The 144,179-nt window shown below is 35.4% G+C and overlaps 7 protein-coding genes across 7 annotated transcripts; 2 read left to right on the top strand and 5 right to left on the bottom strand.

Moving 5' to 3' along the window:
• Positions 1 to 47,622: 47,622 nt before the first annotated feature.
• Positions 47,623 to 50,777, bottom strand: LOC120154172 (protein ENHANCED DISEASE RESISTANCE 4-like). The gene is made up of 3 exons (XM_039165985.1): positions 50,696 to 50,777; positions 49,942 to 50,169; positions 47,623 to 49,777 (listed from the first exon to the last, which is right to left on the bottom strand). The coding sequence occupies exons 2-3, from the start codon at positions 50,066 to 50,068 to the stop codon at positions 47,943 to 47,945; spliced, it is 1,962 nt and encodes a 653-aa protein (XP_039021916.1). The 5' UTR covers positions 50,069 to 50,169; positions 50,696 to 50,777; the 3' UTR covers positions 47,623 to 47,942.
• A 3,702-nt stretch (positions 50,778 to 54,479) lies between these two features.
• Positions 54,480 to 59,352, bottom strand: LOC120153752 (protein NETWORKED 4A-like). Its single transcript, XM_039165645.1, has 5 exons — positions 59,280 to 59,352; positions 59,021 to 59,139; positions 57,481 to 57,624; positions 56,455 to 56,560; positions 54,480 to 56,221 (listed from the first exon to the last, which is right to left on the bottom strand). The coding sequence occupies exons 1-5, from the start codon at positions 59,350 to 59,352 to the stop codon at positions 54,522 to 54,524; spliced, it is 2,142 nt and encodes a 713-aa protein (XP_039021576.1). The 3' UTR covers positions 54,480 to 54,521.
• A 140-nt stretch (positions 59,353 to 59,492) lies between these two features.
• LOC120153672 (cytochrome b-c1 complex subunit 8-like) lies at positions 59,493 to 60,805 on the bottom strand. Its single transcript, XM_039165584.1, has 2 exons — positions 60,602 to 60,805; positions 59,493 to 59,570 (listed from the first exon to the last, which is right to left on the bottom strand). Exons 1-2 carry the CDS (start codon positions 60,769 to 60,771, stop codon positions 59,522 to 59,524), a joined length of 219 nt encoding a protein of 72 aa, XP_039021515.1. The 5' UTR covers positions 60,772 to 60,805; the 3' UTR covers positions 59,493 to 59,521.
• A 984-nt stretch (positions 60,806 to 61,789) lies between these two features.
• Positions 61,790 to 64,546, top strand: LOC120153907 (2-hydroxy-6-oxononadienedioate/2-hydroxy-6-oxononatrienedioate hydrolase 2-like). The gene is made up of 6 exons (XM_039165771.1): positions 61,790 to 62,208; positions 62,377 to 62,851; positions 63,039 to 63,357; positions 63,629 to 63,727; positions 63,845 to 63,965; positions 64,161 to 64,546. The coding sequence occupies exons 1-6, from the start codon at positions 61,797 to 61,799 to the stop codon at positions 64,373 to 64,375; spliced, it is 1,641 nt and encodes a 546-aa protein (XP_039021702.1). The 5' UTR covers positions 61,790 to 61,796; the 3' UTR covers positions 64,376 to 64,546.
• Positions 64,547 to 75,201: 10,655 nt separating this feature from the next.
• On the bottom strand, positions 75,202 to 84,393 carry LOC120153928 (protein transport protein SEC23-like). Its single transcript, XM_039165789.1, has 13 exons — positions 84,294 to 84,393; positions 82,441 to 83,194; positions 82,203 to 82,376; positions 81,952 to 82,113; positions 81,664 to 81,806; positions 81,323 to 81,398; positions 81,070 to 81,245; positions 80,894 to 80,975; positions 79,586 to 79,663; positions 77,939 to 78,100; positions 77,551 to 77,814; positions 76,136 to 76,240; positions 75,202 to 75,427 (listed from the first exon to the last, which is right to left on the bottom strand). The coding sequence occupies exons 2-13, from the start codon at positions 83,152 to 83,154 to the stop codon at positions 75,287 to 75,289; spliced, it is 2,277 nt and encodes a 758-aa protein (XP_039021720.1). The 5' UTR covers positions 83,155 to 83,194; positions 84,294 to 84,393; the 3' UTR covers positions 75,202 to 75,286.
• A 12,219-nt stretch (positions 84,394 to 96,612) lies between these two features.
• LOC120153821 (protein SMAX1-LIKE 3-like) lies at positions 96,613 to 99,500 on the bottom strand. Its single transcript, XM_039165691.1, has 3 exons — positions 98,230 to 99,500; positions 97,907 to 98,114; positions 96,613 to 97,811 (listed from the first exon to the last, which is right to left on the bottom strand). Exons 1-3 carry the CDS (start codon positions 99,408 to 99,410, stop codon positions 96,861 to 96,863), a joined length of 2,340 nt encoding a protein of 779 aa, XP_039021622.1. The 5' UTR covers positions 99,411 to 99,500; the 3' UTR covers positions 96,613 to 96,860.
• Positions 99,501 to 105,653: 6,153 nt separating this feature from the next.
• LOC120153823 (pentatricopeptide repeat-containing protein At5g04810, chloroplastic) lies at positions 105,654 to 141,254 on the top strand. Its single transcript, XM_039165692.1, is given in 14 exon segments — positions 105,654 to 105,827; positions 105,829 to 106,135; positions 111,016 to 111,405; positions 111,683 to 111,798; positions 112,237 to 112,377; positions 113,050 to 113,136; positions 113,924 to 114,077; positions 125,324 to 125,383; positions 133,148 to 133,576; positions 134,067 to 134,335; positions 134,337 to 134,360; positions 134,473 to 134,602; positions 135,068 to 135,392; positions 140,954 to 141,254. Coding segments are annotated over 14 exon segments (2,793 nt in total). The 5' UTR covers positions 105,654 to 105,669; the 3' UTR covers positions 141,157 to 141,254.
• The last annotated feature ends 2,925 nt before the right edge of the window (positions 141,255 to 144,179 follow it).

Genomic DNA, 144,179 nt, shown 5'->3' with positions numbered 1-144,179 from the left:
GTGGGTTTAAAAAAATTACCTTGAAAATTGAAGATTGAGTAGATTTTGATGCTGTTTGCACTTAATTAATGATGCTAGAAAGTTTAGGAGATGATAATTAAAGTAATTCCGACTAGAAAACGTTGTTTTGAAGCAATGTAGAGATTTGAGGAGAGAAAGGGAGTGAACGATGAGAGAGAAGTGGATGAAGGCTTTTGAGAGAAAATGGTCCATTTGGGCGTAATAAACCAGACCCTATGGGGGGGTATCAATTCCCTAAAAGGGGGAATCAGTTCTCATTCAAAGGGGGAATTGGTTCCCCTTCAAGGGGGTATCGATTCCTCCTGCACTAAAATTTAAAAAATCTGTGTATAAATTGAAAATTAATCATGTTCAATCAATCAAATCTATTTTTAAGCATTATTTGAACATATAATTAATTTTTACTAAGAATCATAAACTACCCCTAACTAATAGCAAAGAATGCAATCAAAATAGTTATAATCATTTTTCATTTATTATTAAAAGTGCTAAAATTATTTTAAACACTAAGTGAATATAGGTCAGTTAAACCTAATTCTCTCCTAAATGTCCAAAATATTTCTTTGTCTAAAGGTTTTGTAAAAATATCCGCTAATTGATGCAAAGTATCAACAAATTCTAGAACTACATCTTCCTTAGCGACATGGTCTCTAATAAAGTGATGTCTAATTTCAATGTGTTTAGTTCTAGAGTGGTGGATGGGATTTTTAGTGAGACAAATAGCAATAGTATTGTCACACTTGATAGGTATGGTACCTACTTTAATTCCATAATCAAAAAGTTGTTGTTTCATCCATAAAACTTGTGCACAACAACTACCCGCTGAAATATATTCTGCTTTAGTGGTAGATAATGCAACACAATTTTGTTTCTTTGAAAACCAAGAAATCAACATATTTCCTAGGAATTGGCAAGTACCGGAGATGATTTTCCTATCTATTTTGCATCCTCCATAATCCGCATCAGAGAAAACATGCAAGCTAAAAGTAGAGTCTATAGGATACCAAAGTCCTTAACTATGAGTGTCCTTAAGGTATCTAAAGATCCTCTTAACGGCTAGTAAATGTGATTTCTTAGGGCATGATTGAAATCTAGCACATAAGCAAACACTAAACATAATGTATGGTCTACTTGCTATTAGATAAAGCAAAGAACCAATCATTGACCTATATAATTTAATATCCACACATTTACCTCCTTCATCTATGTCAAGCTTTGTAGAAGTGCTCATTGGAGTGGCATGTGGTTTCCCATTTTCTAATTCAAACTTCTTAAGCATATCCTTGATGTATTTAGCTTGAATGATGAAGATGACATCATTTCTTTGCTTGATTTGGAGTCCCAAGAAATATGAGAGTTCCCCCATCATGCTCATCTCGAATTCACTCTGCATTAACTTAGAAAATTCTTGGCAAAGAACATCATTAATAGAACCAAATATTATATCATCAACATAAATTTGAACTACTAATAAATCTTTACCTTTTCTCTTTAAAAATAATGTAGTGTCAACCTTCCCTTTTGAAAAATCTTTTTCAATTAAAAAATTTGAAAATCTTTCATACCAAGCTCTAGGAGCTTGTTTTAGACCATAAAGTGCTTTTGTCAATTTAAAAACATGATTTGGAAATTCTGAATCTTCAAAACCAGGAGGTTGTTCCACATACACTTCTTCTTTTATAAAACCATTTAAAAATGCACTTTTAACATCAATTTGATACAGTTTAAATTCATTGAAACATGCAAATGCTAATAATATTCTAATTACTTCCATCCTAGCTACGGGAGCGTATGTTTCATCATAGTCTATGCCTTTTTCTTGAGTATACCCTTGAGCAACAAGTCTAGCCTTGTTTCTCACTATATTACCACTTTCATCAAGCTTATTCCTAAATACCCATCTAATTCCTACAGTAGATTTATTACTAGGCCTTTCAACTAATGTTCATACTCTACTTCTCTCAAATTGATTTAACTCTTCTTGCATAGCCATAATCAAATGTTCATCATTTAATGATTCTTTAATATTTTTAGGCTCTATGCATGAAATAAATGCAACATAATTACATATATTTCTAAGAGAAGATCGAGTTGTTACCCCTTTTGATGGATCACCTATTATTTCACCATCCTTGACATAGTTGTATTTCCTTTGGTAAGAGATTTCCTTTTCTTTAATAGTCGGATTCTCGAGAGGATCTTGAGTTTCCTCATCTTTCGTTTCTTCCTTTGATGACGTTTCTCCAACGTCATGTGTAACATCATTTGTGTTTATAATACCGACATCATCATTCACACAAGAATCCTTCCTCGGAAGGGGATTATCATCGAAAACAACATGTATAGACTCTTCTACAACTAAAGTTCTTTTATTAAATACTCGATAAGCTTTAGAATTTAAGGAATAACCCAGAAAAAATTCCTTCATCACTTTTAGCATCAAATTTGCCAAGATTGTCTTTACCGTTGTTTAAAACAAAACATTTACATCCAAAAGGATGAAAATAACTAATGTTAGGCTTTTTATTTTTAAAAAGTTCATATGGAGTTTTCTTCAAAATATGTCTAATCATTACTAGGTTAATAACATAACAAGCGGTATTTGTGGCTTCCGCCCAAAAATATTTTGGCAAGTTATTTTCACAAAGCATGATTCTAGCCATTTCTTCTAAAGTTTGATTTTTCCTCTCAACAACTCCATTTTGTTGAGGGGTTCTAGGTGCTGAAAAGTTATGGCTAATACCATTAGAATTACAAAATTCAGTAAATCCAAGGTTTTCAAATTCAGTTCCATGATCACTCCTAACACTAGTTATAGAGTAATCTTTTTCGTTTTGGATTACTTTTGAAAACACAATGAATTTTTCTAATGCTTCATCTTTAGTACTTAAGAATAGAACTCAAGTATATCTAGAATAGTCATCTACCAATACAAATGCATATTGTTTTTCACCCAAGCTAGTAGTCTTAGATGACCCAAAAAGATCTAATTGGATCAATTGTAATACTCTACTAGTGGATACATCATTAATGGATTTAAAAGAAATTCGCTTTTGTTTTCATTTAGAACAAGCATCACAGATTTTATCATTATCAAATTTTAGTTTAGGCAACCCTCAAACTAAATCTCCTTGAATTAACCATTGCAAAACACTCATACTAGCATGTCCTAGTCTCATATGTCATAACCAACTATCATGTTCATCCTTAACAACTAGGCATAAATTAGTCATATCTATAGAATCTAAATGCACCATGTATATGTTTCCTATTCTATGACCAACAAGCATAATCTGATTTGATGCAATGTCAATAACTTTACAACCATTAATTTCAAATATGACATTGAATCCCTTATCGCATAATTGACTAATACTCAAAAGATTATGCTTTAATTCATTCACATGTAAAACATTTTTAATTTGTATGGAAGAGGTATTACCTATTGTACATATACATTCAATGTGACCTTTTGAATTATCACCAAAAGTTACCTCTCCTCAATTTTTGGCGTTAAGCACTATGAACCGGCTCTTGTCTCCAGTCATGTGTCTTGAGCATTCACTATCAAGGTACCATGAATTTGAATTTGTTCTCTCGCCTTGTAGCAATGCTCATTTTCCAACAAACATAGATTAATTTTTTATTTTTGGTACCCAAATCCTTTTGGGTCCATATTCATTAGTTTCCAAAATCCTAGTCTCCTTAGGTATCCATTTGTGTAGGATATCCTTATCTTTAGTAGTAATGAGTTCTTTAGGAACCCATATTCTTCTAACAATTTTTCCATTTAAGGTTCGTTGAGGACTTCTATGATTGTAGTTTCTAAAACTTTTTCTAACAAAGTTGGATTTTGAATTTTCTCATTTTTCAAAACGTTTTAATCCAACTTTATCAAAAGAATCAAAAGAAGCTTTAAGATCATTAATTTTCTTTTGATTATCATCATTGATTCTTGAAAGTAAATTATGCAAATCAATATTTTTCTTTTCAAATTCATTTAATTTGATTTGCAATTCTTTGATCTTACTTTCAAGCTCATTGTTGGTCTTGGACATAAGATTATTTTTCGTTTTTCAATTTTGAAATATCATTTTTGTATTTTGAAAATAAAGTCTTATAATCCGAAGCCAAACCATTATAATCCTCTAATAACTGATCATAAGATAAATCATCTGAATCAAATGAGTTAGAGGTTACCTTAGAGCTATCCCCGATGGCCATCAAGCACAAATTTACAGCTTATTGTTCCTGTTCATCGGAACCTTTCTCATCACTCCATGTAGCCACATTAGCCTTGCGCTTCTTCTTGGATTGACCCTTTTTTATTCAATTGAGTGCAATCATATTTGACATGCCCTGGCCTTTTACATTCATAGCAAATAATGGGGTCATTCTCCTTTTGTTTAGTTTTGAAGCCTTCATTTTGTTTGAATTTTCTTCCTCGGTTGGGCCTCATTAATTTTCTGAACCGTTTGGCAAATAATGTCATTTTCATCTTCATCCGAATCACTCTCATCTTTTGTGGATTTGAGAGCAACTCCAACGTTCTTCTTCTTCTCCTTCTCTTTTGGTGTCTCATCAATATTATCGAGGTCTACCTCATCTTGAAACATCATTTCATGAGTGAGGAGTGAACCGATTAGTTCTTCAAGAGTTAAGGACTTTAAGTTCTTAGCCTCGATGATTGACGTCTTCTTTGATTGCCACGATTTTGGAAGTGAGTAAACCAACTTCCTCACAAGCTTTTCATTTGGAATGATCTCTCCATATGATTTGAGACCATTGACAATCGTGTAAAATCTATCCGTCATAACTTTGATATCTTCATCCGGTTTCATCCTGAAATTTTCATAGTTATGAGTTAGAAAACTAATTTTAGATTCTTTTACCTCGTCGTTGCCTTCATGAGTAACTTGTAGTTTATCCCATATTTCTTTGGCGGTTGTACAAGATGAAACTCTTCCATATTCATCCGGTCCAAGAGCACAAAAAATGATATGGATGGCTTTGGAGTTGAGCTGGAGCATTCTTGTCTCTCCTTCACTCCACAATCTCGGGTGAGTGGAGGGTTTGATGTATCCATCTTCTATGACATTCTATGCTCTCATGTCACTTGCTTGAATGAAGTATATCATTCTATTCTTCCAATAAGCATAGTTAGCTCCATTGAAGAAATGAGGCTTGTTGACGGGCATTGAATCGAGAACGAAGTCGGAGTTTGAAGCGTCGTCCATTGATGACTTGAATATAGATGTAACTCTTCCCGAATCGAATTAAGAGGCAATTAAACCTTCAAATGAGTGAGGATATGATACCAATTGTTGAGTTAATCGATTGACGAAATAGGCCAAGAGGGAGTGAATTGGCAATAAAAATTTCGGTGGAAGCTTTTTGTCGAAACGATTTTTACGTGCGGTTAGGGGGCGAGATTTTGAAAACCGCGTCATTTTTAATTATTCTCTTTTCAATTGAATTTTTAATTAAAAACAATGCGATTTTTAGAAAACCTCTTGTTTTGAAAATTTGGAAATTCTTTTATGATAAAAACATATGGTTCGAGGAGTCGCCACTAATCTTTGATTAGGGTGTAATTGGGCACCCAAAAACGTTGTCATTTTAAATAAAAATTAATTTTAATTAAAACGACAAATTTACGGTCTACGTCACCAAAATCTAAGTTCGGGAGTCAGTTACGTGTGGGGAAAGATTAGCACCCCCCACAACGCCCTAAATCGGTACCTAGTCGATTAATTAATGTCTTTGCAACAAATTTCACATGTTCGAGTTTAATTTGATTAATGATCCCTTTAAACAATAAAAGTGCAAATTTGTAACATTGAAAAGCAACAAAATATGTTAATTTAAAATTACCAAGTCATTAGAAAGATAAAGGATATTCGATTATTTAAAAATATCGAGACCAGATCTTTAGGTGAGTTCTAACGATCTTTTCTCAAATAATTTAAATAGCCAAATATTTCTTTTTCTTTCATTCCCAAATTTTAAAGTGATTAATCAATTCTTTTGGTGACACTGTTGGGAAACGCTTTTAATTTAAAATCGTCAAAACGACCCTCTAGTAAGTTAAGAGAAGTAGTTCCAATAGTTTTAAATTAAAAGAGTATTACCCTTAATCCGACTATGTAATGATGTCGGGTTATGCACATGATATTAACATGCTTTTAAAAAAACACCTAAATATATTCGTACTAATAATACGCTCAAAATACTATATACATGCATACACTTAAATAAATCTAAATTAATCTTACAAACATGCATAAAATATTAAACAAGGGGCTCAAAATAAAATTTTAAAAGTAATGGGCCAGAAACACAATCAATGCAAAATTCGATTAAACACTCTAAATGGACTAAAACTGAACATGCAAAACATTCAAAGTCAAAAGTCTAAGAAAACAGAAACTAAGTATATTACCACTCAGGACTAAAATGCAACATGCAGAACACGAGGGTCAAATGTTTAAAACATAAAAGAGTAAATATACTAACACTTGGGACTGAAATTAACCTTGCGTAAAATATAAAGACCAAATTAGAACATAAAAAATGAATTTATGACTAAAATGAGTTACAAGTAAAACCTGAATGACTGGAAAAATGAATAAACCAAACGCCCAAAACAGATGCCCTAAACTGCTCAAAATACGTCGTTTTGATAATCCAATATATATGTTATTTAGGTTAAACCAAACCCTAACCCTTATTATACCTTCTCCCCCAGCCGCTTCTCTTCTTCTTTCACTCTCTCTCGACGCAGACAGCCCCAACAAGAGCTTCCAAGGGTCTCACGACCTCAACCGGCCACCACAAGGCGGTGACCAAAACTCACCTCACTGTAAGACCAAAACCTAAAACAACCTAGACCACTACACAAAACCGAGCCTTCAAACTCAAAACCCCGGACACCAATGACGACTGAGCAAGCCAAACGATCTCCAATAGTCCCTCAACTCTTCGATCTACTCTCTATTCCCCGAATCAAAGCTTGGCCACCACCCCGACGGCCTTTCTCAACTCAACCGAAGCCACTCGATGAGAGCAAAACTTAAGCTAACCCACATAACCGAGATTCTCGGGTTTTACTCGTCTCACTTTCCACTCCCAAGGTGAACCAAGATGAGACTCCTCTCCCGGAGACAGACTCCAAACCAACCAGGTAAACGTTTGATCTCTTTCATTTTTTTTATTCAAAAAAAAATAAAAATATATTCTAAATAAAAAGAAAAAAAACTTAAAGAAATTCTCTATTGTTGTATTGCTTCTGGTAGTTTTCCTTTCGAAAATGGGTAGGAATCCCTTACATTGCTTCTCTATGTTTTCTGTTATTTTCGTGAAAAGAAGACAAAATAGGGAGAGTTTATTGGCTTTCCCCTTCCTCTGTTGGTGAGTTTTTTTTTTCTTTTGTTGCCTCTTCTCCCTTCGCTGATGGAACCCCCTTGTTGTTACTGAAAATCCCCTTCAAATTGTTGTTTATTCTCGTTGTAGTCTCTGTTGATGATTTTTTTTTGTTGGTCCCTCTTCTTTTTGTTGATCATGGATGATCCCCCGACTCCCCCCTTTTACATGATACATAAAATTAAAATAATTCCCCTATTTCTTCGCGTGTTGCAAGTCACGGGTGATGGGGAGCCGAGATTGCCTTCTCGGGTATGGTGCATACCTGGAAACGAGCTACATGGGTGTTCGTGGAGAACCGAGCCTTGTCTGCTCAGTTGGAGCATTTCACGCGGGAGCTGATATGGGGAACCGAGCTGGAACAGTAGGGTATGGGCCACTGCTCGGTTAGTGTATAACACGGGCATCTCGTGAGCAGTTGGCAATGGCTTTACGTGAGAGCTGGCCATGGTCGAGTCTTGTAATTAAACTTGGGTCGGATTGAGTTACTGGATCGGGTTACTTGTAATTAGGCCCGGTTTGGCCTTGTTTTGTAAATGGACACTAGACTTTTAATTTGAATTTTGGATTGAATTTTAATTTATCCCTCGGTTTCAAAAACGAAACATACACGATATCAATCCAATTAAGCGTCTCTAGCTTTCAAACGCAAACTCCCATAATTCGTCACTTGAAGTAAGTCCTCGTCGAGCATCAATATCTTCAAATTAATTCTCGATCTTCAAATGAAATTAACTGGCCCGGACAAAATTAGGGTATTACAGCTGCCCCTCTTTGCTTATTATTGTGAACACAAGAACGTAGCAAAGATAAATAATGACCCAATTTTGTCCGATTGCAGCGTCATTTTTCCCTTCTTCAATCTTCTTCTTGACCTTCTCTTCCATCTCACTTGCACAACCCTTTTAATCGATTGTTCCACTTTTTCGTACTCGAGAATCTTTGATTTTCTTCCACATCTGACGATATGATGGTTTACTCCAACACTCTTCTGAAAATGCTAAAAATGGCTCGGATGACTTATATTGTACTTGGGCGTTTTTTGTCCAGTTACATCTTCTTGCTTTAAAATTTGATAAGAGATCTGCTACACTCCTCTTCCAGGGTAAGTGAGACTTGAAAAATCTTCGAAAAACATGTCTGCTCCATATTCTTTCAGAGAGTATAGGACTTGATCAATCTTCGATCATCAGGTTCACTCCCTATTTTCTGGGTGCATGAAACTCGCACAATCTTCCACAAACGTCTCTTCTCTCTATTCTTTCAGGGAGTATAAGACTCGAATAATCTTCAGCAAACGTTCTTGCTCCCTATTCCTTTCAGGGAGTATATAACTCAAGAAATCTTTTGAAAACTGGGTTCGCTCCTATTCCTTTCAGGGAGTATAGAACTCGAGAAATCTTCTGATGTGATTCTGCTTCACTACTCTTTAGTGAAGGCTTACAAATTACCCGAAAGATTTAATCATCTTGCTCGAAAGACTTATTGATGGCCCGAAGGACTTATCGTCTTGCTCTAAAGGCTTACAGATGACACTAAGGATTTAAACATCACGCTCGAAAGACTTACTGATGGCCCGAAGGACTTATCATCTTGCTCTAAAGGCTTACAGATGACCCGAAGGATTTAACCATCCTTGATGAGTGTTCAGAATCGTTAATATATGTTCGTTATTTCTTCGATTTTGTGAAGTTATTGCTGCTGATTTGGTTGTGTTATGTCTATTTTCGTGTAGGTCCTTACTTTCCAGAATTGGTGATAAAACGGGCGAATTCTACATTTTTTTTATTATTTGGTCACGGCTGGAGATATGGGCACGACTCTGGGCACGACGCGGTCTGACATGGTAGTTTCTAGAAGGTCCAGTCAGCGGCGATTTCTAGGAGACTTCGTCTGTACGTCTTCTGGAAGATTGACGAGCAGAGTTGCATTAGGAGACTAGTTTAAGTTTGAATTTAAATTTAAAAACAATTATCTTTTGTATTATTTTATTATTTTCTTTGTTTATCCTTTAGGCTTTGAGAGGCTATAAATACCCACTTGGGGTAAGCCTAAACTCATCATTCAGAATACATTCTTCTTTTCTCTCTAGTTTTTATAAAAGTTTTCTCTTTTCCTTTTCAAGTTCTTTTTATTTTTCTTTATTTTCAAGTTTTATTTTTATGATAAGTATGACTTTTGTCATGCTTAGCTAAACTTTTCATAAGCCAAGAGCTGTCGCGATGATTCAATTCCAACGGGAGAATTGAAACGGTCCCTTAATATCTTCAGAATCTCTCTCTCAATCTCAGCGCTTATTTTTTCAAAATCAAAACAGTTTTTAAAAATCGAAGATTGACTTTGGTCAAGAAGTTGTTGCGATTAAACGTGTGGGAGGAATATTCGGCTTATAGAAAGCAATTCGACTTCCTGGGAACACACTTGGCGAGATAGCTTCGCCAAGAGGGAATTGAGATCGGAATTGACGGTTATAGAAACAATAATCCGAGTCGGTCGCCACGAACTTAAACGGTATTTGATCTATGACAATAGATGTTGTTAGAATCAACTACCGAAGCCAGAATCAAAGATTGCCTTGGGTATTCGGTATACAAGATAGAGTCACAAGGATAGCCCTTGTAGACAAAGTAACCGACGTGAATCCCGAAGAGAAAATCTTATTCGATGATCTAAAGGAAATTGAATCAAAGCGAAGCTTGAGGCTACTTTTACCGTATTTATTCACAATCTTCATCTTCTTATTTTTACTTTAATTACTTTTATTTAATCACTTTATTATATTTTACTAAAATCCCCCCATTTTTACTGTTTCACGCCTGGCATAAATAATTCAGACAGAAATTTATAATTTTCTAAGTCCCTGTGGAATCGACCCTTACTTCTCCTTGCTACGCATTTCCTTAATTTATTGATTGAGAATAAGGAATTATTTTGACATCCGAAACGACAGTTGTCAAATTGGCGCCGTTGCCGGGGACTTCACCAAAGTTACTAATTTTTGTTTGTTTTCTGACCAGGACTAATCCGGGCACATTAGTGGAGTACAGCCCGGAGATCGAAGCTGAAACTAGGAGACTCCACGCACAGACACTTCGGGAAAGAAGGAGACAACAATTAGATCCAGAAGAAAGATCAAATTCAGGTAATACAAATCCGATGGCCGAACCTACTATTCGGGAGTTAGCCACGGCACCCACTGAACAAGGACCTATGTGCATTAATTTTCCCCAAGGCGAAACTCCATACCAGTTGAAAACTGGCCTTATTCATCTCCTCCCTACATTCTGCGGATTGCCAAACGAGGATCCACACAAACATCTCAAAGAATTTCACATGGTCTGCTTTAGCATGACACCACAGGGAGTAACCGAGGACCAAATAAAACTTAGAGCTTTCCCTTTTTCCTTAGCCGACTCGGCTAAGGAGTGGTTATTTTATCTTCCTCCTAATTCTGTTACTACATGGGCTAATATTACTCGTCTTTTTCTTGACAGGTTTTTCCCTGCAGCAAAAGTAAGTGAACTACGAAGGAGAATACTTGGAATCAAGCAACTTGATGGAGAGTCGCTCTACGACTACTGGGAGCGGTTTAAGAAATTGTGTTCTAGCTGCCCACAACATTGGCTAACCGAACAAACACTCATTCAATACTTCTATGAAGGATTTTCTCCCCTGGAAATGAAGATTATCGATGCTGCTAGCGGTTGAGCCTTGGTGAATATGACTCCTACTGAGGCTAGAGACTTAATATTGACGATGGCTGCAAATTCCCAACAGTTCCACGCAAATAATAAACCTTCTCGAAGGGTTCATGAGATAAGTTCATCTTCCTTGGAAAGTAAAATAGATAAGTTAACTGAAGTCGTAAACTCTCTTGTTGCAGGAAAGACAGGACAAAACCGATTATGTTGAATATGTGCACTACCTGATCATCCAACAGACGGTTGTCCACTGATTCAAGACGATGCAACAGCTCAAGTCAACGTAGTCGGAAACTTCCCGGGACCTCCCCAAAAAGCTTATAATCCTTACGGTAATACATACAACCCAGCATGGAGGGATCACCCGAACTTCAGTTATGCGCAGAACTCGAGACCGAATCAAGGCTATCACCCGAACTAGAATCGATTGTCGAAAGGTTAGCACTATCCCAGGAGAAATTCCAGACCTGAACTGAAGCCCACTTCCAAGAGATGGACAAGCAATTGAGCCAACTGGCTCAAATCGTGGGGAGATTAGAGTCACAAGGTAAACTTTCGTCTCAAACTGAAGTGAATTCGAGGGAAAACGTTAGCGCCATCACCCTTCGGAGTGGTACAATAGTAGCGCCACCTATCCCATCGGACCATGCAGTCCAAAAAGAAAAGAAGACCAATGACGCAGGATCCCAGAATAAGAATGAAGAAGAACAATTGGACGATCCGAAGCCATCTCCCTATGACGTACCACCACCTTTTCCATCAAGGTTAGTTAAAAAGGATAAAAAAGCTGAGGAAAAGGAAATATTAGACGTACTTCGGAAAGTGGAAGTTAACATACCTCTCCTCGAAGTTATCCGGAAAGTTCCAAGGTATTGCCGGTTTCTGAAGGATCTCTGTATGACTAAAAGGAAGCTTACCGGGGTTGAGAAAGTGGATTTAGGCGCGAACGTCTCAGCAGTTTTCCAACAACCGCTTCCACCGAAGTATAAAGACCAAGGTATGTTTTCAATACCTTGTAAAATTGGTGAGGTTAAGATCAAGCGAGCTATGTGCGATCTAGATGCCTCTATCAATGTAATGCCCCTCTCCGTCTATAATTTAATTTCCACCAAGCCTTTGAAAGAGACGAGAGTTACACTTCAGCTAGCCGACAAATCAATTATTTATCCTGAATGACTCATAGAAAATGTTCTAGTGGAGGTAGAAAACTTAATTTTCCCTGCTGATTTTTATGTGATTGATATGGAAAATGATCGTAGCAACATTGGTTCTGAAAACCTCCTCGGTCGTCCTTTTCTGAGCACGGCAAATGCAAAAATTGATGTTCAAAGCGGCATTCTTACTATGGAGTTTGACGGTGAGATCTTAAAATTTGATGTTTATAAAGCAATGAGATATCTGGATAACATTCATAGTATTAATTTTGTTGGCATTTTTGAACTTGTTGATGATGAATCTAACTTTGTTGATGATTTATACAAGGAATCGGATGATAAAAAAGACGACATAAGGGAGTTGAAAAATATTTCAGTTATTGATTCAAATTTGATCTCAACTCCTTTAAAAACTAAAGATTTACATTCCTTTTTGCAGGCATCAAAAATTAAGTCGAAATCATCAAGGAGTCATTTGAAGAAATCATTTTTTGGTAAAAAAGATGTTTTGACGGCCATTCTTCTGGACAAGATTTTAAAATTGGGAAATATCCGAAGAAATCTTTGTGAGAATTTTCAAATTTCTCATAAGGAATTTCTTAGTTGGAAAAAGAGAATGAAATGGAAGTGTCTGTCACGGAACCTGTAGACTGAATCAGGTCGTCGAGCTAATGACGTTAAACAAAAGCGCTTCATTGGAGGCAACCCATTGTTTTCAATTCCGCTATATTTTTACTTTTTATTTTTATTCATTCAAGCATGTTTAATTTAATTTTTATTTTTATTTTGCCGGAACCGAATATTTTTTCAAACTTAAACGGCGAGAAATTACGGAATTATGATTCGAACAGTGTTAATTTCAGAGTCCATTGAGCAGTACACGATCGAATTGAGCAGAAAAAAAGAGCCTCAAGTCGTGCGCACCGTTTAACTAAACGGCGCACGTTAGCAAAACCCATAGAGGGGCCGGCGCACGTTAGCAAACCCCATTTTTTTTTCTTTCCCCCTTTTTGTTATCTTCTGCCGCCCACCTTATCCCCTTCCCTCTTTTATCTTACTTTGACCATGGACCCCACCTTATCGTTTTCAATCACCTTTTCAATTTTTAAGTATACCTTTTTCTAAATTACAGAAAAACCAAAAGTCCTCATTTACTCCCAACTCTACAACCCACGGCAAGAACCAATTTTAAACCAAATTCAACCAAAATTCCAACCATCTTCATCTTCTCAAACCCGATCGCTCATTCCCCAAAAAGCACGAGACCATCATCCTTTCTTCCTCTCCTCACCGTCGCCCTTGCTAACGTGTTTTCAACCTCTCCACTCACAATGGTACGCACAATCGGGGGATGTAGATGCTGGTTTTCCACCGACAACATGATGTTCCCAGTACCTCCCACCATGGCTGCGGTCGACATTAAATCTGGGGAGTTCTCTGTTCTTTCTCTTGCACTTTAATTTTTTTCGTTTTGAGGCAAAACGCTTTAAGTGAGGGGGAGTAGAGTGTCGGTTGTATTTCCCTTTGTTTATTTTTTATGCTTTGAATCTAGTATGTGTTAGTTGAATTGGTCAGAAATTTCATTGATTGTCTTTGTCTTGGTGAAAATTTTTGGAATGCTATGCTTGTTTGGGAGCACATGATTATTTAGGTTATGATATTCTTGATAATGGATAGCATGGATTGTGATAAGTTGGTATTTTTATGATATTCCATGATTTTTTTTGGTTGAAATGTGATTAGCTCAATGCATGAAAACAATTTGGTGAAATTTGAGCCTTTACGAGCATATCATTTTCGCTCTCATTTTGTTTGATTGAGTGTGTCGAATTTTGACATTGGCATTCTAGAACCTGCATGTTAAATACTGTCGAGATTACACATGAACATGATGCTTAAAAATGATTTGGGCACCTTAGGATTAACCATTCCGTTTCCCCACTAAATAGCCTACCCATGCATATTTTCCCTTAGTTAACCACTTTTGAGCCTATTTTCATTTCTTTGTTTCCACCATATTAATAAACCCGAGCCTTTTTATTTTATCCCTCTTTTCTACCTTTTTCAGGGCAAGTGAATAATTTTACCATTGTATTCTCCATCACAAAAAATGTTGAAAAAAATTCGGAAAAAAAAATTGGTCGAAAAAAAAAGACATGAAAGAAAAAATGGAAAACAAAACAACAAAAGTGTGAAAAAGAAAAAATGCATTTCGACGAGAAAATTATTGTTTGATATGTCGTCTTTTTATCTTGTTGTGCTTAATGTTTTGATGGAGTTGAGATTATTATTTGTTAGTTCCTTGCCTTGAATTTTAGCCATATATTTAGCCTTTTCCCCACCTTTACCTAAGCCACGTTACAACCAATAAAAGACCCTTTGATTTATGCATCTTGTTCTTATTAGTAGTGGAGATTTGATTTACTTGCAGGCTTATGGTAATATCGTGTCGATTCTGACATTGAGCGTTTCTTTACCCCAAACACATTGAGTGATTTGAGTGAATCCCAGTAAGGTATTGAGTTATGAGCATTGAGATTTATGAATGAATGGATATTACAATTGCACTTGACTTGTTTCAATTGGTGATGTTCAGTTGATTGATTTCTTGACTTCAATAGTTTTTGTGGTCTCTACCTTGCTTCTTTGAATATGAAACTTGACAAAGAACGTTTAATGAAGTTTTTGACTGATTTGGTTAATCATACTTGACGATAAGTATGAGATAAGTGAGGGGGAATTTGATGAGTGTTCAGAATCGTTAATATATGTTCGTTATTTCTTCGATTTTGTGAAGTTATTGCTGCTGATTTGGTTGTGTTATGTCTATTTTTGTACAGGTCCTTACTTTCCAGAATTGGTGATAAAACGGGCAAATTCTGCATTTTTTTTATTATTTGGTCACGGCTGGAGACATGGGCACGACTCTGGGCACGACGCGGTCTGACATGGAAGTTTCTAGAAGGTCCAGTCAGCGGCAGTTTCTAGGAGACTTCGTCTGCACGCCTTCTGGAAGATTGACGAGCAGAGTTGCATTAGGAGACTAGTTTAAGTTTGAATTTAAATTTAAAAACAATTATCTTTTGTATTATTTTATTATTTTCTTTGTTTATCCTTTAGGCTTTGAGAGGCTATAAATACCCACTTGGGGTAAGACTAAACTCATCATTCAGAATACATTCTTCTTTTCTCTCTAGTTTTTATAAAAGTTTTCTCTTTTCCTTTTCAAGTTCTTTTTATTTTTCTTTATTTTCAAGTTTTATTTTTATGCTAAGTATGACTTTTGTCATGCTTAGCTAAACTTTTCATAAGCCGAGAGCTGTCGCGATGATTCAATTCCAACGGGAGAATTGAAACGGTCCCTTAATATCTTCGGAATCTCTCTCTCAATCTCTGCGCTTATTTTTTCAAAATCAAAACAGTTTTCAAAAATCGAAGATTGACTTTGGTCAAGAAGTTGTTGCGATTAAACGTGTGGGAGGAAGATTCGGCTTATAGAAAGCAATTCGACTTCCTGGGAACACACTTGGCGAGATAGCTTCGTCAAGAGGGAATTGAGATCGAAATTGACGGTTATAGAAACAACAATCCGAGTCGGTCGCCACGAACTTAAACGGTATTTGATCTACGACAATAGATGTTGTTAGAATCAACTACCGAAGCCGGAATCAAAGATTGCCTTGGGTATTCGGTATACAAGATAGAGTCACAATGATAGCCCTTGTAGACAAAGTAACCGACGTGAATCCCGAAGAGAAAATCTTATTTGATGATCTAAAGGAAATTGAATCAAAGCGAAGCTTGATGCTACTTTTACCGTATTTATTCACAATCTTCATCTTCTTATTTTTACTTTAATTACTTTTATTTAATCACTTTATTATCTTTTACTAAAATCCCCCCATTTTTACTGTTTCACGCCTGGCATAAATAATTCAAACAGAAATTTATAATTTTCTAAGTCCCTGTGGAATCGACCCTTACTTCTCCTTGCTACGCATTTCCTTAATTTATTGATTGAGAATAAAGAATTATTTTGACATCCGAAACGACAGTTGTCAATCCTGCTCAAAAGACTTACTGATGAATTTGCTTCACTACTCTTCAGTGAAGGCTTACAAATTACCCGAAGGTTTTAATCATTATGCTAGAAAGACTTACTGATGGTCTGAAGGACTTATCATTTTACTCTAAAGGCTTACAGATGACCCGAAGGATTTAAACATCATGCTTGAAAGACTTACTAATGGCCCAAAGAACTTATAAATCGTGAAATTCTAAAAATCGCATTCTTCGTTTTCAAAAATTCCATCTTCTTAAAACATTATTTTTTTCATTTTCAAATTCATGTGAAAACATCCTACCCGAAGGTTTTATGGATGGCCCAAAGGACTTATCATCTTGCTCTAAAGGCTTACAGATGACCTGAAGGATTTAAACATCAAGCTCGAAAGACTTACTGATGGCCCGAATGACTTCTAAATTGTAAAATTTAGAAAATCGCATTCTTCGTTTTAAAAAATTCCATCTTCTTAAAATATCATTTTTTTCATTTCCAAATTCATGTGAAAACATCCTACCCGAAGGTCTTATGGATGGTCCGAAGGACTTATCATCTTTCTCTAAAGGTTTACAGATGACCCGAAGGATTTAAGCATCATGCTCGAAAGACTTACTGATGGCCCGAATGACTTATAAATTGTGAAATTTTGAAAATCGCATTCTTCGTTTTCAAAAATATCATCTTCTTAAAACATCATTTTTTTCATTTTCAAATTCATGTGAAAACATCTTACCCGAAGGTCTTATGGATGGCCCGAAGGACTTATCATCTTGCTCTAAAGGCTTACAGATGACCCGAAAGATTTAAGCATCATGCTCGAAAGACTTACTGATGGCCCGAAGGACTTATAAATTGTGAAATTTTGAAAATCACATTCTTCGTTTTCAAAAATTTCATCTTCTTAAAACATCATTTTTTTCATTTTCAAATTCATGTGAAAACATCCTACCCGAAGGTTTTATGGATGGCCCGAATGACTTATCATCTTGCTCTGAAGGCTTACAGATGACCCGAAGGATTTAAGCATCATGCTCGAAAGACTTACTGATGACTCGAAGGATTTAAGCATCATGCTCGAAATACTTACTGATGGGTTTGCTTCACTATTCTTTTGTGAAGGCTTAAGGTGGTGCTTCATTACTCTTCGGTGAAGGTTTAAGATGGTTTGCTTCACTCCTCTTTGGTGAAGGCTTAAGATTGATTTGCTTCACTCCTTCTTGGTGAAGGCTTAAGATTGATTTGCTTCACTCCTTTTCGGTGAAGGCTTAAGATTGACTTTGCTCCAATCTCATGTGTGCAAGTCTCTCTTCATACACGAAAATCTTCGTTTTTCTTCTACATCTGATGGTCTTCACTTCAAAGCAATGCTTCTTCTGTGGATTAGACCTCTATGTTATTCAGGGTATACCTCTTTAAACGTAACTCCTTGTATTTGAGGCTTGAAATCTTCATTTTAACTTGGGATTTTAACATCATGTATCTTCTCTTTTCAATGGAAGACCTGTCAAAATCATGTGTTTATGCATGAAACATGAATATAATTAAATGTATCAGTGTAATGTATTATCTTTTATGCAAATGATGTTCTCATGAATGCATAAATGTTGATTTAATCTTCATTTACCCTCAAAGTGGTGAACTCAGTCTTCTTCTACTTGATCATTCTTTTCCTGGGTTTGCTTCATATACCCGTGCAGCAATTCATAATTTCCAATTTGCATTTTTGAAGAACCCTCTGATCTTCTTCTATCTTCTTACCGTCTTTGTTTTCTGCCTTCATTTCGGAGAAAGTGTTTTCTCTCTCAAATTCTTGCTATAGTCAGAAGCATGATTGTGTTACCCCATTTTCGCCCTTGGCTCAATTATACTTTCAGAGTTATTCTTCCAAGACTCTGCCATTGATCGATGCTCAGTTGATTTGCTTTACAATGTAAGCTCTGCTAAAATTCACGGTCTGCCCCTGACACTTCAAGTTGCGAGACTCATTCTTAATAATTTCTTGGTCTAAATCTTTTCATCTAAGCATGATATGGGTTCAGTCATGCCCTAACATTATCTTATACTGGTATGGGCCTTTAAAATGCCCCATTATCTCAAATTGTAAGGCTCATTCTTCATGCCTCCTACTGAATCTTGTCATCTCAACATGAAATGGGTTCATTCGACCCCCAACATATCATAACTTGAATGTTCTCATTCTGGTGTCACTATAAAATAGTGTTGTCAAATAATTTGAGGGCTTTTCTTCATGCTACTTAAGAAGTGATCAACCCTTCTAACAAATGTCTTATACTTTATACAAGTTGTAATATGTGTCTCTTCTGAATGATGAGATCGTCTTCTTCTTGACGGGTTACTGACAACGTCACAAGGAAATGTTGCCAGTTCTATCCTTCATCCCTTCTGATCTTCTTGGACCATCTGTTTCAAGATTGCGGAATGCTTCACGTTTCGACATTGTTTATTCTTCTTCTCAAATAGAGACACAATGAGCCTCGCTAGCTTTAAGGACCTTTCACATTTGAACTGTCCTGTTTGAAAATGTTTTTCTTCTTTCTCTTATTTCAAAGATCAAAGAATGAAAGAATTTTATAAAATATTGCCCCTTAATTCAAGCTCATAATCGAATCAAATCATAAACATGAGTTCATAGAATATCAAAAGAATCAATAGCTCTTTAATATTTTCAGGGTTATAGCTTTTTGACAAATGTCAAAATTGAGGGGTTGGTTTCGGGCGGGCTTCATACTTTCTAAGGTTTCAACCACCAAAATATCACTTCTTTCGTGATCATTGTGAACATTGCAATATGCCCTTCTTTCTTGGCTTGGTATTTTAATCGGATGCGAACAAAATGACACAACTAGTATAATCCATTACTAGACTTTCTAGAACACTTCTATTTCAGTTCTCTAAAATCTTCCATTTATTCAAGCTTCATAGACTCCTCTAATCAAGGCAGTACAGAAATATCGATCTAAAAATGAAATTTCTGAGTGCACGTGTGAAATTGTCTATAACAGGTGTTCCTTAACTCCCTTAGTCCATCTTTACCGAAACTCCTTATTTATAAAATTGATTTAATTTGTCATTGTCTGGCTAGCTGAAATCAGTTTTATTGTAATTTGCCTTTATTGGGCTAGCTTAAGTATTCATCTCATCACAAAGTCTTTGATTTGACAATCACAGTGGAGCATACACCGAATTGCCAAGTACCCGATCAAGGTCATGGTTTGAATATAATCTATTCATAAAGCCACGGCTTTCGAGTTTCCTCTATAACCAATTGCCTTAGCGGAATAGCTCAGCTTTATTGTATACACATATTATATATATATATATATATATATTTTTTTTTTTTGTTGGGTATCCAGATTCAATTTCTTAAGCTTGTCAAGAAGAACCTGTCATAGTCTAGGTGTTGTCGAAAGTCAGACAATCTCATCGTTAGAGTTTAATTTCCAAGCAACTGACCTAAACTAGATTCACCTACTCGACTATTTTATCCGTAAAGATTATAATCATCATCGAACTTTCATCAACAAAAGTATGGTCTAGACAGTTTTGTAACATCGTACACAAAAGATGCCCCATGTTGTCCACTCCTATGCATACCTGAATACCAAGCCTATTGTTCATTTCCTTCTAAGAGGAGAAGGTTGTATCGGCCCCTGCAATAGAAAGGTATGGTGTTCGATTGTATCTTCTGGGAATAAGGTTAAGGTCCTTGTTTTACCAGGTTTCAACCTTGTCATTTCGTCAAAGATTTATAACTCTAACCATTAAAGAGCTTTTAATTCAACTGATATTCAAAGAATTTCAAGTCATGAATTCGATTCAATGCTCACCATCCTTATAGCAACATGAATTCATTTAAATATCATTTTAAAAAAACTGATGAGAAAGTTCAGAAAACATGTTCAAACAAGATGTTGCGCGCAACATAAAGTTTCATGATGAATGAAATGATTTTTGCGCAGTCAGGTGCCCCACTATTATTCTGACGCAGTGGTGTTTGACTCGATCGGATGTTATATGTTGCACTCTGATGCCCCACTCTAGCTCGTCATCCATTGTTCCACTAGTCCTTGTGTCAACGTCCCATTTTCCATAAGCATCTCTATCTCTTTCAACATCGGCCTACAATTTCCCGTAGAATGCCTCAATACCCCCAAGTGAAAATCACAGACACCATCTGGATCATAGCTGTAAGCAGAAGGGTTTGGTTGCACTTTCACCGGCCTCGGTGTGAGTTATTGACCTTTAACCAAATGGGGATATAAATCCGAGATAGAACTTTGGAACACTTTCAAAGTACTTTTCGATCATGGGACCTTCTTTGGACGACTCGAGTAACCAGCTGCCCCTTTTCTCTTACGGCTGTGGGAGCTATGGACGTGACATTCATTCACCTCATCAGCTCTTCGCTCTTCATTTCTTGAGCTTTTGGAAGTGACTTTCAAGTTTCCCTTACTGATTGCATCTTCAATGGATTCTCCAGCCAGCATAATATCCTTAAAGCTATTCATCGAGTTTCCCAGCATTAACTCAAAGAAAGGAGCTGGGAGAGAATCGAGAAACATACATGATATTTCTTCTTCTAGAAAAGGAGGTTGAACTTGTGCTGCCAATCCTCTCCATTTTAGGGCATATTCTTTAAAGCTCTCAGTATCCTTCATCCTCATCTTCTGAAGGTGATGACGTTTTGGGGCTAAGCCTTTAACATATCGATATTGCCCCAGAAAAGTATCAGCTAGGTTGACCCAAGTCTTGATATGCTCTTTGTTCAAATGATTATACCAAACTACAGCTGGGCCAGCAAGACTATCATGGAAGAAATGAATCAGCATATTATCATTATCTAAGTACCCTTCCATCTTTCTACAAAACATTTTCAGATGTATTAGGGGGCAACTGGTGCCATCATATTTCTCAAAATTAGGCACCCTAAATTCATGTGGGATGACCAAATCAGGGACCAAACTGAGTTCCTTGGCTTCTAACTCCTTGTGAGTGGCATTAACAACCTTCATATTCTTAACGGCTTCATTCAACCACTTGAATTCGTTCTCACACTGCCCATAATTGACGAGGCTCTTCCCTTGGTTTGAGTTAGATGCTCCGGGGTGAATTATCACTCTTGATGCATTAGACTAATGAGATTGATTTCCTTTATCAGTGATTTCCTCTCTACCAACAGCCTTGGTTGCCAGCACCTGGATCATTTGATTCGATGTGCCTTGCAGAGACTCCGGTGCTTGATTCCTCGTATCTTATTGTAACCCAATCAACTGATCTTGTGATTTCTCATTAGACTGCTTTATCGCTTCCAATTGTTTGTTCATGATGATGAGGAACAATGTGAATGAATGATCTTATTATTATTGTTACATAATCTTTCATAAGTTATTTCCATGTTTTCATAATTAATGCATGTAAAAATGCTTAAATAAAAACATGCAATGCAAATGCAAATACAAAAGGTGTCATTTTAAAGTGACCATCTTAAAATAATTTTCATTGAACACAAAGGTTTTGGTACATCAAACAAACTTTTACAGATAACGGACAGCTTTCGCTCATAGCTTTTCTATCTCCTTCAAAAGCCAAAGTAACTTCCACTCATGCTCGGGGGTTGAGTTGTCAATCTACTTTAATTCTCTTGCAAAGCCAGCTAAATCAACCCATTTGTGAGCCACATTGCTTGCTTAGGTCATAACCTCTTTCATGACATTGTCCCTCTTCTCTATCTTGAGTGTCGATTCTCAGAGCTGCAAACACTGCTGTTGATTTTTCCTTGTAAGAAAGTCATTGTGGTTATGAAACTCTTGCATAAGATTACTACAATCATCCACCATCTTCATCAACTTCTTGTTCTTGGCTTTAATGGCTTCTAGCTCAGCTTCACTCTCCTCCTTGTGGTGTTGATGTGAGATTTCCATGTTAGCTATGGCCAAATTCAACGTCTGATTTTTGGCTTGATATCTACCCAAATCATTGATAGTTGTATCGCACATTTTCTCTGTAATCTGTAATTCATAAGAAAACTTATCTGCTCGGCCTTCATGCACCTTGCAATTCTTTCTCCACTGCTCAGCATCATTCTTCAATTTAGAAACCCCTGCTATCCACTCCTCTGGGACATTTCCTATGCCGGCAAATTTACAGGCGTGGCTGATCCTTTGAAAACTATCACGCATAACTTCCATCTCTCTGCTCAAACTAAATGAAGAATTTGGGCTTCATATCTTGGCAAACTATCTTCTTCTTGGGTGTCCTCACTGATACCTTTACCTTTGAACACTTTTGGCTCTACCTTAATTAGATAATCAGTCACCAAACCCAGTCAACCTTTCATTTCAAATTCTAAAACTTCATGATCCAAAAGATGTTGGACTCGATGTTTGAAGGCATTGCAATTCTCAATGGAATGTCCTTGAACCCCGGCATGATATTCACAACGAACATTGACTTTATACCATTTTGGATACGGAGGCTGCAAAGGCTTCACATAATGCGGAGCTACTTCTCAGGCTTCTAACAGTGCATCATACAACTCCTTATATGATATAGAGATAGAATCAAAATGAGAGCCACCTCTCGACTTGGGTTGGACTGGAATTTTAAGTTTTACTCCCCCTGATGTCTGGAGTGGACTACCAAATACCACCGAGTTCTGACTACATGGCTTCTTTTCATCCTTCTGAATTTATGTAGTTGCCACTATTTCTCTGGCGTTTCCAAATAGCTTGTTGATACGAACAATGATTGTGTGTGGCCTCTCATACTGGCTAGAATCAGCAGGTTCTAAAGTTGTCTCTTGCATATTTGACACCTCAAGGTTGCTTCTGTCGAGCTCTGTTATAGAAGTCTCTCTTCCTTTGGACAAAGCATCTATCATATCTATCATCCTGTACATCTGCTCTTTTATCTTTCTCATCTCCTTTTGTTCTTCCTCAGTCACGCGATCTTCGGGTGCAGATCTTTCCACTATTCTCAAAGCTTTCTTAGGATGCCATTTCTCATCTGTGTTATAGTCTGCTTGATCATGAAACCCCTTGTCCATCATGAAAAGCTTCTACTATGCTGACCACTCACAAATCGACACATTTTGATTATGTCATGATCATGCAATGCAGACAATGAGAAAAACCACATAAAAACAAGTTAGTACAAATAAGATAACAAAATGACAAAAGGCAACAATAACAAAATAAGTAAATCAATAGTATAATAAAATTGCGAGTACAAATGCAAATGTAAATGCAGATGCAGATGCACGAGGTGTTAATTCCAAAAGTGACCACTTATAGAACAACCGTTCACTTAGACAACAAGAATTCAGTAAGTACACCATGTAGTCAAAATACAAATGTGTTTCTTCATCTCTTCATTTCCTTGAGTCGTACTCTTCATGGGATATGGTATTGCACCTCCAAAATCGTCGGCGTATTCCATCACCTTTGATGAAGTCTGATGTCCTTAAATTGAATCTTGAAATCTTCATTCTTACCTCCAATGCGAAGTGGTCTTCATGTTTTTATGAAGGGTCTTCATGTCTTTATGAATGGTTTTCTCATCTTTGGTATGACTATATATATCCTTTGAGTCAACCTCTTGGCATTTGCTTCTTTAAAGGAATTCTCCGATCAGCATCTTCAGATTCTTCATTCATCGGGTATCATTCTTCATGGATCGTTTGAACATCTCTGGATCTCCCGGTTTTGACTACATGGTGGAGAATTTCTTGCCTCAATATGGTCAGCCTTCTTGTTAGTCAATCACTTGCGAATTAACACCCCTCGATGACATGAGGATGCAAATGCAATAAAATCATAATAAAATAGACATAAAACAAAAAAAGATTAGTGCACATAAGATAAACAACAAGATAATGGGCACCGTAAGCATCAAATAAAACATACCCTCACATATTGGCTACACAATCATGCTTTAATAGATCCTACCCAATATGATATCTACCCACATGATGTCATTCACAAAAAATCCTAATCGCATGGTATCTAATACACATGCTTTGTGCGAAAATATAAAACCTAACCGCATGCTTTTCTAGTTCTCATATTTATTGCAAAAATAAATTCGAGGAAAAGGTTAGAATGAGTTTCCCCTTTGGTCTGCAGACAGAGATTCAACATAAAATGGGCAGAATTTTGATATCACTAAAGGGTCCTCGAATTGTCCTTTGTTGGTGCCCCCTTGAGCTTGCCAGACCCTCGATCCTCACTCATTATAGGCTTAAAATGGATCAAATTCAATTCGAGAGGATACATTTCCCTATGTACATGCGAAGAAACTCAATGTTTCACTCGTAAACATAAGGCATGTACCCCAGAGGTTACTTGCTAAAGCCCATGCGGAGAAAAGTAATTTTTCTCACGTAAGCGTAGCGTTCACCCCTACCTAACGGGACAGAGCATAGTTAGAAGGCTCTAAATATCAAAAGGTTATAGCGACAGTGAGAGGAAACTCATAATCCTTTGCCCCGATCCAAGAAACACCACAAACCAAAGTAAAGGTTAGAAAACTGAAACATGCATATCATACGATAGTACAACTATTTATTCGTTAACCAAATAACCAATTAAATGCAAACAAGAAATTTAAAACAAACAAGGGATAAAAAACCAAATTAGAACGAACTTATAACTTTTGTTTGCAAATACAATTAATTAACCGGATATTGGCCTGACTCTCTAAAAAACAATTCCCCAGTGAAGTCGCCAAGCTGTCGAAACGATTTTTACGTGCGGTAAGGGGGCGAGATTTTGAAAACCGCATCATTTTTAATTATTCTCTTTTCAATTGAATTTTTAATTAAAAACAATGCCATTTTTAGAAAACCTCTCGTTTTGAAAATTTGGAAATTCCTTTACGATAAAAACATATGGTTCGAGGAGTCGCCACTAATCTTTGAGTAGGGTGTAATTGGGCACCCAAAAACGTTGTCATTTTAAATAAAAATTAATTTTAATTAAAACGACAAATTTACGGTCTACGTCACCAAAATCCAAGTTCGGGAGTCGGTTACGTATGGGAAAGGATTAGCACCCCCACAACGCCCTAAATCGGTACCTAGTTGATTAATTAATGTCTTTGCAACGAATTTCACAAGTTCGAGTTTAATTTGATTAATGATCCCTTTAAACAATAAAAGTGGAAACTTGTAACATTGAAAAGCAACAAAATATGTTAATTTAAAATTACCAAGTCATTAGAAAGATAAAGGATATTCGATTATTTAAAAATATCGAGACCAGATCTTTAGGTGAGTTCTAACGATCTTTTCTCAAATAATTTAAATAGTCGAATATTTCTTTTAATTTAAAATCGTCAAAACGACCCTCTAGTAAGTTAAGAGAAGTAGTTTCAATAGTTTTAAATTAAAAGAGTATTACCCTTAATCTGATTATGTAATGATGTCGGGTTATGCACATGATATTAACATGCTTTTAAAAAAACACCTAAATATATTCGTACTAACAATACGCTTTGAATACTATATACATGCATACACTTAAATAAATCTAAATTAATCTTATAAACATGCATAAAATATTAAACAAGGGGCTCAAAATAAAATTTTAAAAGTAATGGGCCAGAAACACAATCAATGCAAAATTCGATTAAACACACTAAATGGACTAAAACTGAACATGCAAAACATTCAAAGTCAAAAGTCTAAGAAAACAGAAACTAAGTATATTACCACTCAGGACTAAAATGCAACATGCAGAACACGAGGGTCAAATGTTTAAAACAGAAAAGAGTAAATATACTAACACTTGGGACTGAAATTAACCTTGCGTAAAATATAAAGACCAAATTAGAACATAAAAAAATGAATTTATGACTAAAATGAGTTACAAGTAAAAACTAAATGACTCGGAAAATGAATAAACCAAACGCCCAAAACAGATGCCCTAAACTACTCAAACTACGTCATTTTGATAATCCAATATATATGTTATTTAGGTTAAACCAAACCCTAACCCTCATTATACCTTCTCCCTCAGCCGCTTCTCTTCTTCTTTCACTCTCTCTCGACGCAGACAGCCCCAACAAGAGCTTCCAAGGGTCTCACAACCTCAACCGACCACCGCAAGCCGGTGACCAAAACCCACCTCACTGTAAGACCAAAACCTAAAACAACCTAGACCACCACACAAAACCGAGACTTCAAACTCAAAACCCCAGACAACAACGAAGGCTGAGCAAGCCAAACAACCTCCAACAGTCTCTCAACTCTTCGATCTACTCTCTATTCCCCGAATCAAGGCTTGGCCACCACCCCGACGGCCTTTCTCAACTCAACCGAAGCCACTCGATGAGAGCAAAACCTAAGCTAACCCACATAACCGAGATCCTCGGGTTCTACTCGTCTCACTTTCCACTCCCACGGCGAACCAAGATGAGACTTCTCTCCCGGTGACAGACTCCAAACCAACCAGGAAAACGTTTGATCTCTTTCCTTTTTTTTTATTCGAAAAATAAATAAATAAAAATAGATTCTAAATAAAAAGAAAAAAAACCTTAAAGAAATTCTCTATTGTTGTATTGCTTCTGGTAGTTTTCCTTTCGAAAATGGGTAGGAATCCCTTACATTGCTTCTCTATGTTTTCTGCTATTTTCGTGAAAAGAAGACAAAAAAGGGAGAGTTTCTTGGCTTTCCCCTTCCTCTGTTGGTGAGTTTTTTTTCTTTTGTTGCCTCTTCTCCCTTCGCTGATGGAACCCCCTTGTTGTTACTGAAAATCTCCTTCGAATCATTGTTGATTCTCGTTGTAGTCTTTGTTGATGATTTTTGTGTGTTGATCCCTCTTCTTTTTGTTGATCATGGATGATCCCCCGACTCCCCCCTTTTACATGATACATAAAATTAAAATAATTCCCCTCTTTCTTCGCGTGTTGCAGGTCACGGGTGACGGGGAGCCGAGCTTGCCTTCTCGGGTATGGTGCATGCCTGGAAACGAGCTGCATGGGCGTTCGTGGAGAACCGAGCCTTGTCTGCTCAGTTGGAGCATTTCACGCGGGAGCTGATGTGGGGAACCGAGCTGGAACAGCAGGGTATGGGCCATTGCCCGGTTAGTGTATAACATGTGCATCTCGTGAGCAGCTAGCAATGGCTTCGTGTGAGAGCTGGCCATGGTCAGGTCTTGTAATTAAACTTGGGTTGGTTTGAGTTGCTGGATCGGGTTGCTTGTAATTAGGCCCGGTTTGGGCTTGTTTTGTAAATGGACACTAGACTTTTAATTTGAATTTTGGATTGAATTTTAATTTATCCCTCGGTTTCAAAAATGAAACATACATGATATCAATCCAATTAAGCGTCTCTAGCTTCCAACTGCAAACTCCCATAATTCGTCACTTGAATTAAGTCCTCATCGAGCATCAAATTCTTCAAATTAATTCCCGATCTTCAAATGAAATTAACTGGACCAGACAAAATTAGGGTATTACACTTTTATAGAAAATTAAAAATATTTGCACAGCGATTTAGAGAGTAACCTTACAAATCTCTCAAGAATTATACCTCAAATTCTTGAGAACACTCTCTCCCAAAGAGAACAATACAAATTTCGCAAACTTACAAGAAAATCCTCACAAGGAAAGATGTTTGCACAATTCTAGAATAAAAAAAGAACACTCAATAATAATACAATTTAGTACAATAAGTGTTCTTGAAGGCAAAGATGAATATTGAATGAAATAGGCTTAAAATGCACAAACTTGAGGTTTGATGCTTTCTCTTTGATTCTCTCTTGATTCTTGATAATTGTTGTTGATAAATGGCTTCTAAGCTTGTTTAAATACTCATTCAATTGATTCTGAACGTTGGGGATCATTAGTGGAGTCAATGGAGCTGTTATTGTGTGAAAACAATTAATAAAACAACTTGGAGCGTGGGGGGAATCGATACCCCTTCATAGGGAATCGATTCATGCAGTGTAAAATTCAAATATTTCGACCATTATGAGATGGGCGGAATCGGTACCCCGTGGGGGAATCGGTTCCCTCCGAGTAATCTGTTATTTCTCGAAGCCAAAACCTTTTAGGGGGAATCGGTACTCTCTGAGTAAACTGTTATTTTTGGCTTGAAAGGCTCGAAATACTTTCAAAATTTGTTTCAATAAATATTTTAAGTTTGAAACTTAATTTTACACTTGAGTAAGGAGACATTTGAAAACTTAGAGTAATAATTTTAATATTCGAATAATTTAATCGAATATATAATTTAAAATTTAATATAAAATCTTAAAATTCATTAACACTTAATTTGTTATATCGAAACATCAAAATGTTTTCAACATGTGGGCATACTTTTTTGTCATTGAGATGAACCAAACGAAACAACCTTTTTGCGACGACCATTGATGCCAAAACGATATTGTTTTACACATTAAACTTTAATGGTGCATCAATTTTGCAACTAAACTTTTAAACATTTTCATTTTTGACACTACACTTTTCCAGCCATTCAGAGCATGTCATCAGTCATTTTTCACGACAAGATCAGTACCAAAACTTTTGTATTTTACTATTATTTATTCTCTTAAGATTAGTTTCTTCACAAAACTAACTCAATATTAATGAAAATCCATTTAAAAGTTTGACATGTTAATACTCTGATCTCTTCTAATGATTGTCAGATGAGACTAGTTTTGAGGTATGTTGTTCGTCTTCTCAAAATAATGCTTCTCATCATTCGAATTTTTGAGCAAATGCCCTAAATTCATCAAATATAAGAAAGTCCCCAAATCCTTAAAAATGATAAATTTTTTGTTTAGTTTCGTTGTTTTTGAGTGAGTTTTGTTGGGGGACAATCTTAGAATAATAAATTAAATGAGTGAAATACAAATATTTAATTTTGATCTGGTTGCGAAAGGCAAATGATGATGGACAATATTTACTACCGACATCAATAAAAAAAATGCAATCAAAAATGAAATTTTTTAACAGTTTAATGGTAAAATATGTATCCCTGGGCCGAAGCTATGCTACTTCTCAGGGGGACTGCCCCTTATTTTTTATTATTAAAAATATATATGGATAAATATTGAGTTAAAGTTTCTAATTTTAATTTATTTTAATTTTGTCATCTCATTTTCTATGGTTAATCATACTTTACCTCTCTCATTTTCTATATTAATTATATTTTGTCCCCCTTAAATTAGAATCATGGTACCGTCCTTGAGTAGAGATGTTCATTGTTCAGCTAAAACCGAATTAACCGACCGAACTGAAATTTCGGTTGGTTAAATTTGGGATTGGTTGGTTAATAGTTAATGATTTTTTTCAAAATTCAATTTCGATTAATTCGATTCAAAATCGGTTAATTAACCAAAATTATTAAATGTTTAATACAATATATATATATATATATATATATATATATATATATATATATATATATATATACTATTTAGCTTTAGGAGTTTAAACTTAGTTTTAACCGAATTAACCGACCGAATTAACCAAATAAATAATATTAAATATTTAATATATATATATATATATATATATATATTATTTATAAATTTTAGTTAAATCGGTTAATTGATCAATTAACCGGACTTAATTCAGTTCGGTTAAATATTTTTTAAAATTCAATTCAATCAACAGTTAAAAGGAAAAAATTTGATTAATGAAATTTGAGTAATTCGGTTCGATCGATTAATCGAATTACGCGTTTAAACACCATGTCTTAAGTATACCCCTAAAATTAACATCTAAAACAATGTTTTTCTAAACATCAATAATCATTACCAAAATACCATAAATTTTATCCGAAAATTGATTTAATATAACAACACATTTAAACAAAAAAATTGATTTAGTGGAATACTCCCAAAAAAATTGATTTAGTTGGATGGCAGGGTTATGACGTCAGCCAAATCTTGTTATTTTTTTAATTAATTAAATTATTGGGTTGGTTAAACTGCTCGAATGAAATCATTCCCTACCAAAACGAAGTCTTAATCAAATTTAATTATTTATTATGTAACACTATTAGTCAAAACCCACTACTAGTGCCTCTAGTTCGCTGCATTAAAGCTCCCACAATACTTTCTAATTACTGGAAAATTTTAAAGAGACTTCAACGTCCCCATTATTATATATATTTAATTATTTACAATCTGTGTAATATTTGGTGGATATGATATTAGTTAATTATTATATGATTGTTTAAACTTTAAACAACGTTACCGAAAGTGCATAGCATTTGGATTTGGGAGGCAAAAGCCACCTTTAGCCTTTGAAAGAAAAGCGAAAGTGATTGGGGGGGGGAGGCCTCGAAAATCTGAGAATGGTAATGGTGTGAGTTGGTGAACCCCATGTTCCATGCACGTAACTTTCGATCATGGTTTTATTATAATATTTTTTCTAATTAGATAAATTTACGTACATTATACGATTACGATTCACTTATACTTGGTATAATAATTTTAATTTTATACTATTTTAGGGAGGAGATAAATCAAATGCTAAAATTTTCTCTTTGTTTTTTTCCCAGTGAATATCTTCTTATTTTCTACTGTTAATCTCAACTTTTGATTTTCTTTCGTCCAACGATGCTAAAAACATGTAAAACTTTTTAGTTTTATACTATATAATTAGATCCTAATCGTACAAATATGTTACCTAAATTTGAATTGTCGAAAGAAAACATATCACCCTATGTCATTAAAGTCATATCTTGAGTTCGTATATAATTTTTTTGAAGTATGATGAGAAGCAAAAACTATCATATTATATGTGTATGTGTTTGTTTTATATCCTCTCACAAAGTTTTTATCTTTTGCTTTTGCGAAAAAAAAAGATTTTATCTTTTGCAATGTTTTAAAATCATATACATATATATATATATATAAAGCGACGCAAGAAACGTCATAAAACAAACACCGCAATTGTTAGCGGCTTTTTAACTAAAAATGCTACTATAGGTACATGAATATTGTGGCTTATTCCCGTAAACGCCACTAAATGTATCTATTGTGACATTTGTTATTAACATGAAGTTAAATTTACAAAACTAGCAACATAGACTGTAAAAACGCCACTAAAAGTACATCTATATACCAAACTTAGCATAGTGATGCTAAATAGAGATTTAAAACATTAAATCAAAATTCACAAGAATTCGATACTTTTTGAATTATTTTTTTTCTAATTTTCTCATGTATCTTATTTTCCATTCCTGATGACTTCCTTGAATCCATGGCAAGTTTTGAATATATGTCCTAAAATTATGTGTATAGTTAATATAAAACATAAATTATGAGATAGATGGCGTATTGAATATTCATGAATAGATATTTACTTATATTTTTTACTATTTGTCTTTTTATTTAAATGGTAATATAAAAATAATAGTAAATATTAATAAATAGATAAATGGTGGATGAGATTTTTGACATAATATGTATATTTTGGGATTCTTATTTTTATTTTGATACAACAAAGTCTTCATATGAAGATAAAACATAGACTAAATTCCTAAATTTATTCAAGAGATGCTTTTGTACCATGGTTTTCAGAACCGGACCAGTCAGCGAACCGGCCTTGTTACCGGTTCACTGGTTCAATCGGACGACATCATAATTAATTAATTATTTAAAAAATTAAATAAAAATACCAAAAACATTTAATAAAAAACAGTTTTTTATATCACAAGTCATATTCAAAGCAACTCATAACATATATAAGTTAAAAACCATAAAATCAAGTGAAACAAAATGATTCAAATCAACTACAACATAATATTTAAGGTAAAACATATTAAATAATAAATATAATTATATAACTATAATCAAAAAATAAATTTGGGGCTAAAAAAATCATAATAAACGATGTCGTTTGGTTTAATTTTTTTTTTTAAATCCCACGTGGCTAAGAAACATAGAAGAGCATTACAAAAGTCTAAAGAGTAAAAATATGAAAACAAAACAATCCCACATGGCTAAGAAACATAGAAGAGCATCACAACTGACTTCTATAAATAATAGAGGTAATTTGACATTAAAAATCATGGAGTCTTTTTGTGAGCACAGAGTGAATTATTCTTTCGCTTCAATCGAGCTCGAATTATTCTTTCGCTTCAATCGAGCTCGAATTATTCTTTCGCTTCAATCGAGCTCGAATTTCAGGCTTCAATCGAGCTTCTAAATTTTTTTGAGTTCGAGCCTTTTTGAGTTCAAGTTTCAATAATATATTTCGAGTTCGAGTTGAACTTGATAATTTTTAGCTCGTGAGCTTTTGAGTCAAGTTGAGCTTACTTTTAAAGTTTTCGAGTTTAAATCAAGCTTAGCAATACTCAGTTCGACTCGGCTCAGCAATACTTGAGTTCTCAGCCGATTCTATCGTTTTCAACCGGTTCACGGTTCGGTCCGGTTTGAACGATTCACACTCGGTTCAGCGGTTCCTTCCAGTTCACTAATAGCGGTTTAACAGGTGTAGAATGAACCGGACCAGACAACGATTTCCGGTTGAACTGACCGGTCCGGTCCAGTTTTCAAAACACTATTTTGTACCCTCTTTAGAGACGGGGACATGGTCTCAAGTTAAAACGGAGCACAAATATAAAGTACAAACATTCACTGTCGTTAAGAGTTTAACTGATTATTTAGATAATAACAATCCATAATTTTCTTTGAATGAGTTTAAAAATTTTTCAATGAAGTTTAATTTTTGGTAAAAAATGTATCAGATGTTCTTCTACTTTTGGGGAAAAAATAATGTGACATTCGTATTATTTTTTCTTTTAATGTGCTCAAAAAATAAATTCAATGTGGTTTTTTGACTAACGCTTTTCGTCGTTGACTGTTACAGTTTTGATGTGACAGTTCACGGTGCTGACATAACAGTTCAGGATGACAGATTAACGTGGCAGATGACATGACAGATTGACTAAATTGATAACTCAAACATGGCAGATGAAATGCCACATCAGCGCCATGGACCGCCACGTCAACAGTGTGATCCGACACGTCAGTATTGTAACGGTCAACGATGAAAAAAATTGGTCAAAAAGTCATATTGAGTTTGTTTTCTGAGTTGGAGAGTCACATTGAGAGAAAAAATAATATGAGATACACATTAATTTTTTTAAAGTACAGGGACCTCTTATATCTTTTTGCCTTATTTTTTTTATTAAATTCCTAAATTTGTTTCTATTTTAGCATTAAAACTCAAGAAACTTAAGGATGCACAATTCGTTAAATTTGTAATTATGGAAGAATCAAATCCAAATTATGTAAAAAGCTTGTTTTTGTTCAACAAAGCTTGATCATTTGAATAAAATGGTCTATGTATCTATTAATTTAATATATTACGCCATTTCTTTAGTATCATTAAAAGACTTTTAATTTATAATGAAAATAAAACATTTAAAATTTGTTTTTAAAAATTAAAGAACTAAAAATATTCAAGATAATTTAATGACTTTGTATATTTTATACTGTGCTTTAACAGAAAAGTATAGGTGTTGCTGTCATTTACAAGGACCAACCATATACAAGTAAGCTTGCTAAATTTATTGCGCATAGCTTTGATCATGAAATCAATCTGGGTCTTGAGTAGAATATATTTAAGCTGCGCTTATAAACAAAAAGGAAGCAGGATCTGCAACTTTTTTTGGTTGAATAAACTAAGAGAACTAAAACGCAAGCATAATAAGGAGAGGACATAGGGGAAATAGATTATGATTGGGTTTGTCACGCCTGCAGGCAGTTTTATCCCATTTAGCCATGCAAATCAGCTTCGTAACAAAACAGAGAGAGAGAAAGGAAGAAAATTTAACTTAGTTTTAATTGATATTTAGGTCGAATCAAAAGCAACCTGTAGTCAAAACACAGCAATTACTGATCATGACACATTTACCAAAAAAATCAAAAAAGAGAGAAAATTTCATACTTTATCATTGCATGCCCCGGCCCTACTTCTTTTTATGTACCAAATAATTATAAATCATGATACCCACCAAGCAATGTGCCCTTATAAATCACCAAGGTGGCCATATCTTATCTTTCTCCAAAACCTGTGAAAATGGCAAAGACAGAGCTAAAAAAACCAGGTTTTTTGCTGCTTTTTGCATTACTGCTTCTCCTGACGACTAGTTCTCGGCGCATGGCAGAGGCTACCGGCAGGCTTAGCTCACCGGTAAAAACAAGAAGAAGAAAGCTTATAGAGACGAAGCAGGATTACCAGGGAGACGTTCCCAGCATCCCAAGTGATTATGATTACAATGATTTCTATAGAAGGCAAGGTGATGTTCCAAGCCCAGGAATTGGTCACTAATATATATATATGCATATACATCGCCAGTCGCCATGCATGCATCTCTCTTTATCTGCTTCTTGTTTTCTCTTTGAATCTTCCTAAATTGATCTTTTTTTTAATTATTTTCCTCATATATATATATATATGTCATGTTAAAAACTGAAGTGATATGTATGTAGACTGCATATGTTTTATATAGAAATGAATAAATTTACTGGCCGATCTACATATGGATGAGAGTGGATAAGAGTTCATGTGGGATTTTAAATTTTCTTATATTAGTTTTCTATTTAGTATGTTGTAATAAAATATTTTTAGACTCGTCATTTTATGAATATGTTTATGTAATTCGAGGTAAACAGTAGGTTTGATTTATTTGTGCATTTCTTATGGGAAGTGATATGTGAAGTTTTCTTTATTTTATGGTTATTATTCCAACGCTCTTCGTGATATAGTTTTGTTGTATATTCCCCAGATTTTTATACAGTTTATATTCCCTTTCTATTTTTCTGTTTATTAATTATTGAGGTTTTAAAAGGTTTTTTTTAAGTTTCTAGAAATCCTCCAAAAATATTATTCTGAACTTTTTCTCGCTCGTTATTATATTCCAAAGCCTTATATCATCCCACATGCGACAGTATTTTAGCATGACTGACAACAAACTCCCATAATTTATAATTTATTATCTAACTACATATCTATTTAGTTTATCAATCTATGAACAATCATCATAATTTTATGTTTTGACATCAACACTAAAAGTCATTATAAAATATTTCACGCAAAATCGAAAAGAGAGTTAACCTTTTCATCTTCTTCTTAAATTTATTTTTTTCGGGACAACTCATAAATCAAAAAACATTCATCACATGTAAATCAATCATAATCGTTCAAATCAAAAGAGACGAACGTTTATTGTTTTCACAGTCCAAATAGAACTATCAATAAATTTTATAAGTATAACTAAAAAATAAATGTAAAAATTTATAAAAGTTATATTTTTGTGTATTTCACTAATCATTTCTTAATTTCATTTATAAAATTAAAAGTCTTTGCCACAATATTTGACATGATGATCCTATAATCAACACCAATTTTCATATGAATTGAGTTTAGCATACACAACTTTTATTTTTATTTGATGTTTAATTTTAATTTATTTTATTTATTTTCGTTGAAAAAGATTAAAACTATATTCATATTTATTTATTTAAAATTATGTGTGTTTATATTTGTTCATTTAATTTTTTTACATATTATTGATGTGTCGCTCATCTTTTTTTATCTTTGTTGATTGGCGGCACCAACTTTAATGTTGGTTGCTGACAGTATTTTTTATTGTCTTTTTCTCTTGTGTATCATATCTTTATTTTTTTTCAATAAGTATGCATGTGTTGCACTTTTTTTTTATCTTCCTCTGTGACATGTTTTCTTATGCTTTTGGCATGTTTTCGGTTCTTTTGTCGTTTTTTCATTTATCCTTTTTCTAAGGGTTGATTTGATATCGTCACGACTGATAAAGATGTCGCTTATCTGATATCTTGTTGATCTTCCCTACTTTGGACCTCAAATTAGATTTGGATACCCGATTTACGTTCGTAGATAACTTTTCACGTCGCTCGAGTCTGATCTGCAGTTTATTGGTGGTCTTTCAATAGCTTGATCTCTTTTTGTTATTCGTTTGCTGGTGCAATTATATCTGTTTGTATATATTTTTGTTCGAATTTCTTGGTTAGATTTAATCTTTCCTTGTATGGTCCTTATGTAATCTTAAGTTGCTAGTTTTGTTTCAATGATTATATGAAATTTTTCTAATTATGTGTTTAATTTACGATTGTGATTGTAAATCTTTATTGTAATTTAGTATATTTTTTATTTTTAATAAAACTAGTTACTTCTATCGAAATTTTTTTTACATATCAAATAAACATATTAACAAATTTATTCATAGTTATATAATTAAACATATTTGTATATAATTATGATTATTTATTAATGATAAATAAATATACATATTTTTAGATATTAATAATTATGTTATAAATAAATAAAATAAACACCAAAACAATGGTCCAATCCAAGGTTTACGGCTGATTACTATCAGCAGGGCAGACATTAACCTGAAATTGAATCTCTGTCGGTCATTTACCACTCGGGTGTCTCCGTCGGCCCATTTCGCTTCTTCATTTCGTCAAGATCCTGGGCCAAAATAAGACTTTATCCCCTCCTACATGGCGGGAAGAACTGGCGGGAAATCCCTCCTACCTTACCTTCCACCTTTTAATGCGGGAAGCCAAGCAGCGTCAGGCAAATCGATCAGTCAGAAAGACAGAGTGAGAAATGGGCGGTTCACCGTACGATTTCATGGCGAACCCACTGGGTGCCGTCCGATTGACATTTGAGAAGGCAACTCAAAACTCAAGCAAGTATGTAGGGATATAAGTGTTTATTATCAAATAATTGAAAATATTTGTACATATTATCTTGTATTCACTCTAAATTAAAAAAAATTCAAAACTCAAAAAATAATTTTTAATTTATTTAATATTTAAACTTATAATGACTTAAATTATAATTAAAATAAAAATTTGATAACACAAACTTATCATTCTTTAGCTCGACCCCTCTTTGATTAAATATTTTATAATTTTTTATTTTTTAAAATTTAAATATTTATTTTTACATGAATCAAAATACTATTAAATTAAAATTATATTAAATATATAAATTTTAACAGGAGTCGGGTCCTTAGACCCTAAGGAGCTCCGTTCTGTATATATAATAAACTTTAGTATATTTATTATACAAATGCATTTAAATGGTTTATTGATAGACAATTAAAAAACTTCACCTAAATGTATATGTCTCGTGTTTATTTTCTTAAGTTATGATTTTATTTTATTTAGAAAATTATTGTATACAAATATTATTATTTGTTATTTTTTAGAATATTATCATCTAAAATTATCTTTGATTGTTGTTATTTAAAGATAATTATTATTTAAATTGCTTATTGTTTTAATATTTACTTTTTTTCTTTAATTATCGTGTATATATATCATCAAGTTTAAAGTTTGTCTTCTTCAACTCAAGAAATCATTAAGTTTTGATCATAAAAGTATTTTTTAATAATTTAGAGTGATTATAAAATAGTTTATGTTCATAATTTTTAATTTATTGACAATGTACACATATTTCTTTTTTATTACAGAGAATCTTAAATTATACATTGATTTAATATGTATTTTTTAAAATATTTAAATATAATCTTTTAAATATGTACTTATTTAATGATTGAAAATAAAATTTATATATATATTAATATATTCATCTTTATATACAATTACGTGTTTATAATATCTTCAACCAATACATGTTATATATAATGTGTCTTTATAAATAATTATAGTTTTTAATTTTTTTTAATAAATATTTACATAAATAAAAAGATATTATTCCCTTAAATATGCTTAAATGTTAGCTTCATCCCAAAGAAAAAGATGGTGAAGAGGTAAAGAGAGCTGATATCCACCGTGGATGAGAAGTGAGAACAATCGGATGGTGCCAACCGTTTGCTTATATTATATATAAATGAATCGTTAAAATTGCTCATTAAATTAAATTACTTAAGAATTAGAACATTCGACTTTTTCGAGAACGAAATAACAGAAAGTACACGAGATTTTCGTCGTCGTCTATTTTTTAAGGTTGCGTTTAGTTTAAGAAATCTTATATTATTAAGGATAATATTTTTTTTGAAATTATATTCTCACATTTAGTTCACGGAATCTTACACTTAAGAGAATATTCTCTTCCCAATAATAATATTTTTTGTTAAAATTGTGGGAATATCATTACCTTCAAATTCTTAAATAATCTTACATTCCCATCACTTTAGACAAGAATACACTAGGACTAATGAATTCTTTTTATAATAATCATTCTAAATTCTTATTTTTTATACTTTGCTCAAAATTATAAAAATATAATAATATATAAAGAGTTTGATTTACTAAAATATTAATAATTTTGAGAATTTAAAATATTTTTAATTTTTAATATTTAATATTTTACCATTTATAATTTTATTGGATGAAAAAATGGCTAAACTCACGTAAAAATACTGTGAAAAAAATAATTCACGTGATAATGCTCTCCGAGGATTAATTCTTCAAATGGTGCGAATGATACAGGGGTGAGATTGGCCGCCATGCAATCGGGGCGAAGCAAGTATTGGTCACCATGCAGTCGAGGCGAACTTGAAGGTCGCCATGCAGTCGGGGTGACCTTGTAGTGAATCTGCATGAAACGACACAGGTGGCCCCCTTCCCTCATGAATCAACACAGGTCGCCATGCATTCCCTACGTGATTCATTGCAGCTGATCTCGACACATTACTGCAGCATGATTTGCGCTGCAAATGCAGCAATAATTCATGCAAATTACAGCTGCTCACGGGTGGACCAGAAATTATTATTCATTAAAATTTGTTCTGCAATAATTCACAGATAGGGTTTATTGTTGCTATATATTCGGTGTGGGGGGTGTTCGATTGTAAGAAGAAGAAAGAAAGGTGAAGGAAAGGAAGAGAAAGGAAGAAGAAAGAAAGAAAGGTAATCGAGCATAATTTAAATTTGTTTAAATTATTAATTAGTTTTTTTAAAATATTAAATTATTAATTAGTTAGTTATTTAATTAGTGGGCATAGTTTAGGTTAGTGATATTATATAAAAAAATTAGTTAATTACTTTGTTAGTTTAAGTTAGATTAATGTTGAAGAATTATATTTAATTTATTTGTTGAATCATATTAAATTAATGTACTATGATTTATTATATGCCGTTATTTTATTAAAATATAGTTATAGTTTAAATTATATTAAATTATTTATTATATGTCATTTAATTTATATTAGTTTGTTAGTTTGACTGTTGATTAGCCTTTTATTATATGAAAAAAACTAGTTAATTAGTTTGTTAGTTTTAGTTTAAGTTGAATTATAATAAAAAATAGTTTATTGATTTAAGTTATAATTTGTTATTTTTTTGTTTTTGTGTAGTGTAAATTAGTTAGTTATCATTATATTATATTAAATGATTTTTTAAATATTATTGTTTAATTTTTTTTACAGATTCATTGGAATGGCTGATCAAATTCCACTGCTGAGATTTGACAATGAACATATTTCTACTCATTTGGGAATAATGGTTTTATTCTTATTTATTAAAATAAAATATATGTTTAATGAATTTTTATTATTAAATATTTCAATATTAATTTATGATTGTGATAAATTTTTTGAAATATTTAATTGCATGAGGACGAGCAGCGAGTCTTTCGTCTTCGGCTAAATATTCCGCCCAAGTCACACCGATTGATAGAAGAAAACTTGGAACAAGCTGGATTTTACTATGTAGCATTTCTGCGAGAATACAAGTTGGTCTCAAGTTTGATCAGTGCGTTGATTGAACGCTGGAGACCAGAAACGCACACATTTCATTTGTCGTGTGGAGAATGTACGATAATTCTGGAGGATGTGGCAATGCAACTCGGGGTCCAAACAAATAGGATGTCGGTGGTACTGCAGCATGAGTATAAAAATGTGGAAGGACTTTGCAGTGCAATTCTTGGGAAAACGCCGGTAAAACCAGAGTGTAAAGGGTGGCGTGTGAAGTTGTCATGGTTGAAGAATCAATTTATGCTCCAACCAAATAGTACGGAACAAGAAATAATATATGCAACACGAGCATATATATTGCAGTTGATTGGGAGAATTTTGATGTCGGATAAATCCGGTAATTATGTTCACACTCAGTATCTTCTATTTTTAAGAAATTTTGTGAATAGTAGGCAATATAGCTGGGGATCAGCGATATTGGCGTTTTTGTATCGTGAGATGTGCAAGGCGTCATTAGTCGTGAATGATAATAATACAACAGAGATCGGTGGATGTCTGATGCTGCTACAATCATGGGCTTGACATAGACTTCCGTTTTTTACACTGATTATTCGGAATGCGGTTGACTTTCCACTTGTCGGAAGGTAATATGAATTCTCTATTTTAATATAAAATATTAATTATAAATTATTTATATTTATTAAAAATATTGAAAAAAATTGACATTTTTGTTTGATTGATATACAGATGGAGACATAAAATTGAAAGCAAGGGATTGATGCACAACAATATTAAAGAGTTCAGAATGAAGATCGACATTAAGGGAAAAAAGAGGTAAATATAATCTGTTATTATTAATTATTATTTAATATAACTATACTATTTTATTTATATCAATTTTATTGTTATTTTAATTTTACAGTTTAATTGGAGACCATACGTAGATGTAGAAATTATGGCGTGTGTGCCGCATGATGTTTTTGATGGGCGTCAATATTGGTGTGCTGTTACACCATTGATTAATTTTGCTTTTGTTGAGATTCTATTTGCGGATAAAATGCTGAGGCAATTCGACTTCCACCAACCTATTCCACAGAGTCCATGAGATCATGACCTCCTCCAAAACATAGATGGTCGCCGTCAGGTGAATTGGGTTGAGACGCATGACAACCTCCACAAATTTGATGGTCGCCGTAATAAAAAAGTGAATTGGGTTGAGAAGCATGAAACCTACATTAATGCTTGGAACATTAGGGCTTCATTCTTACCAACTCTTGACCCCATTCAAGACGATGACTTTAATTTTGAGACTTTGGCTTACCTTGATTATTTTTGGGATAATGGAAAGTTGTTCTTGACACCAAGGGTAGAAAGGCGACAGTTTTTGAGGTTTCAGAAAAGATTTGGTAAAGCTGAATACTCTCTACCAAGTGGGAGTGAGAGTTCATCTCAACAACCTGAAGCAGAAATATCCGATGTAAATAACAGCGCACCACAACCATTTAGCGATGTGGGATCGTTGCATCACGCATTTGATGATTCTATTATCCCGACATACGTACCAGAGTTTGTGCAGCCTGAGGTGCCTATCTACTCTCCCATGTTTGAGTCGACGTATGACTGTGACCAAATGACATCTATGATGTCAAATACCAGTATTTGTCAGTCAACGTTTGCAAGAGAGATGGAAGAGCAAACCGCAATAAATGAGGAGGGTGGATACCAAACTCCTGAGCAACTGCAATGGCCACAACGCATCAGACGTCTGACCCGCCATTATCAGTCAATAACACCCCGGCATCGACAATAATTGTAAACTCATTTGTTATTCATATTATGGATTAAATATTTAAATTAGACTAGTATTTGATTTTGTAAACATAAGTTGTGTTTAGAATTTTTTTACCTTAAAAACTAAAATTTCAATTTAAAATAAACTTTAAGTTGCAAATGTTAAATATTATTAAAACTTAAATATTATAATATTAAATATATAAATACATAGAAATACATTATGATTATTAATGAGGAGGAGGTCTATATCTTGGTAAATTAGGACATTTATTTTTTGAATGACCTTCACCCCTACATAATCCGCATCTCTTTGGTTGACCTCTCTCTAGCATGGAAATCCATACTGGTATGAATACGACTGGACTCAGGTCGACCCTTTGGACTTCTACGAAGCATTGGATTTGGCAATCATTCGTCACGTTCCTTTTTGGGCCAATATGATTCATTTGGGATCTGCTTGAACGCATAGCTATAGACATTTAATATCCTATGCAGGTGAAAACATTCATCAACATAAGTGAATGTCCTTACACCAACATACATACATGCAGCGACTGCATGAGCACATGGATATTTCCATGCCTGAAAGCGACCACAATCACACCATTTGTGTCGTAAATCAACTCTAAATGTCTGGTTTTCTCCTCCAACGTTATGTCGTATGCATGACACAACAAAAGTATGACCAACTCGGTCAAAATTCTGAACAACCATTGATGTTGCCAATATCTCATTTGCTTCCATTACTTCCACAACTGTAGGAGCCCAAGTGTGACCTCTATTTATTAGACTCTCAATTTTCTTGCCTTTATCGGACCAAACCTTAGCCAACCTAAAGTACGTCTCTTTCACCACACTCGCTATTGGGAGATAACGTGTACCTTTTAGTACTGAATTAATGGCCTCAGCAAGGTTTGTAGTCATATGTCCGTATCGTCAACCTTCATCGTATGCTTGCGACCATTTTTCCCGCGGTATTTTTGAAGCCCACTTCCAAACATGCTGATCATCATAAAATACCTTCAAATTCTCCAATCTCTTATCAAAATTTGGTCGGCGTAGTTCGTATTCTGTTTCATAATATATTGTGTTAAACGTCAATTAAAAAAACCACATAAAAAATGCACAAATATTGAGAATAAAACTTACCCATGCTTACTATCTCCTTACGAATGTGTGCGTTATGAAACTAGTCGATACTATTCTTACCAATATGACGGATACAAAATATCGGATATGAATGCGGAGGTATCCAACGACTTCCTGGTCGTTCAATTGTTGCCAAAATACATGTTCCTCTATCGGATATCAAGCAAACTCCATCTTCTCGAACGATATATTTATGTAGATGTGTAAAAAAGAAATCCCAAGCCTCTGTTGTCTCTCCCTCAACAATGGCGAATGCAACTCGGAAGATATTTTGCTCACCATCCTACGCAACTGCCATCAAGAGTACATGTTTATATTAACCATATAACCACGTACCATTTACTTGGATCATACGTTTGCAAAATGAAAATAATTTAATACATGACTTGAATGCCCAAAATAATCTATGAAATATTTTTTCCCTGACACAAGTTGACCTTCTTCGTCATATACGGGCATGGTTTGAGACTTCACTATGGTTCCTAGGATAAATCGCTTAATTTCTTGTAGTAAATGTGGTAGCTCATTATACGATGTATCCCAATCTCCATACATCAGCTTCATTGCCTTCATCTTCGCATTCCACACCTTGTCGTATTTTAATTGATATCCAAATTGGCTTCGAATAGATGCAGCTAACACTGAACAAGAGATCCTTGGATCCTTGTCAACCATCGCCTTCACGTATTCACATATTACATCGGAGTCCAATAGTCAGTGGTCTTGTTCGATTGAGTTTCGCAAACATGTGTGAGGACCACTGTACCTTGTGATGACCCAAGCATCGTGCCTTTGAATTTTCGACACTCTAATTTTCCACTTGCACTCTGGGCCATATTTAACATATTTCACGTATAGGGTTTTCTGGTTGGACTGTGCAACATAGACATCAACATGGCATTTGATGCAATACTCTTTAATCGCCAGCGTAGCTTCATTTTTTCCTCTGAATTGCACCCCAACTAAAAATTCACCAGAATTTTCTAATGATTCAACCATTTGATACGGAGGTAAATGTGGCATGTCTGGGAATTCAGGTGCCCTCATCACATCATAATTTATCTCGTACATGTGAGGAGTAGCTTCATACGGTGTCGGAACATCATCAATGACCAAGTCAATTGCATCATCATCACCCAAAACGGTTTCTTCCGTTTCTTCATCTTCGCTTGAATCATCATGAATTTCTCCCCATCGATTTTCAACATCAATATCAACAGTCAATTCCGAATGGTGTATGTTTCTCGTCTCATACTCTACTGCTGCGGATGTCCCTTCGACTTCATTTCCACTTTCTAATAGTGACATAAAATTGTTTGGGAACATGTTTTTCGGATCCTCAAACTCACTATCGAAAGCCATTTCATATGGATTTCGACCCACATCTTTTGATGACCCAGGAACATCAAATATGTTACGCACATCAACAAATAACTCAATAATTGCTATATTGCTTAACTCATGTAGTCCAATCATGGTTCTATTATCATCATCTTCTTCAAGTGGTACTGCAACATATCTGACTGGGTTGGGACATATCATAAACCTGTACATCAAACCATCAACTGCACCTCGAATTTTTCTTTCTATTTTCTGCTTCATTTATACAAATGTGATGTCTCTTTTGAACATCATATTTATTGGTTTTTCAAACTGAAAAACAACTCCGACCTCATTTTCCATAATCTTTCCATTATAATAGACAATCGTGAAAAGTTGTTGCTCATTTTCTTTACACATAAAAATATATGTAAATTGTTAGTTAACAAATTTGATCATATAATTTCATAAATCATTAAATAAATAATATAATATACTATATTAACGGGAAAAAAAGTTTTTGATATTTTTAAAATTAAATATTAACGATAAAATAAAAAATATCTTAATTAATTTAATTAATTCTAACACAACAACAAAAAAATATCAAATTATTAATTAAACTAATAAACTATTTTTATTATAATATAACTTAGTTAAACTAACAAACTAAATAAGCAATAATTAACTTCTTTTTAAAAAATATAACTTCAGCTTACACAAACTAACTAATATAAGATTAAACACACTAACTAACTAATTAACTAACTTTTCATATAATATAATAACATATATAACTTAAACTAACAAACAAAGTAACATACTAATATAATATAACTTCAACTAACAAACTAATGATTTAAACTAACAAACTTTTACCCGATCTCTTCTTCTCCCTTTCTTCTTCTTCCTTTCTTCTTCCTTTCCTTCTTATCCCTTTCTTTCTTCATAACCGTACCCCAGACCTAATGACCAATATATAACCCTAAATTCACCCCATAAACCCTAAATTTGTTGCAATAATTCATCTATTTTTAATACTACTATTAAAACGTGAAAATCATGTAGGCATGCATGAGCAAAATAATGCTCCATATCACGCGACTATAATTGCTAAATCGACCCCATAAACTATAATTTAATCCCAACACAGACCACCTTTATCGCACTCCATATCACGCGTGCAATTTACATTAATTATTGGTGCAAATAACGCCGAATTTTTACGTTAAATTAGTGTTGAATTTCTTATAATAGGGAGACACTAAGTTGATTCATGAGGGAAGGGGGCCACCTCTGTCGTTTCATGCAGATCATGTTGCATTTCATGAATTATTGTTGCATTTGCAGCGCAAATCTGCAACAGCTGCAAGGAATCACGTCGGGATTGCATGGCAACCTATGTTGATTCATGAGGGAAGGGGACCACCTGTTTCGTTTCATGTAGATTCACTACAAGGTCACCCCGACTGCATGGCGACCTTCAAGCTTCGCCCTGACTGCATGGCGACCAATCTCACCCCTGTATCATTCGCACCATTTAAAGAATTAATCCTTAGAGAGCATAATCACGTGAATTGTTTTTTTTCACAGTATTTTTACGTGAGTTTAGCTATCAAAAAATAGTATTATTGTAAAAAAGTAATTATGTAAAACAATATTTTACTATCATAATATTATTTTTATATTATATTATATTTTATATAAATAAATATGATAATTATGAACATTATTTAAAAATATAAATTTATTATACTAATTATATTAATTATATATTAAATGTAATTTCTCCTCAAAAGTTAGGTAGTATAACGATTAAAATAGTTTTATGAATTTTAATTCAAATATTTATAAATTAATATCAAAATTTAACTTCAAAAAAATATATCACATGGATAATTTGATAAAATATGTATCTAATTAATCTTATATTCCTCCAACCAAACACTGTAATATTACAATCCTGCTAAACAAATCAAACAAGATAATACAATATTCTTATAATAATGTTACATTCTAATAATATTATTCTCAAAGATAATCTTACCTTCTATAAATCAAACGCTCGTAAAGGTTAGGGTTTTGAAATTGATCAAGGAAATGGCAGGTGAAGGGGCCATGTTCAAGTTTCTCAAGCCCAGGTGCCGTCCACACCCTACGGAAATACAAGCCGCCATGTGGGGCGTCGCTGCCACCACCACCGCTCTTTGGATCGTCCAGGTTTATCTATTCCTCTCTTTTGAACAATTATTTCTGTATTCTTGTTAGATGCATATGAGTATCACTTTGATTGGTTATATAGGGATTTCCTCGAAAGGAAAAAGGATCCGTCTTTTTAATCGTCCGCACTTTAAAATCTACGCCTCGGAATAAATCTTTGATTCTATTGATGTGATTTAACGGTTGATGCTAATGATATGTTATCTGTTTTTTTTGGTCCACAACCATTTAATGCGAGTATCATAATGAATGCTGGGTTAAAAAACATTGATACTTCGTTAACTATCAACTTGGTTAAAAACAAATCGAGGTTTTTATAATCATTTTCGTTTATCTTTATTGCTTAATCACACGTTCCACGCATTTTTTATGGCTAAGCCCTTATTAAAGAAGAAAAACTGGGTGTTTATGAGTGTGCTTGACGGTGAATCTTTCGTTGGATATTAAAGTTATTAATGAGTTTTCGAAAGTTTGAAAATTTCATTTTCCTTTGCCTGCCAGCCATTTGATTGGTTGAAGACCTTTTTCGAGAAACAAGAGATCCGAGTAGAAGAACGAGTCTTCAAGATCTTGTACGCGTTTTGTTTGATCAGATTGCCTATGAGGCAGAGTGGAATTTGAATAATAATGTCGTCTAACATTCTGGTTTGTTGTTGCAAGAATGAGATCTCTTTATACGCACAATTTCTGAGTTGATGAATTCATTATTATTTTTGTTGAGATTATGATTGGGATGTAAATCTAAAGGGTATGGCCTGCCAGAAAGTGTACACATTTTGCCTACTCAATGATCCGTAACCATGATATCACGTGTCACAATCAAAAACACGATAATTGAACTCGAATATTATTTGTTGAATCTAATTCGAATAATGGATTTTCAAGTCCATTGAAAGAGTTAATATCTACAATCATTCATTCATTCATTCAAATCTTATACGAGTTTGTGATGTTGTAATGTTGTAAAAGAACAAATAAATGGTATTCATTACTATCCAAAGCTGTACCTTTGTAATCCTAATATTTAGCTTTGCAGGTGTTCCCTAATCAGCAGATAACTTAAGAAACAGTTTGAGTTGCTTTGATGCAAAGCTGCATCCCTATATCGTTAGAAAACGCTTTCTTTTTCCTTTCCTGCCACAATTCCTACTACACTTGGATTGATGGGAAAACCCTAAAAATTATTAGCTGAACAAAGGAGAAGCAATGAGAGGAGAAAGGAAGGACCTAGCAACAATGCTATTCAATTTCACTGATGCGCTGTACTGTTACAAAAGAACCAGATCAATGCTATTCAATTTCAGCCCATACTGTCTTTTACATGAATCTCCCATCATAATCGAGTAAGACATATCTGCTCTCACATAACCATGGTTTACAAGATGTTGGATTTCAATATATTCTTAATTCTTGCATTCATCGCATCTCTGAAGGTCTCCACTTTGCACGGTGGACGTTCTGGTTCCAACCGGTTCATAAGGAACGACATGATTTCCATTTTGAAGTGAAAACGTAAGTACCTTAGAACAACCACCACATTTTAGCTGATGGAACCTCCTTTTGGAAAGCAGAAAATCACCCGGCAGCTCCAGTGGTCTGAAGCAATGATAACAAGTTACAAATGGTGCTCCACCGGCAGTTGGCTGGCGATGTCGCCTAACCGAGTAATGTTTGTCTCTTGAATACCTCTTCAATTCGTGATCTCTAGTACCAGATATCATTTCATGGCTCCAACTAGAAAAATCAGACTCCAAATATCTGTGGGGACTAGAGGGGTGATTGCTGTAGCATTTATAACAAGGATGACCCGATTGGGCTCTACAATATCCTTGGGCTTGTCGAAACATTGGCGGAGGCAACTGTTCTGAACGTGGCCACCTTTGAGGATGGAAGAATGTACAGGAGTTGTCAATCTCATGCGTCGGATAAAAATTTTCTTCCTGGGGATAGTAATATGTAGGACAATGCTTTTGCCTCCAAGGTACATCAATGGAAGCCCTTCCTCTGGTCTTTCTTCCATTCAGATTGCATGTTTTGCTAATCTGATCCTGCAGTTCACGCACCATTCTTAACATTTTCATGTTTTCTTGTTCACTGTACTCAGGGAACTCGTCATGCAATCCACGTGAAGGACCGGCATTTTCGTATCCACGCAAGGACGCCCTTTGAGAGAAAGGATGTCGAAATGGATATTCATCTCTCACTAATTTTGTCCAGCTTCCGGGTGGACGCTGATGCAACACTGGCTCTACTGCTTCATCTCGATGCCACTTGCTGTATTTTGCTGTGCTATAAGGCTTCTTATTCGACAAATCTGATGAAAAATTTCTTGCATTACCATTCATCAAGCCTTTGGCAGGCAAGTTATCTTTTCTTTTCCTTTCTTCGCGAACAAGATAGTTAGCAGCCTTATAATTATTCTTGAATGAATGTATTTGCTGGTCTAGGAATTGATCATCCATTCTATCATAAGAAGAGATACTGCCATCATAAGCATGAGAGGTTCGTGTGGTAGTGGATTTAGACAAATATCCAAGATCAGGATCACTGAGCTCTGAGCAAGGGCTGACAAAATCCGAAGTTTCAAAGGACTCTGTAGGGCTTACGTGGTCGAACACACGATTTTCACTTCTCTGAGGTTGCTCCATAAGTTCATTCGGAGAAGAGAAAAGATTATCAGATGACATGACTTCCCCTGCTGCTGCACTAGCAGTAACAGTTAAATTACTCTCTCCTGCAGCATATGGGTCGTCGAAGCTTCGGTCTTGGATATTGGAATCGATTTTGTTAGACTTTGATTCCGAATAAGAACCTTCTAACTGCAATGTTTTGTCATTTGCCTCTTCTACCATCAACTCCTCATTCTCATGGTGAAGTTCTGTGGGTGAAAAGCATTCAATGGAAACTCCTTGCTGCTGAACATTGCAATCTTCTGAAGATTCCAACTGTAACTGTCCACTTCCTTTTTCCCGCCCATCATTTGATCCGTTTTCATCCAGATTTCCACATTTTTTATCAGTATCTCGGGACGTTTTTCGATCATTACAATGCCCTTCAATGGATAAATTATCATCAAGATCCCCAGATTGAGAGCCACTTTCTTGACTCAAGTGAACCTTCTGTGGTGTTGAGCTGCTAGATTCTCCATTTTCAGATACATGAACCAATTTATCTGAACCAGAAGCTCCTGTTTCTTGCAAGAAGGACATGCTTTCTACGATGGCTCTTCGGTTTTTAGCTTCAAACAGGAAAAAACTCAAATAAGGAGTAGAATCAAGAAAGTAGTCTTTCATAGTCCATGATGATACCCTACCATTGTGAAAGACCTTCTTTATCAAGTAGCACCAGGTTTAAGATTCGAATTCTAACATTTGCAAGTTTCTTATTACGAAAGATGATTACCTACAAGAACTGTGTCACATCCACCACACTTGTATACCGGAATGTTTTCGACTTCTGGAAGAAGTAATCGGCATTTCGGACATCGAACCAATCGAACTCTAGGAGTTGTTCCACCACCCATATTCATCCAGATCTGTAGATATAGCCCAATCTGCTGTGATCGAACTTGTGCTGTTAGTTGTGCGACAGTCGATTGTGCTTTGCAGTAAAGCAAAAATCATCCACAGTCTGCAAACAGATGGTTGAAAAACAATGAAAATTCTGGATAAGATGAATATCAGCCAAATTGGATTGTATTGAAGATGATATATGATGAGCAGATACAATTAAGGACAATTAGGGAATCAATTTGCTGATCATACATACAAATGGCGAAGAAGAACAGATGGAAAGAAATTCATTAATTGATCTTACAGATTAACCAAAAGAAGAAAGATAACACTGGTGAGTTTTAGAACTTGAGGGGTTCAAGTCAAGTAGAATTATGCGTCTAACCGCGTTCAGATTAGAGCAGAAAATGCACGTAAAAGATTCTGGTAAAAGAAAAGTAAAGAACACCCCAATTGTAACGTGAACAGTCAGCCGATGAAGCTGAGTTGACGGAATAAAAAAACGTAAGGTTGATTAGAGGAAAAAGGTTAGCCAAATTAGGAAGAATGAATATTGAAGTAATGGAAAGCGTGTTTTAATGGAAGAAGAGAAATGCAAATGCAAAACAGGGAGGCAAACATGTAGAGAGTCGGTCGGTCTTTACATGGAAAAACTCGAGGGCTCTCATAATTTCGTGGTGTTTAAGGCTACCCCATTTCTTCCTATTGCTTCACCTCTGAATAAGGGGGAGACTGGAGAGAGAGAGATTGAAAGATACACACGTGTCAATAATTTAAGGAACAAAACTCCTGTCCACAATGTCGTTTCATTTTATATTTCTCGTTAAGCGTATGAACTAATGTGGCTGCTTTTGAATTTTGCGGCCGGCGTTGCGTTTTGTCGTTCAATAAATAAACCAATCGCCGTTTTACCAACCCAACTCAATTCAACTCTTATTCCTCCTTGTTCTTTTATTTTTGAACACCAGTACTAGGATTATTAATAATGTAATAGTGATGATTAATAATATAACGTAATTATATTTGAACATTTTCTAAAAACGATATGATTTATGATTTTTTTACGTCTAATGTGGTCTTTAAATTGCAAAATAATAATAATAATAATTCGGTCATTTCATCAGTGAAATTGAACATCGATTTTTACAATATTGATTTTTTTATAATTTTATCTTGTCTTAGTCATTAAGTTAACATTTAATTTATATAAACGTCAATGTTTTAACAAAAAATGATTATTTTAAAACATATAAATATTAAGATGATCATTTGTAACTTTTAATAGTCGAAAATTTAACCAAAACAACATCTTATGTCGGAGATTATTTTTATGACTCTTAATATTTAAGGGACTTAATAAAATAACAACTTATATTCTAATGACTATTTTATATTTTATTCAATCAATGTCTAAAGGTCCATTAAAGTATATATAATAGAAAGTCAGACAATACAGGTTGGAGATTGGGACTTGGTAGTGGGAAACAGAGAAATGGAGAAGTAGTGGCTTTTTGAGTGGAGTGATTATCATCTATAATTCAAATTAATTTGACTTTATCTTATTTATTATTAAATATTTTTTTTAAATTTAGTTATAAAATATAAAAATATTATTAATAGATGTTAGATGTAATGATAAAATATTATATTTGGAGAGAAATTAAAATAAAATTTTAATAATACCATTATTAAAGAAGTAACCGTAAACTTTAATATTTATCATTTATATGAATGATATACTAAAAAGTAAAGGTATGCCAATATCAGGATAATTTTTTTTATGATGAAATGTAATTTAAATCTTTTTTTATACACTTTGTAATTTGAATCTCAATCTACTTCTAGAAATCAATACGAATGAGCTTTTGACATGTTCACCTACCCATTGCATAGCCGTTATGTATTATTTTATAATTTTATTATCTTTATGCACGAGCTTTTAATTGTTATTTATTAAGCTTCCTAAAATTGTTTAAAAAATTATAAAATAATACATAACAATTATTATCAATTTTTAGATATCTATATTTTAAAATTTAATTATATTTAAAAATTGTATATTGCACGAAACAAACAACTTCAATGATTAACAGATTTATTATTATCTCTAAAGACCTCATGTTGGAGCACTATGTATATAGAAATATAAACGCTTATTATAAAATGATTGAAAATATTTAGGTGGTGTTTGTTTTTGCAGAGGTAAAAGGTCTGCAGTGTGCGGACCACATCTGCAGCAGAAGATATAAACCAAAAGTCTGCAGTCTGTAAGAAGAAAACTGTTTGTTTTTTAACGTCAGCAGACTGTTAAAATAAACTGAAATATAAATAAACTGATTTTTTAAACTTAAAAATACTGAAATTTAAATAATTTTAGTTTTATAATACTGAAATTTAAACAATCCATACAACTACAATAATAAATTTTTTAAAATAAATCAATCAATATTTTAAAATAAATCAATCCATATTTTAAAATAAATCAATCCATATTTTAAAATAAATTTTTCCATATTTTAAAATAAATCAATCGATATTTTAAAATAATTTTTTCTATATTTTAAAATAAATCAATCCATATTTTAAAATAAAATTTTCCATATTTTAAAATAAATCAATCCATATTTTAAAATAAATCAATTCATATTTTAAAATAAATATTTAAAAATAAATCAATCTATATTTTAAAATAAAATTTTAAAATAGATTTAAATAATTTTAATTTCTTTGAAGATGTTTAAAGATCTTTGAAGATATAAAACCATGTATGCACCAAAAAGACCTCTTGCAGACGTTAGAAAAACTTATGTCTTCTAAAAAAACAAAAGGTCTGCAAAGTTCAATGTCTGTGCGTGGTCTGCGCGGCGCAGACATAAAAACTTTGCAGATCTTGCACAGTAAAAACAAACACCACCTTAGACATTTATTACCTAATATTTATAATAAGAAAATCATATATTTATATGGATTAATTTATATGCTTGTGAAGTATTAGGGGTTTATTATTGTTTTGTGTGTGAACGCCCAGCGTTCTCCACCAGCAGCGGGATCCACTTGTCTCTGTAGACTTTGCCTCCAATGACCGGCAAGTGAGTTTAGTCGCCAAACTAACCTCCACCACAAACAGAATATTGCAGTCACATTAATGCAAACACAAATGATTTAGAATCGCGTAAACGTTGAAAGGAAACTGCTAAACACATTTCTTTAGCTCTTTCTGTCGAACTCCTTTTTTGTATCATGAGCAATAAATAAAAGTTTAATACACTTTTAGGTCCTTAAATCTACTTCAAATTAAATTTTAATGTTTTAAAAAAAATTCATTAAAAATAGGTTTTAATATTTTCTCCGTTACACTTTTAGATATACACCGTTAAATAACACATCACGTCCATATTTAATATATATATATATATATATGATATTTTATTTCTTTTAAATATTCAAAAAATATAAACATGACATGTGTGACTTAACGGAATTTTTTTTAACGGTATGCACCTAAAAGTATAACGAAGAAAACATCAAGGACATATTTTAACGAAAAAATCTTTAAACATTAAAATTTAATTTGAAGTGTATTAAGCAACAAATAAAACTTGATTCAATTTAAAAAATCAAATTTAAAATTATTCGAGTCAATTTAAATTAGTGATTTATATTTCAAATTTAAATTGAATTCAAAATATAAAAATTTGAAATTTTGAGAATTAAATTATATATTTTTGTCTTTAGCTTTAACTAATTGATTTAATCATTTTGTGATTTTGTCCACAATTTTTATGTTTCTTTGATTACTCCGTCATTTTATGATCAAATTTAAACCATATAATCCTCTATCATTGTAAAATATATGTGTGGCTTCAATTTTTTTATAACAAATTTATTGTTTTCTAAGTTAATCATTCAACTTTACATTTTATTTAATTTGATCATTTGACTATAATTCTATACAATTTTTTTGTCAATTCCCTAACTCTTTTCATACTACCATCGATAATATATCTTCAAAATCACTTCTTAAAAAAATAGCATTGTTAATATATTATATAATTTAGGTAATAGTTCATTTATTAAATAACATTATAAATTTTATGCATACCATATATTGTTAGAATCATTTAAATTAAAATCAATCAATACAATAATATTATAAATTAAATTTTAATAAAAATTAGATAAATATATTTGATTCGAATGAAGTCAAATTTTATAAATTCAAAATATGCTAACTTGAAGACAATAATGAAAACATTACTCAATTTTTATTTTTCAATCATTTTAAAGCACAACAAAATCAACATATTTTAACGTTCAAATTTAAGCCAAGGAGAAAATCATAACCCAGGACCACCCCGATATATATAATCGAAGGCTTAAAGTTAATCTAAACATGCACCAAAATCACCCAAAACTTCCCATAGACAGTATCAAGACTTGTAACTATACTAATACACAAATCAATCAAGCTCATGAACCCATAACTGCATGTCGTTTGTGCTTGAGAAAAGCCTGAAATTCTTTATAACCACTCCTGTAGTGCTCCAGAGTGAAAGAGAGCTGTCTTATTGCCTCTCTTTTCTCCTCAGCCACATCTAAGATCATGATTCTCTGCCTATCCACTTCCTTCTCAAGGTCCTTTATCTTCAATTTTAATTCATCCTCTAGATTCTTAGCATGATTTGTTCCTGAAATTAGCTGCAGATGTTCCCTGCTTAATTGCTGTAGATGCTCCTCCATTTGCCGAATATGCAAATCTCGGGAACGAGCCTCGGCTACAAGAGTGTTTACCTCTGCAGTAAGACCATCTTTCTCTGCCATGAGCATATCATATTTCAATTTCAATTTGTTAAAGTCCTTGTTCAGAGCTTCCAAGTGTACACCTTTGTCATTAAGTTCTGCCCACAGCTCACTGATCTGACCTTGCAACACGGTCTCTTGAACACCATACAAATATTTCATTTCCATCTTCTCTGTTTCACATTGCCTTATTTTTTCCTCCAATGTTCTACCGTTTTGTTCCCATTCCTTGAGACTAGCCTCTAGGAGGGTCTCTTTTTCTAACAGACCAAAACTTTCTGACTGGAAACTTGCTTTTTGCATTGAGAAATTATCCTGGGCATCGCGTAATGCACCTTTTAATTCCTCAGCTTCATGACCACGATTAGATAGATCGTTTTTGTACCTCAAATTCTGCTCCTGTAAGTTCACAACCAGCCTCTTCTCTATGTCCAGTTGGGCTTTCAATGTTGCTATCTCTTCTCGAGTCTCATGCTTCAACATTGCAATCTCTTCCTCTGATGCCTTGATCTTTTCTTTACTTCCAGCAAGCTCCTCCATCAGCCTCAAAGCTTTGGAGTTGGAGTCTGAAACATGAGCTTCAAGCTCAAGTATATGTTTTTGTAATTCAAGTGCCTTTCCCTTCTCCAACTCAATATCAGCTTCCCTCATTTTCTTGTCTCTCTCCAATGATTCAAGTTGAACAGTCATGTTCTCAGCAAGGACAGAAACAGACTCACTCTTCTTAAGCTCTGCATTCAACCTGATAACCTCTTCTTCTGCAAGCTGGAGTTTAAGGTTGGAATTCCTTAGCTCTTCTTCACACTTGGTGAGTCTTCCATTCAGTTCTTCATAGCTTCTGTTTCCCCCAATAGTTGAATTACCATCTGCATTCTCTTCATCAACCACCTGTATCTTTTCCTTTATTGTTGAGAGTTCACTTCCTTGCTCAATTACTTTATGATGCTCTACACCGTTATCAGCATCCATCACTGAACTCAAGTAGATGTTGATAGACGAGCTGAAAGATTCAGATTCGGAATCTGATGAGAATGAAGATGATTCAGTCACGTCCTTCGATGACAGTTCAGAATTACCACCACCAGAACTGCAAGATGAAGTTTGTTGAACAGACTTGTGTATACCCATCTTTTTATCAGGTGTTACCATAGAAGAGTCTTGATTCAAACCGCCATCAGCGTCTCGAATTAGGGTGTCAGATGGTAGGCTTTTGCGCAATTCACCAGTCAAATTATCATAGCGCTCAGCCAGAGACTGATAAATGCGGCGGAGTTCCTGAACTTGGACAATCACCTCAGATTTAATCTGATAATGCTCTTCAATATTGTCTTCCACCAATTCCATTATTTGTTTAACATTCTGGTTCATCTCTGCAGCCAAGAATCTTACATCATTTACAAGTCATGGGATCACTAGATTATAGTTAAATTGGGTATCAAGAGCACCAACAAAAATTTATAATCAACCCAATTGAAGATATGCTTAACATATGAGATTTAAACCAAGAAGAAAGAATAATTAACCATAAAATCAAGAATTTCAAAACTAGGGCTGCTTAAATAATTAACGATAAATGCAAGAACTTCAAAAGTAGGGTGCTTACCTTTGGATTTTTCAGCCAGCCATTCAGAATTCTCAGGATTGAGATGACTATCCCACCAACATGATTTCATGTTCTTCGAATCAACCTTGTTCATATTTACTTCTATCTATCTTCAAACAATGTAAACAACGCTGTATGAGATTTCCCAGAAGTAAACTTGTAAAGAGAACAAAGTAAAAAAAGTTCCAAATCAAGAGTAACTGGAAAAACTAGGACTTTAGAATGTAACTATGGATCAGATTGAAGGATACAATTGTTTTTCAATATCATAATCAACAAACTTTGTCAACCCTCTAGAAAGCTAGAATCCTTTTTAAAACTGGGATCAAATCACCAGTTTCTTCGGCAATTTTGATAGAACCTTTTGTCTTTCTTAGAATTCTCGCATTTGCTTTCCAACACAGTAAACACAAATTGCAGAAGTTAAACAACATATGAAGTGCAGATGCTTGTGCTGATCATTTACCACAGTACACAAACATGAACGAAAAGCTCAAGGGCTTAGAGGGGAGAAAATTAATTAGTAATCAGAAATCCATCAGGCAATTTAGATGACTAAATTCAAATTTCAGAGGAAAAAAATGCTCAAGGGTTTGTTAAAGCCCAAAGTTTCATTATGGTCTTATTTATGAAAAGAGATTTCAAGTGGAAAAACAAACACCAGAGATTGACCTCTTAGAATACCCACAGGTCACAACTTCAGCCTCCTGTACAAGCCTTACATTTCCATCATAGAAATTAGGATAGAAATACAAGAGGAACCCAGTTCTTGTTTTAGAATTCTCTATTTCAAGTTCCAAAAAAATCAAATAGAGTAACTGAAATAGCAAGAAATATAAACTAAAATTAGAAAGAAAGAAAGAAAACAAAACAAAACAAATAATCAGCACAAAAAATCGATTTAAAATAACTAGATATAGATCCAAAACCAGATTGATGCAGAGAATCAGTACAATACTATGAATGCCAACATGCAAGTAGTAATTGATTATAAATTCAGGCGAAAAGGCAAATATGTTCACAGACCTTAGTGAAAGAATGAAAGAAGCAGGGAATTGAGGGTTGTGAAACTACACTTGGAGCATAGTTTTGAAGTAATCGGAGAGGATATATACAAACAAATGGTGATAAAATGAAGAGAAAGGACAAGGAGAGAACAAAGCTTTCCCTCTATAATTTCATCAACAATTGAAAATACAAAGACAATCAGTTTTGGGGTCTTCCCTAATTATGTATTATTGCCGCTTCCTTCCCTTTCAAATTTCCCTCTTGCTTTTTTGAAAAAAATAATTTCAAACCGTAAAATAAAATTGATTTATTTATTTGTCTCCATTTTTGCAAATTATTATTTTATTGAATTTAGATTTTAATATCCTAAATCAAGTAACGATATCTCCATTAAATATTTTATTTTGGAGATTTTTTTAAAAATAATTTATAAAATAAATTTGAATTCAAAATAATTTTTATTGGAAGTTAAATACAAAAGTGGCGGGAAATATAAGTATGGTGGAGCAGGTGAGGTGGACCATCTTCTGATATTTTAGCATTTGGAAATTATTACAACCGTCTCTGAGTTGTAACCGCAAATGGGCAAATGGCCTAACATCCTATCATCGGCTTCGGCCTCTAAGAATCCTAGGTAGAGAAATTTCAACTTCATTCTTTTTTTTTAATTGTAATAGCTAGTATTATTAAAAAAATAAAATATCTAAAATTAAAATAATAATTTATAATATTATCGTAAATTTAATACATAATTTGAATTTTTTATAACATTGAAACTAATCATTTTAGACCATATAAAAATCATACATGAAAAATATTAAAACCCCAATACATGAGTAAAAAATAAATACTCTTAATAAGTTGTTATGCCATCTAATCCAAAAATTTTATATTATTTGTTGATATAAAAAAGTTACGGTTGTGTTTGTTAATATTATTCATTTATAAATATGTACGAAATTGAACTAATCTCCACAATAAAGGGTCTACTGACGCTTTCACTCAATTTGCTCTTACCAAATATTTTTGGCTTAATATAAAAAATAAGTGTTTAAATTATATTATTTTTTTATTTAAGTGTCTAAATTATTTTTCGGTTAATTTATATGTCTAACGTTATAAATGTTATCATTTCAGTGTCTCGATCGTAATGACTGTTAAAAAATTTCGTTAAATGACATATGTTGTATTCGAATAATTTTTAAGATTTTTTTAAAACTTAAAAATAAATTATTATATTAGGTGAGTTGATAGTGATTAATTTATATATATGTATTAATTTTATTGTAAAGTAACTCATTTAAAAAAATAGTGGGACTAAAATCGAGCATTTATATAAATTATTAAATCAAGGTTCATCTCGAAGGCAATACCATCTTGACAGAAAACCAATTGATATGCATAATCCCATAGATTTTGGTAAGAAAGGGACAACTCGGCTTACGTAATTGCCTGATGAGTTGCTTAGCATCTACTGCACGAATGGATGCCATCACCGTCCAATCCATTTTTCAGCTTCTATCTCTTTCTTTCCATTATTAATTCAACATGCTCTTGCCCTACCTTCACACTTCTCATCAGTTGCAGGCTTATCTTTTGCAAGTTGGTTGTTGCAGCTTGTAGATGTCTTTCGAACCGTGAAATTAGCCAAATCTTTGTTATTATGCTTTCTACGAACTGAACATATATTCCATTCAAACAATTGCAGAAAACAATTTTAGTATAGTTCGTAGTTATTCCAACTATTACAAAATTAACATGATTTAAGGTTTAAGCCCAATCATTAGATAGAAAAATGTTCCTTACTTTCTATTCACCTTTCTTCCGACCAAACAGACTATTAGTAGTCAGGATGGATACACAAACACACAGATGAAGAACAATCCGCATTTATTTTACCGAAAATGATCCAAATTCATTTATTCCACGACTCAACAGTCGGATATTAATCAAATCCCAATCAAAAAAACACTGTTCACATTGCATCCTACCTCAAAAGGTTGGGTCTAAAATGAAAAAGCTCAGAGTTATTCTCATAAAATGGAGGCTTCTTGTGGTTTCAATACCTGTGTTCCAATTTCTCCTTTTCTTTGAAGTTCTGGACATATCTGCACCCAGTTACACAGAACACATAAGTAGACTACGAAGACACACGAAATCAATAACTCAGATTGTGTATAGCAAAATGTGAAATCTATGCATGCATGCCAATTCCAACAGAGGGTAACATTGATCACAAAGTACTCTCATGTCATGCAGATATGCCAGAGAGATGATGTTAAAACTGTCGCCCTGAACAAGCAAGGGCAACTCATTCCATGCTACACAATAAGACATTCGAAGGGAGCAGTCAGTCCTGACAAAGTACAACAAGATGTAATTCCATGCTTGCAGAAATGTTTATGATGAATGTAAATATAACTAACAACAACAAACTACTTTCTTATGCTTCAATAGTAAGACCTCAAATCTAGATAATCATTTACAACATATAGTGGCAAGAACTATAAGTTAGAATTTACATTTTGTCACACTGAAATTTACCATATCTACGGATATATCAGTGTTAATCTGCTTTTCTTTTTCCTTTTTTCTTCACTCTAGTTCCTTTGAGAAGAAAAATAACAGTCAAAGAATGTGAAAGCACTTAACATAAGCGTTACACTTTATGTAGATGAAAGCTGTTAAAGTTTAAACTAAATGAGAAGCAAATCAAGTAACAGAGTGTAGTTATCTTCTTCATTCAATAAAACCCTAAAATCAGAATTCCAAAATTTGATAGTGTACTGATTTAAGATGTTACTCTAACAAGAATAGAGACAGTATTTTACCTATATAAACAAATGAATAAATCATACGGGGAGAACATTACGTTGATAACAATATTCTGATATAAATGACGTTTATCCTTTACACTAATTTCACCCTCATGATGAAAAGCAATTGGTTACGATTGAATTCCAAATATAAGAAAGCACAAACGATGAAATCAACAATAAAATCCATCAAACAAATAGAAGCAACTCTAACAGGCAGAATAGATAGATGATAGATCCACAATTAAAGGAAACGAAAAATATGCAGGAAACCCTAATTAAAAAAAGGATAATAAATATATTATGATAGAAACGGAAAGTACGTGTAGGTTCCAACGAGAGGGGAGAGGAGAAGAGTAGCGCTGATCCAATTCTCGGAGACCTTGTGGGAGATCTTGCCCGGCAGATCCTTCCACAGCCCACTCATTATCTTTTGCTGGAACGGAGACAAAGCGTATACCACCGCCCTCATCTTCACCGGCTGTTTCCCCATTTCCTTGCTTTCGGCTCAAGGTTTTTCCTTTTCTTTCCCCGTCGATTATGTGATTTGAGGCGTAGTTTAAATTATAGGGAGAACTGTAGTGGAAAGCCGTGCGGTGCTTGCCCGGGCCTAGGCCTTGGTCAGTTAACCAAACAAATTACGGGGTTTGATTTGATCCAGTATGTACTTAATGAGAATAATCGTAATCAATTTAGGCTTAATTTTTAGGTTAGAAACTTAAAATATATGTTTTATATTTTATTGGCTTAATATAAAAATAAGTGCCTAAACTATACTTAAAATTAATTTTTGGTGCTTAAAGATTTTTTCATTAAAAATAAGTGCTTAAAGTTTTTTTCGTTATACTTTTAGTAAAAATCGTTAAGTGACACGTGTCATGTCCAGTTTTTTTAAAAAATATATTAATATTTTAAAAATAAGTGCATAAACTGTAACCCCTTAGACCCGGCCTGGACGTTATACCCAAATCTAAACGGTCACATATCTCATTCAGAAGTTCTTTTTATATTTAAAACAACGTTAAAATCCATATAACAGTATAATATGAAATTTATCCATAATAAGGATCGATTCATACGATAAACATATATATATATATACATATATCAGAAAACCATATGAAACATTTACGGGAAAAAATACAAGTAATACAAATATATCAAAATAGTAGCAAAACACGTGTCACCAAAGTATAACAAAAAGCATATAGAGATATTTTATATGAAACTACATATGTTCTCATTAAAAAATAAGAATGTTTTGAGGTATTCTTATATTTAAAGAAATAGATGTCACAAATCAAAAAAGAAAGAAAGAAATAGATGTTCAATCATGATGGAATGTAGAAATTAGAAAGTTCGATTATCAAACTGAATCTTTCTAAAGTTTAATGCTTAAACAGAAATAAGATCAAAATTGAGTGATGAAATTTAATCCATAATCATATCATTGGTCAGTCAAAAGATAAAGAAGGATAGAAGTGAATGTTTTATGGAAGGGTACACTCTGATGTGTAAATGTTTCATCCCCATATCCTGGTAGGTGTTATCAATTATTTGACATGGAGTCATGGGCCAGTCTTGTTCCGGATTTGGTATCCTGCGCTTCAGACAAGCAATGCTGTAAATGGCTTTTACCTTTTGAATCTTGATAAAAATCACCTTCGAATTTCTTGTTTTCTTTTTCCTGCTATGATCGTTGATCCCATACCCTCAATTATGAGTGCAAGAGGATTGTTGTTTCGGTATCAGTGCCAGTTTCAGCATATACAGAATGGGATCGCCATTACCAAAAACACCCAGAGTCTTCAAACGTATAACGTTTCCTGTCATCCCAATTCTAGTCGCCGCCGTCCAACTCTTATGACCACAGCCACCCATGCCTTTTCTCTCTCTGGCTCCGGCGCCGGCGCCGAATACTCTTCAGCAGGTGCGTTAATTTCCTTCCTTTTTTCCTCTTTTTGCTGCTGCTGCTGCTTATTCACACCGATTTTCTTAAAAAATGTCGTTAAGCAGTTCTGTTGTTTCCTCAGAATCACTTTATGTTAGTTTATTTAACGTATACTAAAGTCTCGAACCATACTATTGAAATTCTTAGGAGAATTAGTGGATATTGGGAGGAAGGAGAGGAAGAAGAGAATAGCAGGCATTGACCAAGATGAACTGTTGGATCCAAAACTCTTAGCTGATCCAGACAGCTGCTTTTGTGAGTTTCAAGGGGTTGAAATTCATCACAAGCTTCATGACCCAGAGTTGCATTCTTCAGATAACTCCAATGCCCAAGACCAGTCTCAGACACCTACCTTAAAGCTTGGTCTTCCTATGATTCTTCTACACGGTTTTGGAGCATCTGTTTTCTCATGGAACAAAGTTATGAAGCGTTTGGCTAACCTCACAGGCTCCAAAGTTCTTGCCTTTGATCGACCCGCATTCGGCTTAACTTCAAGACTCGACACTTTTGGGACCAAAGCTAATGATGTGAAACCTCTGAATCCTTACTCCATGGCATTTTCTGTGCTTGCTACCTTGTACTTTATCGATTTCTTGGCTGCAGAGAAAGCAATTCTGGTGGGGTATGCCATATGTGTCTTTCTCGTCTTTGTTTTCTTGTTTTCCATTGATACATTCATACAAAAGCCTCTGCTTCTTCAATTTAAATCCTTGTCTCTTTTGACAAAATGGACTAATAGTATAAATTGTTCAGGAGAGATTGTTTCTGTCTCTAAGTTCCACTAATACCACTTTTTTTGGGCATGCAAGGCATTCTGCTGGTTCTTTTGTAGCCGTTGATGCATATTTTGAAGCTCCTGAACGAGTTGCTGCTTTGATCCTTGTCGCCCCAGCAATATTGGCCCCTCGTGCTATTCCTAAGCCTAAGGTTGTCGAGACTAAAGGAGACGGATCGGACTCGAATAATCTACCAAAGACGAGGTTTGAGTTTTTCGGAAGGCTGTTCATGTTTATCAAGTATGTCACACAAGCGATAATGCAAATGATAACTTGGATGGCAAATATGTTCAACTCTCTGTATAAGAAAGCACTTTCGTCTATTCTTCGATCGGCTCTCGGTGTAATGCTGGTACTGACTTTCTGTGTGGATAAATTTTGCCGTGTGCCTTGCTTGAATTGCTTAGAGGCTTTTGCCAATGAAAGTGAATTTTGTTAATCCATGCAAATCAAATTACAAGTACCAAACAACCTGATACTGCCCTGCAATTATGTGTAACCATGATGTTTATCTCATCTATTTGTTGCTTAAACAATGTGGTTTTTAATAGGTTTTTTCTTTTTTCGATTTGATATGCACCTATTTTGTATGCTGTAAAGCGAATTATTTATCATCTTTGAAGGTAAGGATCATAATCGATAAATTCGGTGTAGCTGCTGTAAGGATGGCGTTTTATGATTCTAAACAAGTCAATGAACACATCATAGATGGCTATACCAAGGTGATCTGCACTAAGCTCTATACTGTTATTATTAATAGATGAATGCTTAGATGGCTGGTGTTGATTATTTTCTGTTGCCTTTAAGTAGTAGTGGTTAAATCTTGAATTTTTATGCAGCCACTGAGAACTAAGGGTTGGGATAAGGCTCTTGTAGAATTCACCGCAGCGATGCTTTTGAAAGGCGAGTCTGAAACGAAGCTCCCGCTGTCAAAAAGACTGCACGAAATCTCGTGCCCTGGTACTAATTTCTTGCTCTGTATTATAAATTTTGAATACAAAATCATCTTATTAGCCAATGGATTGACAAAAATGAATATCTAAATGCTACTGGTATCACAGATCTTATATTCTTTAGTCTGCTGTGTGGCTTTATTGTTGATATGCATAGGCAGAATGTAATGGTTCCACTCTTTACTGTCTCAATGAAACTTAGTTCTGATTGTCACGGGTGACACCGATCGAATCGTTCCTTCTTGGAATGCCGAGAGACTGTCACGAGCCATTCCTCACTCGAAGCTTGAAGTAATTAAGAATTGCGGCCACTTGCCCCACGAGGAAAAGGTCGACGAGTTTGTTGGAATCGTCGAGAAGTTTCTGCAAAGAGCTTTTGGTGGTTTGGAGGAGCATTTTCTACATGCAGTAACTTGAAATCCGTATGCTTCAGAATGTTCACTCACTCTCAGAGGACGAAAAGGTATAGTTCAAATAGACAAAAGAATAAAAAAATAAAGCGATGTTCTTGTAATAGAATTAGGACAACATCATGGATCTTACAATAAGACCATTGTTTTGTGTCGTAGAATAACAGCTTTCACAACCATGGTAGTATTTGAGACTTGTCATGATATAGAATGTGAACATTTTGTAAAATCCATTGGATAATTTTAACTCTCGATACCACAATTTCAAGTGATTACATGAGATGATTCCCGAGACATGAGAAATCGTAATTTTTAAAGCAAATTTATCATAAAAATATTTAGAAAAAATAACTTCAGTGACCAAAAATACCTTATAATATACGATTTTAACTAACTTTTTTTGGATTTGCCAAAATGACCAACTAAATCGCAATGCGATCGATAATTCACAACGCGATCTCCGGTATCGCAAATCAGTTTCCAGATTCGCAACGCGATTCTGACTATCGCATTGCGATTTCCCAAATTCGCGTTGCGATTTTCCTAATTCGCAATGCGATTACGTAATCGCAACGAGATTCTGACTATCGCAATACTGAATTTCAAATTCGCAACTCGATTTCTGAATTCGCAACAGGTTTTAATTTCGAAACACAAATGTTTTGGGTATATAAATACGCAGCAGCAGCAACTCATAACCTAAATCCCGAAATCGCAACTCATTCCATCTCTATCTATCACTTTCTCCGGCGACATCTTCCTATATCCAACGACATCCTTCCCCATCCGGCAACAGGTTTTAGTTTCGCAGTTCGTTTGTTTAGTAAATTAATTTACAATAATGAAATCATCTAATGTTGATCATGTTTGGATAGATTTGTGTTTTGGAAGGTCATGGGAGAATGTTCATGGTGTTTTACAATATATGCCTTTACCCATGAATCTTCAACTAAAACTGTCATTAAAAAAGTTAACTTATGAAACTCTAATGTTACGTGTTGCAAATAAATTGAATTTAGAGCCCCTAAGTGGATTTAGGCTATCTTATCAGAGAAATGGTAAAGTTTATTTGTTAACCGACAATGAAGATGTTGAACGATTCATTGCTTACATTAGTGTTTCAAGTGATGATGTTACATTGTATGTTGTTGAACCTAGAAGTAGTGAAGTTGGGTCAGTAGTGGGTAGTAATCAACTAAGTTTTTCAACCCCAGTTTATGGTGCTCAAAATTTAATGGTTCCACCACAATTTCATCACCAAGCAAATTTTGTTTCACCATATTTCCAATACCAAACACAATCTCAAAACCTACAACCTTTCCCTAATCCAAAACCCAATCAACTTTCAGCACCAAATTCCGGTTTTCGTATTGACCAGTTAGACGATGATGAGCCAACAAAAAAATTGTGAGTACTAGTCAGTATTTGAAATTTGATCTTGGTCAATACCCGGACTTTGATATTGGTCAATACTCGGATTTTGATGATTTTTCAGAAAAAGAAACAGAACCTGCGTGTAATGATTTTGTTATTGGTCAATACCCGAATTTTGATGATGAAACAGCCGTTGCCGAGGAAGATGTTGTTGATGATAATGAGGAGGAAGTTACGATTGTAAATGAACATGTTGAACATCCATTCTGTAATTCATATAACACTGAAGAAAAAGAAGAAGAAGAAGTCCCCAAAGAAAAGTCCCCGAAGAAAATGCCACGGGAGTATAACTGGAATATGCCAGAATTACTTCAGATACCGAAAGAAGAGTTGGTAAAGATAGCAGTTGATTGTCACACAAAAATTATTCGTATCAAGAAAGATGATTGTTTTGATACAAAGAAAGACTTGAAGATAGCTTTGTATACGAAATGTGTGGAAGATGGCTATCAACTAAAAGTTGACAAATCAAGTAAAGATCATTTCGAAACAAGGTGTATGATTGACAAAAACTGTATGTGGCGTATGATTGCAAAGAGGATAAAAGATTGCGAAATGTTTCAAGTTAGGACTTTTATTGATAAACATACATGTTCAAGAACCCAAGTTTTTCCTCACCATAGACAGGCAAACAAAAAGGTGTTTGGTGGTTTTCTGGCTGAGTTAATGTTTTTGAATGGTAGGGTATATCGGGGACATGAAATTATGACTGACATGAATGCTCGGTTCAAGATTAGTATCTCATATTCTCAAGCTTGGAGAGCCAAATGTTATGCCTTGGAATTGTTGAGGGGGTCGCTAGAAGCATCGTTTGCCCAACTGCCGGCTTATTGTCACAATTTAAAGCAGAAAAATCCTGGGTCGGTAACTCATATCAAAACAGATGGAGATGGACGCTTTGAGATGTTGTTTATCGCCATTGGTGCTGCGATTAGTAAATCAATATAATTTTGTTGACTCATTTTTGTTAGTTACATGCATTTGACATTTAAATTATTATATTTCTTGTGTATATGATTTTGTAGATTCGTTCGTTTATTAATTGTATGCGCCCAGTTATTATAGTTGACGGAGCACATTTAAAAGGTCGATACCTTGGAGTAAACTTATTAGCAGTAGCCATGGATGCTAACAATGGGATACTGCCAATAGCTAACGGGGTTGGAAAATCTGAAACCTCTGATTCATGGACATGGTTTATGGGGCATCTTAGGGATTGCATAGGTCCTATTAGCAATCTGACAATCATATTCGATAGGGCAAACTCAATTGACAACGCTGTTAGAAGGTGTTTCCCAGATGCTTTTCATGGACTTTGTGGTGTTCATTTGTATAGAAATCTAAAATCAAGGTCTGCTGGTATAAAAAATCACAAATGGACATACTGGAAGGCTGTAAAAGCTTATCGGGAAGTGGATTTTAATAAGCATATAAATTGTTTAAGATGTGTTTTGCCTCAGTGTGCTCAAACACTAGAAGATGTCGGGTTTGAAAGATGGTCAAGAGTACATCAACTTGGAGCAAGATATGGTTTCATGACGTCTAATAGTGCAGAATCAATCAACGCTCTAAGTCGCCATTCCCGGAAATTACCCATTACTATGTTAATGGAGTTTTTTCGAGCCTCTATTCAACAGTGGTACTACAAGAAAAGAAACCATGCAGGTATTATTTCTTTAAATTCATAACTTATCATATATTTTACTAAGTATTATTTATTTAAATTTACAGGAACATTGGAACATCGTGTTACACCATGGACAGAAAAAAAGATAACGAAACGTGTTGTGAAGTCAACGTCATGGAGAGTTGAACCATGTTCAAACACTTTGTTTGAAGTACTGGATAATAACTTAAATGAGCTTGTCGATCTAAATGCAAAGACGTGTAGTTGTATGAAATGGCAAACATCTGGTTATCCGTGTGGCCATGTTATAAAAGTTTCTTTTCATCTAAACCAAGATGATTCAAGCGCATACGCTATGGATTGCTACACTACAGAAGTATATCGACAGACTTATGGCAAGATTGTCTACCCTATTCCACATCCTTCTAAGTATGACATACCAGATGACTTACAAACAGTTTTGCCACCAGCCATGGACAGAAGGCTACCTGGCCGACCAAAAAGTCACGATCGTATACCGTCTAAGGGTGAAGAGAAGAAGAGATCGACATGTAGTCGGTGCAAGGAAAGTGGTCATACAAGGTTGACAAGTGGATCACCAGTGCCATCACAATCATCTTTTCCTCTACCAAAATATGGATTTTCATCAAAATCCAAAGCTCATATGGTGTCAAGCAAAAGGCAATCAAAATCGCAATCATCTTTAAAATCCCAATCACAATCGGCTTCACCTTTTGGGACTGTTAACTTAGGTGATTTTTAAATGCAAACGTTGTATTACGTGGATTTTATGTGTGAACTTTTAACATTTTCAGTTAGGCATGTATTAGTAACTTGAGTTTGAAAATTGCTATGATCTGTTCAGTTGTTATCACTTATTAGGCATTCATTTGACTATCGCAACACGGAAATGACGTTCGCAATCATCTTAATGTCTATCGCAACGCGGAAATGACTATCGCAATGCGAAATGAAAATCGCAACGAGAGAATCGCAACGCGAAATGAAAATCGCAACGGGAGAATTGCAATGCGAAATGAAAATCACAACGAGGGAATCGCAAAGCGAAATGAAAATCGTAACGCGAATTTAGTTTCGCGTTGCGATTTTGTCGTTGCGATTTTCATTTCGCGTTGCGATTCTCTCGTTGCGATTTTCATTTCGCATTGCGATAGTCATTTTTGCCTTCAACATAATGCAGATTGAAATCAACAAAATCAACCATTACATTTCAATCAATTAAACAAGCACAAATAAGAATTATGTTCACATCAATTAAACAAATCAACTTTTACAAATCATCTTTTACAAATCAATTAAACAATAAAAAAATAAGCAATAATTCTTATTTCCTCATCTACTATTGAATCAACTTTTGCAGCCATACATCATTTTCACGCAGCTCACTTCTGAGATTAACCTACAGAAACCAAACATTTGCTCAAACAACACTTTCTACACATCTAAAACCTACAAACATCAAATTATTGAATTCTAGGTACTTAACCAAACATTTTCAAACCACAAGCCTATAAACTTACCAATTGTTTATAGACATTTTTATAACGCGGATGCAGGTAGGCAGCGTCTCGTATATATCGATCTAGCCATATAATGTCGAAACCACAAGCCTACTGCAGCTCTATCTCTATCGGTGGGAGGTAGATACTTTATACTTCCTATGATCAAACGCTCCAACGCCAAGCATACGAGAGGACCACAATCCCCTTTGGGTCCTTTCGTTTGTTGTGGTGCGGTCTCGTCTCTGCTAACTGTAATATTGAGCTTCTTTGGCTTCTTGTTTCCAGAACGAGTCCAATAATTTATCGCATCCAAGAATTTAGCCAAATGAGAGCTCTATCCCTTAATAATATCTCTTAAATCAGCCAATGATATGTAATTTATCATACTGTCATATACTATTGCCTTAAGGGATGGGAGCTGAAGCTCGACGAGAAGCCAATGTTTACGTTCCAAAACAGGGATAAACACCTACAATCATAAGTAATAATTCATTCATTTGTGCACTAATTTATGAATACCTTTAAACTCAATCTAAAATAAATACTAACCTTATCGACCTCCCACCATGCAGGATAAAGTTTAGCTTGTCCATTGCCCAACGCAAATGATTCATCTCGTTGATTCTTCAAGTGAACGGCGTTAAAAGACGTCGGCATAATTGTATATCGTGTATTTCTTTTATTTTCCTTAAGTTTCCTAATTATTAGAAGACTTGACACCCACGCATCGATATGCTGTTTTACAAAAAAAGACATATATTAGTAACTTACATAAAGTTTTAAGAAAATAATCAAATTGAAATATAAGAAAAATATAAGACTTACCCCTCCATCGAAATAGCCATTGTCTTCGACCCCTAATAATACACCCCACCAAGACCGATCAAGCAACAAATAGATATCATCGTTGAGCTTGCATATGTCAGTGAAACACCCCTGGCTCCGCTCATGTAGATAAAAATCAACTGCGGTCTTAGCCCAAAGGGTGTTATCCAGAATTGTGTTCGGTAGTTGTCTCCTCTCCACTTCAGATACCGGTATGGTACTGGTCGGTAACTCATACGAGAGCCAACTTGAATCCATCATGTCCGGCACGTCAGAGGGTTTCTCAAGAATCTTACATATGACGCCATGTGAATCGGGCTCTTGAATGGTGGGAGGGACCTCTTCAACGATGACAGTGGCCTCTTGAACGGTGGGAGGGGACTCTCGAGGAATGATAGGGGCCTCTTCAACGATAGGAGTGGACTTTTGAGGGATGACAGGCGAGTCGGGCTTCTTCTTGCGGTGTCTTCGCACTATTGGGGTGTACGGAGACTTAATAGCACGTGCACGCCGTCTGATGCGTGAACTCTGTCGTGCAAGAAAAACCCGACGTAAAGCATCCACCTTATCGGGCCGCTAAATAATTAAATACAAAAATCAGTAAATAAACAGACATGATATTTAAACAGTGAAAACAAAGACAAATATGTTTCAAACTTGCATTGAATTCACCCAAGTCATTATTCTATCATAGTTCACAAAATGAATCAGATAACAAAGGCAAATATGTTTCAAACGTGCAACACTGTCAACTTAGTATTTGTCTTTGTCTATTGGTTGAAGTAATACAATTCATTCAAGTTTCAATTTGCAGAAGAAGAATAGTTTCTGGAACTTAAAATCGCAACGTGAAAAATGACTATCGCAACGTGAAATGAAAATCGCAACGAGAGAATGAAAATTGCAACGCGAAACGAAAAATCGCAACGCGAAATAAAAATCGCAACGCGATTATAGTTTTGCGTTGTGATTTTTGGTTTCGCGTTGCGATTTTGTCGTTGCGATTTTCATTTCGCGTTGCGATTCTCTCGTTGTAATTTTCGTTTCGCGTTGCGATTTTCATTTCAACCAAAAGACAAAACAGTGTTACTAAAATATAGTTTCAAGAATAAACTATTTCTTCTTCTTATGCAAATTGAAACTTGAATGGATTTCATTACTTCAACCAAAAGGCAAAATAAAGACAAATACTAACTTCAGAGTATTAAAGAATACACAGTTTAGCAAAATTGGCAGCAAACGAACAAATTTTCTTTCAACCAAAAGACAAAACAAAGACAAATACTAACTTCACAGTGTTAAAGAATACACAGTTTAGCAGAATTGGCAGCAACCGAACAAATTTACTTTCAACCAAAAGACAAAACAAAGACAAATACTAACTTCACAGTGTTAAAGAATACACAGTTTAGCAGAATTGGCAGCAACCGAATAAATTTACTTCAACCAAAAGACAAATACTAACTTCACAGTGTTAATAAACAGTTTAGCAGTATTGACAGCAACCAAATAAATTTACTAAGCAATCTAAGTGAAATGGTTAATCTAAGTGAAATTACGAGTAAATTTATCATCAAGTTAAATATGGAAAATCTTAAACTTACCTCGTTGCATAGAGTATGAACCTCATTCTGCAACGATACTACCATCTCACGTAGAGCGGCAACCTCACCACGTAAAGTAGACACCTCTACACGCCATGCACCATCGTTATCGCGTAGAGTACCGATCTCCTCACGCAAGACATTGACCTCATCACGTAACTCCCTTGACTCATCCCGTGGAGGTGGAGAACAGGGAGATAGAAGTCGTGGTATCTTTGCCGGTCGCCTATCATGAGGTGATGGTGGAGAAGAGGCTCGATGATGTGACGGGATAGGTGATGGCTCTCGTTGTAGAGGTGTATAGTCGGGTCGATCAGGTGATGGCTCTCGAAGTGGAGGAAGTGGAGGCTGCTCATCATTCGTGCCATCAAGAAAACGCTGACTAGCTTGCCACCAATCAGTGGCAAGCTCAGCCTCCGTGGGTGTCAGTCTCATTAATGGAGTGTTGGCCTCCTAAAAATATAAAAACTCAAACAAAGTTAAACGTCTACTATTAATAACTTGTTTATATATTATAGTATTTGTGTTAACTTACATTATTTATTGTCGCATATGGTATTAAGTCTTCCCAATCCAACAGACGTTTCCTCTTCCAGGAAATAGCCCTAGGAATATCATTTGAAGTTCTTAATGCATATGTCCGCATGCTGGGGAAAGCCTCGAATATCCAAATCTACAAACAATATAATAACAAACATTAGTAATTGTTAAATAATTAATTATAATTTTGAAAACATTATATAGAAATTCTTACCTTAAAGGCCCAAACAAAGCCTGACAAAGTGTATTTCAACCTATCGCCACACAAACTTTTGCGGTCATCAAAGGCAGACGACAACTTAGTCCAGGTAGCTTTCCATATATACGAACCCCACGGAAATAGATTCCATGCATTTAGGTCCTCTACCAATAATATTAGCTCCTGAGGAATAGGTTGTCTGGCCTCTCTGCCTAAAAAGCCGGCATACAAAAGTAGTAGAAGGCATACTCGGACAACATCATCGTCATTCATCTGAGTAAAACCATCTTTCTTATTAAACAATTTCTTCAGGTCATCGACGTGTAAGTTCGGCTTCTCTATTGACTCATCAGGAAAAACCCTGAATAACCATGATGGGCGGGTGATATGACGAGTGTACCGGCCTACATCATCGTGTCCGAATCGTAGACCAGTGATTAAGCAGAACTCCTTCCGCCCAAAACAAGTATACGCCGGTGGAAAATGAGACCATATCTCTTCCTCACCACGTTGTATACTGTCGGGTAGATCGCTAGTCATGGTCTGAAGCCACAAATGGGTCAAATTAGCATCTCCACCCGGATGCTATACTCTCAGCCATGGCCCGAAGCAGGTTTCATCAAACAATTTTCTTTGTGCAGGTGAAAGCTTCGAAGCAATTGTAGTGGCTAGGCTAACTTTATTCTTTAATGTCAATGAAGCCGAAAATTTTTTATACAAAAACAATAAACATACCAAGTTAGATATACCAAAAACTACACTGTGAAGATATACCAAAAACAATAAACATAAATAGTAGTTTATTTTTGAAACTAAAATTTGCAACACTGTTTTGTCTTTTGGTTGAAATGAAAATCGCAACGAGAGAATGAAAATCGCAACGCGGAAATGACTATCGCAACGAGAGAATCGCAACGCGAAATGAAAATCGCAACGAGAGAATCGCAATGCGATTTTGGTTTCACGTTGCGATTTTCATTTCGCGTTGCGATTCTCTCGTTGCGATTTTCATTTCCGTGTTGCGATTTTCATTCTCGAAACTATTCTTCTTTTGCATTACTTCAACCAAAAGACAAAACAAAGACAAATACTAAATTCACAGGGTTAAAGACTAAACAGTTTAGCAGTATTGGCAGCAATCGAATGAATTTAATAAGAAATCTAAGTGAAATGGTTAATCTATTATTGAAATTACCAGTAAACTTATCATCAATATATGAAAAACCTAAAATAATGCAAAAATTTCAAAATAAAAATAATTAAAAAAACTAACCATCGGAGGTTGATTTTCCATTTCTGAATGCTTGTGAGGGATTTCTGACCGTGAATGGTTGTGAGGGATTTTGCCGGCGATGGGGACAGAAATCTTTAGAGATGGGGATTTTAGGTTTGAGGTTATGAGGTTATGAGTTACGATTTTAGGTTTGAGGTTATGAGATGGAGATGGGACTGAGTGTTGTGATTTTAGGTTTGAGGTTATGAGTTGCGATTACTGTGGACGGTTCAGTTTCCGATATATTAAGAAATTCATGTTTGGAATTTGAAAAAAAAAATACGCGTTAATACGAATGGCGCTATGTAAATCGCATTGCGATAGTCAGATTCGCATTGCGATTTATATATTCGCATTGCGATTTTCCTAATTCGCATTGCGATTTATGTAATCGCGTTGCGATTTACGTATTCGCATTGCAAATTATGAAAATCGCAACGTGATTACGTAAATCGCAATGCGAATTAGGAAAATCGCAACGCGATTACGTAAATCGCAATGCGAATTAGGAAAATCGCAACGCGAATTTGGGAAATCGCAACGCGATAGTTAGAATCGTGTTGCGAATCTGGAAACTGATTTGCGATACCGGAGATCGCGTTGCGAATTATCGATCGCATTGCGATTTAGTTGATCATTTTGGCAAATCCAAAAAAAGTTGGTTAAAATCGTATATTATAAGGCATTTTTGGTCACTGAGGTTATTTTCTCAAATATTTATATTTTCTATTCATAATCATCCATGCATATTTTCCGTCCAACTGTTCTCAGTTTTTCTCATATAGATGGTTGTAGGTAAAAAACGTAGAATGAAATTGCTTGAGTGTTTCTGTCTCTTCTTTGCTCAACTTTCTGGAAATTACCAAAATATTTATATAAGATTAACATTGCCCGAATCTTCAGTCTCATTATGAAAGCACTGTGAGTGTATCAGAACGTTTGATGCCCAAAAATTGCAGAATGGCAGCTTCTCCTCGACTACTAAAGGTCATTTCCATCTTTTCTCGATTGCAGTTTCCTTTGTTCCTTCCTTTTTTTTTCTTCTTTTTCTTGGAATAACATGTATCTTCCCACTGTGGTGGTATGTTTTGTGGCTCCGAATTCCAATACTTCCCGTGCCATTTTTTTCCAGGGACAAGGCTTTTCTTCTCCCTTTCAGCATTTAGGGACAGTAAACCAAGTTAGATGAAGCTTCTCTGAAGCTAGGATGGTTATAAAGATCGAGGTTATCATTGTTTCCGCTCTCAGATTCTGGGCTACCTAAACTTTGTTGGTGCAAAAATTTCCTCTGCATTTCTCTTATTTTGTTATTGTTGTATTCTTTTGCATCTCAGCTGTGAAGGATCATCTCTGTATTAATCATTCCGTTGAGAACATAAAAGCAACAACGATGAATTTGATTTATTTTCCTTCCCATAGGCACAACCGTTGTTAACAATAGTTTCCAGTGCCTCATCACCAAACGAATTGACTAATTTGCATAAACTTGGGAAACAATAAAATCAGTGGAGAAATCCCATCACAGTTTGGTTCCATCACCCGACTTCAAACACGGTGTCTATTTGGAAGCCCTAAACCCGAACAACCCCAAGATGATGCCTGGTGAGTTTATAAGTTTGGAGCGATCCCCGAGTCCAAAGAGAAACTCCAAATATTTGAATGTCTCTTTCAATAGACAAGGGGAGATGATCCAAAATGCATGAAATCGCTACTGTTCCAAATATATATATATAAAATTGTCTTATCAAATTAGAAAAAAACCATAAAGCATCTAATATACCTAATCCCTCCTGATTGAAGCGAATTAAAATAAAAAACACAAATCGTTGGAATTACTGTACAAAAATTAAATGATAGATATTACAAAATTGCCTATAGCTCTGCTATCACATTTTATTGAACTGCTAATCTCTGGAGATGATCCAAGAAAATCTCAAGGCTTACATCGTCTGTAAAGATTATGTCTCCACCCGGGCAAGGACCATCTGAGTTATATGTCGCCGAAGGATTCAACTTCGCAAGAAGAAAGCGGGCCTGACAAGAAAACAGACTTAACAACTACGCAAGAATAGTAGAAGCTAAGACTAGGCAGAATGCTGTTCACTCTCTTTGTTCCTCCATCTTTAGTTTTTTTGCACTGTGATTCAGCATGAATGTAGAAATTGAATATCATATGTGATTGATTATTAAGGTTAGCAAAGCTTCAATTTTGCAAGTTTATTTGCAAATCGAATAACCCATCCACCCCTCATCTTCGGTTTCTTTAGCATATATACTAAACAGTCAAAAAATACTTGCAAGTTCTCAAAATACTATTTGCAATGGACCAGAATTGAGCCTAAATTTTGAAACAAGCAAAAGATTACGGCTCAGAGGTGGATGAAAGCATGGATGAACAATAGTTTTGTTATTGTTTAAGAAGGAAAGGAGGAAAATAAAATCAAACCAATCTCAATAATAACCTCGACTTCATCTGCACTTAAAACAACACAGCTTACAATCTGTTGATAATGGAGATTTAGTAAAGAGAAGAAATTCTCAATTGTATTTCATTCTGGTAAGTACAGTCCTTTATACATTATCTAAGAATAAGTGTTTTGTTAGAACTAAACTACCCCTGTAGTTATCCTTATCTACATAGCATGCTAAGAGTTAGTATTAAATTAAACTACTAACATATATACAAGATAAGGCTTATCTATGTCGTATAACCTGCAAAATCTAACAACATTAGCAACTAACCTGTGAGCCATACTGATCACAAACAACTAGTCTAGGAACTGGAAACCTTTCCTTGACTATTGCATCTGCGTCATCACAAGGAGCTTGGAGCAACTCGGCAAAAGTCTACATGGAACAAAATGATGATAAGAACAATGTATTGTCATACTTATGGTAGCACTATTTGCCAATTCCAAAGGCTCCTTTTTTATTTTTGAAATATTCTGATTAATAAACTAAAACAAAAACAATATTCGTTAAGCCCATACATTTTTTTCTCAAACAACAAGATAACACTTAAGACTTTACGTCATGTCTTGTAAGGTTTAATAAGTATTTTGTTATCCTTGTTACATTTTAAGGGATTAAAGGGGGAAATTGAAATAATGAAATTTAATAGATAGAATTAGGGTCTTTTTAGATTGATTAAGGTAATTCATGTAAATTAGCTTTCACTTAAATTTTGAGTATTACTGCATTATGATTATATTAATATCATCCATTATTAGGCTCCCTCCAAGAGCTACTTTTTCATTTTTAGTGATTTTGGTTTTAAGAATATTGAGATTTAATAGTTAAGTGAATGAAAATTGGATTCCAGTCTATTTGTTCTTATTTCCCTCTCCATGTTCTTAAATGTCTACCTAGCTTCTTTTGCTTTCCCTTCCCTCTAGTTTTCCCTCGGATCTATTACCCTTCAGTGTTCCACATCATTGATGCTGAAATGCCGGTTCTGTTATATTGGCATGTTCTTATTTTCTTAATTCTTACCATCTAATTTTTAGCACTTTGACATAACAAATAAACTTGCTACATATGGTTAGTTCCTACATCTTTATACAAATACAAATAAGTCAAAACTTGGAGGAAAAATGCCCAATAAAATTATCACAGATTCACAGTCCGGTGAACCATAAGCAAAACACCGGCTAATGTCTCATATGCAGGGGGGGAAACACAGGTAAAAATTCAGGGCCGATGGGTTAAAAGATTTGAAGACCAGAAGCATTATTCTTCTTGTTTACATGTGAAGCAATGCTAGAAAAAAGCTGCAAAGTTCTCAATTACGATGATGACATCATAATCTACTCAGATAAACAATGACAACAAACATAGTCTTCCCTGAACTTATGGGTACTGATAACAGGATAAATTATATCATAGCAAAATGGTGACCAGTTACTGTATGAATGTCAGGCTGGTAACTACATTTTCACTATGTTTTACGAGGATATCAACAAGTCAAGGGTTAGAAATTTGTACTTAAATCTTAATGACTTTTTGAAGTTACAAATTACCCAACTGGACAAACTGAGGTTTGCCCAACATCGTGCCTCCAGCATATATAAACCTTTTACTTTTCCATCTTTGGTTAAATTAATCCTAAGTGTTCTATTCTTGGTTGGCTTGTAATTCCAAATTAAAAAAAAAATTACCTTATGCTCAGGTTGACTGTGATATCCAGCTTTTCGCCACTGAGCAATAGTTGAGCCATGAAAAATAACAACGGTGAAATAAGAGTCCAAAAGCAGGATCCTGTCGGCTGCAACGGCACTCACATCAAGCAGTGCTGGTTCTGGATCAGACTGAAATGAGTAAGAAATCAATGAAGGTTGAATCATCACAACTGAATTGGTAACATTTTCCCTGTTCAGGATCATTCTAAAGTATGCTGTCTCATCAGGGCTGTTATTGAAGACCTGTATAATATGAACAAGCCTAGCTGAAGAAAGTTATCCAATGTAATGCATAACATATATCAGTTCTAAATTTTCAATTGTTCTGATTGAAAGGAAAATGTAATCTAAGAAGCAAGATGGATACCTGGACAAATTGTGATCTCCGCAAATGAAACACAAACTGAGGAAATAATGAAAACCTTGGGGACAGGCTGAAAGAAGATGGGGCATCCTTTTGGTAATCCCCAAACCGAGAACATATATGAATCAACGCTTTATCCAACCATCTTATAGGGTCGAACTCAGCCTGCATGCCAATTTCACGTTACATAATAGTACACACCACAACAATACAGTTCAAAATTTTCAGAGGACTAGAAGCACAAATTTCGGGAGTAACGGAAGGATGCGAAAAATTGCATGTGATTAACTCAAGTTTTTGCATTTTTATTGTTTAACATCTCAAAAAAATCTTCAAAGCATCCATGAGTGACATCCCATGTATTTTGTTTTTGATAAGATTTGAAGGCCTCATTAAAAACCACCTTCTTGATTAATGGAGTTAATGTGTAAACTCCTTAATCATCTGAAGATGGAAAAGAGTGCCTTATAACTTTATTGAATAAAGTAGGAATTACAGCCTAAAGGGAGAAAACCCTAACCCTTACAAATAATCACTCGAGAACAAGGAATTACATCCCATGTATTTTTGAATAGTCTGGGTTGATTACAAGGTAGTATTTGTTCAGAATCTTTCTTAGCCACTGACAACGCACACACACCCTGCTGACACAGCTGGAACCCGAGACCTCTAGGGAGAACAACACTCCCTTTACCAATGAGGTCACTCAATGGGTTCTGAGTGATAACACATTTAAACTTATAGTGAAAGGTTTTTGCTTGGGTCAGGAAGGGTGAAAATACTGTTGTAAGAATATGAGATGAAGAAGTGTGAGGATAGAAAAGAGAAATGACAGTAATACACAACCTTAATTTTACAGAAACAATCGAGAATGTTAGAAACGTTGAAGATATTCAAACACCAGACCATATAAAAGTCAAGCATCTTTCAGCATAGAGGATAAGATTTTGATAAAAATCTCAGCAGGATTAGCTGTTCTCAGCTTCTTGCATATTTGCAAGAGAACTATGTTCTATCTGTTAGCTTTTTACAGCATATTGCAGAATGAATAGAACAGTGCTGTGATGCAGAAATGTCTATACCTTTCTCCTGAACAAATCCTCCAGAACCATGCCCCAGTCTCTTGTTTACACTTTCTGGAGTAAGAGGGAGGAAGGACCTTGAAGTTGAGTAGCCAAAACATGTTCTAACTCTTTCATTTTCTTAAATGACTTGGATTGCTTTAGCATCCCAATTTCTCTCTTCTTAAATTTTGGGATTTTAGGAAATACATTCAATATAACGAGGCAAAGTTCTTTTAACGATTTCTTTCATTTTCCCAGTAATTGTTAACTTTAATGAAGGGAACATGTAGAAGCCACATTCATCAAAGATATTCCCTCAAAAATCCTACTTATTAATGGCAGTCCAGCAGACTAAGGTATTGTGGTTAAGGTCAGTACAAGATGCAGTTTTGGTGCTGGAACCCATACATCGGTCAATGACCAAGGCGGAAAAAGCTCATGCACCAGAGTGGAGGAATACGTACATGATTCAAAATGTATGTGAGATGTGTGCATAACATATTAGCTTCTAACAATACTATTTCTTCCACGAACCAATCGGACTAAAATACTTGCAAAACATCATGTTAACACAATGATTGATTACCTCAGTTTCCATTTTGAAAGACACTAGGCGTGCCATTACAGCAGCAGCTGCATCTTGGTCAAATCCAGCGATCAAATCCTATAACATTTAAAACAAGCTTGATTAGATGAAAACTTCTAAATATTGATTACTAAAAGTAAGCTGAGAAGCTGATCAAACCGGCTATATAGTCCCAATTACTCAATAAATCCCCATCCTCAGTGAGGATGAAGAATGAAAAAATAATAGACAAGGAAAAGAAGCAAAATCATTCAAGTCTGTTAGAAGAGTGGGATAATGGGAACTAGCAAGCTTTGACATTCACTAAGAAAAATATCAATTTCTAATCACCAAGTGACAAAGTATCCTCTCAAACTATAATTTTCTGTAATATTCCGTATATAAATTTGGCTAACTCAGTTTTAGTACTGGTATTAAGGTCAAATGCTCACTTTAGTCCATTCATGTTTAGTTTGCAATTGTTAAGTTGATGACGTGTTAGACACCGTTATTTATATTTATTACACAATAAAAAGTGACTAAAGTTTTTAAGGTCAAGATACAAAATTCAGATAAGCCAAATGGAGAAACAGCATTTATGTTGTAATCTGATGAATAAAGAAAAAAGAAAATAAAAGGGAAGGAATGTGCTGGATAAAAATGAAAAAGAACAAGAAAAGGAGGTATTATAAAGTCACTAACGAAGCAAGGACTGAAATCACTATATTCATGCTTCATTGCCAAGTATAATCAGTTTTCTAATTTAGATTAAACTAAGCTAAGTTGTTGTTTTGGGTTGAGGGAGAGACTATCGAGGATATGCATCATATCATCACTTTAGAGTGATGAAATCTTGTTGATACCATGGCTCTTTGTGCACCTAGGTGCTGCAGCATAAGGCAATATATCAAAATCTTATTGATCTGTGTTCTCTCAACCAACATACATATTCATATTTTCCTGGTAGTTCGGTGCAGAATTGCTAGAGCTTTACAACGGATTTCGCATGTCAAACCCTTCTTCAAACATCTGGGAAATAAACATTAGGAAAACACAAGCCAAGAGAATTTGTAAAATGCTCAGGTCTCAATTAATTCCTTGTCTCCAATAAATGGATATCAAATAAAATCATAGGAAAAAATTGCCATCCATTTCAATTGTGATTTCCTTTTCTGATAAGGTTGCATAAGGATACTTCAGGGACAAACACAACTGTTATTTTCTTTTCCTCATTATTATTGCGTATTTGGAAGGAAAATGAAACAAAAAGAAAATCATTTATATGAAACAAAATTCATCAAAATAATTACATTAGGAACCAAAATCTACCTCTATGCTTCCAGGTCCAGCAACCCATCTTCTTGAAAGAGTTGAAACACGAAGTCTCATTTCGCCAGTGCTATGCTGGTAACTGCAGAAAAATAACATCGAGTAAAATCTGTTAGAATGCTACCAAACACAAGAAAGAATCATCTATATAATGCATATAAGGTAAGAACTCATACTATGATAGAAATTGGAAATAAAATTGATTGCTTGAGGACTGAACAACAGTATCAGGGATGTCCTTCTTAACAATTTCAAACATTAAACACAAAGATGTAGCCTGATCAAGGCCACACATTTTCCATGCACTGGTGTTTCCCTGTCCGATGATGATGTCAGAGCTCAAAGGACCTTTCTGCATGTAGTTATTAACAACTAAACATCTTAAGTACAGCTGGTAGAAAGCAGAAGCCATATAAGTCTAAGTTATACCTTTTCAAGAGATGCACAGGGCCCAAGAATACCCTGAACTTTAACATCCTTTGAACAGTTTATCTCGAATATACAACTGCAAGCCAAGAAAACTTCATCAAGATTGTTCACTGGATCCAGTTATAATGAAATTATAAATTAGAGAAGTTTAGCTCCCTTGGATGATCTAAGCCATTTCTAGATAGGACAATGAGAACTATTCGGGGTCAAGCCAAATATATGCTTACACATGAACTAATAAAGGCAAGAAGAACAGATAGTGTAGAGCTGGCCCATGATGCATGTTTTGCAACTGTTTAAAGGGGGGAAAAAGGCACAAGTCTAAGTTCAAAAAACCTTACTTTGAAGAGAGTCTGAGACCCTTGTCCCCTGTCTGGAAAACACGCCTAAGAGAGTCCTTAAATACTGAATGGCCAAAACTTTCAGCAAGAAGAACAAATCCCCCAGTTCTCTCAACAGCAACTTTAAGTTCAGCAACACCAACCTATGATGTGAAAGGTGGCACAACACAAAAATGTGATTTTAGCCAACACATAGGAAATTTGATGGGCAAAAGTAAGAAGCCACCACCTGAATGTTTTGGTGTTTTTAATACAAAAGAAAATATTATACAGATGGAAAATACAAACCTGGTCAACAGAACAAGCAAAGAGATCAAGCACATGTCCTTGGTGCACAAGCTGCTTTGCAAGTGCTTCATAGAACTTAATGGCTTTATGATAATGCGGAGCGGAATCCTTATCCAGGTCCTTGTGGGAACGTATGGGTTCAGATAAATTCTTTGAGACAATCTAGAAGGAGTTTCGTAAACAGATAATAGAATTAGTTGAAATGCATGTTATCATGATGAATGACAATAATGCAGCAGAGCCATCCTTACAGCACCAGGGCCTTCAGTTGAGGGGCCACCAACAAATGCCATGATTCGAGCTCCAGAACCTGCAAAGCCTGCACCCAGCAAACTGGCAGCCACACTCACGGCAGTGCCTGTGCACCTTCTTGACCGTTCACCAGCGAGAATGGGCCAAGGATCCTTTTGGAGCTCCTCCAAGATCTAGGAGAGCAAACATGTCATTTAATTAAACATTGTTAACAGGAAAATTTTGCTAATAACATACCGAATTGAGGGCAAACTCGCAATCAGAGGCAGGTCGAAGGAATCGTGCAATGCTATCCGAAGAAAACCCGTCCCTGGCACCAGCAATGACACCAGTGACGGGCTTGTTAAGGAAAAAGCCCATTTGCTCAAGAAGCTGGTTTCTTGAGACGTCCTTGGAGCCATTGAAGACATAGGTTTTAGGAACGGAACAAAAGCCAAGCTCATGGACATGGACAAGCGTACCAAAGGTGATCAAGCCAACAAGAGAGTTGTCAGGCAAGAGGCCAATGGCTCGGGACAAGGCAGGCTTAAGGAATGTCATTTCCTCTTCAATAATGGAGATGTCAACCACGAACATGAGGACAGAATGAAGGTAGGCCTCCCCGGGGGATTTGTACTCAATAGTGGTGTACTGAGGAAAGAGTTCAGCAGGGAGATTTTCTTCAGAGATAGAGGCATAGTGGGAAGGAAAGTGGTTGCGCTGGAAGCAGAAAGGGCAGATCCAAATCTTGGCGGAAAAATCCATGACACAGAAGGGGTTGAGAATGGAAGAGCAATTGCGGCAGCGAAGAGGAGCATAGGGTAGGACAGGCATGCTGGGAAATGTCTTGATTGGGGTGTAGATGGCTGAGACTGGCACCACACAGTTACCAGCCTCTTGTTTTGTCCCTGGCACCACATTCCACGTCATCCGAACCCCATCCTGTCCTTCCAGCTCCATGAATTCTGCCATACTTGTTTTATATTATGCAGGAAATGCAGCGCTCCCTACACTGCAAAGAGTGAATTTTTATGATACACAGCACAAACGAAATATGAGAACATTAAGAGAAGCAATATGTATTAGATTCACAGAAACAATAATTACAAAGGACTGGATAATAAATCTCAAAATTACACCACCTTTTTGTTCTAAGTACAGTATGATGCACGAACTTCAATTTTGAGCAATTATATACATGAATATTTTTAATTTTATTCAATTTCCAGAGACCATTAACACCGATATTGACGTAGTATCAGTTTACACATTGCATATGCACATTATCTAACATGAATATAAATGGATAGAATTCATTTATATATTTATTGAAGTTATGTCTTTATTTTTTAAAATGTGTACAATTGAATCAAGATCAAAATTTTATGAGTACAATACACAAAATAAAAGTCTATGTATAACATTATACACAGAATCAAAAATCATATGTAAAGTTGAGATTTATCCCAATGACTAGCTTTTACTCTTTCGTTCTTGCCCTAGAAACTAATCTGAAGTGCTTAAAAATGTTAATAACAAAGTTTCTAAAAGAATTATGAGTTCAATACAACCGTTTTGTGGACAAAGTTAAAATAAACTTGCAAGAAGAAACATAAATTAAATCAAATAGTAATTTAAGGATTAAAGAAAGAGTGTCGGGCGCATTATGTAAATTACTCTACCATAGTTCACAGGATTTAAAAAAAAAGAAAAGAAAAGCAAGCGGCAATGTAAAGTCGAAAATCAGACTAAAAATAAGGCAAGCTGGGGAATTCCATATTCATCAAAAAACTTGTAGGAGCGCTACACGGACCATGCAAATGTCTTGAGAGTTTCAAAATAAATATATAAAAAATCATCAATGAAATCAAGCCGCATTAATTCACCGGCATGTGTTCTAACTCGATCGACGTCAAATCAACAATCGAAATCGTGTAATGCTTAAGATTCAGAGGGGATTTTGAATAAATTGGAGAAAGAATATTATCATTTCAGTCTAAAGAGACAATGATCGATAAAAAAAAGTAAAAGAAAGACCCGTAAAAAATTAATGGAAATAGTATAGCTTCAAAATTTTAAGGAAAAATAAAAGGAAAAGCAGAAATCGTCACCGGCATAAACTTGAAAGCCTCCGATGGGAGAATATAAATCGTATCCAGTGAAGGAGCTTCCACGATAGGAGGATGGCGCGTAAGAATCACGATTACTTAATTATATAAAATTTATTTGAACTAAAACGAATCACGAATTAAGGTATTAACTGTTAATTGTTTTCAATAATAAAATTATTATTGAGAAAAAAATCTATGAAGGAAAGTAAAAGCCGATCAATGTAGGTTGACAGTGTGAGTAAAATAAAATTTGAAGTAAAATTAAAATGAAATCTATAAAAAAGAGTAAACTAACATGTGTTATGCAGTTAATGATAAAATAAAATCTGAGATAAAAATAACATATAAAATCAATAAATAGAATAATATGGAGGGGAAAAAACTTATAAATGTAGATCAGCAGTTGTCAAACAGTAATCCATTAGTATGAGCTAATTGTATTTGTCACATACCACGAGCCCACAACCAGCCGCACGTTTCGACATCGAAATTCTAAGCGCGTGACATATTACATGAACTATTTTAAAATAATTTATAAATATTTTAAGGATAAACTACACGTGTGACCATTCAACTATGGTCAAAAATTATTTTGACCACCGATGTTTTAATTTGATCAAACATATCACGAGCTAATTGTATTTGTCACAGACCACGAGCCCACAACCGGCCGCACGTTCTGAGGCATCGAAGTTCCAAGGGCGTGACATATTACATGAACTATTTTAAAATAATTTATAAATATTTTAAGGGTAAACTACACGTGTAACCATTCAACTATAGTCAAAAATTATTTTGACCACCGATGTTTTAATTTGATCAAACATGCCATCCAACTATTTAAATACTTCAATCAAGCCACCTGCCGAACAAAACAGGTGACGTGATAGTTAAAATATTTTGGTATAATTACACAATTAGTTCATGTTACTTATATATTCTTTTAATTTTATCCTCATTTTAATAAATTAAAATAATGACATGTGTCATCATTCGATTAAATTTATTTTATTTTATTTTTAATTGAAATATTTACTTTACTCCAATTAGAGGATAACGCGTGTCACTCTCTGGTTGCAAGAAAATAAACCAACACACACATAAGAAGGTCGATGGGATTTGAATCAAGGATCCCTTGAGGGAAGTAGAAAGCAACAAATCATTGGGCTAAGACATCCATTTAGTATGTTTTATACAACAAATAATATAATTAACAATTAAGAATTTTTTTACATTAGCAAAAAAATACGAATATATAAAACATATTAAAATTTTTATTTAATTATATAATTTAATATTATGTTTATTTATTTAATAATATAATACAAAAATTATATTTTATATTAACGAAAAATATGAATATAATATTTTATACATCTTAATTATTAATAAACAATATTTAATTATATTATTTTTGCAATATACTAATAAATATATATAGTATTAAATTATATAATTAAAGAAAAATTTTAATATGTTTTATATATTCGTATTTTTTATTAATGTAAAAAATAGCCTTAATTTTTATTTATTAATTATATTATTTGCTTTTTAAAGTCAAATTTACAAAGATACAAAATATATATTATTTGTTGTATAAAGCAAACCAAATGTATGTTTTAGCCCAATGGTTTGGTGCTTTATACTTCACCTAAGGGATTTTGGTTCAATTCTCATTAACCCCTTATGCCGTTATGCGTATTGGTTTATTTTATTGCAGTGATTGGAGTAAAGTAAATCTTTAATTTATTAAAACAATGACCAAATTGAAAGAATATATAAATAACATGGATCAATTGTGTAATTATACCAATATTTTTAACTGCCATGTCACATGTTTCGTTAACCGTTAATGGCTTGATTGAAGCATTTAAATAATTCTGCCATTCAAAGGGGATTATGATCAAGATATTACATCGATTGGAAAAGCAAAGTTGACCTCATGTTCTATCACTACGATTGTCCCATGATAGAATAAGTATCATTGATCGCCTCAGAATTCCAAGGTTATGCTCTCACTTGGTGGAAGCAAACACAAAAGGCGATACAAGAATTTTGAATACCAAACATCATGTCTTCGACAAATCTTAAACGAGTAATGAGAAAGCATTTTATCCCGACATACTATGTTCGTGAAGTTAAGCAACGACCTCACCGACTTTGACAAGACAGAAGATCAGTAGAAGACTGCTACAAGGAGATGGTATCCTTAATGAATTATGCAAACATACATAAAACATAAGGATATACAGTGAACAAATTTGTCATCGACTTGCACCCAAACATCGTTGATCTTCTTGACTTACATGGTTATGAAAGCCTTGAAAATACACAGATAATAAATCGGACACTGACATTGATGAATACGATGTTAGCAGCATTGTAATAGAAGATATCGATCTTCAGTCACTTAGACTTACACCATTGGAAACAAAAGATGAACTTGAAAGTCATGTGATGAAATTTTGTGAGGAGGGTGGGAAAACACAAAAAGAAACAAACCATGAAAAAGAAGCAAAAACAAAAGAGGTCGTAATCCATAAAAGCCAAGAACATGAAACACGGGAGGTGAGTAAACCTAATTGTGAGAAGAAAAGAGTGATTGAAAATACATATGTGAGCAAAAAATAATTGAGAGAGAACTTTCTTCACAAAGAGCCTTGCATTCTTGTCCACTTTAGACAACCACTGGTTTTGATTTCTAACAATAACACTAACTTGCCTAGAACATTTGTTCCTCTTTTACAGAGTTTTCGAATGGTGTTAGGTGACCCTCTTGACGTGTTATCACCAGAAAGCCTTAATCACTATCTCATATCAGTGATGAATTACGATTTAAAAGAGTCCAATGGTTAAGTGTTTTACAAGCTTTCCTTTCAATGCATCTAATTCTCTTTCTCTTGGATTTTCAGATTAATGAATGAATCCTTTTGAGGAGTAGGGGAATGATACATGCACCATAGTCCATAACAATGACAACACATGCTTCTTTGGACTGATGTTTCTACTCGAACCTATTAGTAGAACAAAGTCTCGAAGATACAAAGCATATCTACTCGATAAGTATAACGTGAGTGAATCATTAAAAGGTTCTAATGTTTTTCCCTTTGATGTTTCAGATTCGAGGTCGAATCTTTTTTAAGAGAGGGAGGAAGATACATGCATCATAAGACTCACATCAAAGGAAGATAGACTAACGCTTCCAATTGATCTACACCACCAAGCCTTGGAAAAAAAAGCATAGCAATAGACTTGCAACTGATTTTAAATAGGATCCTAATGTTATTTGGTCGACATGTCTTCTGAATTTACGACCGACTATCTCTTAGCTTTCCAACGGTTATTTAATTGCATCAATTCGATATCGGGAATTCAAGATATACTCATCTTAGTAAAGACAATGCATGTAGAAATTCCTATACGGGATTAATATGAGATTTTGTAATTATTACGAATTTTCAATATTTTTATTATTTATTTGTAATATAATTTAATATAGGATGATGCATTATCTTTTAGTGTTAGATTTATTATTTTGTTAGGAATTAAGATAAAGTTAAAACATTATTCATAGTTTTTTATTATTATTATTAGGAATTAGAATTAGAATATGTTTAGTTTATTATTATTTTATTCATTAGTACTTTGAAAACACATTTTTTTAATACAATACATTGAGAGTTTATCTTGCAAGTGTTGATTACTTGTGCCTTCGAAGCTTCTTATCGAGTTTATCTTTTCATTCCGACTAGGAGGGTTCTATAGGAAAAATATACATCTATTTTCATCTTCCACAACTCCATCATCTTCTTCTTCTTCCATTCAAATCCTTCCACTTTCTTCATCGAGTCTAGAGCTTTTTAGATTAGATTCCTCAACGAGAGCAACAATCTTTCATCCGATGCCTCTTCTTTATCAAAACATAAATTTATAAATATCAAACGTAATATCAAAATAATATATACTAAATCAACATATATTCAAATCACTAAATCAAATTTATATTTCATAACATTAATTAATAAATACATTTAAAAAATAAAATAATATATTTGAATCAATCGAAGGATTAAAATCTAAAAAAAAATTGAACAATTAATAAAAATATTTATATTACATATCACAACTTATTTCTTCGTGAATAATTACATTCTTAATGAAACCATATTTCTTATATATAGTCATAATATTTTCAGCTTTTAACTTATTTTTTTATCGTGGGAACATCCAAGGCTCCATCAGCTTAAACCTGGTAACTTTTTAGGTGAAACCTAAAATGTTAATAGTATGCATAACATTTACCGATTATAACTCATTTTCTTACATTGTATAACATTTTAGTGCAACATGTTATGTTACTCTAGCTGATAAATTTTTTGGTTCTAATTTATAACATTTTGTGCTCCGCTTTTAACCTATTACTTTTTTACCAGTCACGCCATTTATTAACCTTATTTTAGGCGCCTCATAGCATAACTTCCTGTTATAGGCAACTTGTTTTGTACGAGACATCTCCAACCAATTTTGAATACATTATATGGTCAACATTATTGCCTCATATGACTAGGAAAACAGGAGAAAAACCTCAAGCTAAGATAGATGGACTGCACCAAGATATGTTGCCAAGTCATATCGGATATCTTACGAATACAAAAACATAAGCTTTATCAGCATGCGGATTGCAGGCAACGATGGAGAAGATTAATAGTATCAAATAAAAAGTAATTTGTACAAATTAACTAAATTATTTATTTATTTATTTTAAAATAAAAGATTTACTCTTTTAATCATTAAAAGATGCCAATGTTGGAAAGTCACTATATAAATTAAATTTACGAGATATATCTTGAGAATATTCTAAAATAATATATATCTAAAAATATTTGTAAAATAATCTAGATATTTGATATTATATCTAGAATTATCTATAAAAGATTCTCGATATTTATAAGATTAATAGCTAAAATGTTGACATATATTAACAATTCAATGAACACTAAAATCTATAAATATGAGATGAGACTTATCATTGTTACTAGAGTAATGAAGAGTGTCAAAAGTGTATGTCCACCCTGAAAAATATATGCGATTAATCTAGTGTATGCTCACACTGAAAAAAATGTGTTTATTTCAACGGTGTCTTTGATGACAACGAAAAGAAAGGAGGCACATGCATTATAGTCGGAGACAATAAAGGTGTCATGTGGAGAGGTGCGGCCATTAGAATAGATAATGATAACAGAGGCGAGCATTTACAAAACTACGGCAGCGCTCAAGGCATTGAAGGTGGCGCGTGAAATGAGGTATCGATGGATTATATCAGAGAGTGATTGCGTTGGGATTTTAAACAATTTGTTGACCATGGATCTCAGTTAAGATGTATAGTTGATGAAGGGAAAAAGAGTGATGGAAACACTTGAATGTTATTTTCACCACATAGAAAGAGAAGGGAACGAAGTGGCTAATTTAATTGCTAGATATAGTTTAGTGGGTGAGGATAATTTGTTTCGGAAGCATGATTATCCTAATTTTATCCATCAAGCTTCATATGTGTGATGCCATTAATGTATAATTATGTAATATAGGATATTAATTTTTTAGGAAAAATTGTAATATTAATTCAGTAAGTATTATTGTTATTATGATAGTATTATTTCAAGAGTCATCATCAAGCAGGCGTTTGTGCTGGGCCGACACATTACTGCGCAAAAAAGGAAAATAGAGATATATTACATAAAAAAAGGAAAATACATATAAACCCAAGAAGAATCAAGTCCAGTCTCCCTTCTAATGCGTAAGAAAAATTATTATCGATCGTATTAGTAACCTATTTTATACTCAAATATAACAGAGCATTGACTAAGAACATTCTAAGGTTGAAGGCAGTGCTCTCTTGATGCCGCACGATGGCCATTTTTTAGCCGTTTTTGTCACAACTTCGACTATTTTTGGAAGATCATTTATCATATTAAATAGGCGTTTTATGCATCACATCAACCAACTTGGTATAAAATAATTATCAATTATTAGTATAAAATCTTAATAAAAAAACAACAAAACTACAAGAGAATCGAATCAATTTACTGAAATAGGCTAGGATTGTGTGCATGCCAACTAAACCACGATACTACAGTTGGGTGATATGAAAAATACCTGTAAGCTTTCCTAAATTCATGATTAGAACCAAGATAGAAAGCCACATAGAGTAACCAGGGTCAATGTGTAAGGCAACCATAGACAGCCACTCGGTTACTTCTATTGGATCTCTGTAAAAGTTAATACCCACTGTGGGCACTGGAAGACTCGGAGGCACCCCTTCTGCAGGTAACTTCACCTCCTACGGCTCATTGGGATATCCAAAAGACAAAGATTGTCCTTTTCTGTAATCAAAATTTTAACATTTGAATTATCTCATGACATTCTGTGCATCTTGAACTTCACAAGTTTAGAACGAATAAAATACAAGGTAAACCACACTAAGTTTACTGAATCTTTATTCACCCATTTGCATCCAACTTCACATGTTTTTCCTTATCCAAATCAAAGCCAACTAAAAGAACCAATAAAAATCAAACCATCACAATATAATCTTACACTTGTTGGCCAATAAAAAATACAAGGAATTTTCATGCCAACACTTAAAATATGTATAGTTGTTTAAAGGAAGAAAAATAATCTAATTTCTTAGGAACATCACATGTAGCTTCAGACTATAGTTTCCTGACATCCTTTTCACACAAAGCCTCCATTAACCATGACGCTTCAAAACGAAATTGCTTCGTCCTGCCACCTTTGCATCGACCATTATGTTGAGAAAAAGTCAGAAATGATCAGAAAAGGAATTAGTCATATATTGCATGGAATAATGAGGAAACCGTAACTTCCAAGCATCATTTGTCAGCCCCCTATCAAGCCTCTCTAAATGATAGTCTTCGTCCGTCGTCCACGCTCTAAAATGAACCAATTGCCAGTGTACCCAATATCAAACAACCTGCATTCATCAAGAAATTTCCTAAATGCCTGCGTTTGTCATTCACTCCTAATCAATCCACCCTCTTGTTTGAAGGAGTAAAAGATTTCATTAAAGTTGCCCATTACTAGCTAAGGGACATTTGGGATATCGTTTAATTGTCGCTGGAGGTTCTAAGACTCAACACGATGATGCTCTTCGGGAGCACCATAAAAACCCGTGCACCTCCATGTTACACCATCCAAATCGTAACTAAAAAGGATATCAATGTGCGAACTCGAAACAGACTAGAGGGTAACATCACAATTTGTTCGTCACCCTAAACTCAGTTCGCGTCTAGTTCCCGCCGGATCAACTTCACGATATCCTTAGGTAGTGCGCAAGACACTTTAAACTGACTAACTAGGACGTAAAGTTTAACACTCACAAGGGGTTGATTAGTCGAGGGTGTTGTGTCTGATGTAGAGATTCCGGGCTTCATCCTCGGTACATTAGAGGGGCGTGCAAGCTTCAAGATGTAGAATCCCTAAGCTACATCATGATGTCTACCATACAATAGAGAGTGGGTATAAGAGTATACTCACTATTACATTTTTATCAATTAGCTTAAGCATGAAATGAACACTTTTAGTATGGTTTAGTTGGTAGTGTGGCACTGGGCTAGTTAGCTCAGTGTTTAAAATTTGTTTCCTTACGCAGATTCATCGATGGAACTGTTGAGGAGCTTTTGTTCAGACTAGATCCAGACCAGATTCAGAGTAGAGTACGTCTCGAGTTCTTCTTTGAGGGTGTGTATATTTGTAAACCTTGTTTTGTATATTCGAGTCATAACTTATTTTACATGATAGTTTGTATATTTTGATTTATTATTTTGGGAGCTCCCAATTGTAAACTGATTTATATAAATGTTGTCGTTTTATTTCATGATGAATGTTCCTAAATGATTTGAGCAAGTAAAGAAAATTTTTGGTAAGCCACTCCTATGGTTCTGTGTGTCACTCTGATAGGTCGATTGTGGGTCATACTAGCTTAGGTGTTACATGATGAGTCAAATAATAGTTTATGCACCTCTTTGAGAAAAGTGGTATAGTTTGGACACTTATTTTGGTTTTAAGCCATCATTTAAATTTAATTGTAAAATTGAATCCCACTTTCACAAATAATTATAATATTGTAGAAAACATAATTTACTAAAATATTTTGTTATCATTTAAAGAATAAGTGGGTTCTCTGCTAACAGGGGTTGATTCAAGTGGTAAGCAGTTTAATATCGCTTAAGCAAGGTCTTGAGTTCGAGTCATTATGTATGTAGAAAATCTCTGCTGGGAGACTCACTCACCAAAATCAGGTGTACGACACAAGTTGATTTGAATTATTTAAGGCAAAATCTTAGAACCAAGAGATGTTCATTATGGTTTGCAGATAGGCTGGAAGCTTAAATTAGCTTATTTAGTTCCTTCCTTCTTTATTCAAAAAATAATAATAAGTGTGTCGATGAGTTGAATTAGATTTAAGTCTGAGCATGTTTTTTTTTTAAATTAATTTAAATTAATATTTATTCGATCTGAATTAAAAAATTTAAATTTTTTCTAAAAATAAATTTTTGAATAAATTTATCAACCAAGTTTGAGAATATTTAGTAAGTCGTTATGTTTGTGTCGGAAAGTTTGATTCAATCATTGAGCAACTAAATGACAAAATCAAACTTGTAATCTCAATATCAATAAAGATTGAGCGCTTAAACAAAAAAGTTACTCTCCATCAAAAAAGAAAACAAAAGCTTAAGGAAAAGACGCAAAACAATGATAGAGAGCAAACATCATTCTTTTGTTAACTTTGATGCCATTCTCCTATTTTTGACTGGTCTTTTACTACATATAAAGCAGCAGTCTTTTGAAGGATCCGAGGCATAGCAGCAGTGCTGTTTCAGGTTGGTTTCCAATTATTCGGTGATTATTTGGGTGGGTTTTGTTTTGAGAGATCCCAGAAATTATTCCCCTTACTTTCATGCAAACACATTCAATAAAAGTAAACAATAACAGCTTTATGCGTATATATCTTTGTTTCTTTTGTAGCCTGAAGACTGGAAAAGGGTAAAATTTGTGGAAACTTTGTCTCCATTTCTCTCCTTTGCCTTTATCTCTTTTATCTTTTCAAAGTTTTGAGGTCTTGGGTGTGGCAATTAGACCAAAGAGGCGAGTTACTTGCTGCTATTCACATAGTTTACTTGTTATGTTTAAATGGTTTGGTCTACTAATTACATGAGTGACCATCGAACTATGGTCATCAATCATTTTAACCACCAACGTTTAAAAACGATCAAACAGACCACTAACTGTTAATTTTTAACATATTAGAATAGAAGTACATTTGGGTGGATTCAAACCAGGGACCTGGCAAACTTTTGCCACTAGGCTAAAGCCATGTATTTGGTTCTAAAGTGCACAATCTTTTATATATTGTGTTTGTGATTACTTCACACAAACATATATATAATTAAAAAATCTAATAAATAAATTATATTTGACATATATATTAAATTATAGTCAATGTAAGACTTAAAAATAAAAATGAGTTTACCATTAAACTTATTTTTATTTTGTGATTTGGACACTCTAAATAATTTTAATATAATTTATATATTATTATTTAAAAATAGCTGTAAAAAATAATGTAAATAAAAGTATTAAACTTATTTTTTATTTTGTGATTTGGATTCTGTAAATAATTTTAATAAAATTTTATTTTAAATATAATTTACATATTATTATTATTATTGTAAAAGATACTAAACTTATTTTTATTTTGAAGTCTTACATTGACTATAGTTTAATATATATGTGAAATATAACTTATTTATTAGATTTTTTAATAATTTAACATGTATATGTATATATATATATATATATGTACACTTTTAATTCAATGGCGTCAGCCGTTAAAGCAAAGTTGAAGAATATATAAAACGAGAGTATTTTGGATAAAGCTTAATCTTATTACATAATGTCTGTATGTCGGAAATACTGCAAAATTAGTAATACTAATCGGTCAAATCAATGATATCTTGCCTCTTAGCGAAGCAACTCAAGTCTGATAACAAGGAAAGTATCCTAACCTAAAAGCTAAAAGAAAAAATAAATCAAAAGAAACTGTGTATTTGCAATGTCGAAAATTAGATTTTATTCGATATTTTTATATGTAATTCTATTTTTAATAATTAGATGATAGAAATGGATGTCCCTTTTTCCCATAAGTATGGGATAAGAGGGAGGTAAGATAGTATGCTACCCCTAATACCAGGTGGTAGAAGATATTTTTATCTAATTCTAATTACAAAATCATTACCCAGAATTCTAAAGAAAATAATAAATATAGTAAATCAGAGTTATGCTGTAATTGATTCAGACAAGTACTTTTATGTGAAGTGATATATAATAAATTCTTAAATTTAAATACTACTGTTTATCATCTTTTTAAATTCTTAAATTCTTAAATTATTAATTTCTTTTATAAAGGAAAAGCACTTTCAATCCCTTAAAAAGCAACAAATATTCCTTAAGTATGGTAATTAAAGTTGTAAAGTGGAAGTTCCTCTTGGTGATGCTAAAGTAACAACATATTTTTGCTCTAAAGATTTGGATGCTGCTTCATTGTTTTTTTATTTACAATATATATGATTGATATCTATCTTCGTATAGAATTTGATCATCCAGCCGATACTTTTCAAGGGCCGGGAATGTAAAGAAAGAAAAGTTAGATCAATTATCCATTCATGAAAAGAAGTGATCTTTGTGTACTTTTTATTTTTAATTTATGGAAGAATATGCTGCTTTTATTTTTGAAATATAATTAATACAAAAATAAGTTATACTCAAAAATGATTTTTGACGTTTAATTTTTTTTTATTGAAAATAGGTGCGTAATGCTTCTTCGTTATACTTTTAGGTGCTTATTGCAACAAAAGAAAATTGTTAAGTAACACATGTCAATTTTAGGTTCTTTAAAAAATACTTTTAAATAATATTTTACTTCAATATTTAATGATGTGTTTATTTTGATTAGTTAATACCACGCTAACAACATAATTGATTGTCAAAAATGCTTAATGAACTTTTAGATGTCTAAAATATACCTCAAATTCACTTTTGATGCTTAAAGATTTTTTCATTAAAAATAAGTACTTAATATTTTCTCTGTTACACTTTTAGGTGACTATCATTAAAAAAATTATTAAGTAGCACGTGTCACGTTCAATTTTTTTAAATATTTTAAAATAATCTTTTATTTAAAAAATATATAAACATGGATGTGTCAATTAACAATTTTGTTTAATGGTAGGTACCTAAAAGTGTAACAAATAAAACATTAGTCACCTATTTTCAACAAAAAATTCTCTAAGCACCAAAAGTCAATTTAAAGTATAATTTAGACACCTAAAAATATATTAAGCATTGTTAAAATAACAAGTTAACAATATACGTCGATTTTAATTTTTTCTAAACTCAAGTATCAATAAATTGAGAAAAAAATCAAATTCATATTATTAATATTTAATCTTATAAATATTATATATATAAAATTTTAGTGGAAAATAAAAAAATTATTAACAGGGTTTAAACGCTCGTAAATATTTTATTTATTTAAGTGGTAAAACCAATTTTGGTGTTGATTTTTTATATTCTTTTATTTTTATATTACACGTTTGATTTTCTTAAATTAGTTTTTAATAACTATATTTTTATATCACGTTTTCTTCTATCTTTTGGTATGTTTTTAATCTTTGTTGTCGATCAATTGATTGTTGTTTTTCATTTATCTTTCTTTTCTTAGGATTGGATTTGAAATCGCATCGACTGATTAAAATAACATTTATTTGTTATCTTGTTGATCATCCCTACTTTGGATGCTTAGATTGGATTTGAATACGCGATCTACTTCCGTGGATTGTTTTCTCTCGTTGCTTTACTTTGATTTGTGATTTATCGATGGTCTTTTAATACCTTTATATTTTTCATGGTTCGTTTGTAAATACACTTAGATGTGTTCGTATTTATCTTTTATTCGAGTTTTTAGTTGAGTTTTATCATTTTCCTTGTATGATCCTTGTATGATATTAAATATGGGTGTTCATTGTTAGTTAACCATGCCGTTTAGTCAAAACGGTTGGTAAACCGTTAACGATTGCTAAATTTTGTTAACCTTAACCCGACCATTAAGAAATAGTTAATTGCTAACGATTCAATTACCATTTATTTTTAAAGACAATACAATATAAAAGTTTCAAAGTTTCATAAAATTTATCACTTGATAAATTATCAAAGAAGCATAGATATATTAGGATGAAGGATCAAAGAAGCATAATTATACATTGATAATTATCAGTTGTACATTGCGAAGCCTGTCATTCCAAATCCACCCCAACCACTTGATAAAATTTAGACCATGTTAGTTTGATTCTTTCTCTCTGTCCCTCCAAACACATATACCACACAAAAAGTAAGCGACAAATTAAAGGAACAGAAAATGCAAGTAAAAAGATAAAGGAATTTTTGCCACAGAATCTGCCAACTATTCTTCATCGTCATCTTCTTCTCCTGTTACTGTTCTTTAACTCTGAAAACAATTTGGTTATCAACCCATTTCAAAATCCCAATCTCATCATCATCTTCTTTAATGTTGTCTCCAATGGCAATGTTTAAATCCAGATAAACAGATGGACCTTTATCCTGCTTCGTTTCTGATTCTTTCATCTCTTCGGGGTCACCGCAATTTGACGTTCTCCTGGAAGAACAAGCTCTCAACATTGAACTTAACCTTTCGCAGCTGAAAATGACAATGGCGTCCATTACAGGAACCGTAACACCATCCGAAACTGTCACTTTTCCGCTATCGATTGCCTGCTTAATCCTTTTCAGACAACAATAGTCAACGTGTTCCATGTCTTCCACGAAGAACACCTTATGAGGATTCTCGTTCAACGCCTCGCCGAGTCTCTGGAGGACATCGCCGCTACCCGGCTCATCCGATCTCTTCCTTTTGTTATCTTCGTTGCTTGAATCGGCCCTTTTCGATCCGAAATCGCTCAGGCTTATGGAGGCAAAGCTGGTTTGGGAACCGAAAACGAGTCTAGCTAACTCCCTTGCAATCTTCTGCTTGCCTTGGTTCTCGGATCCCAAGAAGAACATCCAAGTTTCTTCTTTGAGCTCTCTTTGGCCTTTTCTCAACCCCGACCTGCATTCAAGGACGGTGCTAACAATTTCCGGAATCACATCTTTCTGCCACGGAACCTGTTTCTCCAAAGCATTGCATAAAATGTTCATGTTCTCTGCATTAAGAACCTTGAACGCGTTAAGTCCATCGTTATCCTCCTCGATCGCCACACTCGAAGAAGCTGAATTCGGGCTAGAATTCGGATTCGAGAGGAGGTCTGGCTTCAGATCATTTTCGAATATCCAGAACTGGAGCTCTTTAGGTGACCTTTTAGATTCAAAACTGACGGGCCAACTCAGATTAAGAACTTCATCGGTGTTGCATTTCTTGTAAAGATCCTGTTAAAAAAAAAAGCAAAAGACAAATTGTTTGGATGTTTGGTTCTGAAAGTGAAGTTCAAATGAGATAACAAGAAGAATAAATAAATAAGTACCTTATCATCATGGGAAGTTTTTGTGTTGGTTTCTTCCTTGTAGCTTTGCAGCCATGAAGGTAAACTTGAACTGGAAGAGACCACGTTGTCAAAGTTGAACAATCTATCAGTGAAGGAAGTGTGATTCTTATTGACTTCTGTTTCAGCAACTGGCCAGTTAATCGAATCTGTAGATTCCTTTGTTCTGTACTGAGACTGAGAATCAAAGCTGGAATAAAGCAAAGAAAGGGAAGAAATGATTAGCATAAGTAGAACAAATGTAAAGATGAGAAAAATAAATCAAATATTCAAATCCCAATATTTCATAATAACAAATAGTTTACCTTTCAAGATGAAGACTGAGGCTTAAGCTGTCAGCTGAAATTGTAAGAGGATGAAGTTCCCAGATTGATTCAAGAGAAGGATGGCCTGTTTTACACTTCATGTAAGTTCTGAAAGTTGCAATTCCCATGAGAAACAATTTCCCACTCATTAATCTTTTGAATTCCATGATTATATGCTCAACTGGGCAATAATAGTTTTTTCTTTGGTCACCATAAGTAGACCAAAACTCCGAAATCCATTTGAGATCACCTAAGTATAAGATAACCCCTCTTCCCATATAACTCTTGACGAGGCATTTGAGCTCTACAAGCTTCTGTTCCACTTCATCTTTAGCAAGATTTTTTAGTGAAAAAAGTGGGAGACTTATGAACTGGAGGTATCTTAAATCCCCAGAGACTTGCCCTTTCTCGAACTTATCCATCACCCCTCGAACAACACTCTCGGCAATGGCGACCGACTCTCCTATGATGACTGTGTTTCCCCTCCGGTTCACTATTGTGCTGATAATATTGGTCACATCTTGGTCGTTCCTAACGTGGTCTATCGGTTTGGTCGATGAAAACCCGGGCCCGAACTGAGTCTGAGCGTTGGAATGAGACGGGTTAGCACCGAGCTGAGCTTGGGGATTGGGGTTGTTTTCCTTTGGGGAGGGAGTTTGGGAAGAGATCTCCAAGGAAACTGTTTGTTCGACTTTGGTTTTAACTTGGGTGCTAGAGAAACCAGCTTCCCTCATAACCCTACTGACACTAGGATCATCCAATATGGAGATTATGAGATGTTCTAACTCTATCTTGAGAGCTAAAATCGGTTGCTGTTGGTTCTCGATCGAGCCTCGGCGTTGGTGAGCCTGAGCGCGCTTAAAGGCGGCCACCAAGGCATTGGAGAGGGAAGGATGATGATGATGGCCAGGCGCTAATAAAGGGCTAGAAGTGGATGCAGGGAGGCGATTGAGTGCGACATTGAAACAAAACTCCAAAGCTCTGAACTGAAGAGGATGAGAGTGGGATTGAAGACAAGCTCTTTGAAGAAGACCGGTCGAAGACGCGAGCATGACACTCGCTACGTGAAGCGGAGTGACCTGCGCATGGCCTCTCCGTCGAGCAAGTCCAAGTGCTTGCTTCACCATGCTAGCAGCCTCAGCTGTTAAAGCTTGCTGCACACTGCAAACTCCAGCTCTCATCTTCTTTTCTTGTGGTTCAAGGCAACAAATTAAAAAGAAAGAAAAAAAACTACTTTGAAAGACTGGAAATCAAGAAATGAAATCAAACTCTTAGAGCTTGATCAGTTATCAACTACCAAACTAAGGCAGCAGCCATCAAGCTTTATATATATGTGATAAAGATGAAGTTACCGGGGTTTATGCTTTTCTTGTTAGTGAGGCAAAATTTTGGTCTTTTGTATGTGAAAGTGGTTTGCATGTGATTTAACTTTGCCTTTTCTTTGTTTTTAATATATAAAGTTAGGTGGATAAATCGAAAGTTGGTAGCTTTAATAGTCATTTCATTTCATATGATTTTAAAAACAATCTAAATGCTTTATTAAGAACAAAGAATGGAATAAGCACTTTTGATGTCTTTATAAAAAAATACTGAAATAAATTATAAATAAGTGATGGGTGATTTACATTGTAAAAATTATAAAGATGTAAAAATGAATAATTAGCTCTAGAAACTAGATGATGAGGAAGAAGGAAAAGGAAAGGGCAATCAGCCAATGAGGATGAGTTGAGGAAAAGAAGAGTGGACTGTGTGTCTGTTTGAAGGGGATTGGGAAATGTGGATCTTCCTTTTGCTTTCTTTTCCTTTTTATGTGAGTTTTGGATCACAAAATCATGAAATAATATTTTTTCATATAAAATAAAGTTAAAAATAATAAACTTTGAATTTTAGATCGCTGATCTGCTGGATTATTTGTTCAAATTTAAGGTTTATGTAATTATTGTTGTAAGAGGACTGTGTCTATTCATTCAATTGATGACAGAAAATTAAAATAGGGTGAAGTGCTATGAACAGGTAACAACCTAAACTAATAAATGAAATAAAAAAAGAATTAAATTAATAATGATTTTCTTAGTTATTGTTGAATCAAATTCAAAATCAATTCGACCACCAGTTTAATATTTATAATATCACATCCACTGTTAGAAAATAATTAAAAACAAAGATTGGGCTGGACAGAAATAAAGTTCACATAAAAACGAATAATGGCTTTATAAAACTTGTAATGCACAAGTAATTGAAAATCAGTATCCGTTCTCTCTCACATATAATTATTCATAGATCTTTTTTTATATTATTTCTCTCTTGTTTTTACTATAAATTCTATAATTTTATAATACATTATCACATATAGGATATATTATGATAAAAAATAATTTGTGCTGAAGGCATATCATCAGCAAGGATCGAATGCGAAGGAATGATAGGTAAATCTTCATATATATTTTCCTATTTTGCTATAGACGATCGAATTAATAAATAGATTAAGATGATTTTTTCACCTAAACCAAAATAATAGTTTTATTAAGTATGTTATCAAAATAGGTAACAAGGCACTTCATTTGGAGTCTTTGTGGCCGTGTCCGATGGCTTTCCATGGACTGGGAGATTGCCGGTACCACTAGTGTGGTTACTCGTGGACAAAGCTGGATTTAAATTAGCATATATAGCAACAATGGAGTGTTTGCTTGGGTTTAAACCTGCTCCAGGTTTTTCAAAAGCGAGGTTCTTGGAAGAGGTCGCCGGTTGAGGTCGAGCATCACGAGGAAGGATGATATTCGGTGAGATTAGTTTGAGGGGCATTACAGGGGTTTTGCAGTTTGTTGTTGATTCTTTCTCTTTAGTTTTAGCCTTGTTGTGCTGAGGAGGTTGTCGCATGGCTATAAAGGATTTTCAGTAGGCAAATTTCCTTCTCCTTCCAAATGAAGAGGTTAAAGGACGAAGTATTAATACAAATACCGACATCACCATTAGCTGGCTCGGTGTTTTTCTTAGGAGCACGTCGTTGTCGTTTCTCTACCATCATCCAAAGGCGAAAAGACTCGATTGGAACCTAATTGGGTTTGAGAATCACTGCCAGAGATTGTTTCTAGCTCAGCTAGCTTCGGACAGACATGTCCATAAATACCGCATTCAAAACAAACAGTTGGAAGAGCCTCATATTCCATTATTTGAGTTCTCCCATTGATATCGATCTTGGATACAAGGGGCTTGCGTAAATTAATATTCACTGCCATTCGAGCAAAACGTCCACGACGATCATAATCTGTTTGATAATCTATTTTAACCACAGAGTCAATTCTACTACCAGTAACTTCAATCCTACTTCGTTCGTAACAGGTAATTGGCAAACCTGGTAGGCGAACCCACGCCATGATCCTGTTGGGATACGATCGGATGGGGCAAAAAAATCAACGGACTACGATGCTCCGTCAAATAATGGCCGAAGATAGTCCAAGGGCCATCCGATAAAACTTTTAGATAATCCTGCCTGCAAGAAAACTTCACAAGGAAATAGCCATTTTCAATGTCAATTTAATTGGGTGAGAAGGCTTCCATATGTTGTAGACGCCATTGTTTTAACGTATTATATACGGCTCTGCAGCCAAGGACCTTTACTAGCAGAGTAAAATCCATGCTTTTTATTATCAAGTGTTGAATCTGATCAGAAAAATCGATGAAGGGGATCCCATCTCTCTCACCAACTCGAACGTCTTCTTCCAGTAATTCAATATCCTCGTCTTCAATGTCAATAATCAAGTCATTGGGTTGGGCAGTCAAAGTAGGAATTTGCGTCAAACCAGTCACCATGTCTTTGTAGGAGACAGAAGGCTGATTCAAGGCAGTATCGTCACAATCCATTTGTTGAGCAGGTTAGATGACGGCAGGATCAGGCGGTTCAGACGGAAGTGGTGTACGACAACAAAGTTTTTTCGAATCCTTAGAAGGCTCAAGGGATACCGAACTTTCCGGAGAGTTTTTCGAATCCATTTCTTCTTTTCTTTATTATAATCGTTTATTATCATTATCATGACTTTTACTTTTTCTATTTTACGATAGAATTTAATTCTCTTCAATTAATTAATATTTTTCTCGACTTGATTAATAAATAGATTAAGATGATTTTTCACCTAAACCAAAATAATTTCATTAGCTACATTATCAAGATAGGTAATAAGGCACTTACAAAAAAAAAAACAACAACAATAATAAAGGTTTATAAAAAAATTTAAGGTAAATTACACGCTTATTCATTGAACTTTACTCTCTCTCCTATTCCACTCACCGTACTTTCAATTTTTTTCAATTTGCTCACTGAACTTTAGACATTAAACTTTTTTAATCACTCGTTTGATGACAAGGATTATTTTCTTATTTTATCATATGATATGTCATTTTTATTAATATTTTAATATTATTTAGGATTATAATAAAAAATAAATTTAAAAATATTAAAAATATATATCTAAACCCTAAAAAATCCCACATTCAAGTTCCAATGGTGGGTGGGGTTAGCGCCATCGGTGGGTGGGTTAGTGTCGTCGATGGTTACGATCGTGGTGGCTGTCATGGTGGTCTCCGGTGGCCTTTTTGGTGTTGAATCATTGATTAAATCCAAGTAATTTTTTTTTCCCCTTTGGTGTTGAATCATTGATTTTTTCGTTGGAATTTTTGTTGTATTTGAGTTAATTCCACGGTTGTGTTGAGAGAGATGAACAAGAGAGTGAAAGGCAGAGGTGACTGGGATCGTTTGTCGGTGGGAGGGTGATCGTCGATGGGAGGAAACTTGCCAAGAGTGGTGGTGGGTGGGGTTGTAAATTGGGGATTAGGGTTTGGGATATAATTAGAGAATTTAGGTATAATTTAAGGGTATAATTGTAATTTTGAAATTTATTTTAATTTTAATCATATTTGGTAATAAAAATATTAATAAAATATGACACATCATGTGAGAAAAATAATAAAATAATCCACATCATCTTAGAGTGAGCAAAAAAAATTAGATGTCTAAAGTTTACTGAGAAAATTAAAAAAATTGAAAGTATAATGAGTAAAATAGGAGAGAAAGTAAAATTCAATGAGTAAGTGTGTAATTTACCCAAAATTTTATTTCTTTCACATAGAGTAACGGTACATATAGTTGGATTTCATTCCATTTTTATTATTTCTTTTTAAATTTTTAGTTCGGTTAATTTTGATTATTACTTTTCACACATCGAATATGAATTTTAAATTTTTTATTTTATTTAAAAAAATTCTTTTAAATATTATTTAATAATCTTTTATATTTTTTTAAAATTTATTTTTAAAATAAATAAAATATTAATAATTTATACATAAAATATATTTTCATTAAAATGAGATAAATACAAGGTAATATCTGTTTAAAGATAGATAACTCTTAACCAATTGACATTAAAAGTTCATACCCTTAGTATTTCTAATGCTCGAATATGAGACCTCAAAGAATAACAACTCATTTATCACCGAGATCACTTTGATTCATGCTTATATATAATACTTTTAAGTTATCTTCACCGTTTCAAAATATATAATAATTAAATGAAAAATAAAAATCAAATTAATTTGACTTAACGGTAATTTTTAAATTTATAAACTGTATATTGTTCAAATTTGAATAGATTTTAGATAAATTATACAAATGGTCACTAATGTTTGAGTAATTTTTTATTTTCTCCATTGACGTTTTAAAAGTTACAAATTGGTCACTAATATTATTAATTTGTAACAAAATGCAATTCATTGTCAACTCCGTTGAATTGATGATGTGATAACGTTGACAAAAATATTAATATTTAGTTTTACCACTAAACTATTGCTAAAACATCAAATATGTCCTTAAACATTGATTTTATATCTAATTTATCCATAAAACTTCTAATTTGAAAATAATACGAGCTTGGAGGAGTTATTCCCGACGTCAGGGGAGTGATTTACAGAGGGCACAATATGAACTATCATCGTCCTTGTTTCGCTTCAACCAATACCAATGTTAACAAAAAGCCTCCATTACCCCTTGCTCTACATATTGCATCAATCTCATCAATAAAAATGATATTAGGAGCACACTGTCTTGCCTCCTGAAATAAGCTTCTCTTTCTTGATGGCCCAACTCCAACAAACATGTCCATAAAATCTGACGCATACATAGAGAGGAAAGGTACGCCAGATTTACCAGCAATTACTTTTGCTTAAGTGTCTTCCCCGTGACAAGAGGAACAACAAGATGAGCACCTTTGGGATTTTATTTCCTAATTCCTCACATTTCTTTAGGTTATATAAGTAAACAAACTCCATAATTTATTTCTTTGACTCATCACAACCAGCAACATCTTCATACAAATACCTGAGATAGCAAGTCAACCAATGCAAGAATTATCACAATGTTGATGGTTTAACACATTTTGTATGAGTATGAAAACAACAATATATAATTCCAAAGAAAACTTGTAATGAAGATTTACCTTGTTATTTGAATTTTTGTTCATTTTGATAACTTGAGCTTTGCACATATTGAATATTTCACTACCACCAACTTAGAATCCATTTTGTATTTTTCTCCTCATAAACCATAAGGACTCTAAGATCAAGAGTGTGGGTCTAACTCCAAAGCGCATTAACTCTTGGAACCGGTTCACTTCACTTAACATAGGTTCGAGGAAGATGATATGAGGATCTATCCCCAATGCTTCTTGGGCTTCCCTAGCTTCTCCTCGAAAGATTCAATACCCCCATGCTAAAGTAGTATTTGTATTGACTTAACTTTGTTCGGGATTGTTCGGGAAGGGTAACTTTTTACTAGAGTTTCTGTTTCTACAACATCATCAATTGTTTGAATTGCATTGCGTGGTGAGCTCCTCACATTTGCAACTGATTTATTTGAAACAACATTTTTTCCACCAAGCCAGGTTCCAGTAGTTTGACTTTGAACTCTTGGAAACTAATATGAAGAACACACCAAACAACTTAAAGAAAAGAACTGAAGAGAGAGAACTAGAAACTAAAACAACTGTAAGAGAGATCGGAAGAAAACAAAACTTCCCCGTCGTTTCTCTCCTAAGGATTTCACTGTTTTAATGACCTATTTGATGTTTCAGCAATAGTTTAGGGGTAAAACTAAATATTAACATTTTTTGTTAACATTGCCACATCATCAATTTAACAGAATTGATGGTGGAGTGACTATTTTATTACAAATAGATAATATTAATGATCAATTTGAAATTTTTGAAACTTCAGTGAAAAAATAAAAACTTACTCAAATATTAATGACCATTTTTAATTAAATGGTTTTGGTTGCTGAGCTCAAGTTGATATTCATTCGCGCCCTATTTGTCTTGTTTATGGGTTGGGACTTGGGGCGGGTAGTTCATAAAAAAGAAAAAATTTCCCCCCAAACTTGACACCAAAACGCAGGTAATGGATAGCCTTTTGTCTCTCCCCACCTCACACTGTCACCCACCTTTGTTCACCTCAAATCCCCACACATCCTCCGCCACCACCTCCGTTTCCTTCTCACTCCAACCGCCACCTCAACCAGTCAAACCTAACCCCCGCCACTCGAAGCCCACCACTTCCCCCTAAACCTTAAATCCTTTCCAACCCCCTCAAAAACCTCTCAACTACTAGCAGTAACACCAATCTTTCTCATGTTCCTTCTCCCGGTGAAAATACAACAATCTCCCAATCTCTCATTTCCAAACTTCGCCTATCCAGCAAGCTCTTTCCCCCTCCTCCTCCACCACCACTTCTTCATGATACCCAGAAGGCAACTCAAGTTTCTGAGCCCGAAGCTCCGACCCCAGAGCCTGAAAAGCCTGAAAATTTCCGCCAACATGGGAAGATTTTCATCGGGAACCTTCCCAATTGGATTAAGAAACATGAGGTTTTTGAATTCTTCCGCCAGTTTGGTCCCATAAAGGACGTTATTCTGATCAAAGCACACAGCGAGACTCACAGAAACGCGAGTTTCGGGTTTTTCATATACGGGGGTACGCCTCCGGTAGCTGAGAAGATGAAGGGCCACTTCCTTCCCTTCGGTTACACGCAAACCTGGTTTCAGCGACTTCATACGTTGAGGCAGGACGCACGATCATCCAATGATTACACGAAGAAGTTTTTGTTCATTTTGATAACTTGAGCTTTGCCCATATTGAATATTTCACTGCCACCAACTTAGAATCCATTTGGTATTTTTCTCCCCATAAACCATAAGGACCCTAAGATCAAGAGTGTTGGTCTAACTCCAAAGCGCATCAACTCTTGGAATCGGTTCACTTCACTTAACATAGGTTCGAGGAAGATGATATGAGGATCTATCCCCAATTCTTATTGGGCTTCCCTAGCTTCTCCTCGAAAGATTCAACACCCCCATGCTAAAGTAGTATTTGTATTGACTTAACTTTGTTCGGGAAGGGTAACTTTTTACTGGAGTTTCTGTTTCTACAACATCATCAATTGTTTGAATTGCATTGCGTGGTGAGCTCCTCACATTTTCAACTGATTTATTTGAAACAAAATTTTTTTTCCACCAAGCCAGGTTCCAGTAGTTTGACTTTGAACTCTTGGAAACTAATATTAAAAACACACAAAACAACTTAAAGAAAATAACTGAAGAGAGAGAACTGGAAACTAAAACAATTGTAAGAGAGATCGAAAGAAAACAAAACTTCCCTGTCGTTTCTCTCCTAAGGATTTCACTGTTTTAATGACCTATTTGATGTTTCAGCAATAGTTTAGGGGTAAAACTAAATATTAACATTTTTTATTAACATTGCCACGTCATCAATTTAACAAAATTGATGGTGGAGTGACTATTTTATTACAAATAGATAATATTAATGATCAATTTGTAACTTTTAAAACTTCAGTGAAAAAATAAAAACTTACTCAAATATTAATGACCATTTTTAATTAAATGGTTTTGGTTGCTGAGCTCAAGTTGATATTCATTCGCGCCCTATTTGTCTTGTTTGTGGGTTGGGACTTGGGGCGGGTAGTTCATAAAAAAGTAAAATTTTCCCCACAAACTTGACACCAAAACGCAGGTAATGGATAGCCTTTTGTCTATCCTCACCTCACACTGTCACCCACCTTTGTTCACCTCAAATCCCCACACTTCCTCCGCCACCACCTCCGTTTCCTTCTCACTCCAACCGCCACCTCAACCGGCCGAACCTAACCCCCGTCACTCGAAGCCCACCACTTCCTCCTAAACCCCAAATCCCTTCCAACCCCTAAAAAACCTCTCAACTACTAACAGTAACAGCAATCTTTCTCATTTTCCTTCTCCCGGTGAAAATACAACAATATCCCAATATCTCGTTTCCAAACTTTGCCTATCCAGTAAGCTCTTTCCCCCTCCTCCACCACCACCACTTCTTCATGATACCCAGAAGGCAACTCAAGTTTCTGAGCCCGAAGCTCCGACCCCAGAGCCTGAAAAGCCTGAAAATTTCTGCCAACATGGGAAGATTTTCATTGGGAACCTTCCCAATTGGATTAAGAAACTTGAGGTTTCTGAATTCTTCCACCAGTTTGGTCCCATAAAGGACGTAATTCTGATCAAAGCACACAATGAGACTCACAGAAATGCGGGTTTCGGGTTTGTCATTTATGGGGGTGCGCCTCCGGTAGCTGAGAAGATGAAGGGCCAATTCCTTCCCTTAGGCTACACACAAACCTTGTTTCAGCGACTTCATACGTTGAGGCAGGGCGCACGATCAGTCGATGATTACACGGAGGAGTTTTTATTCATTTTGATAACTTGAGCTTTTCCCATATTGAATATTTCACTACCACCAACTTAGAATCCATATTGTATTTTTCTCCCCATAAACCATAAGGACCCTAAGATCAAGAGTGTCGGTCCAACTCCAAAGCGCATCAACTCTTGGAACCGGTTCACTTCACTTAATATAGGTTCGAGAAAGATGATATGAGGATCTATCCCCAATGCTTGTTGGGCTTCCCTAGCTTCTCCTCGAAAGATTCAACACCCCCATGCTAAAGTAGTATTTGTATTGACTTAACTTTGTTCGGGAAGGGTAAATTTTTACTGGAGTTTCTGTTTATACAACATCATCAATTGTTTGAATTGCATTGCGTGGTGAGCTCCTCACATTTGCAACTGATTTATTTGAAACAACATTTTTTTCCACCAAGCCAGGTTCCAGTAGTTTGACTTTGAACTCTTGGAAACTAATATGAAGAACACACCAAACAACTTAAAGAAAAGAACTGAAGAGAGAGAACTGGAAACTAAAACAATTGTAAGAGAGATCAGAAGAAAACAAAACTTCCCTGTCGTTTCTCTCCTAAGGATTTCACTATTTTAATGACCTATTTGATGTTTCAGCAATAGTTTAGGGGTAAAACTAAATATTAAATTTTTTTGTTAACATTGCCACGTCATCAATTTAACAGAATTGATGATGGAGTGACTATTTTATTACAAATAGATAATATTAATGATCAATTTGTAATTTTTGAAACTTCAGTGAAAAAATAAAAAACTTACAATTTTAATGACCATTTTTAATTAAATGGTTTTGGTTGTTGAGCTCAAGTTGATATTCATTCGCGCCCTATTTGTCTTGTTTGTAGGTTGGGACTTGGGGTGGGTAGTTCATAAAAAAGTAAAATTTTCCCCCCCAAACTTGACACCAAAACGCAGGTAATGGATAACCTTTTGTCTCTCCCCACCTCACACTGTCACCCACCTTTGTTCACCTTAAATCCCCACACTTCCTCCGCCACCACCTCCATTTCCTTCTTACTCCAACAACCACCTCAACTGGTCGAACCTAACCCCCGCCACTCGAAACCCACCACTTCCCCCTAAACCCCAAATCCCTTCCAACCCCTCAAAAACCTCTCAACTACTAGCAGTAACACCAATCTTTCTCATGTTCCTTCTCCCGGTGAAAATAAAACAATCTCCCAATCTCTCGTTTCCAAACTTCGCATATCCAGCAAGCTCTTTCCCCCTCCTCCACCACCACCACTTCTTCATGATACCCAGAAGACAACTCAAGTTTATGAGCCCGAAGCTGAGGCTGAAAAGCCTAAAAATTTCCGCCAACATGGGAAGATTTTCATTGGGAACCTTCCCAATTGGATTAAGAAACATGAGGATTTTGAATTCTTCCGCCAGTTTGGTCCCATAAAGGACGTCATTCTGATCAAAGCACACAACGAGACTCACAGAATCGTGGGTTTCGGGTTTGTCATGTACGGGGGTGCGCCTCCGGTAGCTGAGAAGATGAAGGGCCACTTCCTTCCATTCGGCTATACATAAACCTTGTTTCAGTGACTTCATACGTTGAGGCAGGGCGCACGATCAGTCGATGATTACAAGGAGGAGTTTTTGTTCATTTTGATAAGTTGTGCTTTTCCCATATTGAATATTTCACTACCACCAACTTAGAATCCATATTGTATTTTTCTCCCCATAAACCATAAAGACCCTAAGATCAAGAGTGTGGGTCCAACTCCAAAGTGCATCAACTCTTGGAACCGATTCACTTCACTTAACATAGGTTCGTGGAAGATGATATAAGGATCTATCCCCAATGCTTCTTGGGCTTCCCTAGCTTCTCCTGAAAAGATTCAACATCCCCATGCTAAAGTAGTATTTGTATTGACTTAACTTTGTTCGGTAAGGGTAACTTTTTACTGGAGTTTCTGTTTCTACAACATCATCAATTGTTTGAATTGCATTGCGTGGTGAGCTCCTCACATTTGCAACTGATTTATTTGAAACAACATTTTTTTCCACCAAGCCAGGTTCCAGTAGTTTGACTTTGAACTCTTGGAAACTAATATGAAGAACACACCAAACAACTTAAAGAAAATAACTGAAGAGAGAGCACTGGAAACTAAAACAATTATAAGAGAGATCGGAAGAAAACAAAACTTCCCTGTCGTTTCTCTCTTAAGGATTTCATTATTTTAATGACCTATTTGATGTTTCAGCAATAGTTTAGGGGTAAAACTAAATATTAACATTTTTTGTTAACATTGCCACGTCATCAATTTAACAGAATTGATGGTGGAGTGACTATTTTATTACAAATAAATAATATTAATGATCAATTTGTAATTTTTGAAACTTCAGTGAAAAAATAAAAACTTACTCAAATATTAATGACCATTTTTAATTAAATGGTTTTGGTTGCTGAGCTCAAGTTGATATTCATTCGCGCCCTATTTTTCTTGTTTGTGAGTTGGGACTTGGGGCGGGTAGTTCATAAAAAAGTAAAATTTTCCCCACAAACTTGACACCAAAACGCAGGTAATGGATAGCCTTTTGTCTCTCCCCACCTCACACTGTCACCCACCTTTGTTCACCTCAAATCCCCACGCTTCCTCCGCCACCACCTCCGTTTCCTTCTCACTCTAACCGCCACCTCAACCGGCCGAACCTAACCCCCACCACTTGAAGCCCACCACTTCCCCCCTAAACCCCAAATCCCTTCCAACCCCCTCAAAAACCTCTCCACTACTAGCAGTAACAACAATCTTTCTCATGTTCCTTCTCCCGGTGAAAATACAAGAATCTCCCAATCTCTCGTTTCCAAACTTCGCCTATTCAGCAAGCTCTTTCCCCCCTCCTCCTCCACCATCACTTCTTCATGATAACCAGAAGGCAACTCAAGTTTATGAGCCCGAAGCTCCGACCCCAGAGCCTGAAAATCCTGAAAATTTCTGCCAACATGGGAAGATTTTCATCGGGAACCTTCCATTTTGGATTAAAAACATGAGGTTTCTGAATTCTTCCGCCAGTTTGGTCCCATAAAGGACGTCATTCTGATCAAAGCACACAGTGAGACTCACAGAAACGTAGGTTTTGGGTTTGTCATATACGGGGGTGCGCCTCCGGTAGCTGAGAAGTCGACTGTGAAGGTGGTTGAGTTTGATGGGGTTGAGTTTCATGGGAGAGTCTTGACGGTGAAGTTGGATGACGGGACAAGGTTGAAAGGAAAAGCAGAGGAGAGGGCCATATGGGTTGAAGGGTATGAAGGTCAAGACTTGAATAATAAGTCTAAGTGGCATCAAGAGAGGGAGGGGTCCCGGAAGTTGTTTCGAAAAGTTTTGGATTCGGAATCGAAAAATTGGCAGAAGGTCGTTACTACTTTTGAGAGGATTGACAAAGTGACTTGCTTCATTTTATCAACCTTAGATACTTGTTCATGTTTGGTTATCTCCTGAGAACATAATGTTGCAAAAAAGTGACATGTTTCAATATAAGAAAATACTACCTCTTAGCAGGAAACAATGTTGAGAAACTAAGCTATGCATTATTGAAACTTCTGAATATTTTAAACAACTTAAAGATCTCCGAAGTTCCAATTTCAAGGAGATTTTATTTGATTTGAACAGAATTTGATTTTTTCCCCTTTCATTTTGGTCATTTTGCTTTTCTTTTCAGCCTTCTAGACGAGAGTTTGGATAGATGGTGAACTATTATGCAAGACGAGGGGATATGCAGACATTTGAGAAGATGAGAGCAAGGGGAATAGAACCAACCTCACACGTCTATACAAAGTATGTATCATTAATGAAATTATCCTTGCCTTATGTCGAATCTTCTCAATGCTAGTTGGTTTGATTCTGGGTTTCTGAACGTCTTAGAAAATGAGCTCTGTTTTCTCAAACGCTCCTGTAGTTTAGCTGTGTTAATATCATAGGGTTTAAGTCATGTTATTCATTGATTGTTTTCTAAAGATCCACATTGAGGGCCAAGCTGCTTTATCTGCAAGCTTAGAAAAGACTTTCCTTGTGTAGAAATTGTTATTAGCTTCATTATTAATGCATCTCAGATGGTTTTATTGTTTATTCATTTTTCTTACAACCTTTTTAACAGTAATCTCTATCATAGAGGTTTGTTTACCTTTATCTTTATACAATTGATTTCCAGAAGTTTTAAGGGTAAATTTTATATATTGTTCTTTATCAGACATTAAGGTTGTTTATGTCATGCAGCCTTATTCACGCTTATGCAGTTGGCAGAGACATGGAAGAAGCCTTATCATGTGTTAGGAAAATGAAGGAAGAGGGCATTGAAATGACTGTTGTGACATACAACATACTTGTTGGAGGATTTGCCAAAGTTGGCAATTCTGAGTAAGTAACCATTTCAGTACATCTATTCTTTCTTTGTCTGTTTCCCCCTTTCTTTTGCTTTTGAGTGTTTGGTTCATGAATTAATGTTTTTGAGTCATTGTGTCTGTTTTCTTAGGACCTTAGCCATTTACTATTTTTCGGAAGGTTGCTGAAATTTATGTGCTTTCTAAGATAGTTTACAATGTATTTGACAACGTTAAATATCATTAGGCATGCTCTCAGATTAAAAGAAATCTTTTGATGTAAAATGAAAAGAAAAACTGATAATTTCTTTGAAAGTTAAATAAGGTTTCCTATTTGACAAGTGTTAACTGATCCATCTCACATCAATTAAGTGTTGACTTCCCTGTATTCAATATAAATCCCTCCACTTATTACGAAACGGTTTTAGGTTGGATACTTATCAGTAACGAATCAAGAGGATGCAAAATTTTCCTTTGCAAGTACATGCGTTCAATGTTCTTGTGTTTGAATGGACTTATCTGGTTAAAGTATCATGTATCTTTTGCATCTTGCTTGCATTTTTTAAATAATTTTCATTTGTAAAGTTGTGGTAGACTAATGAAAGTTTGTTCTGGGAACTTTATAGTCATTATGGGTCTATGAAATTGTCAATGGCTAACATGAGTATATTTGCTTCGTCTTGAGCTAATATCCTGTGTCATTTGAAAGAGCTGCAGATTATTGGTTTGAGGAGGCGAAAAAGATACATACACATCTGAATGCAATCATTTATGGGAACATTGTTTATGCTCATTGGTACTTAGTAAAAGCTTGGCTTATTTCATCTCTTGTTTTTATTCAGACTGTGTGTGTAATGTGTGTGTGTGTATATATATACACAGATTTTTCGGGACGAAGATAAAACTGAGACTTATATACACACACAACTTCAGCTATCTTATATTTTCTTATCATGTTCGAATTAGCAGGTTTCGGTAAAATTTCCTAGTAATCTCTTGTGGACCAATGTGATATCTTATAGATTTTGTTGGTTTAATGTTCTTTGAGATTCGTGTGCTGTGGAGTTTTTTTATGGCCACAATTCCAAAAATCAATGTTAATTAGCCTAGTGTAAAATTTTGGAGCGCTTTCTAGTTAAACCCTTTCCCTGTGAGTTAAGCCTTAGTGAAACATGTTCAGTATGCACGATGTTAGTGTTTGTAGGCAGGATAGGAATTAGATGTCAAAATTTATCCTTTTCATGTAGAGGTCAATGAAAGATTGTCCGCAATTATGAGTCTAGTTAGCGATGACCTGGTTTTGTAGGCGTCTAGATTCCATACACTATTCACTAAGTCTTCTAGGGTAATATTGTTGTTATATCATAAAAGCTTTTTTAAATATGAGTTTAAATTGTTATATTAAATTGTTATCTTTCCTCCCAACGTAGCATGCTAAGTATCCTATTTTCTATCATGTTTCTAGTTTCTACGGCTGGCTATCTCCGTAATTTTTCTCTTCTATTTCTCAAGGCTTCTTATTTTTGTTGTCATGATCATCTTCACTATAGGCAAAATCTTGATTCCATAATTTGCTTTTGCAGTCAAGCATGCAATATGGAGCGGGCTGAAGCATTGGTTAGAGAAATGGAGGAAGAAGGTATAAGTGCCCCTATTGAAATTTACCATACAATGATGGATGGCTACACAATGATTGGCAATGAAGAAAAATGCTTGATTGTGTTTGAAAGGCTTAAGGTAAAAGCTCTTTTCATATGTTTCTTGTAAAGTTTTCCAAACACATGGAATTTAGAAATTATGAGAACTGAGAGCCAAGTAGATAAAAATTTGGTTTCATAACCTAGTCTTAATCTTTTCTCTATTTACACCCTCGAGGAAAAGAAAAGGCCATTGCACTCTGATAATTTGGGCGTTGTATTTTGGTACTGGTTTAACCGCTATGGTCAAATTTTCAAGTTTTGCTTTGTGTTTGGACAGTAGTACCCTAACATTCATGATCACATAGAGGAGGAAAAGTTTTTCTATTTTGAAGGATGAATCAAGAAAAAGAAAATTAAGGATTTGGGTTGTTTGAGAGAAGCTCCACCTTCGCTCTACAAATCAGGCGTTTTAGAAATTTTTTGTCTTTATTCCTTTTCTTTTCATTTTTGATGGCGAGTAAAGTGAGAAGATCAGTTGGAAAAAATTGTGTCACAGTGATCATTTTTAACATTCCAAAGTGTCTTCATCACCAAGGTCTCTGGTTATTTTTCGATAAATATGGCGAGGTAGTGGATTCTTTCATCCTTAATAAAAGAAGTAAGGGAGGTAGTAGGTTTGGCTTTGTTCGTTTCACCACACTCGAGGACACGAGAAAGGCTATCAACTGTGTGGATAGATCTTGGATTCAAGGTAACAAAGTTAGAGTTTTCATGGCGAGATATCATCCTCGTGATGTTTTCTGGAGGAATAAGTTCTCTGATCCATATCCAGTCGAGGGTAAGAGTTTAGTGGAGGATGCTAGTCATACTGAGGCTCCCATTGTTGGTTCTGTTGACGAGGATAAGCTCTCAACTCTCAAAGACAACATGGTAGGATGGTGCAGAAATTTTATTAAGATGAAAGAGTTGGCTGCTATTTTGCACAAGGAAGGCATTGTTGGTCCGAAGATTATGAGATTAAACGGGCTTGCAATTTTAATCTTATTTGAAGACGCAGAGAGTAGGGACTTTACTCTACATAATCAGATTGGGGCGTTCAATAAATGTTTCGACATAGTGGAAGTTAGGTCGAAAGATTTTAAGTGCAGCAGCTGTCGAGCATGGCTTTCGTGCAAAGGGATCCCTCCGTTTGTGTGGAATCTCTCCACCTTCAGAAATATTGCACTCAAATGGGGAGTTCTTATATCCATTGAGGAAGGGACCTTAAATAATGGCTCTTTTGATAGGGCTTTGCTTCAGATCATCACGAACAATCAAACTTGATTGGAAGAATCCATTGTTTTGAAAGTTGTGAATAGGCTCTTCAAAGTGCATGTTTCCGAGTTTGAGCCGTGTTTCAGCCCAGAATCTGTCTGGATTGATTCGTCTTCGATGGAAGAGGCAGATGCCTCCCCATTATCCAAGTTGGGGGAGATCATTGGTGTCTCCCCAGTTAAGTATCCCGAGTTGGAGGTTTGTGCTGAGGAAGAAGGAAGAAATGAGATCTCATCGGAGGTGAAGATTCCCGAGAGGTGTTATGTGAAAGATGACAGTGTTTTATGTTGTATGGGGAGTAGTACTTGTGGCAGCCTATTGTCGGGTGAGGGCGAGGAGGATAGGAACATAGGTGAGGATATGATGATGGGTCTGATGAGTACCGTTGCGGGTCAGGGGATGTTTTAATCACAAATAGAGGAAGTGGGGGAACACGAGACAGTGCTGGAACACGCGGAGAGAGAGGCAGTGGATGTCTATAATGAAAGTTGTTTGTCTGCACGTGTTAATGAGGGGATCAAGGATTATTTAATTGATTTTCCCATCCTGGATGGTCGTTTAACATCAAGAGATATGGAGGATGGGAGTATTATGGGCCTTTCAAATGAGGAACTATTGGTTCACGCGACAAGAGAGAAAGAAGATGTCTACAGGAAAAGTTGTGAGCATGTACTTGCTTTAGAGGGTTCGAAGGATTATTTTAAAGATTTTCCTATGTTGGATGGTCGATGTGAGTTAAAGGTGGTGGAAGATGAGTTTAATGAGGGCCTTATGAATATTTGCGCATTCAAAAACCCCAAGGGTAAGGCCAGGCAGAACAAGAGACCTAAGGAGGGGTTTGACAAAAAATATAACTTCGTCCAAACTTTTCAAGAGAATATTAAGGCTCCCCAACGGAAGTCTAGAGGCTATCGATGCAAGAGCAATCAGAGTAAGGCGCAACAAGATGAAGAGGTGTCTGAACTTGAAGGCTCACGAGTGTTTCTGATTTCGGAACAATATATCGATGAAAGGATTGTAAGATACAATTTGTAGTTAATAATTTTTGGGGACTTGAATTTGATTTGAGTTTGGAGTTGAAGGTTCGAATGGTCTTCGATGTCAAGTGAGTAATTAGTGGTTGATTGGCGCTATTATATTTGGCTTTTTTATAGTTGTATTGTGTTGTATTTGGGGCTAATTTTTGGCTTTTTATCTGGTTAGTTATTTAGAGTTGTTGGTAAATGTGTAATTGGCAGCAAGGTATGAGCTGGGTTTGGGTTTGCTCAGCTATTGTTTTGTGTGCTCGTGGAGCAGCAGGGTATGGGTGATGGGGAATCGACCTGCAAGTGGGATACAGGGCTGCTGGGCGTTGGGTCTTGGGACGTAGCAAAATGGTATGGGCATCAGCCATCTTCACGTGGGTGGCATGAGCACTAGTATGGGCAGGATTAAAATATGTTTATTGGGTGTTGTTTGCCTTAACTTTTTGTAATCTTTTACTGGGTGCTATTTACTGGGCACGTGGTGTGGTCGGGTTATTATTGTAAGGGGTTTGTAAGTCTTATCTTTATGTAATCTTTTAATATTAATGAATTTTGAGACACTCTTTTCCTCCTTCCGCTGATTAAGGAACATCGTTTGGTGTTCCATTAATTATTAAGGGGTTTTTTAATAAGGCCTCCACTTCCTATAAAAAAAGAAAAAGAAAAAAAAATTAAGCTGATATATGAAATAACGGTAAATTACCGTAAAAGCTAGAGAATAGGAAAAAACAATTCTCTCGACAATTGTTCTTGAATTCACGGGAGTACAGGCCTGTTTTTATACAATTCATGGAATTAGTTTACTACTAGAACTAGACTACCTTGTAGAGTCTTACTCTAATACAATATGCTAATTATTAGGATTAAAATTATAATTAGAATTAATCTAGGAAACCTATTTTGTTTTATAGAAGTTGGAGGTCTCATTAAAAACTCCCTTCATTTTATTCCACATACTTAGAAGTATGTTGAAGAACATTGGAAGGGAGAAAAGAGTGCCTCATATTTTATTGAATAGAATACCAAGTACATGTGGTAACACCAAACCCTCATACGGGAATATACACCAATACAAACCATATCTACTAGAAATATTACATCGTCAAACAAAAAGCCCATAAAACAATAACCCTATTTATAAAATACACCTCAAGATGTAAGATAACATAGCAAAATAAAAACCAACAATTACAACAACAAACTTAAAACCGCCTTTGAATACAACTGCCAAACAATCACAATCCAATTGGAGGTTCAAGTTCTAAAGAAATATCGTAATCTTCAGGGACCCAATAATTAGGTTTAAAGGAAGAATCAACTTCATGCACCAAGATTTTGAATAAATGATCCCCAACCTTCAACTCCAACAACTCATTAATTCTCCCTTGAGCATTTGTGAGTATTTGAATTTTCGCCCAATCAAAAGATGAAGGGAACTCACAACTGTTATCAATTGCTATTAACTTGCCCCACTTAGTAGCCATGTTTTTGAAAGTATTCCAATTCCAAGTAGGGGTGTAAACGAGCCGAGTCGAGCTCGAGTATTGCTGAGCTCGACTCGACTCAAAAACTCTGAAATAGAGCTGGACTCGACTCGAAAGCTCACGAGCTTAAAATTTTTAAGTTCGACTCCAACTCGAAATCTTGAACTGAAGCTCGTGAGCAGCTCGAAAAGGCTCGAAATGAAAAAAAATCTTAAACTTAACAAGATTGAATCCTCAAACTCGAACTCGAACCTGAACCTTAAATACATGAAACCCTTATTGTATTTTTTTAAAAAAAATCAACACATAAATGTTAATATTATTAATAATTTATTTTTAAAAAATAAAATCTTAATATATTATATTTTCGAGCTGCTCACGAGTTTTTCGAGTCGAGTATCAAGTAGCTCGTTTCGGCTCATTAAGAATTCGAGTCGAGCTCAAGTTCGAGTCGAGTCCATTCGATCCGAGTATTTATCGAGCCTTGACCGAGTCGATCTCGAGTAGCTCGCGATCTGTCTCATCTCATTTACGGCCCTAATTCCAAGCGTGAAAAGAAATACCTTCGCAAACTAACCAAACGCGCCGGCTCTCCACCATAAGGCTCTCAGACCAAGTTTCCACTATGGAAAACCATTCTACAAGAGTATATAACTTATCATTCTTCACGTTTCTCAACGAATCAGAATCTTCAAAAACCATTAGAACTACATTTCCAGCAGCTCTCATAAACGTGAAACCCGCTAGTCCTTTGGCTTGTATTTGGTTAGCAAGATTACCAATCTTGATAAAGTTCTTACACCACCCCACAAGACAGTTAGACAACACTTAAAGTTTATGTACATCCACAGCACCCTCAACTTTACAGTGTTTAATCGTCGGAAAAACTTTCATCCCAGACTTACTTTGAACAACTTTTGAGTACTTTTGCCAGTAAGACTGTTGGGGTTTATATTTAGCCAAAGATACTCTAATTTTATTACCGTAAATATGATAACCGTTCATCTTAGAAATCATTGTCCTTGTTTCTTCAATTGTAGCAAAGCGAATAAACCCAAAACGAATCCCATTTGAGTTTCTTTTTTTGGGAATGAAGGCATCAATAACTTGACCATGTGAGCCAAATATGGATCCAAGCCTCTTCCAATGGATCTTCTCTGGAAAGTTTTCGATAAAAATCGTGTAACAACCCTTTCTGGACCAATTTCAGAAATCTGGTTGGCCTTCTTTCGACCAATTATGAAACCCATTTCTTCTCATTCCCACTACTTCAGAAAATTTTGCATCGGAATAACCTTTCAAAAAAATCTCCTTGTCACCATCATGATCAACATCAGCGACTGGAAGCGCTGGTGTTGCGTGAACAAAAGACAGCTTTCTGTTCATATGTTTCCCTTCTTGTGAGCATTTCTTCAAACGACTGGTTGATAATGGACTTTCAACAGACCTCGCTGAATATGATCCTGAATTTTGTTGAATTGGGGTTGAAAGAGAGTGTCTGTAAGTGATGCCGTCGGGTTCAACTGTCCAACTTGCCTCACATGCCAAAGCTGCCAAAACATCGTTCATAGCAACATTCGAGGGAATAAGGAAATTACCAAACTGCCTCAATCCGGCCAGCATGCGTCTGGTAAAGACTCGTCTTTGCAGTTTCTGAAACTTTGTCCTCTCATTTTCTTTCTCAATTTTACGATTGTCCTTATCGGAGTAAGATAAAGAGACTGCATCGGCGGATCCATAAGTCTTGAGAAGACTGCTTCGTGGAACTACATTTTCCTTCATTTTAAATCGTTAACCCGCTTATTCAAATCTGCCACTAATGTTTTTAGAGCCTTCACTTTCGTTTCTAATTCTTTGGCAGACTCCAGGGGGAAATCACCAGTTGCACCACATCAATCTAGTTCAAGCAGGAGATGTGAACTCCTAGAAAATGAAGGAGGAATAATAGGAGGCCTCATGGAGGAAGCAGTCACCGCACCAGTTAAGTCAAACCCTCGAAGACGACTGGGCTGAGATAGGGGTTAGAGTTCCATGGTGAATACTCAGTTGTACACCACTGCTCGACACAAGAGAAGTCGAGATTAGGTCACGTTTAGGTGCTGCATTTGGTGGAGTGGCGGAGGCAAACTCGGACGGCTGGAGGCGTCGAAAATCTACATAGGACGAGTGTAGATCTGCGACTAAAGACAGTGATTTTCGAAAATGCAAGTCCAGATCTGTGTTCACCCTAAGCAGACGACCATCCTAGGAAAAAACGGCATCAAACGGTGGTAAGAGTGTGGCGACTGACGACAGCGGCCGGCGAGCAACTAACGGTGGAGATAACACTTTTATATTTAAAAACACTTGGGCCCTAGAGAGAAGCGAGAACTTCTTAAAAATATCTAGGAAACCTATTTAATCGTACAACTATCACTCCACCTTAATTGGGGAGTAAATGTTGAAAAGACCCAGCTTGGATACGATTTCATCGAAAGTGGATTTTGGAAGCGCCTTGGTGAAGATATCTGCCCATTGATGTTTGGTAGGGACATAGTTGAGTTTGACTAATTCACTATTCACCTTTTCTGAGAGACAACATCTATCGATCTCCATATGTTTCGTTCGATCATGATGAACTGAATTCTTCGCAATACTTATCGCCAACTTACTGTCACTTTGAAGTTCAAAATAATCATTTTCACATAAACCCAATTCAGTTAAAAGTCTTTATAGCCAAATTCACTCATAAATATCGTTTGCCACTGCTCTATATTCTGCTTCTGCACTGCTCCGAGAGAATACCGCTTGCTTTTTACTTCTCTATGTGACAAGATTTCCCCAAACAAATGAACAATAATCAGTTGTAGATCTTATATCTGTTAATTATCCTGCCCAACTCGAGTCAGAGAAGATTTTAATTGTTCTATCTTTACTTTTTCTGAAAATTAATCCATGTCTCGGTGTCATTTTAAAGTATCTCATAATTCGGTTTACGGTCTCCAAATGTTCTTCTCTTGGGTCGTTCATATATTAGCTCACAATATTTACCGAGAAAGCTATATCAGGTCTGGTGAGTGATAAGTAGACGAGTTTACCTACTAGCCTTTGGTATTGTTCTTTATTTACTGAGCTCCCCCAATTTTTTTTTTTAACTTAAGATTTGCTTTCATTGGTGTTTCGATTGGTTTGCATCCCTTCATTCACGTTTCTGATAGTAAATCAAGAGTGTACTTCTTTGACTTATCACTATCCCATCTTTTGATCTTGCAACCTCCATGCCTAAGAAATATCGCAAATTTTCCAAGTCATTCATCTCAAATTCCCTTGCTAGTAGCTTCTTTAGTCTCTCTATTTCTACAGTGTCATCACCTGTTATAATAATATTCTCTACATAGACTATCAAAATATCTTTCTTCTTGTTTGAAGTTATTTTGACGAACAAGGTATGATCTGATTGGCTTTGCTTGTATCAATCCTGAATGATTACCTTTGTGAATCTATTAAACCACACTCTCGGAGATTGTTTGAGTCCATATAAAGACTTCAGTATTCGACATGCTTTTCCTGTACCACTCTTCACACCTGGTGGGATTTGCTTAATAAATTTTCTCTTCTAAGTTGTCGTTTAAGAAGGCATTCTTGATGTCTAGCTGATGAAACACCCAGTCCTCATTAACTGCAAGAGACAGTAGTACCCTCACAGTGTTTGATTTTGCCACAGAAGCAAACGTTTCTTGGTAATCAATTCCTAGAGACTGGGTAAACCCTTTAGCCACTAATCGTGCCTTGTATCATTTGATACTGCCATCCGCCTTGTATTTAACCGTAAACACCCATTTACAACCAACATGTTTCTTGTATTTCGGGAGATCAACTGTTACCCATGTGTTTTGTTTTTCAGTACGATCAGTTCTTCTTTTACTGCCTTTTTTCACTTAGGGTCTTTCAATGCTTCTTCCACCTTGTATGGAATGGTGATGCTGTCAACATTTATTGTAAAATTCTTGAAACAGGGCATTAGTTTTCCATATCCAACAAATCTATTAATAGGATGATTTGTGCATCTCCTAACTCATTTCCTCTGAGCAATCGACAAATCGCTGTCACCAGTTAAGGCATTAAATTCATTAGAGGGACTTAAGTTACTTTCTTCATCTCCCGAGGGACTCGAGCTTTGTTCTGGTTCATGAGAGTGGTCATGCTGTGTAGGAGACTTGGGTTAAGGTTCAGAAGTAGGCTCTGGCATTGGTTTTTGTCTTCTCTTGTGGAACAGTAACTTGGTTTTTTTCAGTTGGAGGTGAAGTAAGTTGGTTTTGTGTTGTTCGTCGGGAAGGAGTCGGTAAATTTTTAATTTTCGTTGGGTTTAGCGATGCTGGAAGGTCTGGAGGAAGCATACTTGTTCGGTCTGGTTGGTTTATATAAGATGGTTGAAGTGACTGGAATTCACTATAAGACCCCCCCCCTGAATTATAGTTTTATGAAAAAAAAAAGGGTTTTCTCAAAGAATGTGACATCCATTGTAACAAAAAATTTCCTAGTTCGAGGGCAGTAACATCGAAAACCCTTTTGAGTAGAAGAATAACCAAGAAACACACACCTGAACGCTCAAGGATCTAACTTGAATCAAGAAGGGACATTATTATGGACAAAGATAGTACACCCAAAGACACGGAGTGGTAAAGATGAAGTTATAGGTTTAAAGTTAGGAAAAAATTGAAGAAATACCACCCGTGGACTCTGAAAATTCAAGGGTTTGTTGGGTAGATGATTGATCAAGTACGTGGTAGTTAAAAGAGCATCCGCAAAGTAACGAGGAACATTTGTGGTGAACAAGAGAGACCAGGTGACTTCTAAGAGATGCCTATTTTTCCGCTCAGCTATCCCATTTTGTTGAGGAGAGTTGACACACGAAGTGATATGGACAATCTTTTTTTTTCCTGAAAGAAAGATCCTAAAAACTTGGCAAAATACTCACTGTCATTGTCAGAATGAAATATTTGAATTGAACTCTGAAATTGATTTTCAACCATCTTATAGAACCTTTTAAAGATTTCACTAGCCTCAAATTTTGTTTTCATGAGGTATGTCCAAGTGGTTTGAGTATGATCATCAATGAAAGAGATAAACCACCAAAAATCCTATATTATTTCTACTCGGGAGGGTCCCCAAATGTCACTGTGAATCATTGCAAACGGTTTGGATGGTTTATATGGCGAAGATGGGTAAATATATTTTGGTTGCTTTGCAAGAGGATAAATATCACAAGAAAAAGTTGTGGGACTTTTATTGATAAATAATGGGGAAACAACTTTGCAAGATAAAAAAACTTGGGTGTACCAAGCGTAAAAGCAATAACATAATGTCGGTGGAAGTATCTACCAAGGAGGTTTATGATGCAAGACTGGAAGGATATGTTGTTTGATGATTATCGGAAGTAGGTAAAGTCCCCCACAAAGATTTGGAGCATAAAGAACACAAGATAGGAGGATGTTCGGATTAATCCTAACAGTCCTATATCCAACAACACGCGAAAGGGAACCATCTGCTGTCTAAATATGAGAAATAGATGAGTCTTCATTGAATGATTAAGAAAGCTGAGGATCGCCTGTCATATAATCACTTGCACCAGAATCCACAATCCATATAGGAGTGTTAGATTTGTGAGCCAAAGTAGCAAAGGAAACGCTAACTGCAGAAGAGGATGATGTTAGTGCATATGGATGTAATTGACCAAAGAGTTTTTACAGTTCTTCTATTTGTTTTGTGGTAAACGAGCTTCCTGCAGTAGACAGAGCACAATTTTCCTGAGCATCGCACTGTGACTGTTGCTTGGAAGATTTTCCATTAGTTGGTTTGTCGTGTAGTTTCCAAAAAGTGTCTCTCACATGTCCAACCTTACAGTAATCACACCATGGTCGACCCTTCTTAAGACGAGAATTGTTCTGAGATTAAGTAATGTAGATCCTTCAGTGGATACAGGATCCAGAAGCATTAGTGTGCGTCGACACTCTTCTCGTATGACTTTAGAAATTGCCTCCTGAATTGAAGGAAGAGGTTTAAGGCCTAAAATTCTTCCTCGAACTTTGTCAGGATCTCGATGCAACCCGGATAAGAATTGAAATATTTGACCTTTTTCCACAATTTGTTTAAACAATTGCGCATCATCCAAACATCTCCATGTGTGAGATTCGAATAAATCCAGTTGTTGCCATAATCAGGACATAAGAGTAAAATATTGGGTGACATTCATATTGTCCTGCTTCAGATTAGCAATCTGACATTCAATCCCGAACAGGGCAACTGAATTTTCCATATTGGAATCTGTAACCTTGGCAACGCTCCATATTTTAGCAGCTGTTTCATAGAGCAAAAAATATTAACCTACCTCCGGGGTCATGGAGTTGATGAGCCATGACATCACCACGGTATTTTCACTAAGCCAATTATCCGAGATCATTGACAGCGGGTATTGGTGTGGACTCCGAGAGAAGATACTGCTTGCGACGGCTGGTGATGTAGAGGCAAACTGATTTGGACCAAGGGATGTAATTGTCACCATTTAACCGGTGACAAGTGATAGAGGCAGAAGAATTCTCGGTAAAAATCGAATGAGGCGAGGGAGAGAGAATATCTGAGATATCATCCGAGGAGTTAGCAGCGGTCATGGTTGACTCCGAGATACTGCTGTAAGTGGCGATAGGAGAATTGAGGAGATTGGCGCTACAATGAGGATCATACGGGTTGTGCGGTGAGGAGACAGGGTTGGCCAGAGAGTTACCAAACAGCGGCGGAAGCGGATGGGTCTTATCGAATGGCCGTAATAAACGGGAAGTACTGCCGCTGCAACGAATGAGCGCTGCTATTTGGAGGTTTGTCACACGGTGGCAGGAGTAAATTTAGGATCGACGCCGGCAACTGTACCATGTAAATTACCGTAAAAGCTAGAAAATAGGAAGAAAATAAATCTCTTGACAACTGTTATTGAATTCACGAGAGTACATGCCTGCTTTTATACAATTCATGGAGTTAGTTTACTACTAGAACTAGACTACCTTGTAAAGTCTTACTCTAATCCAATATGCTAATTATTAGGATTAGAATTAGAATTAATCTAGGAAATATATTTAATCGTACAACTAACAATAACGCTACTTATCAACCTTTTTTTTGTTTGTTTTCTTTTAACTCAGGTATTCTCGACTTCAAAGCATAGAATGATCACTCACCATGTATCCAATACATTAACCACATATAAGCATCTTGTCAATCTCACCCAAACGCATAGAATACCCCCTCCACACACCAGCTCCCACCCCAAAAAATAATAATAACAAACACATAATTTCCCAAAATAATTTGACTTTCATTGATTTATGTGATTTAATGGAGACAATCTTAGTTACTAAATTTATTTCTGAGTGGTTGAAGGGTGTAAATTCTTTATAAAAAAAGGCTAATTACATGTAGTATTTATTTAGAACTTGCTATACCAACTATACATCTTCTCAATGTTATATTTCCCTTGGAATTTGCTACAGGAATGTGGATTCGCTCTCTCAGTCATCAGCTATGGATGCCTAATTAACCTTTACTCTAAGGCAAGGATTTTTATTTTTTACCTTTTTCTTATATGATTGCTTCCCTATTGTCTGCACTCCCTCAAACTCCCTTTGTATGGTGTTTTCTTCTTCTTATAGTGAATGTTCTTGCTTATAGTTTCTTACAGTGAATTATCTTGTGATTTCTTGTAGGATGAAACTTATTCATGATGGTTTTTCCTAAATATAGTTTCTAGGCTTCATATCCACTTTGGTGTGGTATATTACAGCTATTAGAATCCTTTTGGAGTACATAATATTAAACATTGGATGTAGTATTTAAATATACTAATTGGAGCGATTTTATGTTAAAATATTTTAGATTGTCTGCTCTCTGCTGTGTATTTTTTCTCTGTTTTCTCCATGATGTGTTATATTTAAGCATCTATTGTAGATAGGTGCATAAAAAAATGATAAACGCATCACTTGTTTTATTTAATCAAATGAGAAAATGATTAGTATTGTACCAAGAGTATACGCCTCTTATACTATGTTTCTCTGTTTGGTGTATTTAATTTTTTTTATAGGAATTGAAGGCCTCGTTAAAAACCCCCCTTCTTGATTAATAGAGCTTGAATGAAAGCTCTTTAATCAGCGGAAGGAGGAAAAGAGTGCATTAAATTTTTTTATTAATAATAAGAAATTACATAAGATTTAACAATTACACCAAACTGCATTACATAAAACTTAAAAACTCCTCCAACCATAGAAACCTGCTCTCTGAAACAGAATAAACCACATATAAAACCTGACAATCAACCAATCCCTTTCTTTGCTAAACTGTATACCTCCCCATTACACGCCTTTGGAATCAACCTAACTGATTGCACCTTATCTGAGATGAGTGTCGAAATCTGTTTAACTAAAGGTGAGAAAAAAATAGGAGCCAAATACGGAGCATGAATCCATTCCACTGCCGACTTACAGTCACTCTCAACAATCAACCTACCAACAGAAACCCAACGTGAAGACAAAAAGAATTCAATGCCTCTTTTTATAGCCTTTAATTCTGCAACCAGATGAGGCCCTTGACCAACATTCTCTGAAAAAGTCAGAAGAGTAAATTTATTCCAATCTCTTAGAATACCTCTAATCCCTCCATCCGAACCATCTAACCTTACAGCTCCATCAACATTTATCTTTAAAAAGTCTACAGGGGGAAGCCAACGAATCACATGACAATCTTTAGGTTTAGGAACTGAAATACCATCTGCAAGAGATGGGTCACCAATCAACACATCCTCCTGTATAGGGAACTTTGGGAACTTGGCTAGGAACCATTTGTATAACCTGAATCTAACAATGAAAAACAGAGACAATCTGTCAAGAGATGACCCTTCAAACACCATTGCATTCCTAACTTTCCAGATAGACCATAATATGACTCCCGGTGTAAATTTCCAAATCAACGAGTTCACCCTCAACTCACCCCATGATCTAAGTAGAGAAGGAGGGTCTTGTGGTAGAACTACGGATAAATCCCAAAAGTTAACTATTTTATTCCATAATTCCCAGATTACTAACACGAAATAAATAAGTGATGCGCTGATTCCTCTGTTTCTTATAAAAGGAACAGAGAATATCATCACCTATATCCAATCCTCTCTTGACCAACTCTGATATGACTGCCACTTTCTGATGAGCTAGTTGCCAAAGAAAATATTCCACACGAGGTGGAGACAATCCCAACAATACCCCTTTTAACCACATATCACTAGCCCCATACACATTACCGAGGATACTTCTGTAAGATTTAACTGAAAACAGTCCATCACCATTTGTAGACCAAGTTAGAAAGTCTTCTATTGAATATGACAATTTAATATCCATAAGTTTTGGCATCAAATCCATCCATTGATCCAATTCCCAATCACACAAATTCCTTCTGGTTTGAATATTCCACACCCAACCGTTCAATTCAAAGCTGCCAAACTCAGCAACCTTCCCCCATTTGTTAGGAGATAGGGCAAAGATTCTAGGGAATAAATTTATTAAAGGAAACTCATCTATCCATACATCATTCCAAAAAGAAATGGACTTTCCATTTCCCACTTGTAACTTCGAATGTGATCTGAGACAAGCACCCCCCGAATCGTTCTTCAAGAAATTATTAGCAATACCTCTCAAAATCCAAGAAGATTGGGTAGAAGTAACCTTCCTAATAGACATGGTGTTGCAACTAACCTTATGTTTGCTACACAACACACTTTTCCATAAGGAATTTTTTTCATTGGCAAATTTCCACACCCATTTTCCCAGTAGAGCCCGATTAGTAAGATTCAGATCAAGAACACCGAGACCACCACAGTTCAAGGGCCTATGCACTGTACTCTAATTCACCCAATGTATCTTCCTCTTTTTCTCCTTATCACCCCATAGGAAATTAGCCATTAATGAATTCAACTTCTTACCAATTTTGCATGTCATTTTAAAAAGTGATAAGAAAAAAATTGGTGAGGACGTTAATACCGACTTCAATAATACTGTCCTACCAGCCAATGATAGAGAAGAAGGTTTTCTCCCAGAAAGTGTGGAACTAAAGTTCTTAAAGACTGGATCTCATAAGGCCTCTGAATTTTTCTTAACACCTAGGGGAAGTCCCAAATAATCTGTGGGGAAGAAACCAACTGAACAACCCACTACTACTGCCCAATCTGTTAAAATTGCGTCAACCACGATAATTCCAAACAATTTGCTCTTCTTTTGGTTTAGATGTAACCCTGCCATAATACTGAAAATCCTCAACACTCTTTTAACATTTTTAATCTGGGAGATAGAAGCTTGACAAAAAATTATTAAGTCATCGGCAAACTGAAGATGAGACAGCCGAATAGAATTTTTAGAATTCCCTAATACAAAACCTTGAAAAAAACCCTTGTCTATTTCTTTAGACAACATCAAATGAAGCAGCTCACCAGCTATGTTAAACAACAGTGGAGAGAGACTGCAACCTTGTCTTAATCCTTTAGCCATAGGAAACTCTTCCGAAGGAGAACCATTAACAAGGACCGAAATTGAGGCTGAAGAAATGCACTGAGAAATCCATGAGGACCATCTATTACCAAATCCCATCTCTGACATAGCTCTGACTAAATTTGGTTATTCAACCGAGTCATAAGCCCTATGAAAATCAACTTTTAGAACAACCCCTTGTAACCCTTGTTTTCTCCAATAATCAATCCCTTCATTTGCGATGAAAGCACAATCTAACAATTGTCTCCCCGGTATAAAAGCAAACTGGGACTGATTGATAATATCCCCCAACACAGCAAATCAACCTCTTAGATAAAACTTTAGAGAGGATCTTATACAAACTTCCTACAAGACTGATTGGTCTAAAGTCCTCTACACTATCCGGATTAAGCTTCTTCGGAATAAGCGTGATAAAAGCATGGTTTACCCCGTGCTCCCATTTCCTTCCAAAGTAGAAATCCTCAAAAAATTTCATTACGTACTCCTTTAAATTGGGCCAGTATTTCTTAAAGAATCCCATCGTGAAACCATCCGGACCTAGAGCTTTAGAACTGTCCGACGATGTTATAGCTTGCCATATTTCCTGTTCTAAAAAATGCTCCTTTAGCTTTGAAGACTGGTCCCTTGTCAGCTTTGCAAAATCCAGAAATAAATCCTCCACTTCCATTGTTGATTTGGAATTATATGCGTTCTTGAAAAAATCCGAAATATGTAACTTAATCGTGTAAAGATCTGAGACAACAACTCCATTAATCTTGAAGCTCCGAATTTCATTTCTTTTACTTTTGTTCAGCGCAGACAAATGAAAAAATCGTGTATTTATGTCTCCATCTTTAATCCATCTCTTCCTCGACTTCTGAAACCAAATATTTTATTCAATCCTATACAACCTCCAAAGTTTCGATATGAACTGCATCATCTGGCCCCACTCCTTATGAGAAAAACTACCACCTTGTGCCTTGAATTCTAGATCGTTAATTTTCAATTCCAATTCTAAAATTGACTCAGAAATCCCATAAAATTTTCTGCCAGACCAGTTTCTGATTGATTTTTTTGTTCATTGTCTTCTTTCTCACTCTCCAGTCATCCAAGGAAGATTTAACCAAGTCCTTAAAGCTTTCCTCTAATAGATAATTAAAAAATCTGAAAGGTTTGAGACCCCAGTCTATAGATTTTTCCTCCAATAAAACTGGATTATGATCAGATAAGGACCTAGGTAGTAAACTTGGTGCTACATTCAGATAACAGATAAGAAACTTCCCTGAAATTAAGAACCTGTCGAGTCTGACCCAAGTAGAAGCTTCTCTATTGTTTCACCAAGTAAACCTTTCTCCCACCAGAGGAATATCAAGAAAATTAGTTTGGTTCATGAAATTTCTTAGAATATCTATAGAATGACAGTTTTGAGACTTGCTCAACTTCTCTGTCGGATCAAGGTAAACATTAAAATCTCCCCCAATGCAAACTGACAAAGTTTGAACAGCAACAACTCCCTAAAATATTCATCATTTTCAGATTCAATGGATGGACCATAAACATTAACAACCACACATTCTTCACTAGAATTCCTAAACTTCCCAAAAACTGCTATGAATCTGTCTCTTAAGTGGCTGTAGGAAACTTCAAATTCATTATCATTCAACAAAACCATTAATCCACCTGCAGACCCCACAACTGGAAAAAAAATTCCTCCTTTAAGAAATCCTCCCCCTATCCTTCTCCTAAGAGCCCAAGTACATTTCTCTAGCTTAGTTTCTTGAATGAGGAGAATGCACGGCTTGTTCTTCTTGACCATATTAGCAATAGCTCTGGATTTTTCCTTCTTTCCAATACCTCTTACATTCCACGAAATAATATTAATCTTCATCATAAAGATAAATTTACAACCAAAGGCCTCAAAGCAAAACAAACAAAGAGGGACATATTCCCCCGATTCCAACCCTTTCCTACTTTCGACCAAACCTTCCTCTAGATTTATAATTTTTTTCCAAAAAGGCCTTTTTCCCCTCTTTAAATGAAATCCCCAATATTTTACTAACTTCCCATGTAGCCAAAGCCTCCTCCAAGAACATCGAAAAAGTTGAAGACGAGACAGTAGGGCAACTAGCCACTTCCAGAGCTTCCCTAATCAAGAACCTTATCTTTCTTCTACTCTCATTCCCTGCCACTAATCCACACTGGCCTCCTTTTAAAATTTCTTCTACACTCCGAGGCTGCTGTAATTGGTCCACTGCAGGATTCTGAAGAACACCACCTTCGTCATCAATAAATGTGGATCCTTCCTCTAAGATAGTTGGAACAGAAAGACTACTCGAAATATGATTTAGTATATTCCTGTTTTGATCAGTCAACACCATAGTTTGCAATGCCCCTTCCTCACTATTCGGATTATACCAAAATTTTCTTTTTCTAGATCTTCTATACACTCTAGAACAAGTTCCTCTATTCCACCTTCCAACCGAGGCATTTCTAAGGTACAAACTTCTAGACAAGTGATCCAAACGACTCCAACTCCTTAGACCATTTGAAAAGGACTCCTTATTGTATCCCAACACCTGATTGTTAACCGGTTAAACTGATATTGCTTCTCTTTCCACCTCTGTTTCTTCCACACTTCTGACTTCTTTATCCAATTCTACTACTTTCTCTAACGCTTCCATATTTGATTTTTTTTTGAATTCCCTCTACACTGAGACTGTAATATGTCATTGGACCCTCCATCAATCCCTTTTGAGTTACAGTCAGGCCTAGCAGGAACCAAATTTTGCAAATTTGATTCAACTAAAACTGTTTGTTGCAGCTCTCCTTGTATCTCCACCCGAAATTCTTTCTGTTTACCATAACCCAATTTAATTAAATTAACAGCTGGCCTAGTCGGTGAGATTCTAGGATTTTTAGAGATGGGCTCACTCCAGTCATCTGATTGGGCTTTCTCACTACCTTTTAAAAAACTATTCCTCAACCCAAGACCCTGATAATCCTCTTTAAAATTAAAAATTTCTTCTGAAAATTTTGACACCCTTTCTCCACTAGGTTGACTTTCTCCACTAGGTTGACTTTCTCCTACCTGCCTCATTAAATGCTGACCCCCACTGCCACCAGACACAGCTGTACAATCATCACCTGCCAACCACTTGGCTTTTCTTCCCCTAGTATCATCAGCTAACAAGTCTAATCTACCTACCCCCTGAACACCGATCTTCTTCCTTCTCTGATAGTGCGGCTTCACTGTATACATCATCGCCGGCCACCACTGAATTTTCAATTGAAAAACCTTTCTTTTTAATACTAACCGACCCCACAATAATTTTGACCTTAAAAGATCTCCCATAAGATCCCAATGTAACAGTTTCCGGTATATCAAATGGACTGGCCACCCTCAACAGTGCCCTTGCAACCGCTATATCCTCTCTTCTAACCGTCGAATCATGAATACAAATCAGCTTCCCTCACCTTGAAACAAGTTTTTCCAGAAAGGAAACATTCCAACATAATAAAGGGACTCCAACTAATTCAACCGAACAAAAGGCCATCGGAACACCTTCCTCGTTCAAAATCGGATGAAGCCATTCAAACCAAAATGACAATTCCTCCAGTCTGCTCGACCACGCCTCCTTTAGTTCATCCACCGAACCAAAGGTTAAAATGCATGAGTTCCATGCATAACCTCATTTGGCTACTTTGACCTTGATCCCGTCACTAGCCAACCCCTTCAGCACTATTTCCATATCGAAATGGGTTTTGACAATCCCTGTCAATGATCTTTTCACCCAATCCGATTCATCGGATGGGATATGCATCTCCCACAAGTTTCTCATCACTACATCCTTTCTGGGAAGCCACTCCCTATTCTCTTTACTCACCGAAACTTCCCTCCGCCCACCATCAGAGACTAACGCGTCCTTATATGATCTTTCATCTCTCAATCAACTGAAAGACTCATTTCCAACTCTTCTCCTCCAGTTCACTCCCTTATTCAACGTATCTTCTTCCCTATTACAATTCCTACTACCAGCTTGCCTAAACCTCTGCTTCTGATACTTAGATGCCCCGACTGACACTTTCTTTCCGTCTATCCAAATACCATTGACATTTGCTACCGCCTTCTTCAAACCTTCCTCCTTCTCAAACTTAACGAAAGCAAACGTGTGATTTCTATAATTCGGCTTGTTAGAGCTACCCGGAATGTAAACACGCACTACACGACCCTGTTGTTGAAAAATTTTCTTAATTGTTCTCCAAGTGACTCTCTTACTCAGGTTATCCACAAACACCGTCCAATCCTCGTCGAAAGATTGAAAACCTATGTCACTCTCTCTCTCACCCACTCTCTCTCTAGCACTCATTCTCTTAAGGGACATAAATATTATTTGGTGTATTTAACAGTTAAAAGAAATTATTTTCTAAGTGCTCCTCATTGTTATTATTCAAGAAAGTAAGCTACTGTTTGCAGAAGCTTTTTCAGACTTTTTCCACGTACCCCATTGATGGCAAGGATATCAAAACAAAACAAAAATTCTTTTTTATCATTTGATTAATCTACTGCTTAGTAAAATCTAACAGTGTAGAACCACTGCCATACAATATTACACATTGTGTGTCAGCCTATTACTTCCCATTAAACATCTATACTGACAAATTGAAGGTTATGAATTACTATGTATATAATCTTGTTTCATTACTGTATATAAATTTTCAAATTGGGGATGTCTTTTTGACCCCTTATTATTGTGGAATACACTTGTCAGTACTTCTCTGAACTGATTATCTTCCTATGTATTTGGTTTCCAGATTGGAAAAGTCTTCAAAGCTTTAGAAGTTAGCAAAATGATGGAATGTGATGGCATAAAGCATAACATCATGACTTATTCCATGTTGATCAATGGATATTTGAAAATAAAAGATTGGGCCAATGCTTTTGCAATTTTTGAGGATCTGGTCAAAGATGGTTTGAAGCCTGATGTAGTACTGTATAATAATATGATCCGAGCATTTTGTGGGATGGGCAACATGGATCGTGCTATTCATACCGTAAAGGAGATGCATAAGGAGAGGCATCTACCTACTACGCATACATTTATGCCTATTATACACGGTTTTGCAAGAGCTGGGGAAATGAGAAGAGCCTTGGAAGTTTTTGATATGATGAGGAGGAGTGGTTGCATTCCAACTGTCCACACTTTCAACGCTTTGATTCTTGGCCTTACTGAAAAACTTCAGGTATAATGATATGTAGTACGTTGATATGTGCACCAGCAATTCTAGAGGCACATTTGTTTATATCATGAATTTTTGTCTCATTAGTCTAGTATTCCTTTTTTTAACAGAATTAATGCTGATAATTCATCCTCTGGGTAGTCCATTTGGTTCACGGAGTCATTGGATGTAGAACATTTTCAGTAGACCGGTAAATACCTGTTTTATACATGATAATGCCAAGAGGAAATATGGCCAATGGAATATCTATTTTTCATTCCTTTATTTTTAATATACATGGGGATTTCTTAGGCATTGGATTAGGCAATGGGAGAGAACTTTTTGCCATTCCATGAACCTTACTTTCCCTCCCTCAATCTTCAGACTGGAGACCTCAAAATCTTAGTTTCAAGTCGTATCTATTGCAGTATTCTTTTTAAGACATCTCATCCTTTTGCCTAAGATCTATTGATACTGTGAACATAATGCTTGAACTTTGAATTGATTTTCACAGATGAAAAAAGCTGTTGAAATATTGGATGAGATGACTTTGGCTGGCATAAGTCCAAATGAACACACATACACAACCATCATGCATGGGTATGCTTCATTGGGAGATACTGGAAAAGCCTTTGAGTATTTTTCAAAATTGAGAAATGAGGGCCTTGAGATAGACGTCTATACATATGAAGCTCTTCTGAAAGCATGCTGCAAGTCTGGAAGGATGCAAAGTGCTCTAGCTGCCACAAAACAGATGGCCACTCAAAATATTCCAAGAAACACCTGTCTACAACATTTTAATCGATGGGTTTGGACATTCACTAACTTCTGTGCATCGCTAATTTACTAAAACACCGTCTTAATATTCTCTTTTAGCCTGCTTTTAGTTTTCACTTATTTCAATCTCTTTCTTTCTTTAGATGGGCTAGGAGAGGTGATGTTTGGGAGGCAGCTGACTTGATGCAGCAAATGAAACAAGAAGGGGTTCAGTCTGATATCCATACTTATACATCTTTCATAAATGCCTGTTGCAAAGCTGGAGACATGCTGGTATGTATCTTGATCAGTATTCTCAAACTGTAGTTCGTATTACGTCATGCATTGGTAGCATATATGGTTGAAAATTGTAAACTTTGTAATCTATTTGGAATGAGATTCTGTAGTCATTCCATTGCTTAGGTATAATTACACTAAAATGCTTTAATATATGGCGGTTTTAGGATTTAGTCCGGTCTTTTCGGAGCAAGATGAGTTCGTTTTAATAGTCTTTAGCTGTTTACATCTTACTGGATTATAATTTTGTTGTGGTGCACTTGTTCGTTTGTATGGTTTGGAGGTCGGAGGAGTCTGAATTCAACCTCATTTGTGCTAAATTTCTCACTAGAAAGATTTGATGGAACTTGTTAATTTTATTTTCGGCACTATTTTCATTATAAATGAGCTCGAGTGTTTCCTGTCCATCAATGTCCATGTTATCTTCAGCAGTAAATTCTTATTTTGACATTTGTTTACCAGAGAGCAATGAATACAATCCATGAAATGGATGCTATTGGAGTAAAACCAAATGTCAAAACCTATACAACACTTATTCACGGATGGGCACGCGCTTCTCTTCCGGAGAAGGCCTTGAAATGCTTTGAAGAGATGAAACTGACCGGTTTGAAACCAGACAAAGCTGTATACCATTGCTTAATGACATCACTTCTATCGAGGGCTACTGTCGCTGAGGCATATGTTTACTCGGGAGTGTTGTCCGTTTGTTGAGAGATGATTGAGTCTGGTTTGACTGTTGATATGGGAACTGCAGTTCACTGGTCAAAGTGTTTACGAAAGATTGAGAGTGACGCCGGACAGAATAGTGATTATCCTACAGGCGCTCCAACAGATGATTCACAAGAGAAAATTCGCCCAAAAAAACCAAAGAAAAAAGTCTCTAGGGTTTAATAAAATATTATAAAATCAAACAATGTCAAAATCAGTCCACAAGCCGGACTGTTATAGCCAAAAATCGTCTTTATTCGAATTTTGCCAAAAATAGCAAAATCCCGAAAATCACTCTAAATTGAAATTCGAAATAAAATAAGCAATCTCCAAAAAATCTGGCCTAAATCGGATTTAAATTGACGTCCTAATTGACAATCGAAATATTACCATAAATAGTAAAAAATATCTAAATCTAGTGATTCGGAGGGGAAAATGGCAGAATTTGAGGTTGAAAAAAAGGACACATGGAGCATAGCTCGATGTGGAGAGCGTGCGCATCGAAAAGAGCTTTCCGGATTGGGGTCTTATGCGCGATTCTGACACCTGTAGCCAAAGTTATGGCAAAAAAACTGAAACATACTCAAAACGACCCCAATGAGGAACATGTCACAATCAATTCCCGCCTTTGCGCTGATCTGCCAATTAATGGTATCTCAGTGCCATCAATGTGCAATCTGACAGCTCAGCATCATCTGTCTCGGATCCCCTTGCATCAATCACCCCAGGTTGGAAAGAACTCGTCCTCGAGTTCAGAGTAGTGTCATCAGAATCCACAAAACAATGACTCAGGTGCTTCACATTAAAGACATCAGAAGTCTTCAAGTGGCTAGGAAGGCGCAACCTGTAAGCATTATCATTGATCTTCTGCACGACCTCACAAGGTCCAATCTTCCGATCCTTAAGCTTATTATAATCACCAACAGGAAAACGATCACGAGTTAATACAGCCCAAACAAAATCACCAACATCAAAAAGTACCCGACGACGATGATTGTCGACCCGAGTCTTGTACTTGGTATTGCTCTCATGAATGGTCTGTTTCACCTGCTCATGGATACCCCGAAGATACTTTGCCATCTCATCTGCTTTAGGACTGAAATGACCTATACGTGGAATAGGGGCTAAGTCCAGCACCTCGGATGGGTTCTGACTATAGACAATCTCAAATGGGCTTAAACCTGTGGTTCTGTTTTTTGATCTGTTGTAGGCAAATTCTGCCTAAGGCAATGCCAAATCCCACTGCTTCAGCTTCGTTCCTGCCAAACACCTCAAAAGGTTTCCCAAACTTTGGTTCACCACCTCGGTCTGGCCATCCGTCTGGGGGTGGTAGGCGCTACTGAAATTCAATTGCATTCCCAGTTTCCCCCACAGGCTCTTCCAAAAATGACTGATGAACTTAGTATCACGATCTGAAGTGATGGATCGAGGAACACCATGTAAACGCACAATCTCCTTGAAATAGAGATGGGCAATCCGGTCAGCATCCATAGTCTTTCTGCAAGCTACAAAATGAGCCATCTTGGAAAACCTGTCAACCACAACAAAGATAGAATCTGAGGCCCTTTGGGTACGGGGTAAGCCTAGTACAAAATCCATGCTGACATCGAACCAAGGAGCTTCAGGAACAGGTAAGGGAGTGTACAAGACCGCATTTGTGAGAACTCCCTTAGACCGCTGGCACACATAACATCACTAGTCAACTTGGGCCAATAAAAGTCAGAAGAGATAAGGGCCAAGGTCTTATCTCGGCCAAAGTGTCCCTCATTATGGAGTTCACTTATAATTTGCTGCCGCAATGAACAATCTGGAATGCACAACTGTAATCCACGAAATAGATACCCATTATGCAAAACAAAATCATGAAGGTGACCCTCAGTTACCTACTGAAATATCCTTCCAAATGAAGGATCAGCTGCATACATATCTATGAACGTCTCAAAGCCTGCAACTTTAGTACTCATGGTGGTGAGAAGTAAGGTACGACAGCTCAGGGCATCTGCGACGCGGTTCAAACTCCCTGCTTGGTGCCTCAGCGTAAAAGTGAATTCTTGCAAGTATGCCACCCACTTGGCATGACGTCTACTCAGCTTATGTTGGCCATTGATGTACTTCAAGGCCTCATGATCGGTAAACAGAATAAACTCCTTATGTACTAGGTAGTGACAGCAATGCTTCAAGGACTGAACTATGGCATAGAACTCCAGATCATAAGTGGAATAATTTTTCTTTGATCCCGATAGTTTTTCACTGAAAAAAGCAACCGGACGACCTGCCTGACTCAGAACACCACCAATGCCAACGCCAGATGCATCACAATTTACCACGAACACTTTGTCAAAATCTGGAAGTGCCAAAACTGGAGCCTCGGTCATATTCTGCCTGACCAGTTGAAAACTGGCCTCCGCCTCCTCAGACCACTGGAATCACGCCCTTTGAGGCACTCTGTGATAGGGGCGATCAGAGTACTGAAATTTCTAATGAATCGGCGGTAAAAAGTCGCCAAGCCATGGAAACTTCGGATGTCATGTAAGGTCCTTGGTCTGGGCCACTCCAAGACTGCATCTACCTTTGACTGATCTGCATGAACACCATCAGTAGACACAAAAAAACCAAGAAAAGTCGCAGAAGTAGTGAAGAATGAACACTTCTTTTGATTGACAAACAAGCACTACATTTTCAGCATCTCAAAAATAGCACGGAGGTGATCGAAGTGTGAAGTCCATGTCGGACTATAAACGAGGATATCATCGAAGTAAACTATAACAAATTTCCCCATAAAAGGCCGCAAAACCTGATGCATAAATCTCATGAACGTACTGGGCACATTGGATAGCCCGAAAGGCATGACCATCCACTCATACAACCCTTGTGGCGTTTTAAATGCCGTCTTCCACTAATCTCCAGATCTTATTCTGATTTGGTGGTAACCGCTCTTAAGGTCAATTTTTGAGAAGACCTTAAAACCAGATAGCTGATCCAACATATCATCTAGACGGGGAATTGGAAACCGGTACTTCACTGTAATTCTGATGATCGCTCGGCTGTCAACACACATACGCCAAGAACTATCTTTCTTTGGCACTAGCAGAGTAGGGACTGCACATGGGCTCATACTCTCTCGGATATAGCCCCTCTCCAACAACTCTTCTACCTGTTGCTGCAACTCTTCAGCCTCCTTGGGACTAAGGCGATATGCTGGTCGATTTTGCAAACTTGACCCAGGAACAAGGTCAATTTGATGTTGAATATCCCTTATAGGTGGTAGCCCAGGAGGAAGATCCTCTGGCATCAAGTTAGAGAATTCTGCTAGCAGCCTCTGCACCTCTACTGGTAAATCTGCATCCACGTCTACTGCATTTTTCTCGCAAGGTAGTAAGGCATAGACCACGTCGCCATGCTCAATCTCATCTAAAAACCTGGACATAGAAAGCAGAGTAGTATTATAGGTTAATGGGGTAGGAGTGAGTCCTTCCCGCCGGGGTGCCAACACAATCTTTTTTCCCTTGATGCTAAGGGAATATGTATTCTTCCGTCCATCATGAATGACATTGCGATCATACTGCCAGGGTCGACCCAACAATATATGACACACATCCATAGACACAACATCACACCAGGCATTATCAAAATATTTTCTACCAATTGAAAAAGACATGAGGCATCGCCTATCAACTGTTACCTCACTGCCTTTATTTAGCTATGACAGCTTGTATGGCTTAGGATGACGGTCCGTCTTCAACTGCAATTTCTGGACAACCTCCTCGGACACTACATTCTCACAACTGCCACTGTCAATGATCATTTTGCAGACTTTATCTGCAACTGTGCAGGTCGTGTGGAAAATATTGGTTCTCAACCAATCGTCCCCTGAATCGCCCTTGGGAGTAAGAAGACTCTTGCGAACGATCAGAGTCTCATGACCATCTCCATACAGTACATCATCAGTCTCATCATCGTCATACACGGGTTCGCCAATCTCCTCAGTCTCGTCTTCCACGTTTTCCTCAATCAACAAATTTTTACCCTTTTGACTAGCAGACTTCCTGCAATCAGTCGCCCTATGCCCTTGTTCACCACAACGAAAACATCTAATAGTAGGGTTAGAATTACCCTGCGGTGGCTGTTGAGCAAGACGGGAATCCTGAGGACGAACTGGCCGACTGTTGTGATCGTTCCTGATCACTGGTCTTCTATTTTGCTATTTTTCAACAGCAAGTGCACGCTGCTAAGCTTCTGAAACACTCTACAGTGAATGAAGGCTGAGGACATCTTGTAAGGGTTGGCGTAAACCCCCCAAATACCCTCCACCATTTGCTCCTCAGTCTCAGATAAATCGTTCCGGGCGACCAATTGGTAAAACTCCTCCGTGTAATCATCGACTGATCGTGTGCCCTGCCTCAACGCATGAAGTCGCTGAAACAAGGTTTGCGTGTAGCCGAAGGGAAGGAAGTGACCCTTCATCTTCTTCTTCATCTTCTCCAAATCAGTGATCTTGGCCTTGCCCTATCTTTCTCGTGAACGTTGCAACTGTTCCCACCACGCAGATGCTCTGTCCTTGAGTTTGATGGCGATCAATTTCACTTTCACACAATCGGTGACTTCCTTATATTCAAAAATATGCTCCACTTCATTAATCCAATCCACGAATCCCTCAGCCTGTAACGTACCAGAAAACTCAAGAGATCGACCCGAAAACCGAGGTCTCCATGACGCTCATCCCAACCACGGTGCTCCCGGAATAGAGGACGATTGTGATATGGGTTTTCGAAAGTGGAATTGGTATCGTGATCAGAGGCCTCACGATCCTTGAAGTCCTGCGCCGCCAGGTGCTGGGTTAATTTTGTGACTTGCCCCTACAAATCCACAATCATCACATCCTGAACGCTGCGATCACAGCGTTGGGCTTCCTCATTCGGAACCTGCTCACGACGACCATGACCTCCAGCCATTGAAACTGGTGAAATTTCCCAGGAAGATGTTGAAGCTCTGACACCAATTGACGCCGGACAGAATAGTGATTATCCTACAGGCGCTCTAACAGATGATTCACAAGATAAAATTCGCCCAAAAAAACTAGAGAAAAAAGTCTCTAGGGTTTAATAAAATATTATAAAATCAAACAATGCCAAAATCAGTCCACAAGCCGAACTGTTATAGCCAAAAATCGTCTTTATTCGAATTTTGCCAAAAATAACAAAATCTTGAAAATCACTCTAAATTGAAATTCGAAATAAAATAAGCAATCTCCAAAAAATCCAGCCTAAATCAGATTTAAATTGTCGTCCTAATTGACAATCGAAATATTACCATAAATAGTAAAAAAATATCTAAATCTAGTGATTCGGAGGGGAAAATGGCAGAATTTGAGGTTGAAAAAAAGGCCACATGGAGCATAGCTCGATGTGGAGAGCGTGAGCGTCGAAAAGAGCTTTCCAGATTGGGGTCTTATGTGCGATTCTGACACCTATAGCCAAAGTTATGGCCAAAAGACTGAAACATACTCAAAACGACCACAATGAGGAACATGTCACAATCAATTCCCTCCTTTGCGCTGATCTGCCAATTCATGGTATCTCATCGCCATTAAGGTGCAATCTGACAGCTCAGCATCATCTGTCTCGGATCCCTCTGCATCAGAGAGGTCAGGTGGAGAGCTTACAGTGGCCATGCAGAAGACTTTCCCTCCTGATTGGAATGCATACCATACAATTGATGCAAATTCTGATTCGGAAACAAATGATGAACACGAAAGTGAGGACGCAGATAAAGATGTATATTTTGATAATGTAACTGATGGTAATGATGATCTTGATGATGAAGATTTGAACATATTATGGTAATGAATCATAGTTAGCTGCTGTTGATTTATGTATTGTCAGTCAGGTCCTATGCCTATACACAATCGTTCCTATCTAGAAAATTTCCTTAACTCACATTTTGCTTTCATTTTTGTACGAGTAATTTCTCGATCACTTAATGTAAACACATTCTATGCAATATCTCAAAAGGTTTGCTTCTACTCTTTCAGAAAATGCTTTGGTGCTATATATGTTTTCCATGCCGTCCGTAGGTGGTTGTTGAACGACATTACTTTTGAATTATTTTTTACGTGATACTTTTTTAAATAGTCTTATATGATTACAAAGTATTAGATGATTACAAAGTATAAGATTATTACAAAGTAGTATATGTTTAGAATTTTTTTAGTTTATTGTTAGAAAAAATAGCGCGCATTAATTCGATAATGATATAAAGTAATAATAAATAAATATCATTATAGAAGTTAAAGGGATAGAACGAGTTTGTTGTCTTAAGATTGTTGATCGAAGTAACAATCTGAGACGAAATTAATCCTGAGAAAATCAAACAAAGAAGTTAAAATTCATAAAGTAAATCAAAATTAAATAGAGAGAAAAATACTCCTTTTATTTTGATCAATTGAGATCGGAATTAGTTGTGGCATGTCGTTACACAATTTCCTTAAGACAGGTTTTCGGCCACTCTTTTGGTGCTCGAGTTCGTTAGTCGTCTGTCTCCTAGGATACAACAACCTATGATCAGCTACAGTACCATATTTGCACAGATTATGAACGATAATTACCTTTGATTATCATTGGAAAACTAAGAAGAAAAAGAATATTTTCTAATGAGAGAATATTTTTCAAGAGAAGCTTATGATCAACTATAGTAGCACATTTGCACAGATTACGAACGATCATTGCCTTCGACTATTATCGAAAAACTAAGAAGAAAAATAATATTTTCTTACGAGAGAATATTTTTCAAGAGAATGATAGTTCTTGAATTCTCAGATGTGAAAAATCTAACATATTTGCTCACTATTTATAGGGGATTTCAAAAAGAGATTTAATCCAACCAAATATATTTTAATATTCAATTTTAAACATATAATTATTCAAAATATAAAACTCATTTTACCATTCAAACTTAAATAAGTATTATTTTAATTTGAAATATACAAAAGTATATAATTATCTTTAATGTTCGAAGTTGATAGCAAATACAATTTTAAATTAACATATTCAAAAAGTAATTATCCTACTAATATTCAAATTAAATAATATATTTAATTTGCAATGATCAAATTGTAAACTCCTTTTATTATTAAAACTTAAACATATATTATTTTAATTTGAAATATACAAAATTATATAATTATATTTTAATATTCAAAATTAAAAAAGATAACAAATATCTTTTTAAATTGACTTATTAAAAGAATAATTATTCTACTAATATTCAAATTAAAAATTATATTTTAATTTACAATAGTCAAAAGGACTATGAATTTAATATAAATTTTAAATCCATATGTAACACCCTAAACCAGTACGACACACAATCGACCAATCGGAGTGCTATACGAAACCACCGAAGTGGCTAACCAAACTTTTTCTCATTTCTTTTACTTAAAATTGACTATTTTGAAAACCCTTTTCATAAAAAAAACACCCATAAGCATATAAATAATTTTACAATGGGAGTTCCCAAAATAAATATTTACATTTCAAAATAATATAGACCAACTTTAAAATAAATCTACGACTCAACTGGACAACAATGTTTACAAATATACATGCCCTTTAAAAAAGTTGAGACGTACTCTAATATGCTTTGGTAAGGACCTCAACCACTTTACTGCTCCTCAATTGCTCCACCTAATATGCGTAAGGAAAAAAATTCCAAACGATGAGCTAATAGCTCACTGCCACACTAACAACTAAATCATACTAACTTTATATCACTGAAAGACTCAAGCTATCAAGTTTAATGCTTTTCTTTAGTGAGTATACTTGTATACCCACTATCTACACTATGGTAGACATCATGGTGCGGACAAGGGTTCTACATCTCGGAGCTCACATACCCCTCTAGTCTACCGAGAATGTGGCCCCCAGAATTCTTTACATCAGACACCACACTTTTAATTAACCCACCTCTTGCGAGTGGCAGGCTTGTTCACGTGTTGTGAGTACTATAAAATATACGCAAATAATGTGCAAGTATACACAATCGCTCAAGTAATATAATGATGAGTGAGTATCGTCTACACAGGGATTGGGTGAAATCACAAAAGTCTAACCAAAGCAATGCAATTTTCTATCTAAGTATAGTTAGTCTTGATATATACAAATGTCACGGCAATGGATATGTGTATGCTGGTGGATGCGGATTGATGGTGTGATGGTGTAGCAAATGGAAATGCAGTGGCAATGATGGATGTTTAATGTTGAGTATGGTGAAATGTTGAGGCAATGAGAAATGGTAAAGACAGTAAAATAAATAAATAAAATAAGAAGAAAATAATCTTCACATGACAAGCTTCCAATGAAATGAATGGTAAGGATTGGTCTAAGGTTGCTAAACTTATTTATCAAGTATATTTAAGCTATCTTATCTTTACTTACTCGACAAGGCTTTCCTAAGATGTTCAAAAGAACCTAACAGAATAGGATGCCAAGGCATATGTTCTCACTCAACGATGTTGGACAGCCTACCCTATTGATAAAGACACCCTTTTTAGTCGTTGAAATCCTATCCTAGTCTCTTCCGAGATCTAAGGGATTAAGTTATAATATTCTTAGGCCGGTTCAAAGCCCCTTGAAAATACCATAACCCATTGCTTATGAGGATCTTATCTTGCGTTTCTTCCGAATACTTACAAGTATTTTTAGCTTAGGATTCTTCTGAATACCTAACCTTCATCTAAGAGATGGACATTTCCATGCCTCTTACAAGCCTAGATGGTGAAGCATTCATAAGCAAAGCAAATAAAAAACCCAAAATAAACTTAAATATACCCTAAAAAATAAAGTTTAAACAATCGTTCAACCAACCACCA

Source organism: Hibiscus syriacus, unplaced genomic scaffold (genome assembly GCF_006381635.1).
Source record: "Hibiscus syriacus cultivar Baekdansim isolate YM2019G1 unplaced genomic scaffold, ASM638163v2 tig00111105_pilon, whole genome shotgun sequence".
Taxonomy (NCBI): domain Eukaryota; kingdom Viridiplantae; phylum Streptophyta; class Magnoliopsida; order Malvales; family Malvaceae; genus Hibiscus; species Hibiscus syriacus.
This window is presented reverse-complemented; position numbering and strand designations above follow the sequence as displayed.

What these genes read in the sequence shown, in the direction of transcription:
- LOC120154172 (XM_039165985.1), bottom strand. Translation starts at nt 50,068, where the DNA reads ATGAATATGGGTGGTGGAACAACTCCTAGAGTTCGATTGGTTCGATGT. An exon ending in ATGTGACACAGTTCTTGTAG is followed by an intron (nt 49,778 to 49,941) that starts GTAATCATCTTT and finishes TCCTGTTTGAAG; the next exon opens with CTAAAAACCGAAGAGCCATC.
- LOC120153752 (XM_039165645.1), bottom strand. Translation starts at nt 59,352, where the DNA reads ATGCGGATTGTTCTTCATCTGTGTGTTTGTGTATCCATCCTGACTACT. An exon ending in TCTGTTTGGTCGGAAGAAAG is followed by an intron (nt 59,140 to 59,279) that starts GTGAATAGAAAG and finishes ATATATGTTCAG; the next exon opens with TTCGTAGAAAGCATAATAAC. An exon ending in ATGAGAAGTGTGAAGGTAGG is followed by an intron (nt 57,625 to 59,020) that starts GCAAGAGCATGT and finishes ATGAAATTATAG; the next exon opens with AGGGAAAGCTTTGTTCTCTC.
- LOC120153672 (XM_039165584.1), bottom strand. Translation starts at nt 60,771, where the DNA reads ATGGGGAAACAGCCGGTGAAGATGAGGGCGGTGGTATACGCTTTGTCT. An exon ending in CCTCTCGTTGGAACCTACAC is followed by an intron (nt 59,571 to 60,601) that starts GTACTTTCCGTT and finishes AACTGGGTGCAG; the next exon opens with ATATGTCCAGAACTTCAAAG.
- LOC120153907 (XM_039165771.1), top strand. Translation starts at nt 61,797, where the DNA reads ATGTTTCATCCCCATATCCTGGTAGGTGTTATCAATTATTTGACATGG. An exon ending in GAGAAAGCAATTCTGGTGGG is followed by an intron (nt 62,852 to 63,038) that starts GTATGCCATATG and finishes TGGGCATGCAAG; the next exon opens with GCATTCTGCTGGTTCTTTTG. An exon ending in GCACGAAATCTCGTGCCCTG is followed by an intron (nt 63,966 to 64,160) that starts GTACTAATTTCT and finishes AATGAAACTTAG; the next exon opens with TTCTGATTGTCACGGGTGAC.
- LOC120153928 (XM_039165789.1), bottom strand. Translation starts at nt 83,154, where the DNA reads ATGGCAGAATTCATGGAGCTGGAAGGACAGGATGGGGTTCGGATGACG. An exon ending in GCGAGTTTGCCCTCAATTCG is followed by an intron (nt 82,377 to 82,440) that starts GTATGTTATTAG and finishes TTGCTCTCCTAG; the next exon opens with ATCTTGGAGGAGCTCCAAAA. An exon ending in CAACTGAAGGCCCTGGTGCT is followed by an intron (nt 82,114 to 82,202) that starts GTAAGGATGGCT and finishes AACTCCTTCTAG; the next exon opens with ATTGTCTCAAAGAATTTATC.
- LOC120153821 (XM_039165691.1), bottom strand. Translation starts at nt 99,410, where the DNA reads ATGAGAGCTGGAGTTTGCAGTGTGCAGCAAGCTTTAACAGCTGAGGCT. An exon ending in CTCAGTCTTCATCTTGAAAG is followed by an intron (nt 98,115 to 98,229) that starts GTAAACTATTTG and finishes GCTTTATTCCAG; the next exon opens with CTTTGATTCTCAGTCTCAGT. An exon ending in AAACTTCCCATGATGATAAG is followed by an intron (nt 97,812 to 97,906) that starts GTACTTATTTAT and finishes TTTTTTTAACAG; the next exon opens with GATCTTTACAAGAAATGCAA.